This window comes from Benincasa hispida, chromosome 1 (assembly GCF_027475165.1).
Source record: "Benincasa hispida cultivar pf3 chromosome 1, pf3_genome.v1.1, whole genome shotgun sequence".
Lineage (NCBI taxonomy): Eukaryota > Viridiplantae > Streptophyta > Magnoliopsida > Cucurbitales > Cucurbitaceae > Benincasa > Benincasa hispida.
The window spans coordinates 78,668,877-78,813,055 of NC_143478.1; the positions used below are offsets into that span (position 1 = coordinate 78,668,877).

Consider the following 144,179-nt stretch of genomic DNA (forward strand, 5'->3'; position numbering starts at 1 on the left):
TAGTATATGGATAAGGCTGGGTACCTTATCCTAGTGACACTGCGAGTATGACCCGCTTTGTAGGTGTTACAAATGTTGTAAAGTCCTACAAATGATCTGATCGTGTTCATTCATGTATTAGACATACGAGCAGGGATATTCTATACAAAAGAGTTTGTATAAGAACAGACCACAAAATATTTAGTCTCGTTATATAAAGTCGTTCATAATTGAGACTTTCATTTCACTAGGATGACCATAGGTAACATGGCTTTAATTTTGAGTGAGTTGTGAACTCCTGCCTATGAGGGCGGTCCTTTGATTTACATAGGTGAGAGTGGCCAAATCGCCGACTCAATTAGCCTACCATTTTGGGGATTAGTCTGATTGAGAAGCCGGGAACTCAGCTACACAAGATGGAATTCACTCATTCCCCGAGGCAGGGGTAAATAGATAAATTGCTCCTATAAAGGCTGATTTTGAGTCTTGAACAATGTGGCACCACACTCTCTCTTGGCCAGAGAGGGGTTTAGTCATAGTGGAACTATGATTTAGTATTCATTAGAATGATCGGTGATACTTAAGGAGTTAGATGTAACTACAGGGGCAAAACGAAAATTTGGCCCAACTGTACTTACGAGCGATTTATGAAGGGTTATCCTACTGTTGATTGGTTATATCCAGTGGACATAGAAATATATCTGTAGTGCGAAGAGTGCAGTTGTCGATCTTTAGTGAAGTACTCGACAGTTAACGGATGGTGGATAATGTGATTAAAAAGTTTAATCAGTTATTCACGTACAGTTGGAGCTTCAAGCTACAGGTCCATAAGGTCCCCTTAGTAGCTCAATGGATTTAAGTTGAGAATCAGTTTTTTGGATAATTTGAAATGTTCAAATTAATAAGAGTGAATTTAATTGTATGTGATGTAATTAAATTAATTAAATTATATATGATATAATTGATATAATATATTTGATACATTATTATTTATTTGGAGGAACTAATATTTGAATATGATTCAAATATTTTTTTCTATGAATTAGATCCATAGTTATTAAATTTAATATAAATATGATTTATATATAATACCATAAAATAGAGAAGAAGAAAAAACTATGGTTTATATATTGTATATGACAAAATATTAAAATTATAGGTTATAAATATAATATGATAAGTTAGTTATCATATTTATTTATAATTTAATAATTATTTGATAATTATCCTTTTTCTCTCTAACCACCCTTAGTGGGTAGTTATTTGGTTTTATGAAAAAAGTGGGATAAATGAAAATGGTTTTCTAATCATTCCACAAGATATCAGATATATTATCGAGTACTCAAATGAATAACTACATGATTGCTTGAGAGACTAAACGATCGAGTTACATTGTCTATGTGATAGACTTCATCATCTACACGATAGTATTGTTCGTCTACTTGATCGTCTTCCTCCTTGAACTCTAAACTTCTCTCTAACCAAAATTAGCCAGAGCCCACCACTCCAAGATTCTCACACCGAGAATACCAAAGTCACCAAGTGGTAGTGTTTTGTTGGTTCGAGGATCGAGTTGCTGCTTGCTGCTTGTTCGAGGGAGTTCATTATTTGTTCACTGTGTACGTAAACGAGTTCGTTCGAGGGATTATCTTAAAGAACGAGTCTTCAAAGGCATAATCTCTAAACTTTGTTTTTATTTCAAAGCATGTTGTAATTTAAGATTTATGCATAATCTGTTGTTGTATGACTATAAACGTATGCGTACATCCACAATGGGATTTGGACGATCTGCTTCCACTCAAAGGTTTCCTGTAAACGAAGATCCTTCAAGAACAATGCATTGTCAATTGTAAATTTTGTTCCACTAGGCAATATAATATTTATTTTTCCAAACTTCTCAATTAGGTTTGCAGAACCCAATATTGCATTGCTTTTGTTTCCAACATTGTTAGTTTGGAAAAATATTTTCTGCTTGTAAGTATTATATGTGTAGTTGCACTATCTGTCAGACATAAATCCTCTTTGCTTATTTTTTAATCACCCAATATATGAAAATGATCCATGTTTCTTCACTAAAAGGAAATAATTACAATAAAAAAAACAACAACAACACTTGAAATATACAAAAGTTAACATTAACCAAGAAAAAAAATGAAAATAGAAAGGAAAAAAAAAGGACAACATTAATACTAAATATTCTCAAAATCAAAAGAAACGCTTATTAGGCCATCAATTGTGTCAATTTTTCCTTCGGGAGATTTGAAAAAAAAAATGTGTCACATCCAAATTTGTTATATTAGATGGGTTAAATATCTCATTATTCTGGTATGCAAAATTTTCTTATACATTTTTCTCTTTTTCCTTCAAGGAGTGTTGATAAAGATCAACTAAGTGTTTTGACGTACAACGGGAACGTGACAAATTCCTATTCATTCCACATCGGAAGCATTTATTTTTAGCACTTTTTGAACTTTTATCTTGTGAAGTTTTTTCTTTGCGATCATCATTTTGTATGGTTCTTTTGAAATTCCAATTATTAGAACGACCATCACGAAAATAATAATTATTTCTTCCTCTATTACAGTCATGACGTTGACCATAACCACGATTCTTAAAATTCATAGTATTCACTTCAGAAAATGGTGTTATTTCAGTTGGTCGAGATTCATGATTTTTAATTCACGATTATTAAAATTCACAACATGCACTTTAGGGAATGTTGTTGCTCTAGTTGACTATGATTCATAATTTTTTAATCAATAACTCGTTATTTCATTTAGCCACGAGAAGACATCAAATGAATGCATAATACTTTTAAAATATTTCTTTTGATATTGCTACTGCATGAGCATATCCGAAATGTAGAAAAATGTATTCTCTAATATATTGATTTAAAATTTCGAAGTCTTAGGTGCATCCATTTAGAATGAGCTTTTGGAAGAAAATTTATTTTCTGATGATCACATTTTTATGGCATCTAGGTGTACTTTAGCATCAAGCGCTAATGAAAAATAATTATTATCATTAATATCATATGCTATAAATTATAATTTTGTAATATTTTTCATAGTAACACTATCCCACACACGCACGCACGTGTGTAAAACAACATTTAATTTATTAGTTACAACGAAGAGGAAAAAACCGACATATCTTTATGACTTACCTTTAGCGAGAAAAATAATAGGAACTCGTGCTGATAACGTGTTGTAAAATTGATGAGCACAATGGAGAACAAATATTGAGAAATCATACTTAAACAAAATAAAGAAAATAAGAAAATTATGAAATCATGGAATTTTCTCTAATTTATCTCCAAAAAAAAAATTGAGATTTCTCGCAAATATTCACACATTCATATGAACCCACAAAATGTCTATATTTATAGACAATTTGACAAGTAGGATGTGAGCTTATTTGAACACCAATTATATATAGTTGCAAGACAAATAGCTAACATGTACAGAGACACGTGGAGAAATGGAGAATGCACATCTATGTTATTGTAATATTTATATAATGGGGCTTTTTTCCCTTTTTTTTTTCTTTTGAAAAAATTTATTTGATTTTTTATTTTTTTTTAAATCCCGCCTCTGTGACGTTTAGTCGTTTCCCAAGGTTGTGAAACGGTGGTTTCATCTTGGTCTGCATGGCGCCGTTTAATTGGTGGTGATGCATGGAGCACGTGCATAGAACGGCGTCGTTTCTTGTAGGCTTGAGAAGTCCAGGGAACATCACGTGGAGGGCCCCACTATTAAATGTCAAAGTGCACGTGCTTCCACATGATCATAATTTGCTGGTCCCTTTAAAATGGGCCACGTGTCCACACATTCCAATGATACGCGGCACCCTAATATTGGCTTTGTTTACTCGTGTAAATAACAGGATTGAAAGAGGTTTTTCTTAAGAATAAAATAAACAACTCGTTTCTTAATTTTACCTACCAATTCTACCCAAACCAAACTCGACTTTAAAAATATGATGATAAAATCAAAGATTTGTGATTATTTAAAGAGTTATGACATGATATAACATTATCCCAAAGTTCATTTTCTAATGGTTATGTTTCTTAAACTAAAATTATAGCATTTTTGTTTCACATGGAATAATTTAGATTCTTGTATAGTCTTCTCTCTTTTTTTTTTTCTTTTTTTTTTTTTCTTTTTTTTGAATTTTACCTATCGTTTTATGAGCAATATTTTTATTATATTTTGTGTTATAGGAGAAATTGAATTTGAAAAAATATGCAGATCTATAAATAAATAACTAGAAATGCAAAAATACTTTATTAAAACGAGCCTAGAGTCTACCAATGCTCGTGTTTAGTCTAATGTACCTAGAGTCCAATTTCATCACAGAAAATCAAAGTCGAGGGCAAAGAATCTACGTGGCACCTCAGTGAACACTTTCCTCTCTTAGAAGTGTTTCAAGTGCGCATTAGAATCTCTATAGGTTCGATTCAACCTCCTCTAGTGCAGTCAGAAGGGGAAAAAAACACGAGGATAAACTCAAATTAGTATGAGCTTATTGCACCTTTTACCCCATTTTATACTTAAGCATCGTATAAATGGACGTATCAATTTATTTTCCTAATTTGTAAGTTACTTCATCCAAAATTTAAGTTGAGAAATTGGGAATCAAAAGAATTCATAATAGATTTATCGATAATATCTCAATTAAAGTCAAAATTTTATTAGGTAGCACCTTTAAAAAGAAAGCTAGGTTAAATGTTTTTTTATATGTTCTTCAAACCCACCTTTCATGCCCATGAACATTTCTTTTCAAAAATAGAAATTTTATTAATAGTTGGTCTCAAGAGCTAAAGTATGAACAAATACCTTAAAATGCAAGATGAGTAAGTTGGGGGAAAGTTGTTAAACCACACCCCTCTACATAGATTATCTATAACATTCTTTGCAATCAAATCAGCAATTCTATAATAATTCTGATCGATATGAGAAAAGGAGATACTCTCAAAGGATGAAATTAAGGATTGGATTTCTTCAATCTAGCTTCGAATCTCATTCAAAGCAGTAGGCTTCCCATTTATCCATAAGATTAATTGAAGGCAAACTAAATAAATTTGAATGTGAAAATTTTGTAGTATAATCGCAAAATTGATTCCTTCCAATATAGCAAGAGTTTCAGCAACATGAGGTTTTAAATTAATACCAAGATGAATGGTTGAATTCGCAACTAAAGAACCATGGAAATTTATTATAACCAATGTCAAACCAATCGAAGATGGAAGTGAAATCCATGCAGCATCAACGTTTAATGTAAAAACCCCTAATAGAGAAGGGGGCCATGTCTTCCTTTTTGGGGTATTTTGTAGAGATTAAAGAGGGTAAGTCCGCTTCTGGATTCCACTTTTATTTGTTTTGTTGAAGTAATTAAGACCACATAATATTCATTACAACTAGGAAGATATTCTTTCCTTGGACGATACAATTCTGGCCATTTCATAGAGACCAACAAGTTACAGCTATAATTCTCAACTTTTCAAGGGAGCAACCGTCACTAAGTGAGCACCGATGATCAATAAAGCTTCATTTAAAGTCATCTAAAATAGGTAGGATGATTAGCTCTAGTGCATGTAAATAAAATTTGGTATGTATGCTCTATTGACCTAGAACATGTTGGACAAGTAGGTGTCAAATTAATGTTTTTATTTAGTATGTTGGATCTCGTTGAGAGTATGTTTTTAATAGCTTTTCAAATGAAGTATTTACTTTTAGATGGAATCTTTAAAATCCAAACCTTCTTCCATACTTTTTCCATGTTATTTTCCCTAAAGGCCTTGAACAGACATGAACGTTGGAACCATTTATATTCTAGTTTCACAGAATAAGAGCCAAATTTATCGTAGTGCTATGTAAATCTGTCATTCGAGCTCAAGTTTATTGGAATTCTTCTTATTATTTCAAAATATTCCATTGATGTGACTTGTTTAAGAAGATCAAGTCTCCAAGATCTAGTTTTTGTAATAAAGTTAACTACATGAAAATTTATCTTATATTAGTCGAATTATGAAGCAAAATGTTGAGCTCAAGTTAGCTACATGTATTTAAGTATGTAAAATGCATGTTTAATATATAATGAAGCAAAATGTTGATGTTAGATGTATTCACAATTCTCTATCTATTTTAATTCAAAAATTTAGTGGTGGAGAGATTCAAATTTTTGACCTTTTGATTAAGAGTATTTATCTTATATTAGTCGAATTATGCTCCCTCGAATCTCTTGAAATGATGAATTAACTCAACTAATATATGACATCATTTTCATCTTTTATATAAATTCAGCAGGTAATATAAAGCAAAGCTTAGAATCATTTGGAAGATAATTATAATATTAGAAGATCAATTGGTAATGACATTCACTTTTCTTGTTTGTTCCTTTCTCTCTCTCCCTCTCATGACAGAGAAATGTTATTACATCTAATAACCACTTGGTGTTTATTTTTATTATAAAAAAAAAAAAGTGAAATGTTTGTTATTTTACAAATTTAAATTACAGCAAACCAAAATAATTATGTTAAAGAAAGGAAATATAACCAAAAGAGAGAAATACCGATTTATAGATTATTATAATTATAATTTTTAAATTTTGAATTTTATTTCAACTCAAACACTTGATTTCAAAATATTATAACTTTGCTCTTTTAAGTTTTAGTCCAATTTAGTTACTAAATTTCGAGATTTACATTTTTAACCTCGATTTTTTTTATGAACACTCACTTTCAATCTTTAATATTAATATATATTAATTAATTTTAAAAAATTAAAATTATTATAAATAATTAAATTTTAGCATTTTCATTACTATTGAAATTGATATTAAAATTTCATATCATAAGTATTTTAAATTAATTAATAAATATGAACGATAAAGACTTAAATTAGTTTGTAATAAAGAAAATTATGTTAAAAGTAAATCTTAAAACTTAAAGATCGAGTTGAAACAAAAGTCAAATCTCAAAGTAAAATCGTAATACTTTGAAGCATAGAAATTAAATTGATATTAAACTCAAAATTTAAGAACTAAAAGTGTAGAATTGTGAAATCTAGAGATAGAATGGAAATTATATTTAAAAAATTATTTTTTTAAAATAATAATAATAATTAATAAATAAATAAAACTTTGGGGTGTTTTTTTTTTTTTTTTTCGTTTTAAGAATTTGACGTTTCTTGTTTTAAAAGCAATTATCAAGTCGAGCGCTTTTGTTTCTAAAAATTGAAGACAAAAAAGAAGGAAACTAGAAATATGATTGTAAATTTAAAATTAACAATAGTTTTGAATTTTAATATTCTAAAAAATATATAAATCCTTTTCTCTTAATTTTTATTTTAAATGTAAAAGGTATTCAATGTTCTCACATCCAAAAATAATGGTTACAAATCTTTTAAATTTAAAAATCTCTCTTTTATTTATTTATTCATTGATGAGATACTTACATTAATCGATGTTGATGTAGACGAAAATGTTAATGAAAATACTGATAAAATATTGATGTCGATAAATTTCTCTTATAACATTTAAAAAATAAAAAAAAAATATTTTAATTAATAAATAAATATCTTACATTATTTTCTACTAAAAAATATTTTACATATGGTTTGCGGTTCATAATAGGAAATGACCACTTTACCAAAATGTTCTTAAACCCTTGGATGCGAAGGCCTTACACCTTTAAGCCTATAAAGAAAATATTCTATTCAATGTTGTAGATTTCATCAATCAAGAGGGTTCATGGAACCTTGATCTTCTCCATCAGACTTTATCGAAAAAATATGTGGATTTAATCAAGACAATTCCTCTAATAAAGAAAATCCGTAACAAATTAATTTGACACCACACGAAAAATGATATCTATACTGTTAAAAGTAGATACAAAATTTTCCTACAACAAAGCTTACTCCATACCTTATTAAGTGAAAATGGATACGGGAAATATTGGAAAAAATCTAGCAACTTAAAATTTCATAAAAAATCAAAGATTTTGTTTGGAAATGTAGCAAGGAAATCATTCCAACCAGAATAAACCCTCAAAAGAAAGGTCTGAACATCACTACCTTATGTCCTATTTGTGGAAAAAAAGAGGAATCGACTGACCGTATCCTCTTTAAATGTAGACGAACAAAAATTATATGGCAATATCTTAGTCCAAACCATACTTTCCAGGCAGATTTCAACAATAGTTTTAGTGGTTGATGGTCATCATTATGTTCAAGTTTAACAACGGAAGAATTAGAATTAATTGCGGTTACCGTTTGGTCCTTATGGAATGATAGAAATAGCATAATGCATCACCAACCAGTTCCCCCGATTGCATCAAGATATATAGCTGGATTCTAAGATATCGGGACGAATTTCAAGCTTCAATTGATAGGATCTCGACATGTAGAGCTCACCAATTAAAAGAATTTTATCCTGGAGCTTCAACTCAAGCTTGGGTCCTCCACCTCAGGATTTCTTCAAGCTAAACATTGATGCAGCTTGAAAATCTTTCTCGAATTCTTCTGGCTTTGATACTATAATCAGAGATCACCATGGTTATTTAAAAGCTATTGGAAGCTCATCATCTGACTGTAGTTTCCCTCCTCTCTTGTGAAGTTTACGAGATTCTTCAAGGCATGCGTCTGGCTTCCAAATTGAATTAAAAATATCCGATTTATTGAAAGTGATTACAAAGAGGCGATCTCCTTGATGAAAAAATGCGTGTTATTTGAAGAAAATGTGAGGGTGTGTCGAAAAGACATATGGGATCTATCTCTACCTTGTGAGAATATCTCTTTTACACGTATGTCAAAAAAAAATAATAATAAGCTTGCTTATGAAGGTTGCAAAAAATGCTAGATTAAGGAGTTAGAATAATGCATGGGCGAATGATTATCCTATGTGAATTAAGAACCTAGCTGATGTAGACTTTGTATCAAATTGTGTCCTTTGAGGTTTGATGAACTTCTTTTTCTTAATATATATATATATATATATATATATATATATAATGTTTATTATTTGTATCATATTTACATTACTAACCTCTTATTAACATATTTATATTTTTATGTTTAATGGATTTTTTTACGTGTAATAATAGAAGTATAGATTTACCTCCCACAAGCAACCCATCGACAGCTGCCACGTGTATTATCACACCCCTAGGAAAATGTTAATGTACTATGTTGCCCAAAATTTATTAACTAATAAATCTTTCTGCCTTTACATTTAATTTAATAATAAAAAGATAATGTCATTAATTAAAATCGTTTGTTCTTCTCCGGAAGATTTTATGACTTTATTAAATTGTGCCTCTCAACTACCCTACCATTAAATTTAGTTGCTTTTTCCCCCTTTTTTTAATTTTTTATTTTTTGGATGAATGACCAAAGAGTAAAGACATGCCGTTTTTCAATTTTTATTTAATTTATAGGCGAACTTGCAATAAATATAATTAAGTGAGCCCAAATGCAATTAACTGCCCACAAATTAGCTTCCCCACTCACTCGGAGTTTTGTTTTAAATGCTCGACCGTGACGTGAATTATTTAGATGTTATTTTTTAATAAATTAAACTTTAAAATATCTTTTTTGATCATTACATTTTGAAGCTGATTAGATTTTACTTCATTTATTTTCAATGCTTCAATTTAATCTCACTACTTTGAATGAATCTTAAATTTAGTCTCATAAAATTGAAATTTATCAAAATTAACTAAATATTAATAATTTTAATTTTAAGAAATACAATATTGAATATATTTCTAAATTTATAGTAAAAAAACTAATAATTAACACTTTTTTTTTAAGAAATTAACAACAAATTAGTATTGGAGACTAAAGTTAAATTTATTATTCATCGAAAGTAAAGAGATTAAAATTAGACAAATAAAAATAGAATGACTAAAATTTTGCAAAGTTCAAAATATAGGTACCAAAATGATATTTTAATCTAAATTAAATTATGAGATCAATGATATAAACATTTTTTCTTTTGTAGAAATGATTAAAAAAATGTTCAATGTAATTAATCACAACATTTGCTCAACCATATGATGAGTATAACAATGGACCAAGACCACAAAGTGTTAGATTATATTTAATACTTATATGGATGATTTTGGATTGAATGGTATAAGACATCTAGTCCAAATATGCACAACAAAGTCAATAAAGAAGTATGATACGAGCTAAAAGTGGCAATTTATGACCAAAATGGATATAGGAAAAGAGGTTGGCTTAGGCCTTTGCCCTTACCACATGCCTAATGAGGCATGGGCATGTGTGTCCCAACCCCAAACCAATAGGTCATTTTAGGTCCAACATATGGCCTACGGAAGGTGCTCGGACTTGGTTAAGATCGAGGTTGACTCTAACCAAACATGAAATCGAGCATACCCCTCGACTTGGTAGACTGTGTAATTATCCTGAGGCAACTCTAAAATCCTAAGGAACAAATAGGTTAACTTCTTCTATAAATACATAATTATAATTTCATAAGAGATAACTTGAATCTCACTCGTAAACTCTTTAGCTTCCATATTTTTTCACTTTAGTGTACAGGTTTTCTCTTTTGTAGGACATGTTATTCTCATCTTCTGACACATTCACTATTGGGGTCACATGGAGCCAACAACTATATTTCGTAAGCACTATTCGTTTAAACGTGTGAGAATCTCTATTTAATATAGAGTCAACTTGATAAATAATAATAATAATAATGATAATAAGTCCAAAACCTACACGACAATCTAATGATGCACTTCAATTGAGCTAAAATTAGGTTCATAATTTATAAGTATTTTATCATTTCAACTTCTTCTTAGAAAGTTTGTTGTTTAAACAAACTTCATAGTTTTTAAAGATCCATTAAAAATTTAAATGATAAGCTGACGTATCGTATATTCTAAAATATATTATGTGTGATTTAGTTTCTAAAATATCTAAAATATAAACCGTTAAAATTACAATTAAAATATACAAAGAGGATGGGAGAGGGAAAAGGAATCAAATTGCAAAAAGAAACAAAATCCATCCTTCAAAATTGGATTTGGATATCAAGAACAAGAATTTTGGGCCCTCCAAAATCAATGGCAGTTAAAGTGGGGACAATTTTGGAAGCTTAATTGAAGGAATTTTTATTTTTTCCTTTTTCTTTTCCTTTTATTCATTTATTATAATGGGGAGCAACTTTTACAAAAATCTCAGTTAATAAGGTATTTCATTATTTATTATTTTTTTTTTTAAAAAAAAAAAAAACAACTCTGACAGTTAAAATATCATTTTAATCTACAAATGAGCATAATTCAACCGTCAATCAACTTTAAAGTTCTGAAGTTCAATTTTCCCTCCCATACACATATATATATTATTTTGGTCTAAAAAATATTTTTAATAAATCCTTAAATTAATTCTTATTGTTAATTTGAGGTTAGTTTTGGTAAAATTCATACTTCTAAATTTTGGAGTAGTAGACAAAATTTTGAAGTAATAATGGTATCAATTTAAGACATGAAGTGTGTTAATTTAGACCTACCTTTAAATTTCATTCGAAAAGTATTGTATGAAACTTGTTATTTGTATCAATTAAGCTCCTAATTCATAAAGAGTCAATTTAGACCAATGACTATATCTATCTTTAAAAATCATCCATGTAACATTTCTTACATGTGTGTGGACTTCTTCTTATGTCAGTTTTACAAAATAGACTATTAGTATTGATTTATACATAATTATCGCTTGAAATATTAAATGAAAGTTTAAATCGATCAACTTGTAAAAGTTTGAGATTTAATTAATATAATTGAACATAGTTTAACTAATTAAGTCGTATATCTAAGAAAAAAAATATATATTTTTCTATTAACATATTAAAGTTTGAATACTCGAGAACTTAACAAGGAAGATAGAGAAAAAGGTACATATGATTACGATAAATTTCATCATATATTTGAATCTTCTTTTGAAATCAAAATTTAAATTGAAATTGAATCTATTTCCATTTGAAAAAAGTTTTGGCCAATAGTTAGTGATATGGTGACATGGTTTTCTTTTTTTTTTTTTCCTTGGATGGAATAAGATTGTAATGTATATAGTTGTTAGTATATGTAATTTGAAAACTGAGTTATTTTCTAATATATATATAGATGATTTGAATCTTTTAATTTTTTAATCAAAATAATCAATTGGTTTATTTTTAGATATCTCTTAAAATTTTTTAGCTTTCAATTTTGTGTCTAATATGTTTTTAACTTGGATATTTTTTAAAATTTACAAACTTATTGTATGCATAACTAAAAATTATGGTTCTTTAAATACAAAATTAACATTAAATGCATTACTTTTAAAATTATTGAAATACACAAAATATCTAGTTAAAAAGTTGAAAAGTTGAAGATTTATCGTTTTAAGGTTTAGAAATCTATTAAATACGTAATTACAAATTTATCAATCTATTAGATAATTTTTAAAATTGAAAAATCTATTGCAATTTAACCTAAAAATTAAATAAATTTGTTCTCTACCTTAATTTTTTGGCCAAAAAAAAATATGTATAATGAATGAGAAAATTAATTGTGGTTGTGGGGCTGAAGGCGTGTTATTTTCACCAATTTTGAACCAATAACATTCAATTCCTTTTTCGCTTTTTGCTTTTTTGTTTTTGTGTCGTTATAATTATAATAAAGAGACACATCTTTCATATTTCCAACCAAACCCCCACACTCTTCACTATTTATATTATTTCTTCTACCTTTTAGGTCACTCATTATTATGATTCAACTTCTTTCATTATTGTGATCCTATCTATTTCTTTTTTTTAAATTTTTGTTACTTACTAATATTTATTTTTAAAATATCGTAATCTACTCTTTCAAGATGAATCCAAAATCTTAGTTAGATTTATAGAACACTAAAGAATGTTTTTTTTTTTTGAAAAAAAATATATCTTTCTCTAAGTTTAAAGTCTAATTTCTATTTGATTTTAGGTTTCAAAATGTCACTCATTTAGTTCTTAAATTTTGAATTTGATTCCAATTTAGTCCCTAGGTTTCAAAATGTTATAATTTTACCCTTGACACTTGAGTTTTGTTTGAATTTGGTCTCTATATTTTAAAACTTTACATTTTTAACCTCAATTTTCATGAAATACTCACTTTCAAACATTAATATCAATATTTATTAATAATTTTTAATAATTATGAAGTAAAATTTTAAATTTAATTTTAAAAGTGTTAAAAATTAGTGAAACTTAATTAATTATAATTCTTTTAATTATTTTAAATTTATTAACATACATTCACACTTGAAATGGGAAAAAAATGAGTATTTAGTAAAAATTTGAGGTTAGAAAAGTAAATCTAGAAATCTAGGGACTGAATTCAGACAAAACTCAAATGTTAAAGGTAAAATTGCAATATTTTGAAACCTAGGGACTAAATTGAAACCAAACTCAAAATTTTAAGACTAAATGTGTAATATTTTGAAACTTAAGGATTAAAATGAAAATTAGACCACAAACCTAAAGGCTAAAAAAGTATTTTATTTTAAAAAAACTTTTCGAATTTTGTTTAGTTTTTTAAATGTATATAAAAAATCCTACATCGTAGAAATAGGAGACTAAGGCGCAAAATTTTGAAAGACAATGTTCAATCTCGACATTAGTATTGGTTAGTTATTAAGAGAAAAAATAATTAGATTGTTTAAATAACATACCAAATAGTCTCTAATCTTTTAAATTATAAATTATCATTCATTTAAAAAAATCAACAAAAAGATGAAATTATAAATTTACGTGGTTTTCGTTTCACTATATTATTTTTAATTTTCAAAAATTAAGTTTATAAAACCATTTTTACCTACGATTTCCTTATTTATTTTTAATTTTATTAATACAAAAAAAAATATATATATATTTTTTTTAGAAGTTGACTAAAAATACAAAAGGTTTATTTTAGGAAATATGAAAAATAAAGAACTTGTGATGAGTTGACAAGTAAAAAATTACAACAGAAAATATATTTTCGAATTTATCTACTAAATAAACATGAGAACAATTATTAATTCGTTTACTATTTTCTACTAATTAGGGGCACATATTGGCCATTGAAATTGCAACATAGAAGGTGAAATTCCATATTCATACAAACAGAATATATTAATTAATGGAAATAGCCTCTGGAAAAGAGTTGCTTTATTTATTTATTTATTTATTATTATTATTATTTAGAGTTGCTTTAAATTTTGCTGCTCTGAATCAATATTAACTACAAACACCTAGTTCAATTAAATCCAAAACAGTCCATAACATTTATTATTAAACTTATAAATAGCAAAAATTGATCATTTGTTGTGAAATTAGATGCACAACATGGGTACCAACAAATATAATAATAAATTAAATATTAAAATAAATTGAATATAATATATAAATACAAAAAAATAAAATAGCAAAATATAAAATAAGAAATTTCTCTAAATTATCTACTTTATCTAATTTCCATGGAATTTGCCCAATGTGTGTGTTTCAAAACACATCAAATGTCACTATTTACAGACAATTTGGTAAGCATGGACACTAAGAATAAATATTTACAAGTCACGTGGCTATATATATATATGGAGTGTAGATGGAGTGACATTTGGCTTTTTACACTAAGAACGGATATCTATTTTATACATAATTTGTGATATATATAATATTCCCCCTTAGATACGTATTATATATATATATATATATATAAAATATCTCGTTAAAACCTTAGTAAGAAAAAATTCATTGAGAAAAAAAAACTCAGTGAACGAAAAATAGTACATATTTCATATAATACAATATTCTTAAAAAGAATACAACATATTTACTCTATTTCATAGAAACATCACCTAAGATCTCTAAGTCGCCGCATTCCAATATTGTGCACTAATTTCTCAAAGATTGTGTTAAGTAATGCCTTTGTAATTAAGTATGTCATGTTATCTTTCGAACAAATTTGTTGTACAGTGATGTCATCATTTTCTTTAAGATCATGAGTGTAGAAAAACCTTGGTGAAATATGTTTTATTCTATCTTCTTTGATATATATTCATTTGATTTGGGATATGCATGTTGTGTTGTCTTCATATAATATTGTTGAAATATTTTTATTCGAAGACAGACCACATGTTCCACGAATATGTTGAGTCATAATTTCAGTATCATTTAAGGAAGTAGCCATTATGGTCTGTTTCACTGATCGTTATGTTATAAAAATTATTCTCTATATACTAAGTAACCTGTTTAAGACCTAGCTTGTATCGGTTAGATAACTAACATACATTTTCACAACCAACTAGATCATAATTAGATTTATTAGAATAAAATAAATCAATGTAAACTAATTCCCAAATAAAATGTACCATATGTTTTAACTCCACTCCAATATCCTTTTTTTTTTTTAGGAATATCATATATATGTAACAAAATAATACTACAAAGTGCAATATATAAATTATTCAAGCTATATAAGCGCACTTCTCAAAATTTATGGTTCTTCGGGACCTGACATTTTTCATCATCTTTCTGAGATCAGATGATATATCCACATTGAGTGAATGAACCACCATAAGAGTATGCAATGTTGTATATAATCCACAAAAGATCTATAATGTATAAATTGATGCAATTCCATTTGCTTTATGTTTTATCTGCAAGCTAAAGCAAAATTTATCATCTCAATTTCTTTCTTCATAAATTTTATTGTCTTTGAAATCTCTTCATCTACTCAAATCATCAACATATAGTAAATCTCAAGTTATGGTTTCTTTATAAAAGGATATGGACAAATAGAGTTATTTTTGTACCCTTATACCAACAAATTTTGAATAAGATGATTGTATCGCATTCGTCAGGAATATTTTATAAGAATCTCTATTATATATATATGATTCTCTAATATTTGAATTATAAGATTGTGGTGCCTTTAATTCTCTAGAAATTTTCATAAATAAATCTCATTATTAAGAGATTCATATAATTGTGGTATGATTGCATTCATAAGATGTATATTAAATTTTTCATACACAATCAGATAAATTGAATATCTCATGGTATTATATATCGACCATTAGAGAATATGTTTTCTCATAATTAATACAAGTTTATTGCGAGAATTATTGTGGGATCTGTCTTGCTTTATATCTTGTGACTTCACTCTATTAGTTCTACAAATACTCCACTTGTATCTCACATATTTGACTTTCTCTGATTCCTGGACTGCTAGTCCTCACGATTTGAAAAATGAATTTATTTACATTGGATTATTTCTTTCTACATAAGACAATCATTTCTATGTCGATATTTTCCATACTCACTTTTATAAATAATATCATGAGTAACATTGTATGCAAAAATGTTGTCAACTTATATGGTTCAATAATTTATTGAGATCTCATTGTTATCCTTACTTACTTCAATATCCTTATGTGTACTCATATTTGGGATTTCTTCTAGAACATCCATATTCATAATGAGTCATTTATTTACTATTTATTTTTTGAGGATTTTTATCTTTGAAACTGAATGGTCTATCATGCTTCTAGCGTGGCCCACACTCATTAGTGACAACTTATTGCATTTAATGGAGTATTGCAGCTGGTATATGTGACTTAGTCACTTTCTTAGCATTTATAAATGTATCTAGTAACTGATTTACAATATTTGCAAATGAATTATTTTCTGAACTTCAAGCTCACATTAATCTGTACAGGGATCTAAATGAGACAATAATAATGCGTTCCATGTAATTTTTTTTCCAACTTTTTAATTCCTCCTCCTAATGTTGGAAAATTTGTTAACGACAATCAGCAAATCGCAATGAATATATCACCCGTCAGGGGGTCCAAGATATTTGATAATTAATGAAGAATCATATCCAATATATATTCCTAACTTCCTTTGAAGATCTATCTTAGTGCGTTGTGGTGGAGCAATCGAAACATATACTGCATATTCAAAGATTTTCATATGTGGAATATTTGGCTCGTGGTTATAAGCTAATTGTAATTGCGAGTACTTATGATAAGATATTGGCCTAATGCGTACAAGTGACGCTACATGCAAAATAACATGTCCCCATACATATGTAGAAAGCTTAGCTCTCATAAGTAATGGTCTAGCAATTAATTGCAAACGTTTGATGAATGATTCTGCTAAACCATTTTGTGTATAAACATGCTTAATCTTGGAAATGCAAGATTTCAACTTAATAATAAACACACATATGACCATCTGCTGGATGCATCTATTAATACCATAAAATATCTAAATTGTCCACTTCGTGGGTCAATAGGTCCACATAACCATGAATTCGTTCTAAAAATATTATCAATTTTCTCTGAGAGCAAGCATCACATGATAATTCATTAGATTGAAGAATCTTATAGCTCTTCAATGGATGTCCATTTAATTCTCAATAATTATTCTCATCATTGTAGACACTGGATGACCTAATATATCATGCCAAATTGTAAATATGAATGGATTCATGAACTTCAGGTTCATTGTTGCATATGTTTCAATTACTCGTATATGTATAATATAATCCAGAAGATAAACCAGACAACTCTTTCGGTATATGTTTTTCATATGAGACAGTAGATATGATATAAAGATACTCCATATTATTCCTTATATCAGTCTCAATATGATAACCATTGCAATATATATCTTTAAAACTAAGTAGATTTCTATTTGATTGACTAGAGAACAATGCATTGTCAATTGTAAATTTTATTTCTCTAGGCAAAATAATATATTTTTTTCCAAAGCATTTAATCAAGTTTGCAGAACCTAATATCATATTGACTTTTGCTTCCAGCATTGTCAATTTGAAAAAATATCATCAACTTGTAAGTATTGTATCTGTAGTTGTACTCTTGCCAGACGTAGATATTCTTTACTCACTTTGAAATCACCCAACATATGAAAATGATCCAGTTTTATTCATTAAAAGAAAATAATCCCAATAAGAAAAATAACACTTGGACTATACAAAATTTAATATTAACCAAGGAAAAAACATGAAAAAAGAAAACAAACAAACAACATTAATACTAAATATTCTAAAAAAAAACGTTTGTTGTCATCAATGGTGTGAATTTTCTCTTTAGGAAATTTGAAAAAATATGCACATCCAAATAAGTTATATTGGATGGGTAAAATATCTCATTATCCTGTTATACAAAATTTGCTTCCACATTTTCCCCTTTTTTTCTTCAGAGAAGCTTGATAGAGATCAACTAAGTGTTTTGACGTACAACAGGTACGTGACCACTGCTCAGTCATTCTTCATTGGAAGCATTTATTTTCAACACTTTTTGAATTCTTATATTGTGGAGTTTTTCATTTGTGATAATCATTTTGTGTGATTATTTTGAAATTTGAATGATTAGAACTATCATCACGAAAATAATAATTATTTCTTTCTTTGCCATGGTTACAACCTCGATCACGACCACGACCTCGACCATGATTACTAACATTCACTTAATAGAATGGTATTGTTCTAGTTGTTCGAGATTCATGATTTTTCATCAATAACTCGTATTTTGTTTGACCATGAGAAAATATGAAATTAGTTCAGAATACTATTTAAAACCTTTCTTTCAGTATTGCTAATGCAGGAGCACATTCGAAATGTAGAAAAAATGTCATCTCTAACATATTGATTTAAAATTTTGGAGCCTCAAATGCATCCATTTACGACTAGCTTTAGGAAGAAAAATTATTTTTCGATGATCACATTTTTATGGCATCTAGGTGTATTTTGGCATTAAACACTAATGACAGATAATTATTACCACTAACATCAAATGTTACAAAATCTAATTTTATAATATTTCCATAGTAACACTATTACAAAATATTATATTTAAATTATAAATTTAATATATATCAAATATGTAAAACAACAATTAATTTATTAATTATAACGAATAGAGAAAAACAATAGGAGCTTGTGTTGATAACATGTTGTGAACTTGATGAACACAACAGGAACACAAATATCAATAAAATATAATAAATTAGCAAAATATAAAATAAGAAATTTCTCTAAATTCTTCATTTTCTCCAATTTTCATAGAATTTGCCCAATGCATGTGTTTTCCAAAACCCGCAAAATGCCACTATCTATAGGCAATTTGGTAGGCAGGAGGTGAAGTACATGGACACTAATAATGAGTATTTATAAGACACGTGACTATATATGTGGAGTGTAGAGGGACTAAGGGAGTAACATTTAGCTTTTTGACACTAAGAATGAGTGTCTATACACATAATTCGTGATATTTATAATAATCCTTACTCACTTTTGGCTTCTTAATTTATATTTTTCTTTTAGATTTATTAATACTCAATTGATTTTTTTCTTTAAAAAAAATTATAATGATTTATATCTCTTATCATCAATTGACTTTTTGAATGTCAACATGAATATAGCTTAACGACAATTAATATTCATACCCTATTTGGTATGTACTCTTTTTTTAGTGGAAAGCTTTATTCTCATACCTTCGTATTTGTTGTACTAAAAATGACCTTTTGAGTAGATGTTCGGCTTACCATTTTAATCAATGGGAGTTTATCTAAGTCAAAACTTAAGTTGGTGTTATTAACTTGAATCAAACAAGAGTGAGTCCAAAAGAATAACCTAAGCTTACATAATATTTATATATGAACCAGATTTGAGAATCTAAAAACCCTATTTGATAATCATTTTGTTTTTGGTTTTTGGTTTTTGAAAATTTAGCTAATTTCCTCCCCATTTTTTTACAAAAAAATTGCATTTTTGTTAATTACAATGGTTGAATTCTAGCTAATTTCCAAAAATAAAAACAAGTTTTTAAAAGGTACTTTTTTTTAGTTTTCAAATTTTGGCTTAATTTTTTAAACCATTGGTAAGAAATATATAACTAATGAAAAAATTGGAGGTGAAAATAGTGTCTATAGACTTAATTTTCAAAAAAAAAAAAAAAAAACACCAAGGGTTACAAAGTAACCTAAATTTATGTAAATAGTCTAGCATATGTCTTACTCTCCACGACGAGTTAATTAGTCATAAAACTAATTTTTTTTTTTACTAAATTACCAATATCTCGATAAAATTCTAGAAAAATTGTATTATAGACAATTTTTTTATTAAAATTTATGGATTTTGACAAAGCTATTTCATGATCCATTTATGCCTTGATCAAATTATTTGTGTACAAAATTTTATATTTATTGAAGTTAATGAATTTATGAAGTTTTTTTATTGACAAGTTTATGAAGATTATTTCACTGTTTTCTATTCAAACTAGTAGGCAAGTGAACAAAATTGAATCAATGGTAAAAAATTACAATGCTTATTTGAATTTATAGTCAAATTTGAAGTTTATGGTCAAAATTGATTTTTTTTTTTTTTTTTCCCTTCAAAATATTATATGCCACTTTGTAAAGAAAAGTGTTTTTGATGAAGAGTCTATTTAATGTGAAATGTAATGAGAGCTATTGACCACTGTTTTCTTTTGGGGGGATAAAGTCATTGACCATTGTTACTTCCAAGGTAAAGGGCATTAGCTAAATTGGCTTTCAATTATTAGTTAAATTATTGTTTGGTGAAGCATGCATTTAATTATTTAAGCAGAAATATGATTTGCTTTTTGAATGATATTGTGGTTGACTCAGTCAACACTTTCTTTAAAATTACTCTCATTCTATTGAATGAAACTGGAGAAAATAATTCTCAAATCCACAAATTAAACTGAATCATTCTCTAAATGTTTTATAGAGAAAATAAGTGTTACTTTTTTTTTTAATTAAAAATATCTATTTTTTGAACTCTTTAAATTTAGGAAAAATAAATATAATTTTAAATATAATAATTTTTTGGTTAGTTATTCGTTACCAATCTACCTAGAAAAAAGAAGTGACAGGTTAGGTTTTAAATATATATCATTTTCATTTTAATAACAAATTCCGAATTCAAAACACTCTTTTGTTTTTAAATTATTTTATAATTCGTAACAATTTAATTTTTATTGTGGACAATTAAGTAACAAGTAAGTCGATAAGTTGATTAAAAATGAATTTTTTTTATATATTATAAAAAAAATTATCACGTGATAAAAATTGACATTTAATTTTAATAAGATATTTCACGATAAAGACTAAATCATTACAAATTTTAAAGAGATTAAATTGTTATTTATTAAAATTTGTAAACTAAATTGTTACAAACTAAAAGTACAAGAACTAAATGTATGTTTGGGAGTGATTTTGAAATTGTTAATTAAAATAATTTTTGTTATATATTCTAAAACAAGTCTATAATCACTTAAAATTAATTTAATATTTATTTATTTTTTACTTTTAAATGAAATTTTCCATATCATCCAAATTTGTTTTGAATGATTAAAAACATGTTTAAAGTTATTTTAGAAATGATAAATATGATTTTAACCATTTTAGAATCACTCTCAAACATGCCATAAACCGTTATATAAAAGTTTTGAGACCAAAGTGTTTATTAAACCTTTTATTTTATTATTATTTTGTATCTAATCAAAGATTAGAGTGAGAAGATATTATTAACAGAATCATTTGAAATGATATTATTATTTGGTTTTCTACCCATATAGCATAAACAAATAGAGAATCTAATTACACTATTATCCAAATGTTTCTGTCATAGATTTTTCAATATATTTGTAAATACACCGTAAAATAAAACTTATGGCACATTGAATGTGTATTTACATATGCTTGGACATTATAATTAAAGTGTGGAATGGGAAATCAAACTTCAAACTTCAAACTTCAAGGTCAATAGTATAAACACTATGTCAATTGAACTACGTTCTTGTTGGGATAATTGATTTTCAACTAGGAAAATGAAATCTCCTAAAATGAAAGAACATTAATTTGAAATATTCAATATTAAATGAATATAAACCTAAATTAAATTAAAAATGATGTCGATATAGAAAGAATTAAATATTTTGAAAAATTATTGATTAGAGAGAAAATATAACTAATGATATTTCAAAAAATAAAATATTTGTAAAATTAATAGTAAATTCGAAAATGATATATATATATATATATATATATATATATATAAAGAAATTAAAAGGTTGTGAGAGAATATCAAAAGGTTAAAAATATTTTAAAAAATTTATAAAATCTAGCTACGTAATATTACTACATTTTAAGACGTTTGTAAAATATTAGTTATATAGTCGGTTAATTCCTTAAATCTTTATTATTTAAATAGAAAATGATGGATTGTTTAACACCTCAAAATTTGTCCTTTGTATGGTTTTTTGAGTTTCCATCTTAATTGATTTTTAGTGGTGCATGAGATATACGTTATTTTGCGATCTTACATATAATTCTTTTGAATAAAGGGTTGCCTATTTTTCTAAAAAATTAATAAAATAGTCGATTTAAAATTCATGACTTTATACCAAAACAAACATATTTCAATTCACATCAAGTGTATATTATGAAATTTTAAAATTTAATTGAACCCCACTGTAATATTTTGATCACCAAGTCTCTACTTTAGCTATATTTATTTAAAAAATAATAATAAATAAATAAATAATATTGTATTGAATTATTTTTTAAATGCGTTAGCTATAAACCAAGTTTGGCATTGTGTTTATGTATTTACTATTTCGTAGTCAATAATTAAAAAATATCAGGTTCTTGAATTGAAAATAACCAAATTCGTTATTAAAATATTGTAATTTCATTTAATATACCATCACTTTTCAAAATAATAATAATAATAAATCACACCATTAATTTTTAATTTTGATACAAAACTTGATACACTTTCACTCACAAAAATCTAAGAGTCTAAATATTTTAGGTTTTAGCTAACTTTAACTAACTCATATAAAGGAGTTCGTTTCGAGCTTCTATTGAGAGAACTCGATACATTTATTTCGAGGTTTTTTAGTTGTGTTTTTTTTTTGTTCTTCCCTCAAATCAAACTCTGTTTGTATTTTTGTGACATCCCTATCATTTTATTGTAATTCAATACATTAAAAAAACATAACTTGTATGATTAAAGTTGTGTTCGAAATATATTTTCAAGTGACCATATAATTTAAAACATAAGTCATTTTAAAGAAAAATGCAAGTCTTTGACAACCACCACAAATGAATTTTGGAAAAAACGAGTATAAAATAAGTTGGTCTAAAATAAATACTTGAAAACAATTTTTAGAAATATGAATTTTGAGTGTTTAATATTTCTTTAATTTGTATAAGAAGCTCATACCACTACCATAGCTAAATTCCAATGATTGTCGTTGGCCAACCTTCAATCATCGCCACCTAATCTCCAACCTCCGTGCGACTACCACCAACCACCTCCCACCTCCGCCCACCACCTCTGATGACTGCCGCCCAATTCCGATCACCACTTTCTCGTAGACCACCATCATTCAACTCCAACCACCATTGCCACCGAAAAATAAAGTAATTTAACATTAATTAAAATATTTTTAATATATAACAAACCAAATAAACTTGTTAAATACACCTTTGAAAAAGAGTTGTCAAACATATGTGTATTTATTTTAAAGATATTTTATCATAAGTGTTTAAATGAAAATAAATTTTTGAAAAATATATTTTTTCTAAACCATTTCAACTAAGGATGAAAAAATTCAGAAGGGGAATCTCTTGTTTGACCGCGGACAGGGGTCAAATCAGGGATTTAATTCGGGTCTCCAGTCGGGGACGGACAGGAACGAGGACTCAAATTTTTTTAATTGTTAATATATATATATATATATATATATATATATATATAATAATAATAAATAAATATTACTGAAATAGTAGCAGTTATGTTTCAGTTTTTTTTTTCAATCTAATATAATAAATTTAATTTTTATTATTTTATGATTAAAAAAAAACGTGTAATGTTTAACTTAAACAATTATATGTAAATAATACTAATTTTCTATATAAAATTTACAATTTCAATATAAATATTAAATTTAGTTGATTTTAAATAATATAAATAATAAAATAAAAAGTGGGAATTTTTTCCACGGAGATTCCTTGATCCCGACCTCAATTCCCCAAAACGGGGAATGGGGCAAGGGCAGGGATGAGGAGTGCATTCCCACCCCATCCCGGCCATGTTGTCATCCCTAATTTCAACCAGCCTTCAAGTATCTATCATGAATATAGTTTAAAATTTCCATCGATGTCTCGAAATTTTGATTTAGAAAAATTCCGTTTTCCTCCTAATTTTAACGAAATGTTGAGAATATTATGATTCCTTTCCTTTCGATGAAATTTCGAGAAATTTTGACATTTTGAGAAAATTTCGATTTTTTTTTTTAATTAATCACATTAGCTGAATTCAAAATTTTCAATTTTATGGTGTTGATTACACACATTACTACAATCTCACATGTCAATGTCATTGTTTACAAAGGAATAAGTCTTTTTTTATGTGTTAGTTGCTCTAATTTACAACTTTCCTCAATTTTTAGCTTTATTTTCAACCAAGAACTTTCATTTCTAAAGAAATTTAATTTGAAAAAAGCTCAAACTTTTTTCATTAGATTGTCACATTATTTCACCTCAAAATTACATTGATGAGAGATTTTTTCTTTAACCATCCAAAACTTTTATAATTCTTATATCATTTCACCTCAAAATATTCTTAAACTTTATATTATTTTGTAATTATTTTTCATTTCTTTTTTAAATTTATGCTTTCACATCAACATTTACAATAGATATCTAAATGTTGTCATACTTTATAGAAATTGTGATTAAAAAAGATCAGTTATAATCTAATTAAGTCATAATCAAAATTTCATTACTAAATACAACAATTTCTATCAATTTCAATTTTTTTTTCCAAATTTTCATTGATATCAATATTTCTATTAATATTTTCATATAATTGACCTCGATATCAAGATTTTGTTAATTGTTTAACAAAATGACGTATTTTTTGATGACTAGGCTACCAAATAAGTTAACTAAATTAAAAAAAAAAATCTAAAGTTTCAATTTTGAAAGTAGTAAAGCGGGAGAATTTAAAGTACATTTTTAGTTCAAAATTTTAGTCGTTTAGTATTATGATGGGTTTGTAATTGAGATTTTACCTCACATTTATCTTGCTTAATATTGTCTAGTTAACAAAAAATATAAGTTCCTACATATTTCCATTGAAGAGTTAACATAATTATAATAGCATGAACTAAAATAATTACTTTTTAAAAATTTAAAGATTAAAATAAATATTTTTTGAAGTTTATAAACCGAAATAGAAACAATATTCAAATTGTAAGCACTAAAATAGTATTTAAATCTAAAAAGATATTTAAGATTTTCAAATAATAAGAATAATAATAGAGTTTTTTTTAAAAAATAATATATATTTGTGGGGAATATGGAGGGAGTTTGAAAAGGTGGGGCCCGCAGCATTAAAAAGCACTCGTGGTCTATCATTCCCCAAAAAGTAACATGGCACGTATCTTTTTCCAAATCCCACTGGGCCCCATCGCTTTTCTATTTTCTTCACGCGCCTATGGATACCCACGCGCCTCTCTCCCCAAAATTTTGGGATTTAGGGTTTCAACTTTTACTTTCAAACAAGGAAAATAATAATAATAATAATAATTTTGGTTTCTGTATTTTGAATTTTGTTTGATTTTGGTGTCCAATTTTAGTTTTTAGTTTCTATACCTCCTCTCATAAATATACATTTAGTCTGTCGAAGTTATTTTTTTTAAAATTAGTTAAATAATTATTTTTAATTGAATAATAATTATATTTTTTGTACAATAAAATTCACTGTGTTAATATATTATTCTCAATTTATAAAGAGATACTTAGAACTTAACTTTTTTAAAAAAAAATTGGAAATCAAGGAGGAACTAGTTGTATGGACCAATGTTTAAATTTATTGAAAATACAAAAACTAAAATTAGAATTGGAGAATCAAGATGAAATAAAATCCAAATTTCACTGACATACATGGTATTTTAACACAACAATTGTAAATGAGAAGTTATTGTTATTTTTTTCCACATTTATTTTACGATATGCAAGGTAAATAGATCAAAATCTTAACCTTAAAGATCCATATTATAATTTATACCTCAATTAAACTATACACATTTTGATATTTCTTTCTACTTATAAGCCATGAAATTGGATGTCTATTTATGTCCCTCTTCCCTTTCTCTCTCTAGTCTCTAGTCTAGACTAGCCTTCTAATAAGTAATATCAAGTTATTAAGTACTAACTCCTATAGCCTTTTTCTTTTCTCCATATTATTTAAATTAATTTACAACTTTTCCTTTTTAATTCTAAAGACTGTGTCTATTTGATTTTAAACTCTTAAAAATATTTAATTTGACTTTTAAATTATCAATTTATTGTCCATTAATATAAATAAATTAAATCATAAACTCCTCACATCAAATAGATACAAATGAAAGTTGAGAGATTAAAATTTATTATTTAATTTTTTAGCGAAATTTTAATCTATAATTTAATTCTATAGTCGACATATGTTTAATTCCTCTAAGATCATATATCTTAATCTTGCCTATGCATTGGTAATTTCAATTTAGTTCTTTAGTCTAAAATAATTTTTTTAAGCATGAATATTTTAGCTGACGTCTAAAGAAAAATGTCAACATTTGGTAAATTCAAAAACTTTATTTTTTTTCTTTTTAAATTGAAAGCTTTTAAGGATGCAAGATGGACACCCATGCCTGAAGCATTCTTGGGATTTATGTATCTCTCTACATTTTGCTTCACACTTTAAATATCGATGTATATTTGAATTCTTAAATTTCGAACTAATTATATCAATTTAGATCATGAATATATTAGTTTAAATTCTAAACTTTGATAAGTGTATCAATTTACACATTCCTTCAATATTTAATTTGAAAAATATCATGTAAAACATTTGATTATTTCCATTAAACTTATAAATTGTTATAAGTGAATCAATTTATAACCTTTATTAGGATCATATTTGAAAATCGTTATCACATAAATTCGATTACGTGTGTAGATTTCTACGAATGTTGATTTAATAAAATTGACTATTATAATTTAATGAACAATTTTCAAATAAGTTTTAATTGAGAGTCTAAATTGATTCGCTTATATAAGTTTAGAGATTTAATTAATAAAATTAAGTCTCACATCATATTTATCTAATAAAATATAATGAGAGCTATTGATATACTCTTGTAAGTTCAAGATTTAAATTACTATACTTATTAATTTGAGGTTTAAATGATACAATTATTAGTTTAAAATTTAAATTGGTACAATCTCAAGGTTAAAGGATGTAAATTGATATTTATATCTTGTTGTTGTTGTTATTATTATTATTATTATTATTGGGTTCTTTCCTGCTTTTGGTTTGTGAAAGGTGATTCGGAGAAAAGTAACTTTATGTTTTTTCTCTAAAACTAGTGATTAGTAAAAATATTTTTGGGGATAACTATTAGTATGTTGTTAGGTTATTACAGTTATCTGTCTCTTTCAGAATAACTTTGTCATTGCCTTTAACTAGGAGACTTTGCCCATATTCCACCCAAAAATATATGTTATCCGTTTAAATCTACCACTTTGTCTCTAAATTTTTTACTTTAATTGATTTTGGTATATGTAATTTCTAAATCTTATATTTTTAATCCAATAATTTTTAAACTAGGGTTTCTTAAGAACAATTAAAAAAAACCAGAAAAAACATTAAGCTTTATTTATAAATTAAACAAAATAATTTTTTAAAAAATGGTTCAATTTGAGAAAATTATATTTTATCCTTGAATTTTGAATTCATTTTCATGTGATATTCAAAGTAGTGTTTTATACTTTTAATCTGGAGTTTTTCTTAGTGTTCGTTTTGGTAATTGATGTTAACTTCTAGTTAATTCATTTAAAATAAATTCGAGACAAAACTCAAATATAAGAGTAAAAATATAACATTTTTTTTAATTTAAAAATCCAATAAAAATTAAATTCAAAGTTCACATAAAAGTATAACATTTTAAATTAAACATATCTTCCCATCATTTTATTTTAGGGTACTAAAAATAGTTTAAGATAGTTTGTTTGTTTGTTTTTTTCGAGTACAACCGCTACAAATGAAAGATTGAACCTTCAACCTCTAATGAGAGAGCGGGTAGTTGAATCAAACTTATTTTGTAAATTCTTAATCGTAAAAACTGTTGAAAACCGTTGTTAAAAGGAACCCTAATCTCTCAACCGAACTTTATTCCTAGGCATCTAAATATTTGAAGTATCAGAATTCAGAACTTTATTGGCAACATCCTTAGTTCGTTGACATTTAACTTAGATTCTCATATAACTTCCAACTTTTTTTTCTTTTTTTTTTTTTACTTTTACTTTTTAAATTCAGATTCCAAAACAAAAACTACCCTATTAAAAAAAGGGGTTTAAAAACCTTTCAATTTGCCACGTAGCAACTAAAAAATAATAAAAATAATAAATAGTTTTATTATTTTTTTTTTTTGAAAAGCCTAATCTCTTGGCATTGGGGTTAGAGCTTTAGGTCCCTGAAATCTCAACAAACCACGAAGCTTCCTTTTGAAAGCAAACCATCACTTTTCTTCCTCGAGACCAAAAGAATTTTGTACCTAAATTACCATTCTAGTCTATCACCTTTTAAATTTGTTTATGTAAAATTTTATGAATTTAAAAGTCATACCCCTATGTTTTGAAAAATTTCAATTTAAATCTTGAAGTTTGAAGTTTTTATATCATATAGTCCATAGAATATTATTGATTGGTGATATTACCAAATTTCTTTATTCTTTATCGGTCATATTCCCGTGCACAGGAGATTTTCTCAATATTACTGATTATTTTTTTTAATGAAAGTACAATAAGATGTAGGAAGATTTGAACCACATACATTTTTGTCGCTAACATGTCTATAAGAAAAGAAAGTTAACTCTGAAAGATAATGAATGAATTTAGATAATTGTTTTAAATGATAAAATTGCTTAAACATATTTTCATGTATAGCAAAATATCTCTGTCTATTAGTGATAAAACACAATAGATATCTATCGATGATATTGATAGATGTGTATCGCGGTATATCGCAGTCTATCCCTAATAGATAGTGACATTGTTATATTTATAAATAAATTAACTAAATTTTCTTTATAGAGAACAATCAAGAAATGTAAATGTATATTTTAAAAAAAAAAGTAATAAAGAAAGAATTTTATTTAAAAAAAAAAAAGGTGAAGCGCCAAAGGAAAATTAAATAGGAGTGAAGTAAATTAAAGAATCTTAAAGATTTAAGAGGATTTATTAAATACTAAAGACAACCTCCGACAACGGGTTAGAGTAGCGGCAGAAATGGCAGCCGAGACCGTCACACAACCGGCGCCAGCCGGTCATCACGGGAGTTTGCCGCTTTGACCCCATTTGACGTGTCAGGTGATTTTGTTTTTGTTTAATTAAAGTGATATTAAATTTAATTATGTTCACTTACTTCCGCATAATTAGAAAAATAACAATAACCATCCAAAAAGAGAAAATAAACAATTCATAAAAATAATTATTTTCATAACCTCTTTTTTCGTGTAGACCGTTGATTGCGGTTAGGAATAAAGCAATCTGACAAGCACCGATCTTTTTGACCGTATCTTCTTTTGTCATTTTCCTTCTTTGCCCCTCTCTTTTTCTTTTTCCCTTTTTCTTCACAAATATTTTTAAACTTACTGAAATAAATTTGTTTTTTTTTTTGTTTAAAGTAGATCTAGTCATAAATTTCAAGAGCTTATTTTATCTATGATGTTAAAGAAAAAATCATTTTTGTTAGATTAAAATATCTCATATTATTTAATTTCATTCTTTTTACTTTTTATTGTCTAATTTCATTTGTTGTATTTTAAATAAATTATAAAGTTAAATCTGTATTATTAGTTTAAGTTAATTTTATTTATTACAACATGTTAGATAGTAATAATAATTTTTGCGTAAGAAAACATGAAGATATTTAGTTCTATTCAAAATTTACAAAGAAACGATTAGTAGATTTTTTTTCTATAAAAATTGAAAAAAATGTATAATAAAAAATTTTAAAATTTCTTTTTTTTTTAAACACAATGATGACGTTATTTAGTTAGGTACAATTTATTTATTTTTTTCAATTAATTTTAACTAAAAATGACAAAGAAATTTTAATTTTAGACTTATTATAGAGAAATTGTAGTTAATTATCCAATGTAAAAAAAATATATTAATATTAAAGTAATAATATAATCCCTCTAAACTTTAATCTGAAATGATTTCATCTTTATATCTTAAAACATATAACCATTTATTTCTTAAACATTTTCGAATATCGAAACAAGATTATTTGAATTTTAATACAAGATTTTGAAATTACATTGATTGATTATTACATACTACATGAAAGTTCATGAAGACTTGATTATTTCATACTAAATAATCAAACTAAAGTTTAATCGTTAGTTAAATGTGACTATAAGTGTTCTGGAAAAAAAAAACAAAAAGAGTGCAAAGCATGATGAGAGTTGGACTATATAATGGTATATTTTAAGGAAAACGTGTGTGAAAATTACTTTCATAAAGTCAAGCACACAGATAATTAATTCGTCTAACTTTCCATTATATTCCAACATGAATTTCTAAGATGTACCTTTATTTGTAGAAAATATGTTTAAGTGGGTTAAAATATATTTTGAATCCACTTGAAAATTAGAGGTAAATATGATAGATCGAAAAATTGAACTTACTAAACAATAAAATTGACCAAAACCAATCGATCGGTTTTGATGGTTGATGTCAATTTGAACATTTACTAAACATACCATAGTCGGGTCGGTGGCAATTTGGTCGAAAAACCAACTCCGATCGATTGTTGCACACTCCTATTGAAAACAATGTTTTTAGTTTTCGGGAACTTCTAAAATTATGTCTAATAGGTCTATATGAACTTAAATTTGAAAAATGTATCGAAATACTATATTCAATTTTCTATTTAATAAATTACGTTATTAACTTTGTAAAGCAATTAGTTTAATGATTATGACACATTATTGACTATATTGTTTAAGCTTTATGTAAGCGTTACGTGATAACTTTAACTTAGTTACATAGATTAATAATTTGGAGACTGATTTTAAGGTAGAGTTTGATAAACACAGAAAAAAACTGTTTAAAACCTTTCATAAATTACCTCACATGAAAAATTAAATTTGCCAAAGTCACAACATCACAATCCTTAATTAGTATAATCAGTGTGCCACATAAGTGTAAAATTAACAAACTACAAAAGAGGGTCTAATAGAAAAAATTGAAAGTTATGAATGACTTATTATAGAGTTTAAAAGGTTCATAAATATTTTACGCTAAATTATACCAAAAGTCTTTAAATTCTATATTTTGTATCCAAAATATCAATAAACTTTTGAAAAGAGCTTAAAAATACTCTTACTGTTTGTTTTGGACGGAAACTGTTAATGTTTTGTAGAATTTTCAAAAGTTTAAAAAATACTCTTAAACTTAAAACAAAGTTAAAAAAAATAAAAAAGTTAAAAAAGCACTTACTATTTATGTACGCTTCATCCTCTCTTCCAATTTCTTTCTCTCCTCTACTTCAATCTATGGCCTATCACTTCTTTATTTTCCTTTTTTTTCCCCTCCCTTCTTATTGTTAACTGTTTAATCTTTTGTTTATCTCATTAAAAAAATTGTCCTCTTCGATTACGGTATATAGATTATAACAAAAAGAAAGACAATGAAAGCATCAGGGGGAACTCAAAACTTAATGATATTATATATCAATAATTGAGTGTACATTAATAGCCAAATACCTTTCTTTTTTGGAGTTTTGTAGGATTTTATGCTTTAACTTGAAATTCTTATATCGTGTGACAAAATTGGAGTAAGAATTGGACAAATAAGAGAAAAATGAAATATTTATATGAAAAAGAGGATATTTATATAACACTGTTTTAGATTTTTTTCAAACTTAAGAAAAATTTAAACAAATTTATCACTATACTAACGGCAAAAACATTTTTTAACTTTATTATTTTTTGCAAGACCTTTCATGCAATTTTTAAAAGTTCAAAGATATTTGAAATAAATATTAATGGTTTGTGTTTATATACTAAGACCAAGAGTATTTTAAAAACTTTTTGAAATTTTAAAGGGTATTTTTAAAACAAAACACTAACAATTTCTATCCAAAACTAACCGTAAGAGTATTTTTTTAACCATATTTTAAAATTAAAGGGTATTTTTGAAACGTTTGAAAATTCAAGATTATTTTTTACACAACACAAAATATAAAGATTATGAGTATTTTGTATAATTTAACTAATATTTTATACAATTTTAATAGGTTTTATTAAGGTAAAATATATTTTCTAAAAACAAACAAACAAATAAAAAAATGGGTATTTTCTTCTTGCAAGAAAGCTTCGTGAGTGTTTGTCTTCTATCCTGTTTTGTTCTGTTTTGGTAAACAAACTTTTCTTTAAAGATGCTTTTTCTTTTTCCAAAATTTGAATGAAATTATAAAATTAAAATATTTATTTATCTAAATGTACCGTTAGTTGTAGAACATATTCACTGAGGATAATTTTCATTTAATATTTCTACACCACATTTTGGTTGAAAGAAAAAAAAAAGGGAGAAATTTTTGGAGTCAATATGTGTTGATTATATTTTCAAAATAAACTATTTAAAAATGCATATAATATAACGTAAGAGGAAAGAAGATGGAGAAATGAACAAATTAGTATGGTCATTATTAATTTATTTTTGTGCTGTCGGTGGAGTTGTATAATATTTAATCAAAATGAATATTACCAAAAATACAATAAATGTGAATAAAAAAACAAAAATCAAAATAAACTGAGCGATTGAGAAGTGATGATTTGTCGGGTTGTCGGGCTATTGAATCCCGAATACAGGTCACCCTTCGTGTCCGGAAGGCAATGCTCAAAGTTACGATAATAGCCTTATTGCTGAGCAAAACTACAATATTGCCACTCGTGAAAATATATATATATACACCCACATGGTTAAAATACAATTTTTAGGTTTAGTCTGTTAAATTTAGTCTCTATCTACTACTAGTGTTGTTGATTTATTTATTTTTTTATTATAATTTTTTATTAACATATTAACATGTTATCTTTTTTTTTTTTTTCGAAAATTATTATTGTTATTTAATCAATTTTGATCAAAATTAACTAAAATTGAAATTTATTGAAATTTTACGGGAACAAAATTAGGCAATTAAAAGTACATGGACTAAAATTGAACAAATTTCAAAATGTAGAGAACAAAACGGTATTTTAACCTATATTTTTCTCATTCTTTTGTAAAATATTTTTTTTTTCCAGGTTGAAGTATCATTTCAATTCCTATACTTTGGAGTTTGTTCAATTTTATTTCATAGACTTTCAAATATCCAATTTTAGTAATTGTAATTTTATTTTTGTTCGTGTACATTAGAGATTTTTTTATTACTATTTTAAGAGTGGAAAATTCAGACTATGAATTTATTGGCTACTAATAAATTATACGTCAGTTAAGTTCTAATCACTCTAACCACATAAATATGTTATATGACCATTTAAAATAAAAAAAGTTGTTTTGTTTTTTTGGGTTTACTTTAAATTTTTGTAAAATTATTTTTCCATAAAAACTGGATTTTAAAGAGAAAACAAAAAAGTTTTTCATTTTAATTCTGAATTTTAAAATTTAAAAATATTTTCAAAACAATGTTATAATTGGTAATAGGATAAAATCCCAAGTGGGAGATAAAGTAAATTGATGAAGTGGATAACTATTAGATACAAATTAAAAATCTAGAAATCAACTACTAAAAAAATGTTTAAAATATGAACTTTATATAAAAATCAATTTGACTTGGTAAAAATTAATTGAACTGCAAAAACAACCGGCATGTTTTGGTTCAATTTAGGGCAAGTGTTCGAGGTAATATACGTTTTAGAAGGTAATTTTTACATGATTAAAATTAATCTTATCATATTTAAAATTATTTAGAAACACATCTTGAATATTTCAATTTTGATGGTACGAAAATATAGTATTTAAATGTATAAAACTAGATATGAAACTAATAAAAGATATTGATCATTTGATTTGATGATTAATTGCAATATTTGATAGTATGAGATTTCATTTAAAAAATAATCGATAATGGGAAAAGTAGTTATTCTATCTTATGAAAATAATGACGTCTCTTAGTTTTTTCAATGTGAAATTCTCAACAAATGATGAATTTTTTGATCAAATGTACATAGCCTATGACAGATGAATTATGGCCATACATGTATTTACAACTTGAGTATTATTATTTGTTGAAACTTGTACCTTTTGTTAACTTTGAATTTTAATTAATTGAGCATCTATAATTGTTGCAAACCTGAAAACAACTGCCATATAAACTTTATCTCTTCTGTGTAGTTATAAGTTGTAAAAAAAAAAAAAAAAAAAAAAAAAAATCAGGAATTTTATTATATTTTTATTTTTCCCAAACAATTAAATTAGACATTAATTCCACACCGACCTACCCAGTAAGAACTAAGAACGCTCACATGCGCCTTTCTTTTTCTTTCAACTGTTTCCAACCTCTAAAAAAAATAAGAAAAACAAAAAAAGAAAAAAATATTTTCTTTTTTCAGGATAAAAGGAAAAATAAAAATCCTTACAAGTTGCATTTTATTCCAACTTTTAAAATGTCTATTTTAGTTTTTTTATATTTTAAAGACTAATCTTCTAAGCCCCTATCGACAAAATCTTCAAACAAAATCTGTACATGATATTATTTTTTGAAAATACGTGACAAACAAAAAAATTAAAAGGATCAAACTAATTCATCCATAATATATCAAAAGTATTTCGAAGTACAAATATTTAAAAAAATAAATGAACTTAAACTAACATATTTATGATCCTTTTGAAACTAAAAGTTTAAAGACACGTTTGAAATGACTTTCTAATTATTTAAAATATGTTATAAATCACGTAAGAAAAAGTCATCCAAACACGTTCTAAATCCTCATACCTATATTTATTTAGCTATACTATCAATTATGATATTAAAATTTCATCAACATCTAGATATTATTCTTGGATTCGATATTGATATGAAGGATAAATCAATATTTTTATTATATTATAAAAATTCATGAAAAATAAAAAATGAGTAATAAGATGTTACTAATATGAATATAATATAAATAAAGAAACGTTAAAACTTGTGTAAGAAACATAAATTGATTATTTATTATTTAAATAAAATTTTTAAATCTTTTTATTTTTACAATTGAGACGCCAACATTTCCATAAAATTTAAACCTCAAGATTTTAACAATGGACAACTTATATATAATATATATATTATAAAATTATTTGCCTTTTTTTTTTAACCTAGGGGGTCCTTCCCAGTTCCCTCCGAGCTTATATAGTGCCCCCATCTTCTCTTCCACTCCCCACCCCACACTCCCCTTCTCTTCATCTCTCTCTGTTTCTTCCCCTGTTAGGGGTCCTATTTTCAGGTCGATTTATCAGACATTTTAGGCTGATAAATCCCACCCACATTGCCATTTCCCTCTCCCATTCCTTCAAATGGAAAATCCCATCTCCGCTATTGCTCTGTTTCTCCTACTCTTGGCTCCCTCTGTCCTAGCCGGCCATGATTACGGCCAAGCTCTCACCAAGAGCATTCTCTTCTTCGAAGCTCAGAGATCCGGCTACCTCCCCCACAACCAGCGCGTCAATTGGCGCGCCAATTCCGGCCTCCAAGACGGCAAGGCCAGCGGGGTAACGCCTTTAAAGTTCAATCTCTGTGTGGTTACTCAGAAAATTTGATCGGAAAAGTGAATTTGGGGATTTTGTCTGTTTGTAGGTGGATCTGGTGGGAGGATACTACGACGCCGGCGATAATGTGAAGTTCGGACTTCCAATGGCGTTCACCGTGACGATGATGAGTTGGAGCATTATTGAATATGGAAAGCAAATGGCCTCCAATGGCGAACTTGGCCATGCCCTAGATGCCGTCAAATGGGGCACCGATTACCTCATCAAAGCCCACCCTGAACCCTATGTTCTTTATGGAGAGGTATCTTACTTTTTTCTTTTTTATCTTCTTCTTTTTAATTCAACAATCACAAATTAATCCAACCATCAAACTTTGATATGGTATTTAGTTTTGACGTAATTTTACTAAGATGGGTATGTTTTAATCTAAAATAATAGTTCTATTAATGTTGGTGATATTTATATGTCTTAGTCACTATTTGGACTCACTTTTATGTCATAGTGACCACTAGGCTTAACTAGTTAGAAAAAATTGGTAATTATAATTAGGAAAGGGAAAATAATATCTATGTTTTTTTTTTACTAATATTTGACTATTTTAGTAAATTACACCCTATTTTACTGTGTTATTCAAATTTCTTTATGTTAGCTGTTAAATTGACTAAAATATAAGTGTATGTCTTTTGGGGGAGATTTGTAAATTGCAAAATTAGAGGGACTTAATTTGCAATTAGACAATTTTCCTTGTGAAACTTTGATGATAAATAAGATTGATTTAAAAAAAAAATTAAAATTACGAAAAGGAGACTAAAAACATTAATAATTAATGAAATGGGATTTTAGAAATTTTCGTTTGGAATTTTCTGTTATTAAAAGTAAATATATAGTTGGAATTAAACAAGCATTATCTTTTAAAATAAAATATGAGAATTGAAAAAGGCATGTTAGATTCTAAAAATTTGTGATTGGTTAGTTTGTTTTGAAAAATTATTTTGAATGGGAAAATTAAAAGCAAATTAATGTACTAAATTGTTAGGTGGGAGATGGGAACACAGACCACTACTGCTGGCAGCGGCCGGAGGACATGACGACGGACCGGCGGGCTTACAAGATCGACCCGAGCAATCCCGGGTCGGATCTCGCCGGAGAAACCGCCGCCGCCATGGCCGCCGCCTCCGTAGTTTTCCGCCACTACAACCCTGCCTATGCCAATGAGCTTCTCTCCCATGCCCGCCAGGTGAGCCAATTTAATAATCTTTTTCCTTTATATTCTTTTTTATTTTTCTGAATAACAGGTTTAATTATCGACAATAAAAGAAAATGAAGATTTTACAATTTAAAGCGTAAGCTAGCGATACCCCACAGCCACATGATACTATAACTACTGCAGTTAATAGGTTTATTTATTGCGATACTTTTTTTTTGGAAAAAAATTTATTGCGATACTAAATGCTGTTTTTCTTTTGATTTTTTTTTTAATATTGCATACAAACTATTGTGTTTCATAAATATATATCTTCTTTTGAGAAAGAAAAAACATTTATTTTAAAAAGAATGTTCAAGAAATGATTTTTGTTAACTCATAAATATGATAAACTTTAAATTTATTTAATCAAATTATAAATTTGGTCAATCTTTTTTTTTTTTTTTTTTTGAAAAATGTTTGGTGCTTATGAATTGAAGAAAGCTAAAATTTAGTCATTATAAATTATAATTAGAATTTAGCTTTTATGGGTTGATAAAATTTTTCTAAAGAGTTTGCTTTTTTTTTTTTGAACAAAATTTGTAATTTAACTAATTAGTCTATAACCAATAAAAAAATTAATAAAATTACTATTTCAAAATCTATGATTTTTCTAAAGGCTATTTTCAAATATAATAAAATAAATAAAAATATTTATAAATATAGGAAAGCTTTAACGTCTCTTTACAATACATGATGATAAACTATTATCTATGTTTGTCTCTATTATGGTAGATACAAATAATAGTCTATGTCTATCATGGTCTATTACAGATAGTGATATTTTACTATTATTCGTAAATATTTCTAACTGTTTTATTATTTAAAAAATATATATTTTTAATGGTTCGGCTAAATTGCCTTTATGATTATTGTTTTCCTCAGGAAAATTTTGAGGACGAAAATGATTGTATAATAGAAGAAAAATACGATAAAAATAGGCATGTGATAAAACTGTCGGTGGGAACTGTTTGGGCATGTGCATGTAGATGTGAAATTACGCGAATGCCATTGGAGAGATTTACTAATTTTGAATTTATATTAAAAATATTTTTATTTTGTTTTGCAGCTGTTTGAGTTTGCAGATAAATACAGAGGAAAGTACGACAGCAGCATTACTGTGGCTCAGAAGTATTATCGATCTGTTAGTGGCTACAATGTGCGTATGCGTATCATTTCCCTTTTTTTGGGCCTAATTATACCGGCCCATTACTAATGGGCTTCCAGAGCCCATTGCTTACTTATGGGTTAATTGCAAAATTACAACTGTAAATTGTAATTATGAGAATTGCTATTATGTGCAGGATGAGTTACTGTGGGCAGCTGCATGGTTATATGAGGCAACAAACAACCAATATTACTTGAATTACCTTGGAGAAAATGGTGACTCCATGGGAGGAACTGGTTGGAGCATGACTGAATTTGGTTGGGATGTCAAGTATGCTGGTGTCCAAACCCTTGTTGCCAAGGTTTGTTTCCTTCTTTTACAAAATTTTTACTCACAAATATAAAATTATTTAAACCGTTAGGAGTTGTTTGGGCCAACTTCTAGTAGTTGAGGTGGGCTAATGGGTTATTATAGTCCACCTAATTATAATAATTAGTATTTTCAACTGTTATAAAGTACAGTTAATTATTACTATTTCAAATCTTTATTTGTTATTAGGTTTACTATTTTCTATTCATTATCTTTCTCTCTTTATTACACGATTTACTGTTATTTTCTATTTAGATTACAATAAAATAGTATGTAAAGAGTACCATATAAATTCATAAATTTTCGATTGTGTTTAATTCACAGTTGGCCCATAAATTTTTGGATGCAAAATCGAAGCTTATAGCTTTAATAACTGTTAGACTCCAATATATTGGAAATAAAAAATTATAGAGAGCCTACAAATTTTAAAGTTGAATTAAGAGTTATGCAGGAGCATTTTTGATGTTTGTGATTACAGTTCTTATTGCAAGGAAGAGCGGCTCACCATGCGCCGGTGTTCGAGAGGTACAAGGAAAAGGCTGAAAATTTCTTGTGCTCTTGCATGAAGAAAGGCACTCGCAATGTCCAGACCACGCCGGCCGGTCTCATCTTCCGTCAGAGATGGAACAATATGCAGTTTGTTACCAGCGCTTCCTTCCTCGCCACCGTCTACTCCGACTACCTTTCTTCCTCCGGCGGTAACTTGAGATGCGCTGCCGGCTATGTCCAACCTTCGGAGCTTCTTCGCTTCGCAAAATCTCAGGTTCCTACATTTTTCTCTTCAAATGGGAATATCTAGTTTTTGATTCTGAAGTTCAAGATCTGTTAAGTTTTCGACGAATTGCCTAAATGGGGTTTTGATTTCAATTCAAATTCAATTTCAACCAGGTGGATTACATTCTTGGGGATAATCCAAGAGCTACGAGTTACATGGTGGGATATGGAAACAATTACCCACGACAAGTCCACCACAGGGGATCTTCCATTGTTTCGATCAAGGTTAATTCTGCCTTTGTCAGCTGCAGGGGTGGCTATGCGACGTGGTACACAAGAAAGGAAAGTGATCCGAATCTTCTCACCGGTGCTCTTGTGGGTGGACCTGATGCCTATGACAACTTTGCTGATGAAAGGGACAATTATGAACAGACTGAGCCTGCTACCTATAACAATGCTCCAATTCTTGGCATTTTAGCCAGGCTCAGTGGCGGACATAGTGGCTACAATCAGCTCCTTCCAGGTACTTACCTTATTTTCATCAACACTTTTCTCTTAAAGCATTTTCATGTATTATCATGGCACCGATCATCATTTTGTTTTTTTTTTTTCTTCAGTGCTTCTTCCTCCAGTTAATCATCCAGTCCCATCGGCACAACCCAAGACACTTCCATCTCCAGGTATTATGGCTTTGCAATTATTTGGTCAGCTTAGAAAACTTTGCAGATTTTTTCTCAAGATAAAAGATAATATTTGTATATTTTAAGTTGGCTTCTATCAGCAAGTCTTGGTGTATATCGTACGAACTGTGTGATAATTAGGATGTCCATAACAAAAAATTCTCCTTGCCAACCAACAGAATTGGATTTAAGAAATAGTTGATGAATGACTAAATTTTCGCACAAAGCTAATTTGATGTAGAAATAGAAACTGATCAGGATGGGAATAGTAAGATCAGCCAATTTTTTATTGGTCATAGAAGGCAAAAATTTGACTGAAGAACTTGTTTTTGCAGTGTCGTCTTCCACCCCGATTACCATTGAGCAAAAGATGACGACTTCCTGGACTGCTAAAGGAAATACTTACTATAGATACTCTACAAAAGTGACCAACAAGTCACCAAAAACTCTCAAAGACCTGAAACTTTCGATATCCCAACTTTATGGCCCTCTCTGGGGGATGGAGAAATCTGGTGAATCGTATGTCTTCCCATCTTGGCTTAGCTCATTAGCTGCAGGAGAAAGCCTTGAATTTGTCTACATTCACACGGCTTCTCCAGCCAACATCTCGGTTTCCAGCTACACCCTCTCCTAAATAGGAGGAAGAATCTTGTAAGCCAAACCAAGGTGATACAGCATACAAGCTTTTGCAGTTCATGGAGTGGTGTAAGAATTGTGCAGTTATAGATAGCGAAGTCCTGAACGGTCTCTTTCTCACTTTTTTTTTTTTTTTTTAAAAAGAAAGTCAATATTTACGCGTGATATGGCTTTGCTTAGGTTTTTTTCAGATGCAATTAGACCAAATAATGGTGCTGAAGTTGGGGGAAGAAAGGAGAGAAGAGAGTTTGAAATGGTGCTCATCCTCTTTCTCCACCCTCTTCAACACTTTATAGACAGAATGAACAGCTGAGAGTGTCAGAGAAGCAAACAAAGATGGCTTCTCAAAGGATTTGCAAGAGAGTTATCATTTCTTTTCTTGTATTTTGAAGTAGCTTTGTGTATCTTTTTAGATGTGTGTTTTGCAACATTTTCTTGATTCACACTCAAATATAGTTTATGAAACATGGTGTGCTTTTGCTTATCTTGTTTTCAAGATATTGTAAATCCATCACTATACTCAAAACTTTTGTGTTACTTTTATGCTAAAGTGAGTTTAATAGTTTGATATATTATTAAACCGTTGGGACTTGGCATTTGTACCTTGAAGACAATGGATGTCAAGACAACTACTTTTGAAGGTTTTTTCATTCAAAGTTAATAGGTTAAACTTTCAAAGAAGATTGCATCAATTTGGGAAGATTGAATCTCCGATGTCACAATTTTACTTCTAAAGAAACGAATGGCAAATACAAAGGATGAATTGATGATATGGGGAAAGACTATGATAAAACAAGGGACATTCAAGATCCATTAATTTTTGTTTGGTATATATGTATAGTTGGAAAGAATGCAAAAAAAAAAAAAAAAAAGTATGGAAATGAGTAGTCATTTAGTTAAATCGAAATTATATTGAGAGATGATCAAAATAAGATTATACACAAGCATTGTTGTCTCGCACTTTGTGATGATATACCTCTCGATGCATGTGTAAGGCCACAAATAATATATACTTATAAAAGGAGGGGTAAAAAGGGAAATGACATAACAACCAATGATGACAAAGGAAGGAATGTGGGAAGAGAAAGAGGAGGGGACCACGAGGCTGTTAAAAGGAGCAGGGATCGTATTGAAGGGGTAGGAAAAGAATTAGCTAAAAGTTAGGAGGTTTTTAGTGAGGAGAGAAGTGCCCAACTCTCTCTAAGGTGCTGGGGAGTCTTTGCTTGTATTTTCTTCTTTCGGAGGGATAAAAGAGGTTTATTTTGGGGAGAGGGTTGCTCTATTTTGGGGAAGGAACGACAGGGAAAAGTTGAGTGTTGTATCGAGAGGTTTTAGAAGTAATAGTTGATAAATAAAAGTAAGGAGTCTTGAAGTATTCATTACTGTCTTCTTCTTCTTCTTCTTCTCTCTCTCTGTTTTTCCTGGTGTGATGCTGTTTTACTTTTACTTGCAGGGGTTGAAAGGCTTACAAGTGGTATCAGAGCCGCTTCATCCTGGGGCGTACGCATGTGATGGCTCAGAAACAAATAGAGAATAGGCTGGAAAAGAATGAGAGGGAGGTCTCTGAAATGAAAGAAATGATGCTGGGACTGTGTAAGAATATCGAGAAGCTGACAGAGGAGATGAGGGAAAGTAATACGGCTCAGAAAGTAGAGGAGTCGGGCGCTTCTGATGGGAGGAGGATGAAAATGAAAAGAACAGCTGATGAAACCGAGTCGACCCCCAGCAATGGAGGAGGGGGATCCGATAAAAGCAAGTACAAAAGGTTAGAAATACCCATTTTCGCTGGAGAGAACCCGGAGTCTTGGGTGTACAGGGCAGAGCACTATTTCGAAATCTACGAGCTATCTGATCAGGAGAAGGTTAAGGTCGTGGTTATCAATTTTGGGCCGGAGGAAGTAGACTGGTTTCGATGGAGCCACAACCGGAGACCTATCAATATGTGGGAGGAGTTGAAAATAAGGATGTTCGAATACTATAGACCTACCGGAGAAGGGAGCTTGAGCGCGAGGTTGCTGAGGATAAAGCAAGAAGGATCCTATGCGGACTACGTGAAGAAGTTTGTCACCTACTCGGCACCCCTACCCGACCTGGCCGAAGAAGTTCTCAAAGATGCTTTCGTAAATGGGCTGGAACCAACATTGAGGGTCGAAGTGATCAGTAGAAAAATGATCACCCTGGAGGAATGTATATATGAAGCCCAGCTAGCTTTAGCGGATCTGGGGGTTGTTGGGCCTAGCAAAAAGGAAGCCCAGGGAAAGAAGAACTTGATGTTGAAGAGCGAGAAAACCTTGGATACACAGGGGACCAAACGGATCACCTTACTTGTGAAAAGTAACTTCGTGAAGAAGGAGCCACCCATGAAACGTCTCTCAGATAGTGAGTTCCGTGAACGGCTAGACAAGGGACTATGCTTTCGTTGTAATGAGAAATATAGCCCAGAACACCGATGCAAGTCGAATGAGAACCGGGAACTGATGTTATTAATCACCAATGAGAATGAAGAAACAACCATAGAAAAGGAAGAAAGGGAGGAGCTACGGGAAGAAGAAGAGCTTGAAACAAAGAAAACTACCGAAATTGCCTTGAGGTCAATATACGGCCTATCAGCCCGGGGCACGATGAAGCTGAGAGGGAAAATGAAGGGGAAGGAAGTAGTGGTGCTGATCGACTGTGGAGCCACACATAATTTTGTGCACAAAAGGTTAGTAGACGAGCTGGAATTACCAATGAATAGGAAGAGTTTCTCTGTAGTAATGGGGAATGGAGAGGCTATAAGATAGGGAGGGGTTTGCAAGGCGATTGAACTAAAGTTACCTAACCTCAGTGTTAAGGCCGATTTCCTAGCGATTGATTTAGGACAAATGTACGTGGTGCTAGGGATGGCTTGGTTATGCACGACTGGGTTTATGGGAGTACATTGGCTGTCTTTAACCATGTTGTTTCTGTCAGGGGACTCACAGGTCATTCTGAAGGGCGATCCTTCTCTAACTAGGGTAGAGGTCTCTTTCAAGATGCTCACAACATCCTGGGAAGAGGAAGACCAAGGATTTCTGATAGAATTTCAAAATTATGAGTACGATAGTGAAGAAAAGAATGAAGGAAAAGAAGAGCTCGAAGAGTTAGGGGAGCTTTCACTCATGATTCGAGCCCTGTTCGAAGAGAATAAGGACATATTTGAGAAAATAAAGACGCTACCACCCAAGAGAGCTGTAGACCATCGCATCTTGATGAGCGCGGATCAGAAACCAATCAATGTGAGGCCATATAAGTATGGCCACAGCCAGCTCAATCGGTGGAGGAAATGCTTAAGGCAGGAATCATCCGACCAAGCCACAATCCATATTCCAGCCCGGTTCTATTAGTGAAGAAGAAAGATGGGGGATGGAGGTTCTGTGTCGATTATAGAAAACTAAACCAAGCAACGGTGGCCGACAAGTTCCCTATACCGGTCATTGAGGAGTTGTTAGATGAATTACATGGGTCAGCGGTCTATTCCAAGCTGAATTTGAGGTCAGGATATCATCAAATCAAAATGAATGAGAAGGACATCGAGAAGACAACCTTCAAAATTCATGAAGGTCACTATGAATTCCTTGTCATGCCGTTCGAACTCACGAATGCACCAACTACCTTTTAATTCTTAATGAACCAGGTTTTTCGACCCTTTCTTCGTAAGTTTGTACTTGTTTTCTTTGACGATATATTGGTGTACAGTCCTGACATATCAACACACGAGACACGCTTGGGAGTGGTGTTCAATGTTCTCCGAGACCTTAAGCTGTTTGCAAACCAAAAGAAATGTACCTTTTGTCAGGCGCGAGTCCAATACTTAGGCCACTGGATATCAGCTAATGGAGTAGAAGTCGATGATGGGAAGGTCAAAGTCATGAGCGAGTGGCCGCAACCTCAGAATGTTTTTGAATTAAAGGGGATTTTTGGGGCTCACGGGGTACTATAGGCGTTTTGTGCAAGGGTATGGGAACATCGTAGCCCCACTTACCAAGCTTCTCCAGAAAAACTCATTCAAATGGGGTGAAGAAGCCAATCAAACCTTCATAAATCTGAAGCAAGCCATGGTCACGGCCCCGGTCCTAGCCCTCATAGACTTCTTTAAAGGGTTTGTATAGAAACAGATGCATCAAGAACGGGTTTAGGGGCTGTTTTGTCCCAAGTGTTGAAGCCTATAGCGTATTTCAGTAAAAAACTATCAGCAAGAACCAAGGCAAGTCTATCTATGAAAACGAATTGATGGCAGTAGTCCCAGCAGTACAAAAATGGAGGCATTACTTGTTGGGAAGCAAGTTCACAGTGATCTCGAACCAGAAGGAGTTGAAATTCCTGATAGAATAGCGAGAGGTGCAGCCCCAGTTCCAACGATGGCTAACTAAGCTACTTAGATATGACTTTGAAATCCTATACCAGGCGGGGTTACAAAACAAAGCCACAGATGCCTTGTCAAGAGTGTGGGCACAAGGGGAATTGAGTGTACTATCAACACCAACTATTATAGATATTGAAGTTGTTTTGAAGGAAGTGAAGGAAGATGAGGAGCTACAAAAAATCATCACCCTTTTGAAGGAAAATCCAGAGAGGAAACCAAGGTATAAATGGAAACACGACAGATTGACCTACAAGGACAAGTTAGTGCTATCCCGAAAGTCTAGTTTGATTCCTTCACTATTGCATACATTCCATGATTCGGTGTTAGGAGGATACTCTGGATTCCTGAGAACCTACAAGAGAATGAGTGGAGAACTATATTGGCAAGGGATGAAATCTGATGTGAAGAAATATGTTGAAGGGTGTGAAATATGCCAAAGAAATAAGTTCGAGACTCTCACACCAGCAGGCTTACTTCAGCCACTTCCTATTCCATAGATGATATTGGAGGATTGAAGCATGGACTCTGTGGAAGGGTTACCAAAGGCCGAAGTGTATGATGTCATAATGGTTGTTGTAGACCGTTTGAGCAAGTATACACATTTCACCCCTCTCAAACACCCCTTTTCGACAAAGCAAGTAGCGGATATCTTTATTCAAGAAGTAATGAGGCACCATGGAGTCCCCTTGTCTATTTTGATTGATCGAGATAAAACCTTCGTGAGCAATTTTTGGAAGGAGATGTTTACAACTATGGGGACGAAACTAAAAAGAAGTACATCATTCCATCCTCAAACAGATGAACAAACGGAGAGGGTGAACCGTTGTTTAGAAATTTATTTACGCTGTTTTTGTAATGAACAGCCGAGAAAATGGAACAAATGGATAGCATAGGCCGAATTGTGGTACAACACAACCTTCAATATCTCCATCAAGTCCACTCCCTATCAGGCAGTATACGGGAGACCACCCCCACCTCTTATCACTCATGGGGATAGAAAGACATTCAACAATGCCATGGAGCAGCAGTTACAAAAGCGAGACTTAGCACTCAATGCCTTGAAGGAAAATCTGGCCATAGCTCAAAATCGAATGAAGAAGCAGGCCGACAAATATAGGAGAGAATTGAGTGTTGAGATTGGAGAAGAAGTGTACTTGAAATTGAGGCCTTATCGACAGAAAACATTAGCAAGAAGAAGAAGTGAGAAGTTGGCACCGAGGTTCTATGGACCTTATCGAATAACTGAACGAGTGGGAGAAGTAGCTTACAAATTAGACTTACTACCAGAAGCTGAAATACACAACGTATTCCATTTCTCTCAGCTCAAGAAGAAATTAGGACAGAGCTAGCAGATCCAACGACATCCTCCTATATTGACTGAGGAGTTTGAGTTGTAGACAACATCTGAAACCATTTTAGGAGTACGATGGAATGAGGATCTGGCAACACACGAGTGGTTGGTCAAATGGAAGGTGATGTTAGAAAATGAAGCAACTTGAGAAGATGTTTGAGCCTTGAATCATCAGTTCCCACGATTCAACCTTCAAGACAAGGTTCTTTTCAAGAAGGGAGGTATTATAAGGCCACAAATAATATATACTTATAAAAGGAGGGGTAAAAAGGGAAATGACATAACAACCAATGATGCCAAAGGAAGGAATGTGGGAAGAGAATGAGAAGAGGACCACGAGGCTATTAAAAGGAGCAGGGATCGTACTAAAGGGGCAGGAAAAGAATTAGCTGAAAGTTAGGAGGCTTTTGGTGAGGAGAGAAGTGCCTAGTTCTCTCTAAGGTGCTGAGGAGTCTTTGCTTGTATTTTCTTCTTTCGGAGGAACAGGGGAGGTTTATTTTGGGGAGAGGGTTGCTTTATTTTGGGGAAGGAATGACAGGGAAAGGTTGAGCGTTGTATCGAGAGGTTTTAAAAGAAATAGTTGATAAATAAAAGCAAGGAGTCTTGAAGTATTCACTACTGTCTTCTTCTTCTTCTCTTTGTTTTTCCTGGTGTGGTGCTGTTTTATTTTTACTTGCAGGGGTTGATGAGCTTACAACATGATCATGTAGCTTGTGCTTTGAGATCATGTTGTGCGATTTTGTTTTGATCACATCTTTCTCAATACAACTTTGTTTCATCCAAATGATTGCTCGTTTTCATATTTTTTTTTTCGTGCTCTTTCCAATCATGCTTATAAACTGAACATAATTTTAAAGTATGTTGGCTTTTAAATGACCTTACAAAGTTCAAGCTTAGATCATTTTGGCTTTTGGGCATTAAAGCTAAGTATTCCTTAAATTTTTGTTCAACTTATAAGCATGATTGTAAAGAACACAACAAAATGTATGAAGACAAGTAGTTATTTAACTAAAATGAAGTTGTATCAAGAGATGCATGACTAAATCGATGATATTTGACCTTTTTTTTGTAATCTAAGGATAAAAGAATAATTTCACTCATAAAAAAGGTAGGTGATTTTTTAAATATATATTTTTTAATTTTTAAATTAGTTTTAGCAATTTTCCTAAATGGAAACGAAACTCAAAATCTAGAGACCATAATGGCATCTTTGTTAAAAATAATGTTATTGGACTAAGAAAATATAAAATTAGAAAAATAGTAACATAGTATACAAGAGAAAATCTAAGCCAAAGGAATTCACATTGTCATTCTAGAGTCTAAGTGGGTGTTGGAGCATTGTTGGTTATTATAGTCTATGGGTTATAATAGTATGTAGGCTATAATAGTATGTGTTTAGGAGCAGACTATTTTAGTCTAGATTAGAATAGTCTTTGTTTAGGATGCAAATTATTTTAGTTTAAATAAAAAATAGTAAATACGGTAACAAAAAAGAGAAAAAGGATGAACAAAAAATAGTAAATAGGGAATTGAAGTCCCAAACATGAAGTGAGCTATCACCCAATTGAAGTTGGGGGCCTAAACACTCCGGTAATATAACATATTACCTTGTTATGAAAGCAATACCCCGTTTCATAAGATTCAACGAATCTTACTCTTATGAACAAACTCAATTTCAAAAAATTTTTAGATGGGAGAAAAATCCTCATGAAAAAGTGAAAGCTCCAATTTGGAGAATTGACTTATTTGTAGACTAATTTGTGATTATTCGAATAATCATTCATGAAAAGAATGCAACACATATAATTGTTAGGAAAAGAAGTAAAAATGAAAATAGTTCAAATGACGTTGTATTATCAACTTTAAAGTCAGAAGTTTAATTCTCTCATCTCACATATTATAAAAAAAATAAGAAAAAGAAGAGTCATATATTTATGACATTTATTTTTCTAAAAAATAAATTGATCAAAATAGTATTTTAAACTTGAAAGGTTATGACATAAAATGGAAATGGAAGCATGTGATGTGATGACTAAAAATACAATGGTTAAATTACAAAATTAGTCGTTAGAATTTAGTCTCTACGTAGGGATTATTTATGAGATTTCATCAAATAATAAGAACTAAGTTTTAATTTTAAAAATATAGGAACTAAATTTTAACTTTTTCTACACTAAAGACTAAATTTGTTTTTATTATGATAACTATGGAGTGAGAAATTGAACCTTTGATTTTTAGCAATAGAGGTGATGTCATTACCACTCAGCTAAGCTCAATTTGACCCAGACAACTAAATTTGTAATTAGGTGATGTAATTTAGTAACATATAACAAGTGGTTGTAATAATAATTATAAAAAAAACATCTAACAAATCATGGTTCCTTCGGGAAATTTGTACGGTTGGGTCAAATTTTGAGGCTCACTCGAAATTGGCCTGTCTTTCAAAAACACTTGAATTTTGGCCTTCTGATGATGTCAACTGCGTGTGAAATATCCGTTTAGTCCCTAAAATGCTCGATGTCGTGCACACATCGCAGATTCTTACTCATCCATATCGTTTTGGACTCATTCCTCTTGTTCTTTATCGGACTGAAATTAAATGTTTTAAATTTTAAATTTAGTCCAAATTCCTCATTCTCTCGCTTCATCTTATTTCCTCCTTCTCAGTATAACATTTCTCTCTCTCTCAGTATCGTCGAAATCGAACACCACAACTTGTATGCGATTCAATTTCTATACCGTCGAACGCCAAGAAATTGTCAACTATCTTCTTCCACTAGTGACTTGCTATGTGAACTGTCTCGTTTGCTCCTTTCTACACCTCTAAAAGTTAAGGTAACACTGGTATAAATTATGGTTTACGTTTTCCATTTCTTGCATGTGATTCGATTTCTATACCGTTGAATGACAAGAAATTTTGGTCAAATTTATAAATATAAAAATTCAATTTCTGTACAAATTTTTGTAACGAGAGAAAGAATGAGAGAAAAAACGAGATAAAGAACGAGATGAGTACACCAGAAAAAGGACGAGAGGAAGAAATGAGAGGAACAAGAGGAAGGAGCGAGATCTTGAAACGAGATTTTTCCAGAATGTTCGATAATGTGATTTTTGTTCACTTTTTTTTTTCTCTAATTCTGTTTTTTTTTTCCTTTTATTTGCAGTTGTAATGGCTAATCTAAAGATTGCTATAAAGGACCGTTTTCTGGGACAAGCTATGAGCCTTTCATCTCACATTGGGATTGCAAATAAGATAATCAAAGGAAAACTTACAGAGAGGCAACTTCAAATGTTTAAGAGGATGGTGTTTGAAAAATTCGTGGATATGGGCATAGTCTTCAACAACTCACTAGTCCACCACATTTTATTGAGGGAGGTGAAAAATGAAGGAACCATTGAAGGTCCTTGAGCGGAAGTATGAAATCAGATCAAATACCCAAAATTTACAAAACATAAATTTTACAACAAAAAATATACAGATTATGCATTTAAAAGATAAATGTAGCATGCTTTAAAACAGAGAATACAAAAAAGAAAAAGGGTTTAAGAAACCTTACCCTTGAAGAACTCTTCTTCACGAGATTCCTTCTCTAAATCTTGTTACGAACAATCTCGAATCCTCTAACCATCAATGAGGGCACCACCACGAATGTTACCTCTGTATTCTATGGGAGAGAATCTAGGAGTTTTGTGGGCTCTGGCTATTTTGGAAAATATGGATTTTGAGAGATATTAGAGGAAGTGATGAGATTCCAAAGATATTAAAACGTTTCCGTGGATCTACTTTTTGTGAAAACCACACCAGGAAGAAGAATAACTACTTCTCTTCTGCTCACTAGCACGTTTTTTAGAGAAAAGAGGAGGGAGTTGACTCCCTCCTAAATGATTTTTAAAATAAATCAAATCAAATCAATTTATTTTCATAAATCAATTTAATATATATTTAAATGATAACTACCTTATCATAATATATATATATATATATATAACACATAATCTATAGTTTCTATATTGTATCAAATACAATATAACTTATAGTTTCTATTTTCTCACTAATGACATTTAATATAAATCCCATTTATATAAATTTAATTATGTGAATCAAATTCATATAATTAATATTTGAATCATATTCAAATATTTATTTTCTCTCAAATAAACTTTATATTATAATGTATCAAAATACATTATAGTAATTAATATCATATATAATTAGATTAAATTAATTATATCACATATAATTAATCTGAACAATTCAAATTAATCCAAAAATTGATACTCATTAATTCCCATTAAGCTACAGAGGGGACCTCATGGACTTGTAGCTTGAAACTTCAACAGTACGTGAATAATTAACTAAACTCCTTTAATTAAATCGTTCACCATCCGTTAACTGTTGGGCACTCCACTAAAGGCCGACAGCTGCACACTTCGCACTACATATATATTTCTGTGTCCATTGGATATAACTAGTCAATAGTAGAATGACCCTTCACAAATTACTCGTAAGTACACTTGGGCCAAAATTACCGTTTTGCCCCTATAGTTATATCTAACTCCTTAGGTACCACTGATATCTCTAAAAAACAATAAATCATAGTCCAATTATAACCAAACTCCTCTCGGGCCAGGAGAGGGTGTGATGCCACATTATTCAAACCCCAAAATCAGCCCTTAAGGGAGTAATTTATCTGCATGTTCCGACATTGGGGAAGGAGTAAATTCCTTCTTGTGTAGCTGTGTTCCCAGCTCCCCAATCAGACGAATCCCTAAATTAGTAGGCTTGTTAAGTCGGCGATCTGACCACTCTCACCCATATAAATCAAAAGATCTTCTTCATAGGCAGAAGTTCACAACTCACTCAGGATTCAGGTCATGTTACCAATGGTCATCCTGGTGAAATATAAGTCTCTATTATGAACGACGTTATATAATGAGATTAGTCATTTTGTGGTCCGGTCTTATACAAATTCATTTGTATAGAATATCCTCGCTCACATATCTCCACATGAATGAGATTAGATTATTTGTAGCACTTTACAACAATTGTAACATCTACAAAGCGGGTCATACTCATAGTGTCACCAGGATAAGATATCCAACCTTGTTCATCTACTACATACCATTTAGGGGGACCATATGCCTTTCCAATTCGAGAATGAGTCTTGCTAAGAAGAGGAATTTGAGATACGTGAGTCAGATCGTCGTGTACCAAAGCCTAATGTCAACTCAAATAGGACGAGCATTTGGAGTAGAGACTACTTGCAAATCTTAGATGAGTGGGTCTTGAGAGTAGAGACTACATTAGGAGAGGTGAAGGTACAACTATGGGCAATCACTGAGATATTGCAATTATTATGTCGGGTATGTATATTTCACGATTTGTGGATGACTCAGTGTGTTTCGTGTGTTACATACTAATGATATGGTGTAATTGTGTAGAACAACGGGGAGAACGAGCCATGTGACCATGATGGTAAGCACGAGCCACGTGACCATGATGATGAGGACGATCCACGTGACCATGATGGTTTGGACGAACAATATGTCGAAAGGAATCCTATCGACTCTATCATTGATCTCACTTTCTCGAGTACTACTCTTATCGACCCTAGTTCTGATCCCACCCTCTCGAGCACCACTCCTATTGACCCTATCACCGATCCCACTCTCTCTAGCACCACTCCCATCGACCCTATCTTTGATGCCCCCCTCAATGAGACCACTCCCATCGAGCATATGAGTCGATTAGCACTATTGCCATCGTGCCTACAATCACCACCACTCTCACCTTGACCATCACTACTCCCATTGGTCGTATTGTTGATGCCACCCTCCCATCCACCACTGCCATTGTGCTTGTAACCACCATGACCCCCACCCTTACTGAGTCGATTACCATTGACGCCACACTCACCACCACCACTACCATTGTGCCTGTAACCACTACGACGCTCACCCTCGGTGAGTCGATTACCATTGATGCCACACTTACTACCACAAATGCCATCAAGCCACCAATGCCAAATCCATCCTCTACCAATGATGATATCCAGCTACGCCTGATCCCGCCTCAAAAAAAGAAGTTGAAGATTAAGTTGGAGAAAAAAATCGATAAGTCACTAAGGTTCTAAGCGGATAGGAAGAGGAAAGAGGCTAAGCCTTATACCCCCTTGATTGAAGTGAAACGATCGAAGTTGAAGAGGAAGTACTATGATCCAGGTGCTTGTCCTCCTGGTATAGTTGATAGGGTTAGCTACGATCCAACCCATCCAATCTTAGAGAAAATGTTCAACATCTTCCTACAATGGCTGATGAGTGATGATGTGGAGCCTCATGTACCTGGCACGAGGGCTTTGTTTAGGACGGGCGAAGTACAAAAGAATTGTTTCATGAGTTAACGAAGAATAATGAATGGATCGAGTGTGATATACTGACTAATTTTGTTATACAAGTTTTATATCATTGCCTGTGAAGGAACCGGTGGAGGTCCTTGAGCGACAACGGGATTGATCCCAAATCCCATTTTTTATAGAATGCACAATTTTACAGAAATAAATCAGAAACATTATGCATTTAAATAAAATTTTTACACCATGCTAACAATGAAAAGAAATGAGAATTAGGATTTCAAGAAACTCTTACCTTCGAAGAACCTTTTCTTCACGTTTTCCCTCTCCAAGAATGGTCACGAATAAAACGATCTTCAAATGACCACCACCACTCAAAACCTCCTGCATTCTCTGTAAGGGAAGAGAATATTAAGGAGTTTTGTGGGCTCTTAGGTATTTGAAAGTGAGGGAAAAATTGAGAGGAGAAAAGAGATTAGAAAAAAATATTTTCACAAAACTTTTCTGTGTTAATCTTTTCTATAAGAGCCCTAAAGGAGGAAGAAGATGATGGAAATTAATTAACCATCTTTCACCTCACTATCGTGTAGTAGAGAGAAAAAGGGGAGAGAGTTACAGCTCCCTCCCAAAATTATTTTTCAAAAAAATCAAATTAATAAATAAAATTAATTTTAATAAAATATTAATATATATATTTATATGATAACCACTTTATCCTATAATATATATTAAATTATATGTTATATCAAATATAACATATAATCTATTGTTTAATATTGCATTCAATATAATATACCTATAGTTTAATTCTCTCATTAATGCACGATATTTAATATAAATCACAGTTATACTAAATTCAATTATATGAATCCAATTCACATAATTAATATTTGAATCATATTCAATTATTTATTTTCTCTCAAATAAACTTTATATTATAATATATCAAATACATTATAGTAATTATATCATATATAATTAAATTAAATCAATTATATCACATATAATTAATTCCCTTAATTAATTTGAACAATTCAAATTAGTCCAAAATTGATTCTCATTTAATGCCTATTGAGCTACAGAGGGGACCCATGGACCTGTAGCTTGAAGCCCCAGTGGTACTTGAATAATTAATTAAACTCCTTTAATTATATTATTCTTAATTATATTATTTAACATCCATTAACTGTCGAGCATTCCACTAAAGATTAACAGTTGCACTCTTCGCACTACAAATATATTTCTATGTCCATTGGATATAACCAGTCAATAGTTCGATGACCCTTCACTAATTGCTCCTAAGTACAACTACGCCAAAATTACTTATGGTCATCCTAGTGAAATGTAAGTCTTAATTATGAACGGTGTTATATAATGAGACTAGTCATTTCGTAGTTTAGTCTTATACAAACTCTTTTGTATAGAATACCCCCACTCATATGTCTCTACATGAATGATCAGGATCAGATCAATTGTAACATTTTACAATAATTGTAACATCTACAAAGTTGTCGTACTCGTAGTGTCACTAGGATAAGGTATCCAACCTTATCTATTTACTACAGACCATTTAGGTTATTACTTAAACATGATCTACCTGTATGTCTCTACATACATGTTTAAGCTACAGAAGATAACCTTGGATGTTAGTTTATTGGTTTGTGGGCTTAATGCTACTAAATGTCAAATAATACATCTCATATTTTATTGAATAAATAAAATGTTTGTACAATACAATTACAAACTACAGGACCTTACGAGATTTAGAGCACCTCCAACAATATGTACTATGTTTTGGTTAGTAATATGTTTGACTTTCATTTGTAGGTGTTTGAGAGTATATTCATGTTCTTAAGGAGAAAGTTGCTTGCTCAGCCTGCAATATGTGTCCATAAGTTCACGACGTTCCCAACGGGAATATTGATATGTATATGCTTTCTCAATTAATTAATTCATTAATTCATTCTGTATACTTAGTTCATTAACAATTAATTCATTCATTGCCAACAACGTCACCTAAAATTTATTCCACCCGAAAGCTTGTTTAGAGCCATATACGAGAGGACCGAGGAAGAAGCCTCGACTGTATGGGTGAAAGATGATAGTGTAACTGACATTGCGCTTGGTTTGGAGCCGAATCAACAACTAGGATGGGCTGACGTAGACTACGTGTATAGTGCAATCAACGTACATAAACATTGGATTATGGTCGTGATTGACGTGAATAGAGGATGGATATTGTTATACGACTACATGCCATCGTACATCTTGATGACCGATATTGCACTAAGTTGACACCTTGAACACATATATTGTCATCATTGGCTTACTTCTGCAAGCTCTATCAGAAGAAACCGGGCTTACATCATGACCCATGGCAAGTTTATCATGCAAAAACAGAAGATATATAAGGTCGCAATACATTAAATTGTGGTATCTTCTGTCTAAAATTTTTTGAGCATATGGTTACTTGATCTCCAATGAAAAGGGTGTTGGTTCAAGAGAAGATGTCAAACTTTAGATTACAGTATGCTTGTGAGAGGAAGGATCGAGAGGAAGAAACAAGAAAATTATACGAGAAATAACAAGAAGATAAAGAAATGAGAGTAAGCATTGAGAGGAAGTAACAAGAGGAAGAATGGAGAGAAAAATAGAGAGCGAACTAGTTGTTTACGAAAAATGTATGTCTTACAACAAGTCCGAATACAATGAAATATTTTACTATATCAAACACGCTATTAACTATCACTCTTGCTCTTATTAAGAACTCTTGTTTCTTACTTTCGTTAACCATTGCTCTTGTTCATTTTTCTTGTTTATATATCTGACACGATATTTCCTTCCTCCGTTGGACTAACCTCACCCTCATTTCATCCTCTTGTCTATCTATAGCAGCATAGTACCAACTCACAAATAAATCGTTCCTGTCAGGACTCGTACGATTTAAGTAAATAAGAAACAATACAATGCATGTTTATACTTACTTAGAGTGTGAAATTGCTTGTATGTGTTGATTCAACAATGATTAGAACGTTACAAATTCGTATTTTTGAAAAACTTTGCAGCTGAATGTTATGAACTTTTATAGAGAGAATGTGTTATGAGTTCTTTTAAAGAGAACGAATGATACTCGATTTACCAATTTTACGTTTTGCTATCTTAGTGGGACTTAGCCTGCACAACACTTTTCATTAAATTGATTTGAAAGAATTTTTTATTTTTCGAAGTATTGGAAAATTCGTACAACAACTATTAGTTACATGAAAATTGGTGGGAAATTGATATCTGGTAAAGAACGAGATGCAAAAACGAGGAAAGAAGATGAAGCAAGAGAAATGAGGGAGTCAATTGAAAATTGAGATTTAAAATGTTCGATTTCTGTCTGAAGAAGAACGAGAAGAAGGCGCGAGAGGAAGAAGTCTAATGAGCGGAATACGTGAGAATTTGAGTCGAGTGTGTGCTATGGGTATTCCAATGAGAGGAATGAGTCCAAAACGAGATGATCGAGCGAGAATCTGTGATGCATGTATGACAACAAGCGTGTTGAGGATTAAATGGACATTTTCACGTGGCTGACATCATCAGAATACCAAAATTTGACAGATGGACCAAATCTCGATTGGGAAACCGAACAAATTTCCCGGTTCCTTCCATGGATGAAGCAAGGAAAATTTTACAAAATGACCCAAAACTCAAAAACTTTTCTACCAATGACTGCTTCCTATAAACTTTTCTACCACTGACCTTTTTCCTATGCGAAATATCAAAATTACCCCTAGTTTTTAAAAAGCCTTTAGACTGCATCACATTTCTTCTTCCTTCTACGATTTCTTTAGCTCTTCATTCAATGTACATTCAATACACCACCAACATTCTACCAAAACATTTATTCCCAACTAATATTCTAAAGAGAATGGAACGTTTCTCTCATTATTCACTTTCTGTCGTCGATTCCCCACGAGATTCTCTCATTGTTCTCTCGTAGCTTTCTCTCAGAGTTTCAGCCTAACATCTTCGAATTCTTTCGTCGCTTTCTCTTGTAGCTTTCAACATCGGATTTAGTTCGCATTTCTTCTTCCTTCAACAATTTCTTCAGCCCTTCATTCAATGTACGATTTCTTCTCTTAGATCGCTTTCATAATAAGTGTTGTTTAGCATTAAATTACTACACGATCGTTTATAATTTACTATACTATTATGTATAAATGATCGTGTAGTAAATTATACACGATCGTTTAGTAAATTATAAACGATTGTGTAGTAATTTATACACGATCGTTTAGTAAGTTATAAACGATTGTGTAGTAATTTATACACAATAGTTTAGTAAATTATAAATGATCGTTTAGTAATATATGCAATGAGTAATATAAGGAATCGTTTACTATGCGATCGTTTATAAATTACTACACGATCGTTCATAAATTACAACACAATCGTTTAGTAAATTATAAACGATCATGTAGTAAATTATAAACGATCGTGTAGTAATTTAATGCTAAACGATCGTGTATAATTTACTAAACGATCGTGTAGTAAATGATACATGTAGTAAATTATACTCATTGCATATATTACTAAACGATCATGTATAATTATACTCATTGCATATATTACTAAACGATCATTTATAATTTACTATATGATCGTTTAGTAAATTATACACGATCGTATAGTAAATTATAAACAATCGTGTAGTAATTTATACATGTTCTCTTGAAGTGATTCCTTCAAAGTAACCAAATATCCCAGCGAACATACACGTTCTCTTGAAATGAGAACTGATAATCATCGACAAGCAAAAAGTTGGGTTATTGGACACTTAATAAAGTCCAATACGAACAAGTTGGTCAAACCTACCGCCCAAGAGATATCATTGAGGACGTTCGACGAGAATATGGAGTGAACATTACCTACGACGGACTTATCGCGCTAGAGAGTATGGATTGGTGTATGCAAAGGAGGTTACAAGGATATTCCCTAATGCATTTTATGCCATGTGTATATACCATATTTGGAACAATTTAGTGGATAGGTTTAAGAATAAGGACATAATCCCACATTTCTACCTAGCGGCGAAAACATATAGAATGTCTGACTTTTAAATGTATTGGGCTAAGCTCCATTAAATATCCTAGTGTGATGGCCTATCTTGAGGAGGTTGGATTACAATGGTGGGAAAGGGTTTATCAAGTCCATTGTAGGTATGACGGGATGGCGACAAATATAGTAGAATGCCTCAATGGAGTGTTGAAAGATGCCCGAGAACTACCAATAATAAAGCTATTAGAGCATATCCGCGAGTGGCTACAAGGTTGGTTCTATATCCGACGTACACACGCAATGACATGCACAAATATTGTAACTGATTACGCAATGAGTATTCTTAAGGAATCAGAATTGATGTCTAGAACATATCGTGTTTCTCCGGTGGATATGCATATAATTAATGTGGACAATGGATATTTAGGGAGGTTGGTTGATCTTCGTTCACGGACATGTACGTGTATGGAGTTGATTACCTTGAGATCCTATACTCCCATGCAATATCTGCAGTGACCCTGAGAAACATTAATGTTCAAACATTATGTGCAAAATAGTTTACAGTTGAACGTGTGCTTGCTGCTTACGTTGAACCAATCTTCCCAGTCGAACACAGTCAAGAATGGGTTGAAGATTTTGAATCAATTCTACCACCACAAAAGGTGGTAAGTGTAGGTTGACGTCAAACCGTCAGGATACCTTCAATTGGAGAGGAGCCACGACAAATACACAGGTGTACATGATATGGTCAGACAGAACATAACAAGAAAATGTGCAGACAAACGTTGATAACACCTGGCACTGACCCATATAGACTAAACAATATGTGATTTTTGCTTTCGCTTCAATTTTTCTATATAATACCAATTATACTATACAATATGTAATTTTAGCACCAACTATACTGTATAAATTTACACTATACAATATGTAATTTTAGCACAAATTATATTTTGTACAACACCAATTATATTGTACAATATGTAATTTTAGCACAAATTTATCTAAACGATCGCTTAGTTATTTATTTGCTTAGTTAGATGTACAACACCAAATTTATTCTATAAATGTAGCACAAATTTATCTAAACGAAAACTAAATGATCGTGTAACAGTTAACTAAACGATCGCTTAGTATTATCTAAACGATCGTATAACAAAACCTGTTTGTTTAGTATTAGCCAAACGATCGCATAATGGATATCTAAACGATCATTTTAAACGATCGCGTAACAGTTAGCTAAACGATTGCTTAGTATTCTCTAAACGATTTTTTTAACAAAAACTATACGATCGCATAATAGATATCTCAACGATCGTATAGTGGATAGCTAAACGATCACTTAGTATTCTCTACACGATCGCATAACAAAACCAAAACAATCGTATAACAAAAACAAAATGATCGTGTAACAGTTAGCCAAACGATCGTATAATTGATATCTAAACGATCGCGTAACATTTAGCTAAACGATCGCTTAATAATATCTATCCGATCGCTTAGTAATATTTATCCGATTGCTTAATAATAACAATCCGATCAAATTTCACGAAATGACTCGAAACCCAAAAACTTTTCTACTAATGACCTCTTCCTAAAAACTTTTCCACCACTGACTTTTTCCTCATGCGAAATTTCAAAATTACCCCCAGTTTTTAAAAAGCCTTTAGACTGCACGGTGAACGCGTCTTTACGAATACTTTAAGCGAGCATTTAAATATTACTAAGCGATGGAATAGATATTACTAAGCGATCAGATAGATATTACTAAGCAATCAGAGAGAATACTAAGCGATCGTTTAGTTATCCATTATAGTTTTTATTAAACGATCGTTTAGCTATGCATTATAGTTTTTATGAAACGATCGTTTAGAGAATACTAAGCGATCATTTAGCTAACTGTTCCCAATTGTTTAGATATCCATTATGCAATCGTTTGGCTTTTGTTACGCGATCCTTTAGTTTTTGTTGTACGATCATTTAGGTTTTGTTATGTGATCGTGTAGAGAATACGAAGCAATCGTTTAGCTATCCACTATAGTTTTTATTAAATGATCGCTTAGAGAATACTAAGCGATCATTTAGCTAACAGTTTTGCGATCGTTTGGATATCCATTATGCGATTGTTTGGCTAATACTAAGCGATCATTTAGGTTTTGTTATGCAATCGTTTAGATAATACTAAGCGATCATTTAGCTAACTGTTACGCAATCGTTTAAATATCCATTATGCGATCGTGTAGCAATTTATAAGGAGATCGTTTGGCTAATACTAAGTTATCACTTAGGTTTTGTTATGTGATCATTTAGATAATACTAAGCGATCGTTTAGCTAACTGTTACGCGATCATTTAGTTTTCGTTTAGATAAATTTGTGCTAAATTTGTAGAATACAATTGGTGTTGTACATTTAACTAAGCAAATAAATAACTAAGCGATTGTTTAAATAAATTTTTGCTAAAATTACATATTGTACAGTACAATTGGTGTTGTACATAATATAATTAGTGCTAAAATTACATATTGTATAAGGTAAATTTGTACATAATAATTGGTGTTGTACAAAAAAATCGAAGCAAAAGCGAAAATAACATATTGTTTAGTCTAGATGGGCCAGTGCCAGGTGTTATCAACGTTTTTCTGAACATTTTCTTATTATGTTCTGTTTGACCACATCGTGTACACCTGTATATTTATCGTGGCTCCTCTCCAATTGAAGGTATCCTGATGGTTTGACGTCGACCTACACTTACTACCTTTTGCAGTGATAGAATTGGTTCAAAATCTCTAACCCATTCTTGACTGTGTCCAACTGGGAAAATTGGTTCGGTGTAAGCAGCAAGCACACACTCAACTGTAAACCATTTTGCACATAATGTTTGAACATTAATATTTTTTAAGGTCATTGCAAATATTGCATGGGAGCATGGGATCTCGAGGCAATTAAACTCTATACATGTACATGTCCGTGAACGAAGATCAACCAACCCCCCCAAATATCCATGAACCAAGTCCATGATGCATCGTTCTCACCATCTACAATACTGAAGGCGATAGGATATATGTTGTTATTTCCATCGATATATGTTGCTATTAACAACATACCTTTGTATTTCTCATGCAAATGGCTCCCATCAACAACGATTACTGGGCAGATGCAATTTAGAAAACCATTGATACACGGACAAAGTGCCATGAAGACGTACTTAAAGTATTGTCTGTCTTTTACTTCAACCTCAAACATGGTACCTGGATTTGCAAGCTTAAGTGCCTCGCTGTATGTCCTAACAACAACATATGATCCTTCTGGCAACCCTCATGCATACACCAATCCGTACTTGCTAGCGCGATAAGCCCGTTTGTAGGTAATGTTGACTCCATATTCTCGTCAAATGTCCTCAATTTGAGCGGTAGGTTCGGCCAACTCGTTCATATTTGGACTTTATTAAGTGTTCAATAACCCAACTTTTTGTTTGTCGATGATTACCAGTTCTCATTTCAAGAGAACATGTATGTTCGTTGGGATATTTGGTCACTTTGAAGGAATCACTTTCTTTCATTTTTTTCGCGCGGACCCTCCATTTGCATTCCTCCACTGAACACCGGACAGTTAGCAAGCTCTTCGTTGACTTTTTTACGCGGTAATCAAAGTTTTTTCTTATTGCAAGCATCGATAATTTAACTGACAAGTCATATTTCGAAAAGAAAATTTGACCGATCTTTATATCCTCGTCATTCAGACTGTCATGAGATATTGTGACGAGGTTGTCACACGATAGGCCCTCTGATGGTTCAGGTATATCAATAAATGGTTCGGTTGGAATGGTGGAATGCATTAGAACCGAAGGCATCACAACCGATGGAATATGAGCAGGTGGGGTTGGAACATGGATGTTAGGTGTTGAAGAAGTTTGTCCATATCCATGTCCAGTATTGAATTGTGAAGTACATCTGGGTTCACTGTTCCGACCAAACCAAGCTTCACTTCGGTCATCCCCCAAGTTACATGGCTCAATATGATCATCAATCGAAGACATGGCATGAATTGGATTGGGTTGACCCGTTGGATTGCAATGCTGGTGTACTCCATGACTGTTAGCAAGTGTAACTGATACAAATAATGGCATCCGGGATGCCTCACTGCCTTTTACAAAGAAGCTAAGATCTTCATCTTCGACTATGTCAATTGGGGAAGTCAGGACCAATAGATTGTAACAACATTGATGTGTATACCAAACATATCCAGATCGATATTCAGTTGTTGGTGTATCATACTCATTAATTCACTGACTGTTATATCATTTCTGACTTTCAGACCTTTCATATGATCATCAACATAATTTCTTCCGGACTAATCTCAATCCCCACTAAATCATACAAAGATGCGAAGTAGCGCCATTGATCTACAATTGGATATACAAATCATTGATAAGTGAACGATCGTGTATAAGTTACTAAGTGATCGTGTATAAATTACTAAACGACCGTGTATAAATTACTACACGATCGTTTATAATTTACTAAACGACACTTATTATGAAAGCGATCTGAGAGAAGAAATTGTACATTGAATGAAGGGCTAAAGAAACCGTTGAAGGAAGAAGAAATGTGAATAGAATCCGACAATGAAAGCTACAAGAGAAAGCTACTAGAGAATCTGAAGATGTTGAGCTGAAACTTTGAGAGAAAGCTACGAGAGAACAATGAGAGAAATTTGTGGGGAATTTGACGACAGAAAGTGAATAGTGAGAGAGACGTTCCATTCTCTTTAGAATATTAGTTGGGAATAAATGTTTTGGTGGAATGTTGGTGGTGTATTGAATGCACATTGAATGAAGGGCTAAAGAAATCGTAGAAGGAAGAAATGTGACGTTATGGTGACTTTTTAAAAATTAGGAATAATTTTGATATTTCGCATGAGAAAAATGTCAGTGCTAGAAAAGTTTTTAGAAATAGACCATGGGTAGAAAAATTGTTGGGTTTTGGATCTTTTGTGAAATTTTCGTGAAATTTTCCACGCCTGCCAAATTCAACGATTGGGAACGAAGAAGACACAACAACAGCCAATCTCCGATCAAACGCAATACTGAGATCAATCTAAAAAATGGAGAATCATCTGGTGGAACTCTGCATCGATTCGGCCTGTCGGAGCAAGGACAGCGTCGAGAAATGGCGGAGGCAGAAGCGGAGCCTTGAGCGCTTGCCCTCTCATCTCGCCGATGCTCTCCTTCGCCGTCTACATGCTCGTCGTTTCCTCTATCCATCTCTTCTCGAGTATGTTTCCTCTTGTTTTTTTGGTCCAAAATCCAAATCGAGAAATATCTCTGTTGAACAGCGGATTGCAAACTTTTTGGCTCTCGTTTCGTCCAGTCGTACAATCATTAAAACGTAAAACTTCTATATTGGATAGAAATGCTTGAATTTTTTATGAATTCTGGTTTGATTTGGTAAGTGGAGTGATTAATCTGCCTTTCTTATCATCAAATTGAATCCTGTCGCTTTTATCCTCGAGTTTGTGATGTTTATGTCGAAACGATCCTGTTGCTTGATACTTTATAATAGAATTATAGCTTACTTAGTTGTGATCAAGTTCAGTTTAATTCTTGATTGAGATGCTGACAGTCGACCTCAATTTGGTATTGACTGGCTTTTAAAACGTAGATAATGAGGTGACTACAGCTTATGCTTTTGGTATTCCTTTCCTTTTTCCCTCCATTGTTGCGTATCAAAACGTTATTCTTCAATTTTGCTAGGTGAAATACTTTTGGGAGTGCCGATTAAGTTTACGTTCTTTCTTTCTCACTGTTTTTCACCAGTATGTTGAGTGGCCTTATCAAATTACCTTAGTTTTTCACTAACATTCTGCTGAACTTAGATGTTTTAATGCAGAGTTTTCAAATATACCATAGAGGTGGTCGATCTAAGTGGTGAAAATGCTGTTGATTCAGAATGGATGGCCTACTTAGGGTCATTTTGTTACTTGCAATCATTGAACGTTTCCAATTGCCACAGGCTTTCTAGTTCTGGTATCTGGACTATTTCAGGTATGTAATAAAGAATGATACAAATGTGAGTTTGAAGGCTGAATTGTCTGTCACAGAAGGTTATGTCGAAATGATTATAGCCTATTGTAGTTTATGATCCACTGGACTGGACTTATTGAACCCTGAAAATGTTGTGTTTATTTTCCATTAAAAGAATACATTTTATAATATCTTTATTCCCTTTATCAACTTTGGACATTAACCAGTCCATCTAAATTTAACTGGCTGCAATTCAGTTAAGTTTGATAGTTATGTCCTATGCTTGTATATAGGGATGACAACTTTAAGGGAGTTGAACATTTCTAGATGTTTGAAAGTTACCGATGCTGGAATTAGGCATCTTTTGTCCATACCAACCTTGGAAAAGCTATGCATTGCCGAGACTGGTATCACTGCACATGGAGTTACACTCCTTTCTTCGTTAAAAACATTGGTGTTCTTGGACTTGGGTGGTCTACCTGTCACCGATCAGGCCCTGAGCTCTCTTCAGGTATTTCTTCTCTCCTTTTTAATTGAGACAATTTGTCAACAAGTCTTACTTTGAATCGAATATCTTTTGTTCGTGGACCTGCGGCTGCATGGTTCACACCTTATGTTTCTTGCTATGCTAACACATAGACATTCTCTTCCTTCACTTGCACGCTTACACCATCAAATAATTCTGGATATTTTGATTGTCCATTGGTCCTATTTGACTTAGTGTAAACCTTTACAGATAATGTGTTGCACCACTATTGGATTTGTGAATGATATAGGACACTCGAGATATGTTTTTTTAATGACCTTTTGTTCCACTTGCTGTTGATGATTTGATAGCATAATAGCTTCAATAACAATCTAGTAATCTAGTATACAGATAATTGGATTGTTATTTCTTCACTTAAACTCAAACTGACTATTTATTTTCCGAGTAAATTCTGTTTATTTATTGTTGAATCTATAAAATTTTATTGCCTTTCTTTGCAGTTCATATTTTTTACTTAAATAATTTTAATTTTATTCCTCGGTTTCTGTCCCACTCTCTTTAGGTGCTTACAAAATTACAATACCTTGACCTTTGGGGTAGTAAAATATCTAACAGTGGATCTGATGTTCTTCAAATGTTTCCAAAGTTGAGCTTCCTGAATATAGCTTGGACTAGTGTCACCAAGTTCCCGAACCTGCCTCACCTAGAGTGTCTGAACATGAGTAACTGCATTATTGACTCTACACTTAAAGGGCCTGGTGCTAAAGTTCCTCTAAGAAAGCTTATTGCCTCTGGAGCTACACTTTCAAATGAGACTGAAGATCTGGCATTTGTTGGAATAAATGTCCTATATTATCTGGACTTTTCAAACGCTTCTCTTCACAGATTCTGCTTCTTATCTCATATGAAAGCAATAGAACATTTAGACCTTAGCTCTACTACCATTGGAGACAATTCAGTTGGATTAATTGCGTCTGTTGGAGAAAATTTGAAATATCTAAACCTCAGCTGCACAGCAGTCAGCTCTTCTGGAATTGGGACTTTAGCTGGAAAAGTATCCAATCTGGAAACTTTATCACTATCTCATACAATGGTTGATGATCTTGTCCTATCATATCTGACTACGATGCCTTCCTTGAAGTGTATTGACCTCAGTGAAACAGACATCAAAGGTATTGCTTTTGTTCTACAAAAAATGTTTTGAGTGTATTTAGTCAGTTCATATATGCTGCATTTTCCCCTTGCTCCATTTCGTGTATGTTAAACACACATCAACTCCATTGGCATTCTTATTTTGCACCCCCTTTCAGTATGATGCTGAATCCTTTTATGCTTCTGGGGGGAAGGTAATGTTACATCTTAATGGCAGCCCACAGTAACCATGTGCAGGTTTTATATGGGTGGTTTCGTCATCCGATGCATTTAATTCTATTAGCATCACAAAAACTGAATACTATTGGAAAATATTTAGCCCGTGCTATTAGATAGGAACAGAACAAAATTTGTTCGGAAACTACTCTCCCAGGATAGGGGAAATGGGAAAAACAACTGGGAAACTATGACACCTATTGTCGCTGATACTTTTCACCATGGTTCTATAAACCATCTGAGAAGTTCGCCGTCTTCTAATTTTTTTATTTTTTTGTTCTGTAAATTCCAGGTTATATACACCGATCAGCTACAGAGGAAACCAAATTTCTCTCATTGACAGAGTTGCAAAACCTTGATTGTTTAGAAGTGTTGAATCTGGAGCATACTCATGTTGATGATGAATCTCTATGCCCATTATCAAGATTTCGAAAACTGAGTCACTTGATGCTTAGAAGTCCCTCATTTACAGACATGGCATTGAATTACTTGTCAATTTTGCCCAAGCTGAAAACTCTCAGCATTCGTGATGCAGTTTTGACCAATCAGGCATTTGATACACTGAAGCCTGTGGCAACTTTACAAACAATCGACTTGAGAGGTTGTTGGCTCTTAACTGAGGGTGGTCTTTCAGGATTTCACAGAAGGTTTCCACAAATTGAAGTTAGACACGAACTTTTTCACTTCTCATCTGATCCAACTTCCTCTGATCGGCCTTCAACTCATTCTACTGCAAAGAAATTACAACTGAACCACAGGAGCAGATCTACGGGCATGTCACCATATTTTGTAGGTATGTAACTCAGAGAAATAATACATGGTATGATTTTATTTCAAACTAGAACGCAATAGAAACTTGGATTATTTCTCAGTCATATATATCATGCATTCATACATACTGATATATTTGCTCTATGTTATTGGCAAAAGAACAGATTTAAACATATTTTCTTTTATGGTGAAAATTTGATGTCTGGTTAATGTTGATTTAGAACATTCAATTTAAGTATAAAATTATGGAAAATAGTGCAAGAGATGTCAATATCTAATCCTTGATTCTAAGTAGGTTACTGTTCACGAGGTTATTTGACTTCTTTCTTTCTTTCTTTCTTTCTTTCTTCCCCTTTATCCAATAGATCAGAGGTTGAAGTATAGCAAAGAAGAGCTACTTGTCCTTCAGTTTTCTTCTCTGTCCAACGGTTCCACATCTGCCCTTGAAATTGGTCAGAAATCTGATACCTGAAGACGCTTGAAGTATTCTAAGAATAATTATTTGGTAATCCTATTCACTATTGATGGCTTAGGTTCATTATATTTAGATCTTTATGTTTGACTTGCTAATTATGTACTCTCTATTGGAATTGTATTGAAGTATTCATTGAAACTTCTCAGGTTGAATCTTAATTATGTGGATGGGAACAGATAACTTGTTTCTGGTTGAGCTCAGACTTGAAAGATTCAACAAAGCATGGAGTAGAAACATTTGAGGTAGCATTGCAGAAGGATGGACATTGAGAAAAGGGAGAAACCTTTCAGTAGAGGAAATGGATAAGAGGTTTAAACTAGAACCGGGGTTCTTTAATATTTATTGGGAGAAAAGTAGACTTTTGCATAGATTGTTAGATTCTAGGAAGGTTGGAGTCAGTGTTGTAGAAGACAAAGGCATCAAATAGGAAATATTAAATTTCTTCTATGATTATTATTATTCTTTTTACAAGAGGGGAAAGGAGGATTTGAATCTCCAATCTCAGAAAAGGAATACATGTTATTTATCGTTGAGTTAAGATCACTTTAACTGGTGCTAATTGGTAGGTTCATTGCAGTTGAGGAAAACAATTGGCCTGAAAGGCCTTCAAGGTTTCGGGAGAGTTTGAATTATTTGTAATCCTGTTTTACTATTATTGATGTATGAGGTTCATTACATTTAGATAAAGTTAAGTTGCCCTGCCAGTCTCATGTATTGGAGGCAGGAAGTTTAAAAAAAAAAAAAAAAAAAAAAAAAAGAAAAAGAAGAAACTTGATGTTGCTTATGATATGTACTGTGAAGTTGTTATTCATATCACATCTTCTCCCACATTTTAATTATATCAATTTTACTTTTCTTATAATGGACGTTTTCACAAGTTTGTTAGGATATGTTTGGAGAGTTGGAATGTAATTAGGATTATTGAGAATCAAAAGAGTGTTGGAAAGCGTGAATAATCGAAAACAAAACGAAAATGAGATTATGAAGCATGAGAACGATGAGAAAGAGGGTTAGATTGAAAACTGTCAGAACGGAATGAGTTTGTATTATAAATGGGACTCATAACATCCAATTCAAACATGGGTTTTTATTAGACTGCATTATAATTCCATTCCATTATAGGCCATCAAATACACCCTTATTGTCTTGTATTTTTCACATCCCGAGAATGGAATGCATTGGTATATACTATATTGACATCTTTTTCCACTTTTTTCTTCTCATTAATACAAGATTTGTAAAGTAGCATTTAGATGATACACATTCATTAACAACGAAACAAATCTCTTTGGCAACATGAGCATAAAGTTTTTACTATAAAACCCGAGGTCAAAAGTTGAAGGCTCCTACCTCACATATTATCAAATCTATACAAATCTCGCCATCCTTTCACATTTGATCCTTTTAAAGTTGTATAATGTCCCATTTCATTTTACTTTAACATATAAAATCATAAATGAAAATATCTTACTCTGTTTTATCTTTTTTATTATGTTTTTTTCAAATGTGTTCAGCACATTTCATAGTGGGGCTACAAGAATGACAAAAATAAACAAAATATCATAAAATTTGTAAATTTAGCATCAACTTTTCCAAAATTGCAAATATTACAAAAAAAAAAAAAAAAAAAAAAATCTGACTTTCGTTTTGTAAAAGGTGTTCGTAGATGTTCTAAAAAATTTCCTAAAAAGATTATGCATACCCGACAAAAAATATCTTGCATATTACATTAGAAACACTAATAAAAAAAAGACATCTGAAGAGTAATTTGGACCAATGCGAGCTTGACTTAGTAGTATTGATGTGTTTCGACCTTAGAGGTCGGAGGTTCAATCCTCCATCCCGTAAATATTGTACTAAAAAAAGGTAACTTGGAAAAGAAAATGGGGAAAATTTTCAGATTTTTTTCTCCCATATCCTTATCCTTAAGCTTCAGCACTCTTCTTCTGATCTCCCTTATCAAAAAAAAAAAAAAAAAAAAAAAAAGGCTTAATCACTATTTTGAATTTCAGAATGTAAATTTCTTGATGACTGTAGTCAGCGTTGGCCAAAGCAGGAGGAGAAGAAAATCTCAGAGTAACCTTTTAAACTTGGGAAAAAATCAAAACTAATAACCTTAAATTGAAATGTAAAACTTTAAATGACAGCTAATTAAAAAAATGTAATATATCAAAACTAACAACCTTAAATTGCAAAGAGTTTTTAAAAGAAAATATACATATAATTGAAAAAATGCAGTTGCATATAAGTAGGGATCAGTGTGAAGTGCAACAAAGGTTAAAATTGAAAAAATAGTAAAAAGCCAGGTGAATCTGAAACTTAAAAAAAGAAAAAAGAAAAAAATGACATCTCAATTTTTTAGTCATGTTTGGTAAATATTTCGTTTTTTACTTTTAGTTTTTTAAAATTAATCCTATTTCTTCTCAATAAATGAGTTGAATATTTTTAAGTTCATAGTAGAATTATTAGCCAAATGCTAAAAACAAGAACAAGTTTTTAAAAGCTACCATTTTTAGTTTTCAAAATTTAGTTTGATTTTTCAAATTATTGACAAAAAGTAGATAACAAAGGAAGAAATTTGAAGGTGAAAATAGTATCTATAAACTTAATTTTCAAATAAAAAAATAAAAAATTAAATTGTTACCAAACGAACCTTAATTTTTGTTTACTTTTAAAAACATGGTTTAGAATTGGTCATTCCTTCTAATTTCACCCTTGCTATTTAAATGTTAAATCACAAAATGCTACGTGATAAAATTTTCTTTTTTATAATTTTTGACATATGTTGATTAAATTATAAAAATGTCTATAAACTTTGTACTTTGGGTAAAAAATATTTCTCAACTTTCAAAAGTTTTAAAAAATATCCTAAACTTTAAAAAATAGTTAAAAAATTGTGTATATCGTTAGTGTTGGATGACAACATTAAAATTTTGTATAAAAAATACCCTTAAACTTTTAAAAGTTTAAAAAATACCCTTAACATAAAATAAAAGTATAAAAATTCATTCACCATTAGTAGGTAAAATTAGAATAATATTGTGGTTTTTAAAACTATTTATAAAAATATTGTTGTTTCAAAACAATTTAGAAAAATATTGTACTTTTTTTTATTTAGTGTGTCGAGTTTTGTAAACTCGACAAAGGATGTCGAGTCTTCAAAATTCGACAAGCCTAAGTCGAATTTTGAAGACTCGACTTCCATCCATTTTTTTTTTATTTTTCATTTTATTATTTTAATATTACACCTCCCTTTTTTATTTTATTATTTATTATATTCCACTTCACTCACTTTGTTATTATTTTTTATCACCATCTTCTTAACTTTAACTTTCATAAATATCATATAAAATAATATCTCATTCACGTTTTCTTCCATAATTTAAAAATAATAAAGTGTAAATTAAAATATTCATCAACTATTATATCATTTATATAAAAATAATTAAAAAAATCAATATGTCCCACAAGTGTGGACGTCGTCGATTTCGAGCTGGTTGTCGTCGTCGAATTCGAACTTGAGGTTGCTCTAGTTCCTCTTGATGTTATTCTGGTACCTCTCCAGACTCATAATATAAATATTCATTATGTTGTCCACGACTGCGACCATGTCCATGTACGTATGAAGACGATGGATCAGCCTCTGAATCAACCAAATGTTAACATCATCATCGGATTAACATAATCAGTTTGACTTTACGTTTGCATCATAGGGACAATTCTTCCACATTGTGGGCAACCTCATTGAACTCATCTTCTTCTTCTCGAAGAGGTCCTCTACATGTAGGAGGACCTATTCCTGGTTCGAATAGGTATATCGTACATATAACTTATCTCCTCTGATTGTCACTGCATATAGCAAGAACCTGGTTCAGATCATTCGCAATATCACGGAGTCTATTATTGTTCGATCTCTGTGAATTATAAAATAATTAGATAATATTTAAAATAAATTTAAATTAAAAATAATTAGATAATATTCATTTATTTATCAGATGACCCACAACTGTTCCCGGATGAGTAATGTAGCACCTTGTGATATTATTATACCAGTTGATGTAGTTTTGAGTGACATCCCTGTCAACGAATGCAAAGATCAATGGAAGGCAGAGGGAAGTTTTGAGTGACATCCCTGTCAACGAATGCAAAGATCAATGGAAGGCAGAGGGAAATTGTGATTTGTGATTTGAGAAGCTGAACGTGGGGTATAAAAGGTTATAGGTCAAGTTTTGAAAACTCGAACCACAGATTAATAAGCATGTCAGGCTGATCATTGGGAATTAAAGGATGAAATAGAGGCAAGCATTAGGAAGATTAAAAGCGCCTAGCGCCTAACGACTCACCTGACGATGGGACGATTCTGTGTGTCGTATTGAAAATTTTACATGCAGAAAGCTGAAGGTTGTAGAGGGTTGAACCCTCGACATGTGTTTTAATTAGGTTGAGGGTTTAACCCTCGACTTGTGCTTTAATTATTTTTAGGTAAGGATTTAACTCTCAACATAATTTTTAACCTTTTTTCCCACCTCAAAATCTTAAAAACAACCACAAATCTCTAAATACTTTAAAAACAACTCTATTTTACTAAATAGTTTTTCAAACCACAATATTTAAATAAAACATCCCTATTAGTATATGAACAAAAACTATTAGTACCTTGTTGCAAAAACAACTTTAAATTTTTTTTAAAAAAAAATTGTTTAAAAATGCTTCTACATTTGATATGATGATGAATTTGTTAGAAGTTTTTTTATGTTCGAAAAAAACCAATTTTAAAACAAATTATACAGATATCCTCATTTTTTTTCATATAGATACTTTTATTTTTCTCTAAAATTTTCAATTCTTAACTTACGTCAATTTTCTTAGCAACCAAAATTTTAAGTTAAACATAAAATCCCACAAAATCTCACAAAATTTCAAAATCAAAATATTCCCTTAAAACGATAAATAGTCAAATAAAAAAATGTACTTGACTATGGGCTAACAAGAAAAACAACAAATTTTAAAGTTTTATTTGAAAAAATGCTAAAAAAGTTTCAAAATTATAAAAATAACAAAATGAATTTATATACCTAAAACAACAAAATACACATTAGACATTCTAGAACCACAAATACATAGTATCTAAACATTCCGAAAGCAAAATTAAAAATCACTCAATATGGTCCTTTATGCAAGGGAGATGACTAGCCGTCGATGGGAGTCATTAGGATGTATACAACAATGGACTTCCTCCAAGGTGAGAAAGAGCAAAGTTGATTTTACTAGTAAAGTTATTATTGGCAAGTGAATATGTTAAGGAATTGCAACTTCATGACGATATGACCATTGAAAGTATGATTGCATTTGACATCAAACCCGGGAGTTTCATCATCTTCATTCCATGTGATCATTTTGCTCATTGGATCTTGAAAGCCAACTTTAAACCCTACCAATTCCAAAACGTCATTGTTGAAAATGTTATTCAAAGTAGAAACAAAAGCAAAAAAAACATGTGTGCAAGCGAAAAAAGATCGACAACCTGGTGAGGATGGTCATTAAAAGCTAGCCAAGATGATGGAATTCAAGAAAGAGTTGCTGAATCAATTATCGAAGATATGAGATTGCAAAGGAGAAAATGAGATTTTGGGAGCGGCTAAGTGAAGAAGATGAAGAAGATGAGATTTAGGGTTTTTTATTATCTTTTTTTAATAAAAAAAAATAATAATTATGATAATAATAATTAGAAGAAGAGAATACTAATAACAATAATACTATTAATATTAATATTAGTAATAGTAATAAACTGGAAAAAATATATATACACACCCGTTTCAAATATTTAAAATTTAATTCTCATTTATATGTTTCTTTTTAGGTTCCACAAGTCATTTTTACATGTTTGTATATGAAAACTTGATAACATAAAAAATATAAAGAAAAAAAAAGATCAAATTAATTTGATAACAATACGTACAAAATAATAATAATAAAAATATTTAGATACAATTAAATTTGTAACAAATATATAAACAAATCAAAACTTAGTTGGATATAATCAAATTTGATAATAAAAAAAATATATATATATAAATTGGAGAGGAAAAACAATAAGTTTTTGTTTATTCTGATTAAAAAAATCGATAAGTAGTTAGATAAAATCTAATTTGATAATAAAATATAAATTCAAATATAATTCGGGGAGAAAAATCAGAAAGGGAGTTCGTTTATTTACAATTACACTATATTCATAATTCTGTTTTCATAAGCTTCAATAATTACACTGTAGCAAAAACAGTAAGATTGCAAACGTTAATACTTATATGTTTGTCAAAAAGACAAATTAATGATATAATAATATAATAAGATGATAATATGTATAAAATATTCTATAAAATCCTAATTAAAATAAAAAATTTAATCTAAATTTAGAATAATAAAAAAAATGAATAAAATAATATAAAATCTAAAGATATATCATAAATTAAATCCAAATGGTGATAAATAAATTAAATATTGATTAATTCTAAATACTTTTGAAAAGTGGTTAAATCAAATAAAAACAAATAGCTGAGAAGAATCATTAGGAGAGAAAAATGAGGAAGAGATTGGTTTATTTTAAATCAATTTGTGGAGTAGTTATCAAAATCTAATTTTTTATATTAAAAATAAATTTAAATTTCAAAATAGGAAAAAATAGAAAGAGATTGGTTTATTTTAAATCAAATCCTAATCGTAAAGTTATAGCAAAAGCAGTAGCTTGTTAAAGAAACCACAAGAAAACCTAAATCGATGAAACCTTTAAGTAAAAAAGTTATGGAGTAACAATTCAACTGATTCTTGTGCAATCAACGCATGACCATTTTCTTAGGAAGTGGTATTTCTTTTCCCAAAACATTAAAATAATATAAAAAATAACATATATAACTAATTTATTAAAAATGTGAGAAATATACCGTTATTCATTAAAAATGTAGGTATACAATTATGAAAAACAATATAGAGATTTGAATAAATATATGGATAAAAGAAGTTTGAATAATATATGGATATTTCAAATATAAATTTGGTAGAAAAATTTGGATATTTTATTAAAGTGAGATAAATTCGAAAAGTGGTTAAATAGAATCTCAAATAATAATAAAATATAGAGATTAGGTTAATTACATGAACAAAATTGCAAAATTAGAAGGACAATTGTCTTTCCCAAATCAACAACTGTTTTCTATTTTGGAATTACTGATATTTGTAGTTTCAATTCACCACACAGAGTCAGCTACTAACATACAACTTTGTTAAAACATTTAAGTTCTAAAATCCTTGGGTGCTTGATTTATTCTCTTCCTTCTTATCATAGTCCATATATCTTAACTTAAGTATACCATTTTTATTTATTTACTTACTTTAGATAAATAAATGTCAAATAATTAACAAAAAGGGGAGTAAGAGGGTATTGAAGAAGGGATGAGAGAAAAAAAATGGAACATAAAGACTAAGACGGTATAAACGGTTTTTGTTCCTATAACAACAAAGGTATTTTTTGAATTTTTTTTTTTCCTAAGTTTAAGTTTTTGAAACTTATGTAAATTGAGGAATATTTTTACACAAAACACTAACGGAGTAAAAATATTTTTAACACATTTTAAAAGTTTAAGATATCTTTGACAGAAAGTACAACATTTAAGAGTATTTGGTATAAGTTAACCTACATATTTTAATGGTTAGGTGTTAGTGAGAGCCTTCAATTCCGTTGTCGTTTCTGGATATCATTTTCAAAATGAAAGTACTTCCTAGTTCCCACCAATAAATTCTAGAGAGTGACGTGCAATTGCAGCCAATTGATTTAACTCTCCTTATCACGGTTTCTATTTTTGAAAGTATAAACATCACATCAATTTCTATTTATTCCTAAACCCACTTATTAATGACAAACAATGTTTAATAAATTCAATTAATAACAAATTTTAGAAGTACAAAAAAATGTTCAAAAATAGAATTGAATGTAACCTTCTCTATGTATTTATTTTTAATTGAAATTGATCCCCATGATTTCAAACTTCAAAGTGGTACTAATTCTAAAAACAGGCATCCCAATTTCAACTGCTAATCTGTCTATAATAATACAACTCATTAGATTTAATATAGCAGAATGTTTGGGTCAATAATTTCCAAGTCCCCCTAAAACCAAAGCTTTATCCTTCATATAAATTGATTGATTAGGTGGATTAGTAACCCATATGTACAGTAAAGGAAAAAAGAAGATAATTTCATGAGAAACAGTGCAGTCTGGCAATGGATTCCATAAATGTTATCTTCCGTCATTAAGGCTTCTTTGCATTATTGTACATGCGGTCAATTACATTCTGCCAAAAAATGAAGGGAAAAAAAGTTCCAATATCAGGCGAAAAACTGAATGCCAATGAGCTAAAGAGAAATGTATGAGAATCCATACCAAGGAGAGAAAAATAAGAACAAACAATCATGTATTTGCATGTTTGGGAAATTTGATTAAATTGATAGATGAGATAGGGCGTTATTCGAGTACGAACCTGATAATATTTAAGCAACTGAGGCCTCTTTTTCTTGTATGTTGGAGTTATAAGGTCACGTTCCATATCGAATGGTAGAGGATCAAGGTGAATGGCTTTAATAAACTCAAAGCCTTTCAACTGCCAAGAGCAAGAGTTGTGAGCTTCGTGTTAGTTTTTGACAATTGAGTAATATTTGTTTAGCTAAATCAAAAGAAGTCTGCAGCAAATTGGCAGAAATAGAACCTTCTTCTCTTTTGCAATTTTGTTGAGCTCCCCAAGCAGGTAGTCCTTTGCCCTCTTATCTTCACAAAGTGAATCAAAGTCCTCTTCGATTCCGTTTTCGTTTGCCCAACGTTCGAGTGCTAGCTTGTTGGGGTTAGCTACTGCAACTAGAAACGACTCAAAACTGTTCCCGTAGACCCAGATCTAAATTGAGCATCAGAATATCATGTATGAGGCATATAATAACTGAAGCTTTATTTCTAATGTGCGTAAAAAACATTGCTATTAAAGCTAACAAAAGTTCAGAAAATACCATGTCTATAGAAGATACAAGACCATAAATATTCTCCAAATTTTCCACGGCAACATATTCTCCTTGAGAAAGCTTGAAAATATTCTTCTTGCGGTCAATAATTTTCAAGCTCCCATCCGATTGCCACTCACCAATATCACCTGCAGATAAGAAAAAGGAGGTAAATTTATGATAACAAACCATAGAATAACGGAGCAAATAAGTTTTATCACACGGATTAAGATTACCTGTATGGAACCATCCGTCAATCATGACCTCATTGGTTAGGTCATCACGCTTGTAGTATCCAGAAAACAACGGGTCTCCTCTAACACATATTTCACCTCGTGGTATGGTCGAAAGGGCATCGTATCCCATTTCGGGGACAGATTCTAGGCAGACATCCACATTTGGCACTGGAGGGCCAACTGTTCCCAACATTGAGAGTTCATTTGGCAATGAAACAAAAGTCCCAGCACAGGTCTCTGTCAAACCTGCATTAGCATGAAACATAATCATTATTGAAGTATGAGTGAAACAGAAATGGAAGGAATGCCAAAGAAAAATTATAAGAAAACTATACGAGTCCATGAAGGGCAGAAACTTCTGTACTGTAGAGATTACATACCATATCCTTGTAGAACATGAGCACATGCCACAACTCTCAAGAAAGCTTCTACGTGAGTAGCTAGAGGTGCGGCTCCAGATAGAATAAGTCTCACATTACCTCCCAACCCTTCCTTTACCTGGTAAAGAACCCCGAAAGGACAAAAATATGAATTTAAGGTTTAGTAAATCTGAGGCTCATGTCAAATAGGAGGTGTGCCAAGAAAGAAGAAAATGCTTTTCACCTTATTAAAGACAAATCTGTCACAAATGGGAGATGCCTCGCCGTGTTTATGCCCCTTTTGCATGTTACCAAATTTACTGCAACAAAGAATAAGACTAATCAGATTAACAATAAGAGAAATAATGAACAAGAACTGGTGAAATTTGAAATTCATAAAAATATCCGAGAAACACCATCTATAATCACAAAGTTGATCGAATTATCAAGTTCTAAGGCAGTTAGCGAATCATGCCTAACATAGATTAGTTTATGTATAAAAATACCACCCGTCATAAAGTACACTATATAAATACTCATTTTAAGTAGTTTTGACTCGGAAAAATCTTCCTAAAAGGAATAGGGTGAGATTTTATAAAACTTCCTTTGTTTTATCAAAATTCATCAGGCACTAATACCATGCATATTTTAAGAAAACTAGATCAGTGGAACTGACTCACCGTGAGTATGCAATATTGAATAATGTCTTCTTAAAGATGCCCCCTGCATCTAACCTCTGAGTCAAGCCTGGGAAAATATAATAACTATTATTGTGATAATGGTATTAGCATCCACAGACCAAAGAGATAAAACCAGAGCAACACCCTGGATAATCCCAACTTCAATTCATATGACTGGTTTTAGCTGTAGAGACGCCTGTTCTCAATAATTATTATTAGGTAAAAAGGATTATAACAACATCAAAATCATATAGTTTACACACGGTCAGCTTACCAGCATAAATTCTATCTAAAACTCGAGGAACGGCACAGAAGATACTGGGTTTGAGCTCCCCAATATCTTCAACCAATAATTTGACATCCTGCAGAATGCAAATGATAAGCACATTTTACAAACCTTAGATTTGGCGCACAAAGAAAATCAAATGATAACTCACCCCACGCCAAAACCCAATGGAAGCACCATGTAAGATAAACAGCTCCTCAATCACCCGGTCAAAGATGTGTGCTAGTGGAAGGTATGACAAATATACATCTTCTGGACTCAACTGTATGAGAGAGAGAGAGAGAGAGAGAGAGAGAGGTAAGAAATTGAGCTATTAGACACAATAAGTACAACGTATATCAATCTAGATTGACCATTCCATAGGGTATATTAGTCAAATTTTCATTTCAAGGCTTTCATAAATAAAACATTGGAAGTACAAAAAAACGAAGGAAAATTACCTCTTCATTTACACTCTCTAAGAGACGCTGGACACCAGCTATAAGTGAAATTATGCTTTTGTTTGATATCATCACTCCTTTGGGATCTCCAGTAGTTCCACTTGTATACATAATAGTAGAAATATCACTTTTCTTTTTCACAGGAAGATCAAAATGTTGATTTTCACCCTGTTTAAAACAGATACCAAAAATATCAGATTCAAGAAATGACAGCTTATAAATTGATGAGAGTAATTTGTAATTTTTTCCTTGTGATGAAAGATGACGGGTAAAAAATGGCCATTACCAGGTCTACAACGTATTTTTTACACGTATACCAATATTGTCTTAATAAAAAAGTTTTCAGTTCATCATCCAGACTCAGAAGAGGAAACAACATTCCCAAACAAAACGTTACCATGAAAAACTTTATGCAGTTGAGATCAAGAAAGTTTTCAGGCTAAATACTAAATTATTGAATAAGGGAGATCCTATGCAGGATCAAAACTTACCAGAAGCGAAAATTCATCCCAAGAAAATATTTCAACCCCATACTTCTCAAACTCCTCTCTTAGATTAGGTGCAACCTTGCCAAAACTCACAATTGCTACAAACAAACAAGCGAAACATTTGAATAAAAATAGAAATAAATAAATAAAAATGTGCTTCTATAGACAAATTATTGGAAAAATAATATAAACAATAATAAAAAAACTCACTTTTCAAGTATTTGGTTGTGCTCGGAAATGTTTTCAAGACCTGGAAACAAAAATATAAAATTCAAATGATCAGAACTACCCAGGACAAGTACCTTATATATTGTCCCACCAAATCACCATTCTCAGAGGGTAAAGATGCATAGTTAATAACCATATATGTAATTTAAGAATAAATATTCTAAATTTCTGGCTTCCACCATTGGTCTGTACCTCAGGAAGCTTCTTCTCTTCTACAAAAGCAACAGAAATTTCTGCATGGCAAATAATAAATTCCACAGCACCAGCACCTAAACATTGAATCAGTATGATAGAAAGTTCATCAGCTTACTCTTATTTTTCTAATGAAAGAGATACTGGAAGAGCTCGAGATAATACTTAAACCACATAATGTAATTATAAATTTAGAGGCACAGTGCCACTGTTTCTTCCAATCTCATTGTGACAATTAAGAACTTGGAGGAAAAGGCATATGGACATACCTAATGTGTCGTACAAAGGAACACAATATAGTCCATGAGCATTACATGCCTGCAAGTATTCTGAAATGTCATGCAATAGTCATCTAGGATAAAGTAACAACAATAACTTAGAGAAGATAGGAGGCAACAAATGTGCCATGTGAAAATCATCACGTTTCTGAAATTCCAAAAAAGAAAAAACTGACTTTTCCTTGCATATCATGAATACACAGACGGTTCTAGTCATCCAAAAAGTGCATTAATAGTTATTTAAAAACTCTTGAGGAAGATAAAAGATGAATGATACCAAGAAAGAAGTCAGGAGCAAGAGTGAAAGTCTACCTCCATGCTTATTATCCACTCTGAGCAATTGGCACCATAAATACCACATTTTGCTCCCTATAAATGGAGATTAGTTAAAGCTTTAATCCACAAGATTTGCAGAGATGTACTTGCATAAATGAATCGAATATCTTAGTGAGGATGGCAACTTACTTCCTCAAAACCACGAGTGTGCAAAGAATTTCCAATTTTTACGACTATATCGTACACTTCCTTATATGTTAGCCACACATATTTACCAGGCTGCAAAAAAACAGATCCAAGGTAAAACTTATTGCAAGATCTTAGTGGATGATAGAAAAACAAAAACATACACTTTGGGGCGCAGGCACTTGGATTATCTCCAAGATGCATATACCTTTCCATCCACAATCTCACGGTGCCCGAGCATTCGATTACCAGGGTTTCTTTCCACTGATAACCTGCAATACAACAGTAATCAATGGAAAAATTGGCGCATTACATAACATCCCCAAACATTTCCCCGAGAGGATTGCACAGAAATAGAAAAGCATCACCATGATCATATTACATTAACTATGGAAAGAAAAACAACCCATAAACCTGCAAGCAAAGGTCTACTATAACCCCATGCACAGCTGAGACAGCCAAAGAATGGTATTGATCAGAGCTCAAGAAAATGAAAAAATGGAGCTCAAATATGAAAATAAGAACAGAGCAAGCAGAACACAGACACCTAGCATGATACAATAATCTATACATCTAAAGAAAGAAAAAAACAAATTGATCTCATGCACTTTTGAACTCCGACTGTTCCAATTAAAAGCAGACGAGCTAAGTACTTAGAAAAACAAGAACGATGAACTATGAAACTTTCTATCAAAACTAATCGAGCGCATACTTCAATATATATAGCACAGTATCAAAAGCACAGGCAAATCTTGAAGAATACAGAAAGCAGAACTCAACTCAACTAATGATATCAATGAAACCGGAAAGCACTTCTACTTGGCTTTCCTTCCACAGCTGAAAACCAAAACAAAAACAGGCACAGCAAAAGCACAAAATGCAGAATCTAGTAGCGGTTTTTCTCAGCAAACAAGCAGAAAGTGAAGAAATCGCACCGAAATATATCCCAACAACTATCTAATCCTTGAATGGGAGGCGGAAAGCCATCCTTGGCGAAAATGCTTCTGTAAACAGGTCCGATCGAAGGTCTTCCATCAATGGCGGCCTTGGGCTTCTCCACCTCAATCAAATACTTCATCTGCGACATCCTCCGGCTTCCGTTACAGAGTAATAATCTCGAAACAGAGTCTGTGGATCCTTCAACTTCAAATTTTCGATGAAATTGAGAGGAAGAAATTGCTTTTATATATACAAATCAAAATACAAAAGTCATGAAGATTGGTGGCTATGGGTGACCTGACCAAGTGGCGTATATTGTAAATACATCCATTTTTTTCTTCCTTTTCTTCCATTTTTTTATTTTTTTTTTTCCCATTCACCAAAACAATTACGATTAAAATAACATATTATTTACAAATTCAGTCCCTCACTTTTTTGTAATATTATGTGTTCAGTCCTTGTCTTTTTTTAAATTTTAGTACTTTTAGCGATAACGGAGAGAATCTAACTTCTAACTTAAAAAAAATGCACAAATTAAATTTTTTTTTTTTTTTTAATATAATAATTATAAAGTGGATATCGAACTTTTGATTTCTAGAAAAATACCCCATTAATTTTTGTTGACTAAACTCTGCTTTGTTTTAATATTATTGTAATTATATGGGTTCCTATTTTTCTTAAAGTATTGTGTAATATACGATCAAATAATAAATGACATATTGTACTTGGCTTTGATGATTTTATATAAAAATGGCATATATTGAACAATGAATAGAAACATAATTTGCTAATTTGAGATAGTTCAATGGGTTGAAATATTATAATTTCAACCAAAATATGATTGTTTTTATTTGGAAATTTTTTGTTGGTGAGTATAATAAATACTCAGGGAATCGAGTCTTCGACCTTCGAAGAAGGTTGAGTTAAGTTCAATTGGTAGTTTTTGATATTTATAATTTAAAAAATAATGTGTTTTTTTAATAAATGTTCGTCTTACTTGAAGGATCATTTTAAAATCAATTTCAAATTTCAGAAGACTATTTGAAATTACATTTAAATTTCATAAACTAAATATATCATTTTTGGATTTTCAAAAATCAAATAGAAAATAAATTTAAGTTTCAACTTTCAAGTGTTGGTTCTAACTTTGATGACCAAATAAAAATTAAATTAATCAGATACTAAAAATGTATTCTACCCTACAAATGAAAATGCATTTGGGTATTTGTGTTTTGAAACCCCTTTTAACAAAAATTCATTATTATTTCCCCCATGGTGTTCTTTAGGACAACTAAGTTTTTTAAACAATTAATTATTTTTTTTCAAGATAAAAGTATAAAGAATAGAGCTTGAATTAGAAAAATAAAAGGTCACCCTCTTTGGATAGTTTATCACTTACTCCTCGAGGTCAAAAGTTCAAAAACCAATAACTAATGAGTTTTTGTTCATTTTCGTTGAAAGACAATATTTGTATTTATGTTTTAAAATTTGGGAATTCTAAAGGTTATTTGGTTCGAAATTCAGTTTTATGTTTTCAGATTTACTAAATTAAGTGAATATGTATTTAGTAAATAATTTGAATTCTGTTTCTGAAAACTATTTTCAAATTATATAATCAAAATAGTATAGATTTTGAAAACAACATTTTTATGTTTTCATTGTATCTAGAATTTATTTTTTTTTTAAATTTAAAATGTAGAATTATATTAAATAATGTTAAAAACATTTAGAAATATACTATATGTCATATAAGCTTAATTCAATTTTTGAAAATTTAAAATATTTATTATGTAATATATTATAAATTAGGTTAAATTCTAAATTTGGTCCCTATAATTTGGATAAACTTAAAAGTTAGACCATATGGTTTTAAAATTTAGATTTTAGTTCATATGGTTTGATAGAACTTCATGTATAGTCTATATGGTTTGTTAAATATTTTAAAATAATCTCTACCATAATGACTATTTATAAAGCTTTTATCAAATCAAACCATAGGGGATAAATTCAAATCAATCATAAGACCTAAATTTTAACTTCTTCCCAATTATAAGGACAAAAAGTTCAACTTATCCTATAAATTATATATTATTACAACATAATAATTTTATGATTTTTTTAACATAAAATATGTTCATAAATAAATTAATAGTAGATTATTAACAACTAATATTTAGTGGGTAACTACAACTAATTTGCAAATGTTAAATTAAAATTCAATCTTTTAATTCAAAATATGAAATACAACTCTATTTTCATTTAATCTCTGGTTTTCAAATTTATATTTTCAGATTCTCTGCTAAACATACATTAAATTATTCATCATTCTTTTATAGTAAAAATCGATTGTAGGAGATGATTTGATTTGAGCATAGTTTAAAATTTGTGAGCTTTGAATTAAAATTTTTTGATTATTATTTTACAATTGATATTGATAGTAAGGGACAATCAAAATACAAAACTTATTATAAATTATTCAACTCCCTAATTGTTTGACATTTAAATCTTTCCGATCTTTCTAATGAAGTCCCAAAAAAAAGATGTTTTTAAATGTGTAATCTTTGCCAAAACAAGCTTAATTAAGTGATAATCAGTGTGGTCTCCTATTTTAAAGGTGGAATGTTTGATATTCCTATCCCACATAATTATTATACTTAAAAAAAAGCATAATCTTTAATATTTACAAATCAAAATAGTTTTTAGAAAACTTATTACTATAATAATATGTTAGAAATTGAAAATTTTCACATTTTCACATTATATAGAACTGTAGCCTACTTCAAATATTTTGGACTTTGGGTGTTACATTTTTGCATACAAAATAGAACTTGAATATAAAAGGTAAAGAATAATGACAAGGAAAATTATTTCAAATGGTAAAATTGTTGAAAATATTTACAAGATATGGCAAAATTTTAGAACTATCAATGATAGACATTAATAAACGCGGATAGACTTCTATAAGTGTCTATCAATATCACCGATAAATACGGATAGAAGTCTATCAGTGTCTATCACATTTATCTTTGATAGTTCTAAAATTTTGCTATATTTTATAAATATCTTAGTTTATTTTTCAATATTTAAAAACAACCCTAATGACAATCATATAAAATGATATTAAATAGTACACTCTCTCCCTTAAAATCAAAGATTCTGTTGGAAAATATGAGTAAAATTAATTCATTTTTTACTCTTCATTAGATGATGTGTTTTTTTTTTTTTAATGTGACCCTAATGAAATGATACGGTTTTTTTCTTTCAAAAGAACACAACTCTATATAAAAAAGTGTAACGATTTTAATGATCACAAATAGTTTATAAATATATGGTTTCCTTATGAGTTTTAAATAAGCATAGAAACGCAAAGAATTATTCCTCCCGTACTTTTTCTTTTTTATACAACTATATAAATATTATAGAGTCCGTTGATTTATGTGTTTCAAGTGTTGGATTCACATGTTAGTAAATCGTCCTGTCTTGGAAGACAATTGTTCATCATACGTTTAAGTGTCATAAAAGAAACACAATTGTCTTTAAAAAAATGTGAATTTGTTTATATTTTGATTAATTGTATTCCTTGCTTTGTTATTTTCCTTTAATTTACTTTCAACCTATTCAATCTTACACATCTGCAATCATCGTACTAAAAAAAACTAAATTTATTTAGATTAATTGTTGGTTTGGAAATAATTGATTGTATGTAATTAACTAACTCACATGAGCCATTCAAATTATAATTTCTTTTAAAGAAATTGGATATATAAAAAAATTAATTTAATCTTCTTGAAAGGAAAAAAGACAACAATAATCTTCCTTAAAAAACAATAATAAATACCCTACATTTACTAAAAAAAAAAATATTTAATACAGAAGATTTATTGAAGCACAATCGGGAAGAAACAAATGTTAAGTTTTTTTTTTTTTTTCTTTTCGTTTTCCCCCCCTTTTTCTGGTCGTATGTTTTGTGGGCCTTACATTTATTTATTTATTTCGAAAAAAGGAAATTAATAATGCCAAGAGAAAACAAAACAGAGGGTTGATGTATATTGTATTGTACTGTTTCTGCAATTATTAAAAGAAAAAAGAAAAAAAGAAAAAGTGAGATAATTTAAAAATATATATATATATATATTTTTTATTTTCAATACCATAATATTAACAATACTTTAGAGTAACGTGGGCAGAGCTCTCGTGGTATTACTCTTTGTTAATATATTCATTTTATACACCTACACCATACTCTTCCTCTCCAACTAAATTTATTCACAATTGATTGTTCAATTTTTTTTTAATACAACCGAAAGTTGGGGGATTTGGACCACAAACCTGCACATTCGAAGGTTAATTGAGTTATGTTCGTTTTGGCTACTGATTTTTTAATTGTTTAGTTTTGTGCCCATATTTTCATAAAATGTTATAATTAGTTACATTTTAAATTTAGTCTTTCAAACTTATCTTTTATTGAAATTTGTGAAATAATATTAATAGTTTTCATGCAAGAAAATACATTATGCAAATATATTTTCATAATTTATAAACGGGAGACTTATAGAAGGTGTGTTTGGACCCTTAACTTCAAGTGAGTGGAGTGGGCACCATTATAGCTCATTTTATGTTTGAGGCATAATATTTTCAACTATTATAATTTATAATTAACTACAATTTCATTATTTAAAATCTCTTTTTGTAATAGTGGTTACTATTTCCTATTCAGATTAAAGTGGTATTTTGATCAATAAATTACTATTACAAATTAAATCATATGTAGTGGAATAATTCGTTTATTTTATAGGTAGATATATCCTATTTATCTATGTATTTTTCGTGCCAAAATGAGTTTAATTCAACGATAATTAATATGTATTTCGAATTTAAATCCTCATATCTCCTACTTGTTATATGTGTATGTGGTTTATGTTGAATACTTTAGTTGTGAATTGAGACCATCTTTCTTCGTTATCTATTCTTCATCATTATTTTGAATTTTTGTGGACTCCACCGCAACAAGTGGTCACTAGTCTTTTCTAAAAAAATTCCTACATTAGATTAAAAGGTTAATTAAATTTTAAATATGGTATCCATATAGTTTATAATTGTAAAATGTTTCAAAATTAGGTAATCTAAACTTTAGATTATGCTTCTATTTATGTCAATCAATATCATCGATGAAATATGTGGATGTGGTGCACACCCGTTATCATGTTTATCATGTCACGTTATTGACTCTATTAAAATTACTCTATAGACTATCAAAATTTAGTGAATGATATAATAGTTGGAACTTATAAGTTATAATTGAGTATAAGCATAATTCAAAGGGTTAGAAATGTAATTGAAACTTTCTAAAGAAAGTGTTAGAAATGTCATTGAAACATTTTTAAGTTGAAGAACTAACGGTGTGTTTGGGATAGATTTTTAAGTATTTAATTTAAAAATTAAATCATTTGGAAAGAAATTGAAGTGTTTGGTAGATATTCAAAATAGATTTTCAAATGTATTTTAAAAAGTTTTTATAAAAAAATATTTAAATAAAAATAAATTTTTTTAAAAAACATTTTTTCTCAAGTCAATCCAAAAAGACTCTAAGTAAAATAATTTTAAAAGTTAAAAGAACCAAATTTATATTTTACCCTAAATGTAGATGTGTTATTTTCAATTCAATTAATAAAATGTATACTAATGTTATGATATCATTACGTTAACGAATTTTAGATAAAATACATTTTTGTCTTTCGGATTTGATCTTAGCTCTCTTTAGTTTGTATATTTTTAAAATTTACAATTTTACCTTTAGTCCGTAATATTTGAATTTAATTTCTATTTAGTACTGAAATTTTTTAAAGGTGGCATATTTTTTTGTCCTTAAAGGGTGGACTATTATCCGGGTGTGGATCTTCCATCGTTCTTTATTGTCACGAGCCCCTCGAGGACTTGATCTCCAACCCACTTCTCCCACTTTGGTGTGCTTTTTAAGCAAACTTGCATGAAAGATCCCCGTACCAGTGTTGTATCGAGCCTATCACACTCTGATGTCTAAGTTAGTACAAGAAGTGTATATGATTTAAATAAGCACACAAAAGTAAAGTCAGAGCTCTCCTTTGGAGATTACTCACCATCTTCATCGTTTGGAGTTGGTGCATTGGGCTAATTATATTACCCTACGCTTTATGATTATGTGTATCTCTGGTGGTGTCAAGGCAGTTTATGACGTTAAGGCTGTAAGGCTCTAGACCGAGCATAGCTCGAGTTATTTTCTAATTGACATATATTTATCGACCCAGTTGGTTGCCCAAAATCTAAGGCTCTATTTTTTTTTTTTTTTTCTTTTTGGGTATGCATTTTTCTATGCTGCATCACAATTTTTCTTGGGTCTAGGTTTGCCCGTGGACTTTGAATTTTGCCTAGACAACTCTCAACAAATATAATTAGGTCTTCAAAGTTGTAAATTGATTTCTTATGATGATGTGATAGTTAAATGAGGTGGTGGTTAAATTTTTACTTTTCATGTAGATATGATAATGCAAGGATGATGATATAAATATGCAACCAATTTTTAGAAGGAAAAAAATAACCAAAAAAAAAACTAAAAAAGATTATAAAAGTAGTTACATTTATTTATCAACTAGTTAAAAACAGTAGAAATCACATGAAAAAGTATAATAGATTTGATAGTTTTCTATAGTACGTAGTTATTCTCCTACTATTTTGAATAGGTCTCAATTATACAAAATATCAATAAAAATATAGATAAATGACGATGTCAGATATATATTTTTGAAAGATTCATAAAAAAAATTATTTATATTAATGAATAAGTATTTTATGACTTTTAAAAAAATAACATGTTTATTATTTATATTATATTATATTAGTGACATTTCGTTACTTATTTTTAATATGTTTCATAAATTTGTGTATAATATTATGAAAATATTAATTTAATTTTCATGTTGATGTCAAACCTATGAAAATATAAAAATATTAATGAAAATGTCTATCTGTTGATAAAAATATAGTCCATGAGTGTCATATATCTATATATTTATATTTTTAAAAGAAATGGGCAAAATGTTGCTCAACAATTCTTCAAACCTAATCTGAAGGGAATAATCATTGATTAAAAATAAATGTGCAGAAAAAAATAATAAAAAAATAATACTATATTCGTAAATTTTATTAAAATACAACAAATTTATAAATATTTATTAGAAATGGGTCTAAATAAAATATCTTATATATTCTAATATATAACCATATTTGAATTTCTTTAAAACTTTTCTTTGAAAGATAATGATTTTAAATAGTAAAACTCATTTAAACATTTTGAAAATATAATAAAATGTCAATGTATATCGATGATGGCTAATGATAGATACTGATAAATATCTGTCAATTTTTTACTTCTTGTTTTATAAGAATTTCCAAATTTTGATTAATTCTCACTAATTTTGATGCAAGAGAACTGGGTGTAAATGGATAAGAAGGAAATTAAAATTTGGATACATAATTGAATTAATTGAATTAATTGAATTAATTGAATTATTGAATTATTGAACTAAGAAGGGTCCTATAGGTTAGCTAAAATAGTTGGGAAAGTGTATGGTCCTAAGGGGTAGTTGGGAATTAGATATCTTTATGATTTAAGAAGAAAAGGGACATCAAAGAGTTTTCAAATGAATAAAACTAAACATTTCATTTCATAATCATTTCAAAATTAAGTCGATAGACATTCGAATTTTTTAATCAAAATATTTTTAAAAGCAAACCCACATTTTTTAAACTAACCTAAAGTAACTTTTAACATTTTTTTATAGTTTTAAAAATATTTTTTTTTCAGAAAGAAAAAGGTAACATACCATGAAAACTATAAAGAAGAGTTTTTTTTTTTTCTTCATATATAGTAAAATGACCAACTTATTTATAAATATAGTAAAATAATAAACCTTTTTTTTTTGCCATTTTGCTATATCCATATATAAGAAAAAAAATTAAATGTGTCTAATAAATTTTAAACTTTTAAATTTGTGTTTATTTGATTTGAACTTTTAAAAAAATGTCATATATTCGTAAACTTTTAATTTTGTGCTTAATAACTAATTGAAATTTTATTTTTGTGTCTTATAAGCTTTTGACCTTTAATTTTTTTTTTTTTTTTAAAAAAAAGAGAAAATCATGGATTTATTAGACTCTAGGTTGAAGCTTTAAATTTTAATTAGACATGAAATTTAATTTTATATTTTATATGTTATTTATTCATTTTGAAATTATTCGGATGTAGTAGATAAAAAATTAAAAGTTTAGGAACTAGACATTCTTTAAATTTTATGGACCTTTTAGACATAAATTGAAAATTTAGAAACCAATTAAACATTATAAAATAAATTTAGAAACCAATTAAACATTATAAAAATCTCTTAGATACAATTTTGAAAGTTTAAATAAATTTAAGTAATAAAACTATTGGAAATGACTTTTGGGCTTAGGCTCATAGGAAAAGTTAAAGAATGGAAAGTTTTGTCTCACATGTATAGATTTAGAATTGCCTAAAGGGTATAAATACCAAGGCATTCTAGATGAGAATCTAAAGTGAGTTAGTGGTGGAAATATAACATTTTCACCACAAGCGCGCTGCTGCCGCTGCCATTCGTCCAGTTAGATGGGTCCGGGTTCGGTAACTGCGCTTACGTGAAAAACAATCAAATTTTTATTACTTGGACCGTTTGGTATTCTGACCGTTGAGTTGTTTGGTGTCCTCTCAAACACTATATAATATTGTTCAGATAGAGAGGACACATAACAAAAATTTCTTTCCTTCTTCTCCACTTGATTTCTATTGTTCTGAGCAACCAACATGAGCAATTAGCACCAAGATCGCACCGTATTTGCTTTCAAAACAATGGTTCTTCCAAGCACAACAACTTTCGTGACATCTGTTTCAACAATCTGAAAGCAAATAACACAGATGTCAATCAAGAATGATAAGATTCTCTCTGATCTGTCCAAGCTCGAACCACTGGACGGAGAAAATTATTGATTTTCTTCGAGCACCTGGAGATTGATTACATCCTCACCACAGAAGTGCCTACAGAAAAGGTGAGTACTATCTCTGATCTAGAATCCTCCGTCCAACCCATTGATGTTTTTTTATCAATCAAAGCAGTCCACAATTGATCCTGATAAGTACGAAAAAGATAATAAAACAATCCGTAGCCATCTAATCATATGAAAAATTCAATGTTTGATTTGTTCGTGGTCCAAAAATAAGCAAAGGTAATTTGGAGTATATTGGAGTCCCAGTACGGAGGAGATGATGTCGTCTGCAAAAAGTACATTGTTGGTAAATGACTATAATTCCAAATGACAGATGAGAAACCAATAGTGAAGCAAATACATGAGTATGAATATTTGATGGCGAACGTTCTGGTTGAAGGCATGAAAATGTGTGAGATTCTACAAGCTAATGTGCTGCTTGAGAAATTTTCCCCATCTTAGAGCAACTACAAAAATCATCTGAAACACAAAAAGAAGGATTTGACACTCTATGAGCTGATCAGCCACATCCGCACCGAAGAAGCCAATAGACTAAAAGATAAGCTAATTTATGGGAATCTAAATTCAATTAATGCTAACTTGGTTGAATCTTTTGGTGTGAACAAAGACAGGTCCAAAAATCATAAGAAGCAATCTGGAAAGAATCATTCTTCTTAGAAGAATGGAAATCACAAAACTATTGGTGGAAAGATTGAGAAGAAAAAACTGATTTGCTATGTCTGCGGGAAACCAGGACACAAATCCTATCAATGCAGTCAAAGGAAAGGAAAGCCAAATCAACAATCCACACCACAAGCTAATCTTGTTGAATAAGATGACCTAATTGTTGCTGTTGTGGAAGTAAACCTGGTGGAAAACAAAATTGACTGAATACTTGACACTGGAGCTTCAAGGCATTTCTGTTCAAATCGAGAGCTCTTCCATGACTACGAAGACACTGCTGATGGAGAATGTGTGTTCATGGGTAACTCGGTCACAGTAGGAGTGCTTGGAAAAGGGAAGGTTTTTTTTTTTTTTTTTTTAAATTAACCTATGGAAAAACTTTGTCCCTGAAATAATGTATTATATATACTTCCCCATGTAGGAACTTGGTATCTGAGAGTTTGTTGAATCGGGTTGGGCTTAAGATTGTCCTAGAAGATGACAAAGTTATCCTCACAAAAAATGGAGACTTTGTTGGTAAGGGATATGTTGCTGATGATCTTTTTATACTGAATACTATTTCTGTTACAAATATAATGAATGCAAGTATGTCTAATTCAGCTTACATAGTTGAGTCTCTTGATACGTGGCATGGTAGACTAGATCATGTGAATATTGCATCAGTTAATAAACTTAAGGATTGAAAATTGATTAATGTATCTAAAATACATGAAACTAGTAAATGTCATGTTTGTGTAGAAACAAAGTTTGTCAAGAAACCTTTTAAACCTGTCACATCTAGAAGTATAGAATTACTAGAATTGATTCACTATGATTTAACTGATTTAAAAAACACCACAAGTAGAGGTGGGAAAAATTACTACATTTCTTTTGTTGATGATTTTTCTAGATATACTATAATTTATCTTTTAAAGACAAAAGATGAAGTTGGTAGTATGTTTCTGAAATATAAAGCAGAAGTAGAGAATCAATTAGATAAGAAGATTAAGAGGTTAAGATCAGATAGAGGTGGTGAATATAGTGATAATACACTGAAAGAATTTTGTGAATCAAATGGCATTATTCATAAATTTACTGCTCCTTATTAACCACAACAAAATGATATAGCATAACGTAAAAACAAAACTCTTAAGGAAATGATGAATGTTATGTTGTCAAGTTCTAGATTGTCTGATAACATATGGGGGAAGCTGTGCTTTCTGCTTGTTTTATTCTTAACAAAGTACCTCACAAGAAACTAGATAAGACACCTTATGAACTCTGGAAAGGATATGCACCTAATCTCTCTTATCTAAGAGTGTAGGGATGTTTAGCTAAGGTTTCATATCCTGCATTTAAGATACCTACGGTAGGATCTAAAACTTTTGATTGTATGTTTATTGGTTATGCACAAAGTAGCGTTGCATATAGATTTATGTACTTGAATGATAAATATGTTTGTGAATATAGGGATGCAAAATTTTTTGAGCATGTTTTTCCTTTGAAAAAGAGAAACGCTAAAACTGTTAAAACAACTAACTGTGAGAATGATTCTGTTTCCATGCTTTCCTTGTCTAATAGTATGCATGATATAGCTTCTAGTAATATGTGTAGGATTGTATCAGCAACAAAGGAAGCACAAGGATCATCTAAACACTCAAAGTCACTAATTTTGGCAAAATATAAAGCATGCTTTTACAGAAACAAGTGAGTTTCAAGACATACCTCTTGTAGAACTTCTTCAAAGCTCCTTCACCAGCTGCTATCTTCTCCAAATCTTGTTGTAGACCACCTCAAGATCTTCCTCACTATTCTCTTGGTACTCTAGATTGAGTTGTGGGGCTCAAAACAAGCTTGAATCAAGGGTAGAAGGGGAAATGTTCACTGTAGAAAATCAGCTGAAGAACTTTTTCTTCAAACCAAATTTTCTCTCAAAATCTCTATAGATTGCATGCCCGATTTTTTCTCTAATCTTTTCATTATATTGCAGATCAACATGCAAAGAAAAGAGTTGCATGAGTTATAGCTCATGCTTGGAGAAGACAAAGCCAAAGCAAATGCTTCATGTGTGAGCAACTACAAAGATGGATAATGGAAAAACTTTTTTTTTCCATTTAGTGTTTTGTTGTTTTTTTTTTTTTTCCTTTTTTTCAATTTTTTTAAATATATATATATATATATATATATATATATATATATATATATATATATTTGATTTTAAAAAATAAAAAATAATTAATTTCATAAATTAATTATTAAATAAAACTTAATCAATTTAATATCAAATATTAAATTAATTTTAACACATATCCATCTTTATATATTTAAATCATATTAAATATATAAATTCTCCTATTCTGTTTAATTCTAAAATTAAACATGTAATTATATCTCATATAATTACTAATTCCCATAATTCTAATTTGAACGATTCAAATTAACTTATCACGCTATTCTAGAGCTAGTCCATTATGAGCTAGTAGGGGGACCTCACGGATCTACAGATTATGGGCTCCAACAATCCGAGATTAATGGTCTAAACTTATTAGACCAAATTAATCTTCATTTGTTAACTAATGGGTTACTCCACTAAAGCCCATAGTTGCATTTCCCTCACTGTAGATATATTATGTCCACATGATTTAACCATAATCAGCAAGTCGACCCTTCATAATAACGGCTGGGTCAAATATCTGTTTTACCCCCAAGATTACGTCTTATTCCTCAAGTCCCTACTGATCCTCTAATGAATAACTGGTTTGTGATCCAATCACTAAACCAAACTATCTCAGCCCAGTGAGAGGGTGGGGCCCCTTGTTCAAGACCTGGATTCAGTACTTGAAAGAAAAACCTTTCTTCTATCTCTAAATCGGGTAGGCGTGAACTCCGTCTTGCACCCTATGTCCCCAACTATCTATCCGGTCTTACCCCTGAAATGGGAGTCTTATTGAGCCGGCACTGTTGAGTCAACCCTCAACTATGCAAATCTAAGGGCAATCCCGAATAAACAGAAGTTCATAGTTAGCTAAGATCGAGTTACCTAGGTCATCTAAGTGAAATAGTCCGTCGTAAACAGGAAACAATGTTATAAAGTAAGAGTGACTTATTTCTTGGTCTTGATCTTATGCAAACTCATTGCATAGGATGCCCTCACTCCTCATGTCATAACATGTATGAATTAGGATCATATTGTAGGTAGCACTTTACAACTCTTTGTAACAACTACAGAGTAGGCCGCATCCAACGGTGTTACCAGAATAAGGTACCCAACCTCATTCATATACCATAGATCATTTTGACTATTTACTCGAACCTGATCCACTCTTATGTCTCCACATAAAATTCAAGTACTCATACAATAGTCATGGGTCTTAGTTTATTGGATTTAGACTTTCATACAATTTATGAGATCAATAATAAGTATATTGATAATAGAAGATGTTTATTATTTTACAAACTGCGAGATTTTAAGACATAAAACCCAACAGTATGTTTGACATTGTAGATGTTAACAACACGGATAGAATGCCTGTTATTGAACCAAGAATAAGTTAGAGGCAAAGAACTGAGAAAAATTTTGGTCCTGATTTTTTAATTATATTTTTAGTTGAGAGGCCAAATGATATTGACTATTAGTTTGCATGTATGTACCTTATAGATGAGAATCCTAAATCTTATCAAGAAGCCTTAAGTTTTGTAGACTCTAGCTTATGGAAGGAAGCTATTAAGAGTGAATTAGATTCTCTAATCATGAACCAAATTTGGAACTTAAGTAGATCTTTTAAAAGGAAGTAAACCTATTAAGTGTAAGTAGATTTTCAAAAGGAAAATGAGGCCAGATGGTTCACTTGAAAGATACAAGGCTAGATTGGTAGTAGTAGGGTATAAACAAAAACAAAGTGTTGATTATTTTGACACATATACCCCTGTAACAAAAATAGCTACAATTAAGGCCTTGATTGTGTTAGCTGCTACCCATGAACTTCTAATTCACCAAATGGATGTAAAAACAACATTCCTCAATGGTGATCTAGAAGAAAAAATCTATATGGTACAATCTGAAGGCTATACAGTAGCCAATCAAGAAAACAAGTATGTCAACTAAAAAAAAATATGTATGAAAAATTTAATGATACTTTGATAAACAATGGTTTTAAGGTAAACTCTGTAGATACGTGTATATATTCAAAGTTGTTTAGAGCTGAGTGTGTGATTTTATGTTTGTATGTTGATGATATGTTCATCTTTGGAACAAACATAAAGATGATACGGAATACAAAAATGTTATTATCTTCTCATTTCGAAATGAAAGATTTAGGGGAAGTTGACGTAATACTTGGTATTAAGATAAGAAAAACTAAAAATGATTTTTCTCTGTGCCAGTCACACTACATTAAAAAATTACTAAAGAAATTTGATTGTTTTGATGATCCTCCTGCAAGAACTCCTTATGATGCTAGTATGAGTCTTAAGAAAAATAAAGGTGATTGTGTATCTCAATCTGAATATGCAAATATTATAGGTAGTGTTATGTTTTTAAAGAACTATACTAGACCTGATATTGCATATGTTGTTAGTAGATTGAGTAGATATATACATAATCCTGATAAGGATCATTGGAGTGCTCTTCATCATCTGTTAAGATATCTAAAGGGAACCATGAACTATTGTTTATATTTTAACAAATTCCCTACTGTATTAGAAGGTTATTGTGATGCTAACTGGGTATCTAATAACGACGAAGTCAGTTCTACAAGTGGTTATATTTTTTTTCTCAGAGGAGGAACAATATCATGGAAGTCTGCAAAACAGACTTGCATAGCTAGATCCATTATGGAATCAGAATTTAATGCTTTAAAACTAGCAGGACGGGAGGTTAAATGGCTTAGAAGCCTATTAGGGAATGTACCATTATGGAGGGCATCAGTACCAATATCTGTATACTGTGATTCACAGGCTACCATAGGTATTACCAAGAATAGTGTATATAATAGCAAAAGGAGACATTTATGTCTTAGACATGAAGTTATGAAACAATTGTTAAATAGAGGAATTATTTCCTTGGATTTTGTGAGGTCCGAGCAAAATTTGGATGACCCTTTGACCAAAGGCCTAATAAGGAAAATAATTTTAGAATTATCAGTAAATATGGGACTTAAATCCTTATAGGATTCTATAGCCCTTTATCTGGGTAGTCTATTGCAATAGACTTGATAGTTCATAACCCTTCATTTGGTATGGACTTGATGGAAATAGCTAAAACCTTTTAAAATTCCATAACCCTTCTTTTGGGTGGTCCTAGTATGGACTTGATGGATGAGTGTAAAATCTTCATAGATCAGTTTTGAGTAGTTTGTCTTTGACATACTTGATTAAATAGGTCCTAGTATGGACTAGACACGAAGTCTTCATAGCTCAGTTTTGAGTGGTCTGTTGCGATAGACTTGATGAAGCAATAAACGTGATTGTGAAGGTGTGGCCACCTTCTACGAAAGAGTTTAAAGATTTTTTTCTAGAACTTTCATGATGACCTGAGGTTTATGTGTATGGCCATAATAAGCATACTTTATATCGCATAATCGAGAGAAAGACTAGGAGTAAGATGTGTTGTGGGGGTCTCAACCAGTGTTATTAAAAGTTCAAGAGGTTTTAAGAGGGAACTCACTCTTTCTAATAAGGTTGTTGCCCTACTTCACTATGCATCAATTCAAATCGTTAGACATTGATGTTTAAGTCTGATCTCCTTTATTTGCTCAGAACACTTATTTATTTTCATTTTAAACTTTTATTTTTCTTTACTTGTTAACTTTTCCGTAACAGTCATTTGTGGGGATTGTTGGAAATGATTTTTGGGCTTAGGCCCATAGGAAAAGTTAAGAGGGTGGAAGTTTTGTCCACGTTGATAGATTTAGAATTGTCTAGAGGGTATAAATATCAAAGCATTCTAGATGAGAATCCAAAGTGAGTTGGTGGTGGAAGTATAACCCTTTCACCACACATGTGCTACCGTCGTTATCAGGTCGAACAAGTGGGTTTGGGTAACCGTGCTTGCGCAAAAAAGAATTAAATTTTTATTACTTATCCTTTTATTTATAAATTAAATTTTAAGGATCGTTTGGGATTTTCCTCTCACACATCTGAGAGGACACACAACAAAATTTTTTTTTCTTCTTCTCCACTTGATTTCTATTGTTCTGAGCAACCGACATTAGCGATTAGCACCAAGATCGCGCCGTATTTACTTGTAAGACAATGGTTCTTCCATGACATAACATCTTTCGTAACATCTGTTTCAACAAAAACTAAAGTTATGAAAAGTGCCCACGACTAATTATCATAAAATTAAAATGTCCATAATTGTGGCAAAACTTCTGGTAGTTTACTTCCAAATTGCACCTTCAACTTGGCATTTATGGTACGGAAAGAAAGAAAGGGATAATCTTGGAGGCTCAATTTACGTGTTCATATAACAATTATTATTCTCTTTTTTTTCTTTTTTTAAACTAATAATTTCGAAGTTTTTTTTTATTGAGAAAAATAATATAGAAGATTTAATACCGACGTGAGGATGAACCAATATTTTTTTATACATCATTTAAATGTCAATGAAATATTGGAAAAAAAAAACTTCAAGATAAGAATTTATAAAGGTGAATTATTTATTTATTAATCACAATAATTTAAGAAGTTCATATTTGATATTCCTTTACTTGTATTTCTATTAATATCGTCATTTTAATATTAGGTTTGATTTATTTTTTACATTGACAAAAACAATTTCGAAATGAAAGTGACCGAACAATAAATGGATTCAAACAACAAAAATTTACAAACCAGACAGTAAATCAACCAAAGCAATAAAATTATAGACTAACTGGGAAACAATTATTAACAGGTTGACTTTGGCTTGCACCCCTTAATAGGTTATACCAAGAATAAAATTTTATAGAAACATGTTCATAAATGCAATTAAAATGGGATATTTGGCAAATTAAAAGGAAAAGAAGATTTCTACCCTAATTTGGATTATAGTTAGAATATTCAATTGGCATTTAATCATCCCACAGACAATTATTACTATTCTCATTCAATTTGGTCATTTGTTGTTAGTTGGCTGGTTGGTAAGCTTCTTAAAAAATGGTTGTGGTTAAGCTTTAAGGTTTGTGGTCTCATTCAACTTGTGTGAGACTTTAAATTTGGAGTTTGTGATTAAAGCACAACCAACTTCTTGACTTCACAATTTCCTAGGAAGTTACTTGGAAAAAAATCTTTTAAAAATTGATACTTATTATATGGAGTTTCTTCTCAAAATCCAATGAATGAATAACTCATATATCTCATAAACATTCTAAAGCTCCCTTGATTTTTTCAATGTGAGATCCTCAACACCTCTAGTTTATAAAAAAAATTCTGTAATCTTGATTGGAAGAAAATTTGACTATCTCTATATCACACTGTGATTGAAATACTTGCTTCCTTATTAAAACAAAACAAAAAGACTCTGTTATGAAAATGTCACTTCAAGCAACACATTACGTTTTTGGTTAGTTAGTTTAGAAAGTTAGACATGAAATTCAAATGGTTAACATACGTTCCAAGGAATTCTTGGGTCTACAATTTGTATACATTATTTTATTATTATTTACTTGTATAATGTATATTAAATAATATAAAAGTATTAAATATTTAAATTTTAAAAATATACATTTTGATGTAAACCTACTATGCAGTTACATTTTGAGTTGTTTCAAATATAAGAAAATAAATTAAAATATTTATAAATATAGCAAAATTTTACTGATTCGAATTCAAAATTGAAGAGAGAACTGAGAAGCAATTAATTCCCTTTGCATAATAATAATAAAAGCAATTAATTCATGACAGGTAAAATTAAGTCCCACAATTTAACATCTGACAAAAAAATAAATATTGATACTATTACCAACATAGCTCAACAGATTTTACAAGGGTTTTTTTTAGAAATCCAAAAAATTCAGATCCAGATTGAACATGTAGAAACTCTACAAGTAAAAATTTTATTTTCTTTTGGCTGGGCATTCTCCCTATCTTTCTCTTTATCTTTCTCTCTGGAGTATCAAAACTACCAATTGGAGGAAAATTGTGACTAACTTAACTGGTTTATAAATAAATACTACAGTCTTCCAAGCAGAAAAGCTAAATTAAATGTAATTGATGTCCCAACACGTCTCACTTTTTCCTGTTCTTCATCTTTTTCCTTCCTTTCACTTCTTTCTCCAAAGTTCTAAGCCTCTGGCTAATGACTGACGATGACAAAATTTTTCGGTCTTGGGACTGTGATGGTTGAGTGGTTGATGTGGTTGTAGTAGCGGCTTCATTTGGTGCTGCTGTTGCTTGTTTCATAGCTGTAAGAAACGAGAAGGCAGGTTGTGGAGTGGTGTTCGAATTGGCCACTGGTACTTCAGGAACACCCAAGGCCTTCTTAAACCCGGGAACTTTAAGAGCTGAAAATTATCAAATGTCCATTAATCAAAGGAAACAGTAATTGAAAAGATTAATGGTGACGATGAGGTGCTCGAATGACTCACCAGCCCCATATGCGAGTGTGAACACATTAGATGTAACCCAGTAACAGAATATTGCCTGCATATAATACCAGAGTAAGAGACCCGAGTAAAGTTGAGTTGAGGTACATTAGGGAAGTTATGCCTTATGAAACGCCACAATTCAATTTCCAGATGTTATGAAGCTTGTAAGGAAAAGGAGGATCTTGTAAGAATTATACATGATGCAGAATTAGATGATTTTGTATCAATGTTATGATAAAATTTATCATTTACAAATTACTTACTGATTTTACTTCCACCTCTATAATACAGGACCCCTACCCCTAGTCCTACCAAATACATGTAACAAACTGTTAGGCACCCAATTGTTAAGACTTATGCAAGGAGGGTAGGAAGGGAAATTAAGGCAGTTTCGGTTATGGGGAGAACCATTTGAGCTGTACGTTTACTCTGTGTTTATATAGTTGCTGAGGGAGTATGTGGGGCCCTTCTTACTTAGTGGAGGTATGTTTTTGGTAGTAAAGTGTGTCTATGGGAAAGGGAACCAGTCCTCTCACTAGAGTGTAAAGGATGTAGCCTGTCCTCTAAAGAAAGGGAGTTAGTTGCTCTCTCAGATGCATAATTCCTCTCTGTATATTGAAGAACTCTCAATAGAACAGTGAGGCTGATATATTTTCATCCATCTTGTACTGTTTGGCTTGTTTGTGTGTTGTTTATGATATTAAACACAAACATTTTATCAAAATAAACAATGAGTACATGTTATTTACACCATCAACCTCGCGCTTCAGATCTTGTCATAAAGTTACTAGTAAATAACTTCCGAAATTAAAACTTGAAAAAGACTTTAAAATGGGAAGCAAGGTAACAAAGTGACAAAGTAACAAAAATGCAGGATTGTGTACGACATATAGTTATGGGAATAGTAGAATTATTAGTAAATATTAGGATGGTTATTAGAAGGGGGCATTTTGGTAATTAGATTGTAAGTTGTTAGGGCTTCTAGTATAAATAAAGAAAGTGGGTTGAGAGGAAGGGTGTGAAGAATTTGGCAGTTGTTTCCTAATTGGAAAATTTGGGAGAAAGTAGCCCTCTCGAAAGACTATGGTATATTGTAATTTCTTCATGGATATTGCGATATTATTCTATCTTTTAGTCTCTTTGTTGGTTCTTTGTGTTCTTGAGTTCTCTTATTAGAAATAGAACCCAAATATATTGAAATATAAAAGATAACGGAAATACAAAACAAGTAATTCGAGGTACTTGGACCCTCCCAATCTTGAGATATTCTCAAGCCCTAAATCATTCACCAAAATATTGCTTATGTTGCTTATGTTGCTTCATTCCCCTCCCCCTCTATTTATAATTAACTTCCCTAACAAACTACTTAACTAATTACAATTATACCCTTAATCCTCTAATAACCCCTAATACCCGATCCTATCAGGTTGGTGATGAAATTTCTGGAAGGACACGGATGCAAGTTTTATAAAGAGAAGGCAGAGAAGACGTTGGCGATTCGTTGGATGGGATGCCGAAAAGGACGGAGGCCGGAGATGATGAAGAAACCACAGGGAGAGGCAGAGTTGTGTACGAAGACCAGGAGAAGACGACGTGGGCGAGTTCGAAGGCTGACTATTAGCCAAGACGACGTAGATCCAAAAGCAATGAGAACGGCGGCCATATCTAGTGGCGAAGAAGAAGGTGGCCGACAATGAGTGCAATCGGGTCGTTAATGGCAGAAGAAGTCGTGACGAAGGCCAAGGGGGAGGAAAGGGAGCAATGGCGTGATAAAGGGGGACCACTGACGTGTCAAGAGCTGATGGAAAGAGGGAGAGGAAACGAGCAGTGCGAAAATGGGAGCAAAACGAAAAGATTAACCCATTTCCTGGTTATCAAGGGGTTGAAGAACTATGGCTTACTGGGCTGATTTCAAATTTCGTGGATGAGACCACTTATCTCTCAAAGTTAAAAGATGTGATGGCTTTAAAAGGTGATTTCCGACCGGATTGCTATTTGACCCAGCACCCGACCTGACATGGTATTGCAACACCCATGGGAAGAAACTAACCCTAACAGCACTATATGACAGGTATGGGTCTTCACCCACACTGCCGACCATCTCCACTAGGCACGCTGATGCCACCAATAAACAGTATCATCCGCCACCGATTGGGCCTCCGCTACTCGCCACGGGCCATTGTTTATAGTCCACAGACCAACCATTTTGAAGTTACAAGTAAATAACTTCAGAAATCAAAATTTGAAAGACTCTAAAATGGGAAGCAAATAACAAAACTGCAGGATAGCTGCAACTAACCATAAACAAAGTACAAACATGAAAAGCAGTAACACAGTTGAAAGGCAACATGAGGTAAGGACTGCTTGATGTTCGGTGCTTGCATTCAACCCAGAAGCTAACAAACAAAAACGATTTTACCGCCACAAAAAAAATAAATAAATAACAAAATACCTTTGGAAAATTCATGGTCAAGGGAACCGTAGCGATAGCAAGACCCCTCATCACATTTTTCATTGTGCCAGCTATAGGATTACCTTCCATACCTTCTTGCATGTTGTACTGAGAAAATGGAAGCAGTCATAATATTTAAGATTAGATGTGTAATAATAATAATAATAATAAAGACAAAAGCTTAAAAAAAATAAAAATTAGAAAACCAGTCAAGCAAATTGATCTGCATTGGCAGGCGGGGATGTAGATGAAGAAAAAAGAAAAATAATTCTTAAGTGGCTCTAATTAAGTAATTAGGGAAGCACTTTTGTTTCCACTAAAGCAAATTAAGTTTTGTTTCATGCATGGATTAAAAAATCAACTATAGCAAATAGTGGCATAGAGTCTTGCATCTTTCTACATCTTTAGAGGATCTCTAGTTTTACTAAGAATCCCTGTTGTTGGATCGGATTATAACTAACTTTTGGGGAATTTGTACGAAAATCTTTATGAAATTTTATTCAAAAAAATGATAAGACAAGATAATAACTAAAATAATGCAAAAGTCTATTCTGAAACATATCTTTCATGTCGAAAGATGAGTAAGTCCATTTATTTAATTCGACATTCCTCATTCCTTTTCTATATATACTCACATAGATATTACTTAGTATAATTATATATGAATTAGTATAATTATAAGATACCTTTTACAACAATCAACAAATAACAGGTAAAAATATTAATATAGCAATTAATATAACAATAAATAACAGGTACAAATATTAAGTCGAGGTATCCATTCTATGACAACTCTCACCACCTTACCCTCTATTTTTGTGCCTGACCTCAACATTAAATTTTCAATTTTACAAATATATCGACAAATATTTCTCTATATATATGTATGTATGTGTATGTATTCTAATTAATAATTAAATTATTTTACTTCCAACTAAGTTATAGATCTTATTATTAGTGTGTATCTTCATATTAGGACTAATGGACATAATGAGATCAGTAGATGATTTTTTTAAAAAAATATATTTTATAAGAATTTATAAAAGATATCGGAGATATCTATTAATCCTTAATATTGATGTCGAACCCCTCTAATTTACTGATATATCAATGTATCGATGGATATTTTAATCATGGGTTTCATGGGAATCAGTGATCACTGCACTACATATGCCTATCAGAAAAAAAAGAAAAGAAACAAGGATTACTCCATGAAGAATTTGCTCATGGATTAATCCATGAAAGACTTTGCTTGATTCTTTACTGATTTATGTTTTTTTAAATATAAAAAATATTTAAAAATATTTACACTTTATAGCAAAAAGTTTCAAAAGTAAAAAACACTTTTGGAACTTTTTGCTACAAAGTGTAAATATTTTTGGGAATTCTCTATTTATAAGAATTTCCCATAAATTATTAAACATATAGAAGGGACCATGTAATCTAATCCATAATTAGCAATAAATACTGGTTTGGGCAAGTAGACCAAAACAAATTTACGAATGTCTACCTCCACTGTGATCCAGAATGTCAGTGCGGTTAAAACTGGGAAAACGTACATTGTATCTGGAGTCGTGAGATCAACAAACCAGTATGCTCCACCATTTTTAAACGAAGGCATCTTCTCTGCCATGTTTGAAACCTGCCAAAGAAAATAATAATTAAGAACGTGAAAGTAATAACAGTATACGACACAATACCTAAATGTTTGATCATTAGTCATTTATAAGGTAAAAATATTATTTAAAAAAAAAAAGAAAAGAAAAAAGAAAAAAAACAATTACCGCAAGGAAAAAACTGATGAAGACAGGACCCTGAATAAAAAGTCCTTTCAATGGGGTAAATGGGCTCACACCAAACCTGCGAGGTCAAAACTCATGAAACTGAAGACAACCAAGAAAATACGTCAAAACATCCAGAGAGGTCAAAGAAAATATCAAAAGCACACTGATTTACCAAAGAAAGGTTGCTAGATAAAAAAGATCTCCTACAATCACGTTTTATTAATATTATTTCGTTTATAAACCCCCTGGCCACCACAAATAAAAATAGTTCTGTTCATTTTCGATTTTTTATTAATATTAAATAATGATTTCACAGGCTATAAAACTTTCGGCTTGATTCTAAAAAACAAGAATGCTAGTGTTTTGTATATATTAAAAGGACAAAATGACATTCTGACAAGTTTGAGATGTTATGCACTTGGCAAACAAAATAACATCTGTTTCCCTGTTAGAGTGACCACAGCCAGATCAAGAAAAGTCACTGCAATATTGACATATTTAAAAACCCTATGAAAATACTTTGTTGGAGGCTAAGGTTGGACAAAGCAATCCAAACTAATCAAAATTCCAATTTCATAAAAATAAAAATTTAAGGGGAAAATTTAAAATATATGGTCAAATTGACATTGTTATGACACTATATTTTGTGTAACGATACTTGCATTTCAAATACCAAAATACAAAGTTCACAACGATTACAAATTTACAATATCAAGATCACAATAATCAGCAATTTTGAGGGTGCTGACAATCTCTCCTAACCCTACAACTACTGTTCTGTCCAAAATAAACCATAAAAGCCACAATGAGGGGGGGGGGATAAAATAATAATAATATACTACTGCTCATCTTAACCAACCGCACTGACTCCCCGTGTCCCACTAACAAGTTGTCCCCAGGCTATTTCCCCCTATTCTAGAGTAAGTATTCTCTATTGGGGGCTTAACAGCTAGCTCTTTCCAAAAACCTCCTGATATGTATTTTTTGTTTGCATTTTTGTTTGCAGGAGGATCTATATATTCTGACTTTCAATTTTGAAGGCTATCTTCATCCTAAGAATGAGAAGTTAGCATCATTGGTCTTTACTTCAGCTAGTTTCCTTTCCTTTCTCTTGTCTTTGGTTATAGAAACTCAGCTTCATCAATGGGCCCAAAATTCAAAGTCAGCCCAAACCTAGCTCAGGCTCGATCCAAACTCAGCTCAAAGTCAACATTTGATCGGCCCAGCCCATTTATGCATTGGATTGGATATAGATCACCATTTTAGTGATCAGGTAGGCCCAACCCATTTATCATATTTGGATCAGGCTGGCTCAATGGACTTAACATTGGACCAACCCAAATATGAATGCATATGTATAGTTCTTCCTATATTATATTTTATATATTAAAAAAGTAATTTTTTTTAATTCTTTTTTAAAATATATTTAGATATATCATAGTTTTTAATTATTATAAAAAAAATTAAAGTGTTAAAAACTAATAAAACTTTTTAAGAGAACGAAAAACTGAAAAAAAACTTTATAATATCAATAATTTTATCCAGAAAAAGTAATAAAAATATACAATAAATTTTAAAAACATTTATTCAGAAAATCTAATATGTGTGTGTGTGTATATGATTAAATAATTAATATTCAATGGGATGATCCAATGAGCTGACTCAAGCCCAACTCAAGCTTATCCCAAACTTCAATCCAAAGAGCCAAGCCCAAGGATTGGGCCATGGATTTGGCTATTGAAGGTTGGGTCGGCCCCATCTAAACCCAAACAATGTCTTAGGCCCTTGGGCTTGGGCCTTTACATTTTAGGGTCAGGCCAACACCATGATCTGAGTGTAAAGACCATGGTTTATGGGCCCTCAAAACAAAGTTTCGCTTTCCTTACTGCTTCTCACTTGAGCCACATAAGTCCATTGCAATTTAGTCTGTCAAGTTTTAAAAAGAGAAACTTACTCATTAAAAAGTTTCTTCATTTTTTGTTGACCCTCAGCAACAGCCCTTGGATCCATACCCTGAGGAGAAAAAAGGAACAAAATGGGGAAAACTAAGTAACTTTATCACAGTTCTTCAAAGAGCGACTAAAGTGGTGCTTGAAATACAATTGCCTTTACATTAAAGAAAATTTGTGATATGATAAATGAACCAATAGATGATACTGATCGCATTTAAATACAAGAACTGGACAAAATACCTTTTCTTGCATCTCGTTCTTAACTTCCTCCAAGTGAGGTCTTAACAACTACACAAAAAATGAGACTTGATTCAATCTTTAATAAAAGGCCACAATACCCAATTAGGTTGCAAATATTTCACAGTAGAAAAATATCAACAGATAAGTTTGCATCACATTAAAACTGATTAACATGATAAAGATGCAGAACAATCTTCAGTGGTGCCCTGCACTCCTTTTGATTTCTTATTCGCATAGAGATAGGTGCAACAAAAGCCAAAGCAAAGATTCAATGAGCTTCAAGGTTAAAAAAAGTTAACGGCAGTGTCACAAAATTAATTATATCAACCAAAAATTAGGTTGTGCAAGAATAAGGCATATTGAATTTAATAACTAGCTAGAAAATGAATGTGGGACTACATTATCATAACATATCCACATGCATGTTTCGCCCTTCCATCAGATCATGATAGCATTAAATGCAAATGAGGCAGTAGAAGATATAGAAATATTATGTTCATCATGCCAATTCAATGAGACAAATGAACAGATAGTACAATTCTCTCTCTCTCTCTCTCTCTTCTTTTGGATAACTAGGATATCAAAGGCTTCACTCCTAAAAATTTTGCTCATGGCATGCCCCCTTAACCTTGGAAAGGCCTTGCTCACCCCAAGGCCACCACCAAAAAACAAGGACAACAAGGATTTTGAATTATTAAGTTTTCAAACGGAGGCTACAACCCAAGACCTTGGAAGCTATCTCAAAGCATCATCAGAGCCCTAACCAAGCTACCACCAAGATTCCATTTGGTGTTAAAGGATGCATATGTCTTAGAGTGAGAAATAGAATCTCATTGAAAATATTACCTAGAACAACCAGAAATTGAGTCAAGATAGTATCAAATCAACTATTTATTAAAAGACAGCTCCTTGATTGAGAATGAGGACTACGAGTTCAATTAAATATTGTTCTTCTAAGGTTCCAGGACCAAGACACTGGGTGGAAAGCTCAAATTAAATCCCTTGGTGATACTACAGTAACCCAAAAGAACAACATATTATGAACAGGTGCACAAATGGAAGAATTTGCATTTAGAAGTACGAGCTGGAGTGACTGAAAATAAAGTGCATCAAAAACTGACATACAGTAAGCTTGGCAGTAGATTTGAGTTGATTTATCATAAGAGGGAATGTTGCACCACGAATCAGTAGGGTTGTTAATACAATGCAAACCCACCTGATGGATTCAAAATGTTAGATCATCAGTGAACAGTTGGCTACAAGAAATTCATGGCACAATATACAAAGTTATCCAATTGTGAAAAAGTAGGGATCCTCACCAATTTAATCCAGTAAAAGAATGAATAGCATCTATAAAGTACTGCACACCCTTGACAGGAAGAAAAGAATCAGCAGCAGCAAGGGCTACTTCATTAGCAGCAGCAGCCTGAGATGCTGCTGATTGAACTGTTGCATCTGTGAGAACTTCTGAAACATTACTCATGAATTCAATGTTTTCAGACCCTTCGCCAATAGTACTTGACATGTAGCGACAGAAAAAGGAACCAGCGCTTGGCGAGAGGAAAGTGTTTGGATATTTTCTATCATGAGCAAAATAATTAGACCTGGACGACTTGTAAAAGCTGGTTCCAAATGATCTCCTCTGCAGGAAACTATTGATTTTGTCATGGGAAAGTGAATCTTCATCCAAATGTTGCTTTTTTCGGTCATTGGTTTGACCAAAAACACTAATCGAAGGATGACATTGTCGAGCTATAAGATTTGCTCTTGTGCAAAGGCTGCGCCTGTAAGCCATTGATACTGTGTACCGACAGGCAACAAGTAATCATATCAAAAAAAAATTATTGCAGAATTAACCATGCAACAATGAAGTTGGAAAGCAAGAAAATTTATTATAAAGCCATATTAAAAGACAGCCAAGAGATTCTAACATGATAAGAACAAACTAAACACCATATTTAACCCTGTATTCCTAATTAATTGTTCTCTACATTAGACTCTTCTTAAAATGGATTCGAATGAAAAGGTAAACTCCGTGTTTTGTCCCAAATTCATGGAGGCACAGACTGGAGTGCTCGATGAATTAGTTTTTTTTTCCATCAAAATCATGCATTGACCCGAACTCTTTTTCCACTTAAATAACACCCGTCTACCTCAACTGTTCACTCATAGAGCAACTTTCCTCCTTTTTTTCCCTTACTTCCAGCTTATTGAATAAACTCTCCTTCCCAAAACTACATGTTTATTGCAGTCCCCATCCCCTACCTCCAAAATAATAATAATAATTTGATTATCTTCTTTATTATTGCGGGAACATTTCTCAAGCGAATTCAAACGTTCATCAAATCTATAAATAAGAGTCAGAAATCAATATCTCGAACTCCCAATACTGAATTAAAGAATATTCGAGTGTGCCAATGTGTGCGGACCTAACATCTTATTACCACCAAATTGAATCTTAAGACTATCTTTTCTAAGAGGCAAATTGAAATTACCTGTCTAGGGTGCAGTCATGTAATTGATTAATTTTCTCAGATTGTTCGCTTGCTTTTCAGCTGCAAGTGATATATTAGTTTGGTTTGGATGTTGCTTTAGCCATAGAAAGGTAAAACAATTAAAGGAAAAACAAAGTGTAGCGATTCGAATTAGGTAAATCTGCTTGAAACACACATCGAGAACGAATACTAGTCAGATTACAGGGTGATTAGCAAGATATGGAACCGAAAATGAACAGAAAGAAAAGGACAACAAAAATAAGTACCCGACTATGAGCTCGCCGGCGATCGCAAGGACTGAAGCGGCAAAGGACGAGGCCGGAATCGAAGCGTGGCGCATACAAGAGATGCAAATGAGGGGTTTTGGGTTTAGAGGGGAAAAAATATTTTATTGAAAAATCCTTTTTGCCCTTACAAAATAACTAAATTCCATTTTTTTTTAGGAAAACTAAATTCTAATTTATACAATATTGAAAAGTATTAAACTATGAAAATATTTAGAGTTACCATTAAATTTCAAATATTAAAATGTTGTTTTTCATAATTTCCTATAGTCAACCTAGTATACTCCATGAATTTGGATAATGTGCAGAGACTTTGCTTTTGGTTTCATTTAAATTTCTCATAATATTAGAGATAGTTGTCCCAGTTTATATATCATAGATTTTTTTCTTCTAATGTAAGATTTTAGTTATACTCCAATAACGAATATATAAATGTTAAATATGATTCATTTTCCATATCAGATCCTTATTGCAAGATTTTTCTTTAAGTAATCTTTAATTATCGAAATTTCAATATATATGAATTTTATAGTATAATTGGGATATGAAAATTTGTATCTCTAGCTTTGAGAGTCGAAGTACATGTCAAATATTGAGTTATACTTTGTATTTTTTATATATAATACCATATTTAACTAACTTTTAATACATTATGACAATGCATAATGAGGAAAAGAACAAACATACAAAATAAAACTATATATATTATGTGTAAGTGCACTTTTCTTCTTCTTCTAGTTCAAGTATTGTGTTAACTGCATGGTGAGATTCCTCTACCACTCTATAAATGGACCAATCAATCTAGAAGTTTAAACTAATGAATTATAGTAAATTTAATCATATCAACATTTTAATACGTTTGTAAGATGTAGAGATAGACCCATCAAATTTTTGGATGTTAATTGATATTTTATTTTTTGAGTTGGGCTCAGATTGATGTTTAAATTGCTTTAGAATGTTTGGAGAGTTACTATTAATTATCTTTTAGAAAAATAATATACTTGGGATAGAAGAATTCGAACCTATAACATTTTGGTTGTATCATGTATGTCTTATGCCAATTGAGCTATTTTGGTTGTATCATGTATGTCTTATGCCAATTGAGCTATGCTTACTTTGACGATTTTTATTGAAATTACGAGTATACAACACTAACCATTCACATAGATTAGATAGTAGTTATTACTATTATTATTCTGCAAAACAAATAAAATAGCCTACAGAAATTTTCAAAATAATAATAATAAAATCTTCATTTTTTAGCTCAAATTGTTGTTTCACGGGATTCGCACAATTGCATCTACAAAAACCCAGTGAAAATCGTAGAACTTTCCAAAACTAACATTACTAAAGGGCGTTTTTAACATGAATATTAGAGAAAATATATGTAAATTATTATAAATATTATAGAAAATAGATACTCCTCATGTTTAGTGTTCATTGAGCATGTGTCATGCTCTATTTTTCCAAATATTATCTATGTGTCTTGTTAATACTCATTCTTAGTGTCCATATAATCCACAACTTACTTGCCAAAATGGTTTAGTAAAATCATTCATAAAACGTTTGCAGTTAATTGCTAGACCGTTGCTTATGAGAGCTAAGTTTTCTACATCTATGTAAGGGCATGTTATTTTGAATGCAGCGTCACTTATACGCATTAGGACATATTTTATCATAAGTACTCGTAATTACAATTAGCTTATTACTACGAGCCAAATATTTTCCATCTGAGAATTTGTTTATATGCAATATATGTTCCAATTGCTCTACCACAACGCACTAAGATGGGTCCTTAAAGGAGGTTAGAAATATATATTGGATATGATTCCCCATCAATTATCAAATATCTTGAACCTCTGAAGGGTGATGTATTTACTGCACGATATGCTGATTATCATTTTCGCATACAATTTTTCCAATATTAAGGGGAGGAAGGAAGTTGGAAAAAGAAATTACATGGAATGCATCGTTATTGTCTCATTTAGATCCCGCATAGATCAATGTGAACTTGAAGTTAAGAAGATAACTCATTTGCAAAATATAGCAAATCAGTTACCATATGCATTTATAGATACAAAGAAAGTAACTAAATCATATATACTAGCTGCAAATGTTCCATTGAAAATTGATTTCCCAACACAGCAAGTTGTCACAGTCTGGAACACGACAGAAGTATGATAGACCAGTGGGTTACAAAGATAAAAATCTTTGAAAAAGAAAAATAATTAATAGCCAAGAAGACTTGGTTAAGGATGTAAATGTCCTTAAAGAAATCCTTGTCAAGACTTGTGGGGAAGATGAAATATCTAAAGATAATAATGAAATTTCAATAAACTATGTAGTGGCATGAAAAAGATGGAACCGAACTCATATAGTTATTGACAACATATTTGCGCATAATGTTACTCTTGATATTATATCTAAAAAATGAGGACTATGAACCAAAATATGTTGAAGAATGTCGACATAGAAAATATTGGATTCAGTAAAAATAAGCAATCAATGTAGAATTAAACTAACTTTCAAAACATCGGATTTTTGGACCAGTAGTTTGAACACCAGAAGGTGTTAAACCTGTGAGATACAAATGGGTATCTGTAAGAAAAAAAAATGAAAATAATGTGGTCACAAGATATAAAGCAAGACTAGTTGCACAAGGTTTTTCACAAAGACCTGGTATTAATTACGGTGAGTCATATTCTCCGGTGGTGGATGCAATTACATCAAGATATTTAATTGATTTGATTGTGTATGAAAGTCTGGACATGCATCTAATGGATGTATTCATGGCATATTTATATGGATCTCTTGATAATGGTATTTATATGAGAATCCCATAAGGATTTAAGGTACCTGAAATATATAAATCAAATTACCGAGAATTGTATTCAATAAAACTACAGAGATCGCTATATTGATTGAAATAATCAGGACGAATGTGGCAATCGCCTGAGTGGATATTTGTTGAAAGAAGGATATCAAAATAATCCAATATGTCTTGTGTTTTTATATAGAAATCACAATCAGGGTTTACTATTATAACTCTTGATATTATATCTAAAAAATGAGGACTATAATTGAAACTCCTAAAGAGCTTTCAAATGCAATAGAATATCTTAAGAAATCATTTGGGGTGAAAGTTCTTGGAAAAACAAAATTTTGCTTTGGCTTGCAAATAGAGCATTTAGCAGATAGGATATTTGTTCATCAGTCAACTTATACTGGAAAAGTTTTGAAAATATTTTATATGGACAAAGCACATCCATTGTGTTAGGGTTGATGCCCTAAATCTCGTTGGGTTTATATAGTTTGTATGTAATTTTTCAAACATTTTATTTATGTAAAAAAATATATAATTTTTTATTTAAAAAAAATAGTTGCATTAACCACAATCCAATAAACTAACATTCAAGGTTATCTTTGTAACTTAAACATGTATGTAGAGACATGTAGATGGATCACGTTTAAGTGATAACCTAAATGGTATGTAGCAGATGAATAACGTTAGATACCTTATTTTTGTGACACTACGAGTATGGTCCGTTTTGTAGATGTTAAAATTGTTGTAAAGTGCTACAAATAATCTGATCCTAATCATTCATGTGAAAACATGTGAGCGGGGATATTCTATACAAAGGAGTTTGTATAAGGCTGGACCACAAAATGTTTAGTCTCATTATATAATGGCATTCATAATAGAGACTTTCTTTTCACCAGGATAACCATTGGTAACATGACCTGAATCCTGAGTGACTTATGAACTCCTGCTTATGAAGGTGACTTTTTGATTTGTATGGGTAAGAGTGTCCAGATCACCGACTCAACAAGTCTACCATTTTGGGGATTCGTTTAATTAGAGAGTTAGGAACACAGCTACACAAGAAGGAATTCACTCCTTCTTCAATGTTGGGGCAAGTAGATAAATTACTCCTTTAAGGGCTGATTACGTGGCTTGAACAATGTGGTACCATACCCTCTCTTGGCCCGAGAGGGGTTTGGACATAACTGGACTATGATTTATTGTTCATTAGAGGGATCAATGATACTTGAGGAATTAGATGTAACTATAGGGGCAAAACAATATTTTTGGCCCAACTATATTTACGAGCAATTTATGAAGGATCACCGTACTATTGACTAGTTATATCCAATAGATATAGAAATATATATGTAGTGCGAAGAGTGTAATTGTCGGTCTTTAATGGGATGCCCAATAGTTAACAGATGGTGAATAATTTAATTAAAGGAGTTTAATTGATTAATCATGTACTATTGGAACTTCAAACTACAAATCAATGATGTCCCTTCTATAGCTCAACGAGAATTAGTGAGAAACAATTTTTGGATTAATTTGAATTGTTCAAATTAATATAAGGAATTAATTATATGTGATATAATTAATTTAATCTAATTATATATGATATAATTACTGTAATGTATATGAACATTGTAATAGAAAGTTTATTTGAGAGAAAATAATTTTGAATATGATTCAAATATTAATTATATGAATTTGATTCATATAATTGAATTTAATATAAATGAGATTTATATTCAATGCCATTGGTGAGAAAATAGAAACTATATGTTATATTATATTTGATACAATATAGAATCTATAGGTTATGTATTATATTTGATATAACATATGAAGGAAATCTAAATAGAGATTTCTATGAGTGGAAGCAACAACTTTCCAAGCCCATTGTGTAAGAATAAATGCATTTACAAACATATAAGAATAGTAATGCATTATAAAACAAATTATAGCATGTTTTCTTACTAATAAGAAAGGGAAATGGGAGACATACCCTTGAAGAACTCTTCTTCTGGAAATCTCTCGCTCTCGTGAATAATTGGACATCAATATCTCGTTCTCGTGAGCAATCGCCTAGCCAACCTCTCGCTGTCGCTTGGAATCACGAACAGTCTACTCCTCAAATAGCAACCCTTTGACACTACCACTCGAAAATCTTGGTATTCTCGGAGTGAGAATCCAGAAGGTATGGGTTCTGTGTGAATTTGGTAGAGAGAATGAGGAAGAAAATGATCGAACTACACAATCAAGTAAGTGGGAAAAAAGTTTTGTCTATCGCATAGACTTAAAGTACTTGATTGTTTGGTAAATCTCGCATTCGTGAGAAATTGTCTAGTCGATCATTTAGCAAATCTTACTTGACCGCTTAGTATTTCGCTTACACGGTCGTTTAGCAAATCTCACTTAAATCGCTTAGTATCTCGCTTACACGATCGTTTAGCAAATCTCGCTTAATCGCTTATTATCTCACTTACACGATCGTTTAGCAAATCTCGCTTGATCGCTTAGTATATAGCCTACACGATCATTTAGCAAATCTCGCTTAATTGCTTACACGATCGTTTAATCTCTCGCTGAGAGCTATCATGTAGTCTCTCGTGAGTGAACTATTAGTTAAGCCGATAATGAAGCGGTCATTTTGTAAAATGAAAATACTTTTCATTTTATTCTTCAGTTATCAAAAGCTGAACATAACCTCCCACTTCATGCACGGTTAAAAGAGAAAACAAATAACCAACCAAACAATTATCTAATAATTGTTTTTATTATAAATAAATATAATAACTAACTTATCATATTATATTTATAATCTATAGTTTTAATATCACATCATATCTAATATTTAAACCATAGTTTTTTTTCTCCTTATTTAATATAAATCATATTTATATCAATTCCTCTAATTAATGTATCTAATACATCAAATCAATTATATCACATATAATTGAACCGATTTAATTATATCATATATAATCAAATTCCCTCTTGTTAATTTGAACATTTCAAACTAACCCAAAAATCGATTCTCAACTTGAATCCATTGAACTACCAAGGGGACCTTATGGACTTGTAGCTTGAAGCTCCAACGGTACGTGAATAACAGACTAAACTCTTTAGTCATGAGATCCACTATCCATTAACTGTTGGTCACTCCACTAAAGACCGACAGCTACACTTTTTGCACTACAAATATATTTATGTGTCCATATAACTAATCAACAGCGTGATGACCTTTCACAAATCACTCGTAAGTACAATTGGGTCAGTTTACCGTTTTTCCCCTATAGTTACATCTAACTCCTTAAGTACCATTGATTCTTCTAATGAACAATAAGTCATAGTCCTACTATGCCTGAGTCCTCTCTTCCAAAGAGAGGGTGTGGCCATTATGTTCAAGACCAGAAATAAGCTCTTAAGGGAGCAATTTATCTACTTACCCCTGCTTCGGGAATGAGTGAATTTTGTCTTGTGTAGCTGAGTTCCCAGCTCCTCAATTAGATGAATCCCCAAAAAGTGTTGGACTCGTTTTGGGGTTTCGCAGTGGAGACTGCAGTATACATTCTCAACTATGTTCCTTCTAAGAGTGTTGCAAGAACTCTGAAGTTGTGGAACGAGCCTAAAGCTAGTTTACGTCACTTCCGCATATGGGGTTGTCCAACACATGTGCTTGAGGCAAATCCCAAGAAGTTAGAATCACGATCGAGGTTGTGCCTCTTTGTAGGCTACCTCAAAGGTACACGAAGAGGTTACTTTTATGATCCATCCGAAAACAAGGTGTTTGTTTCCACGAATGCTACTTTCCTGGAGGAGAATCATATCAGGGAGCACAGTCCACGTAGTAAAGTCGTGTCGAGTGAGCTTTCCAAAGAAACTACTGAAACTTCAACATAGTTGTTGAAGGACCTGCTTCATCAACCAGAATTGTTGATGATAGTTCATCTGGTAGGTCGGTTCCACCTCAAGAGTTGAGGGAACCTCGACGCAGTGGGAAGGTTACGAACCCGCCTAACTGTTATCTAGGTTTCACGAAAATCCTAGCTATGGTGACAGATGGCGACGTTGAGGATCTGTTGTCCAATAAAAAGGCAATGGAGGATGTTGACCGAGATGAATGGGTCAAAGCCACGAATATCGAGATGGAGTTGATGTGCTTTAACTCGGTATGGGATCTTGTAGATCAGCCTGATGGGGTAATACCTATAGGTTGTAAATGGATCTATAAGCGCAAACGAGATGTTGATGGGAAGATGCAAACCTTCAAGGCTCGACTTGTGGCAAAGGATTATAACTAGGTGAAGGGAGTCGACTACGAGGAGACTTTCTCACCTGTTACCATGTTAAAGTCGATCTGCATCCTCTTGACCATTACAACTTATTATAATTATAAGATTTGGCAAATGGACGTCAAGACGTCTTTTCTGAATGGCAATCTTGAGGAGACCATTTACATGGTGCAACTCGAAGGATTCATTGCCCAAGGTCAATAGCAAAAAGTTTGCAAACTGAATCGGTTCCTTTATAGGCTGAAGCAGGCGTCTCGATCTTGGAATATTCAATTTTATTTTGCGATCAAATTGTATAGCTTTGACCAAAACATTGATGAACTTTGTGTTTACAAAAAAAAAAAAAAAAATAGTCAACAGTTCAGTAGCTTTCTTAATATTGTATGTAGACGATATACTACTCATTGGGAATGATGTAGATCTACTGACTGCAATTAAGAACTGGCTGGTGACCCAACTCCAAATGAAATATTTGGAAGATGCTCAGTTTGTTCTGGGTATACATCGGGATCGTAAGAACGAAGTGCTAGCACTGTCTTAGGCATCGTATATTGGCAAAATCTTGCTCAAGTACTCGATGCATAACTCCAAAAAGGGCTTACTACCATTCAGGCATGGAGTCACTTTGTCTAAGGACATGTGTCCTAAGACGCCTCAAGAGGTTGAGGACATGAGACAGGTCCCATATGCATCTGTTGTTGGCATTTTAATGTATCCAATGCTCTACACTAGGTCAGGAATTTGCTATGCTATGGAAATAGTCAGTAGATATCAATCTAAATCAGGCTAAGGTCACTGGACCGCAGTTAAGAACATCCTCAAGTATCTTCAGAGAAAGAGGAACTACATGCTCATGTATGGGTTTCGGGATTTGATCCTTACTGGATATACGGATTCTGACTTTCAAACTAATAAGAACTCTCGAAAGTCCACTTCAGGGTCAGTATTTATTCTTAATGGAGGAGCTATAGTGTGGCGGAGTACTAAGTAGGGGTACATCGCTGATGCGTTATTTTATGTGGTGAAATTATGAAATGAATTGCGGTGATGGAAATGCGTTGAGCAACAAGTTTTCTCAGCAGAATCCAAGTATAAATCCCGCTGAGTTTCTTGGTAAGTCCAGGGTCGAACTCAGGGACTAGGGAAAACGGTATGCGGTGATAATTTTTAAGAAGACTTTGCAGTAACCAATAAATCAGGAGTTATTTTTGGGTTGTTGTTTGTGGTAATAAAAAGTATGCGGCGGAGTTAAGACAAGAGTTGATAATGTGAAAGATGCGATGAATATGCGAGGAACGGGTTGAGAAGGGGTCCAGCTAACACTTCCTAGGATGCGTTCATGTTATGCGATTATGCAACACACATACAATAGCAAATCATCTCTCAACGCAAATGTTACAGTCTCTAGTTCTAGAACGCATGCGATATATGCGATAAGTCTATAGGACCTACACATAAGCCTCTATTCTTATTTATGTGATGACAAATGACACACACACACAAATAAGGCAACCGCATAATATCATAACTTATTCTAGGGTGCATGCGATGCATGTTGGCAAACAGAGCTTATCTTGAAGTCCCTATCTCTTGCTTATACAGATCTAATCTTGCTCTCTCGAGTCTAGATTCTAACCTAGCTCTCTCAAGTCTTAGTTTTTTTCTTTAGACTCTCTTTCCAGTAGCTCTAAAGAGGTGTTGGGTGCAACATAAGACAAGACAATCGCATGCGATGAAGATCCTAAGTCATGTTAGCTTAGTTCTTCTAAACCCATTCAATAGATTTAGCTACTCATGCGTGCTTTTAAGAGAGTGAAAAAATGTAGATAAGCAAGTTCCATTTTATAGATATAGAGTTGAAATACAAAATAACAATGCAAAATGAGAATAAAGAGCCTGGTAGCAATCTCTTGCTTCTCGAGGCTTTTTACACTGTTCAAAAATTAGTCTCGCTCTCGTGAGAGTCGATCCTCTCTTCGTTTTTCCATGCCTCTGGGTTCTCTCTCGAGCTTATCAAAGCGATCTTTCGGCGTCTCTTCCCTTCTTTCGCTTCGCCTTCAAAGTAAAAGAAAAACTAAGAGCAAGGCTAATTCTATCTAAGGGAAAATTATCTAACTGTCCGAACTCCTTCATTGAAGGTTGCCTTCGGTATTTATAGAGCTTCAGGGTGAAAGGCTACTTCTCTCTTATAATTGCACTAATGGGATGACATTAATTCTCTGTTTGATGCATCGAATATTTGTCACCGAAAAGTTGAGTGTACTTGCTACAGTAGTTCGTTAGCGGCTTGTCAACTTAATTCGGAATCGACCGTCGTCAGCTTTCTGTCCCATCGTGATTTATTATGCTTTTCACCCAGATGCGCCCACCAAGTTGCATTGGCTCTATGCGGCAATCCTTCTTGAGCAAATAATTGCGAGCGCAAATCACCACAACGCCTTGCAGTAATGCTACATTCGACCGTTGATTTCTTGTGATTGCATTTTCCGCCTTGTGTCAACGCATATTCTGCATAAAAATACATAAATTAACTGTTTTCATGCGATGGATGCTTACGTTGTAATATTATGAACTTAATGCTTTTTGGATGCAATTATATATTTTTTATCAACGCAAACCTTCATTGTTTAATAACTTAGAACTATAATAATGTGCATTTTTTCCCGTTATCAATCGCCGACTCCACGATGGAGGTCGAGTACGTAGCAGCTTGTGAAGCTGTTAAAGAGGTCGTCTGGCTTAGAAAGTTCTTGACAGAGCTGGAAGTTATTCCAAATATGTCTAGGCCTACACCCTCTATTGTGACAATAGTGGTGCTGTGGCGAACTTCAAAAAGCCCATGATTCATAGGCGCGACAAACACATAGAGCGGAAGTATCATCTGATCTGCGAGATAGTGCATCGAGGAGACGTGATCGTCACGAAGATCGCCTCAGAGCAAAACGTTGCTGATCCGTTTACGAAGGCTCTCACGGCTACAGTGTTTGAGGGTTACCTTCAAAGCATGGGTCTATGAGACCGTTCGCGGCTAGACTAGGGCAAGTGGGAGATTTTGTTGCACTGGGTTTTTATACCCTAGTTTATTGTTTTGTACCTGTTTACTTGTATTCCCCACTTCGCTTTAGGACAAGTTGGAGATTGTTGGGGTTTGTGCCCTAAAGTCTTGTGTCCTATAGTTTGTAAACAACTTTGAATGAATACTTGTGATGTATAATATAAATAATATTTACTTCACTACTTGACTTTGCACATTTAAATGTTTTTTATTTTACCACAAATCAATAAACTTAAAATCCCTGGTTGTCTTTATGTAATTTAAGCATGTATGTAGTGACATACAAGTAGATCATGTCTTAAGTGACAACAAAAATAGTCTGTAGTATATGGATATAGGAGGGAAACCTTATCCTGGTAACACTACGGACGCGACCTGCTTTGTGGAATTGTTACAAATGTTGTGACTTATCACAGATGGTCTGATCCTGATCATTCGTGTAGTGGACATGCAAGCGGGGGCGTATTATACAAAGAGTTTGTATAAGACTTGACCTCAAAATGTTAATGTCTTGTCATATAACACCATTCATGACTGAGACTTCACTTCACTAGGATGACCATAGGTAACATGACCTCAATCCTGAGTGAGTTAGGAACTCCTGCCATTGAGGGTGGTTCTTTGACTTGCATGGGTGCAAGTGGCCAGAACGCTGATTCAAACCTATCATTTTGGGGATTTGTCTGATTTAGGAGTTGGGAACTCAACTTCATAAGATGGAGTTTACTCCTTCCCCAAAGTAGGGGTAAGTAGATATATTGCTCTCTTAAAGGCTGATCTTGGGGCTTGAATGATGTGGCACCACGCACTTTCTCGTGGCCCGAGAGGTGTTCACACATAGTAGGACTATGTTGTATTGTTCATTAGAGGGATCAGTGGTACTTAAGGAGGAAGATGTAATTACAGGGGAAAAACAGTAAATTTGCCTGCTGTAATTACGAGCATTTGTGAAGGGTCATCGTATTGATGATTGGTTATATCTAATGGATATAGAAATATATCTATGGCAAGAAGAGTTCAACTGTCGGTCTTTAGTGGAATGTCTGGCAGTTAACGGATGGTGGATATCGTGACTAAAGAGTTTAGTTAGCTATTCACGTCTGTTGGAGCTTCGAGCCATAGGTCCATAAGGTCCCCTTGGTAGCTTGGATACAAGTTGAGAATCAGTTTTTGGGTCAGTTTGAAATGTTCAAATTGACATGAGGGAGTTCGATTATATATGATATAATTGAATGAGTTAATTAAATATGATATAATTAACTTTATGTATGAGATACATTAATTTGGAGGAAATTGAACATAAATATGAATTATATCTAGTAGAGGAAAAATATTATAATTAATATATGATATTAATTTATATGTTATGAATATGATAAGATCACATTCATTGGACGGTTATAAAGGAAATGAGATGGCGTCTCTCATGTTTTAAATAACGGATGAGTGCATTATAAATAGCTGACGGCTGAGCATGGAGGCGCGGACATAGTGTTAAAGAAAGTGTCATCGTTTAGAAAATCAGTGCCTATACGATAGTGACTGCACGATCGCTTGCATATACGATATTGCTAAATGATCGCTTACCGATTACACATTCGCGCTCTATAAACTAAACGATCGTTTATCTTTTCCTAAGCGATCGTTTAGCTCCCGATATTTACTAAACAATCGTATAGACGATCGCTTAGTTTTTCCTACGCGATCATTTAGACGATCGCTCACCCTTTTCCTACAACGATCGTTTATACGATTGCTTACCTTTTCCTACACAATCGTTTAGACGATCGCTTACTTTTTCCTACACGATCGTATACTTCACCTAAACGACCAAGCATCTTGTCTATGCGATAGAGAATCTCATCTCCCACTTGCTTGATCGTTGTGTACGATCTCTCTTCCTCCTTCCCTCTATCAAATCTGAACAAAGCCTACACTTTGGATTCTCACTCCAAGAATACTGAGGGCTTTGAGTGGTGTTGTCTTCTCTGTTTCCTTCTTTCCGAGTGGTGATTGTTCGAGGTAGACGGTTGGGTTTTAGACTCGTTGTGAAGAAGAAATCTTCATCTGGTATGATCTCTTGATCTCTTTAGCATTATGAATGCATATTAGTATGTTTTGAATGTATATGTGGTAATTCTGTCACAATGAATTGGAAAGATCCGCTTCCGCTCGTAGGTACTCTTGAATAAGAGTTCCTTCACATGGATATAGGAGAGAAATCTTATCTTGGTAACACTATGGATGCGGCCCGCTTTGTGGAATTGTTATAAATGTTGTGACTTGTCACAGATGGTCTACTCCTGATCATTCGTGTAGTAGACATGTGAGCGGGGGTGTCCTATACAAAGAGTTTGTATAAGACTTGACCTCGAAGTGTTAATGTCTTGTCATATAACTCCGTTCCTGACTGAGACTTCACTACACTAGATTGACCATAGGTAACATGATCTCAATTCTGAGCGAGTTGGAAACTCCTGCCATTGAGGGCGGTTCTTTAATTTGCATGGGTGCGATTGGCCAGAGCGCCGACTCAAACCTACCATTTTGGGGATTCGTCTAATTTGGGAGCTAGAAACTTAGCTTCACAAGATGAAGTTCGCTCCTTCCCCAAAGTAGGGGTAAGTAGATAGATTGCTCTCTTAAGGACTGATCCCGGGGCTTGAATGATGTGGCACCACGCACCTTCTCATGCCCTGAGAGGTGTTCACACATAGTAGAATTATGTTGTATTGTTCATTAGAGAGATCAGTGGTACTTAAGGAGGAATATGTAATTACAGGGGCAAAACAGTAAATTGGCCTGTTGTAATTACGAGCATTTGTGAAGGGTCATCATACTGATGATTGGTTATATCCAATGGACATAGAAATATATCTATGGCAAGAAGAGTTCAATTGTCGGAGTGGTGATTGTTCGAGGAGTGGGTTTTAGACTCACTGTGAAGAAGAAATCTTCATCTGGTATGATCTCTTGATCTCTTTGGCATTATGAATGCATATTAGTATGTTTTGAATGTATATGTGGTAATTCTATCACAATGATTGGAAAGATCTGCTTCCGCTCGTAGATACTTTTGAATAAGAGTTCTTTAAAAAAAATCGTGTCTCATTTGGTTGAAAATGGTGAAATTTTTATTTAAATGGCAGTCAATAAACAAATGAGTGAAGTAGAGGGGCTGTCGATTGGAGGTTGAAGAAGACTAGTGGACGCATCAGGTAGCACTCGACGCTCGCATGTCGTGCCTTGTGCATGCGTACCAGCCACGCACAACTCGCACCTCTCATGTGTCTAATAGCACCCACCAGAGTGTTCAGTATCGCACATGCCCGCGTGGCGTCTTCGCACGCATTGCATTTCTTACATCTGCGTGCGCATCACGCACCTCAACATGCATCCTTTCCCTGCTATCTATACACAAATTGCACGCAACACCATCACTTAACACGTATCTAGCGCCCACCTGCATGCGTTTGATGCCCAACCTGTCCATTGTCACGCGCCAACGCCTTGTTGTTGCCCAACAACATGTGTCAACCTTCTTTTAAGTGTCAACTAGCTTTTTCTTTGGGCCATTTAGGTATTGTTGAGATATTTTCAAGGCCAATTTGGTACTTTCATGATATTTATGCCTAAGTGGAGTCAATGGGTTAAATTTGGATTTTAAGATAATTTTGGAAATTGTCAAATTGTAAATTGGAGAAGTTAAGGATCCAAGTAGAGTCTGGGAAGGCTTGGAGGCAAAGAAATTTTTGCCGGTGACTGTGAGGGATTTATTTCCAAATATTTTGATTAATATTTTATTTGTATGGTATTATAGTAGGTATGATTTGTGAGAAATTTGACATGATCTATTTTATAAGTATTTCTGTCGGTTTAAACTGTTTGGGAATTCTTTTTGTTGTTTTATATATGATTTTCATGAAATTAATTTGTTGGAATTTGGAATCTTCGAGTTTGTTTTTTTTTATTATGGAAACCATATTTTTAGTGGATTTAATGGAAATAGATTTCATACCACTGAATTGTATACCCGGGTAATGTCACCATGTCCCATTTACATTTGTCGAGAATTGTAGACATGTGCACATTAGACTGGTTGAAAATAGGGTACAGGGTTTGGTGTGATTTTCTAGACTTGGATGAGATTTATTTTTATTTTATCTTTGATATGTTTAAGAGAACTTATGATTATGCTATTGAACTAGTTTTTATCTGTTTAAAGGTTTCTTTACGATGACTATGCTTAGAGTTCATTTCATTGTTGATACTTTGTAAATATTTGAGATCGATTTAAATGATTTAGTAAATATTTGAAAAAAAAAGACCTTATGTTTGTATTAGAACACCACTAACCGGGCTTCACGGATCATTCTTTTCTTTTTTGTTCCCCTCTCGCCCAGGTAGCGAAAGAGTTCCAACTGCCACTTGAAGTCAAGGTCTACCACGTCGCTGCATTGGTCTTCTCATATAGTTTTAGTATTTTAGGTTTTTGGTTGTAAAAACTTGTTTACGAAACTTGTAAGATAATTCATATAGTATGGGATATGAATAGTTGTTGAATTTCCAATTTGGTTATAATTTGATAATTTAAAATTGATTTGTTGTTAAAATAGTTATTATGAGTTATAAGATAGAACGGATTCAGGTGGACAGTAAGTACCGCAGGATCAATATGACAACCTAGAGAGGGTAAATAGGGTTGAATCAAACTGATTTAAAACTTTCTATTAATGTAGGCCCAATTAAACAAATTAACAAACTTTTCGCTAACAAATAATTTAAACATTAAATTCATACAAATAAATTTAACCCAAAATAACCAAGTAATTAAAACTAACACTTTTAAGCACCCAATTTTATTTTAATAAAAAGATTGGTATGAGATATGTAAAGATCACTTCAACCAATCTAAATAAACGTAAGCAATTAATTTAAGGAACAAATATTGCAATTAATTTCATGCAATAAAATATAATAAAAATTAATTACAAAAATAAAGTAGGAGAGGGATAGAGAAATAAACACCGAAAATTTTATAGTGGTTCGATACAATCAGCCTACTCCACTTCTCAAGCTCCTTTTGGATACTCCACTAGAAGTCTTTGACTCTTTCCATGGCTTAGGGTGAACCGTTACAATGTTGAAGAAGAAACCCAATCCTTTCCACAGTTGAGGATCAAACCATTACAACGACTCTTTTTTCGGGATCAAGAACAACCCTTACAAATTTTTTGTAAAAATCAATAACACACTTGACAAACTCTCTACCAGAGTAGATTTACAATTTTTAGCACGCAACAAATTAATCCTCACAATACATAAGATATCTCTTTCAAGAATTAGATGAAAAGAAGAAATTTGAAGCTTAGAGAGAATAAGAATAATAATGGTGACTTTGACTTATGGAGGAAGTGTAAAACTGTTGTTAAAATTTGGAGAAGATGAAATGTTTAAAAAGAGAGGAAAGTTGGTGAAAATCACATTCAATTTAGGCCATTGGATGTCGGTAAAAGAAATTTGAATGGTGGAGATTTAAACTCAACTAGTCGTTGGACACATACAGTATATATATATATTTTTTAAAATCATTTTTTTTAAAACCAATAAAAAAATAAATGACTACCATGTGTCCAAAACTAGCCATTAGACTCAAACATAACATAATATTAATTCAATTTCTTTTTAAATTAATTTCCTTTTAAAATTCATTTTCATTTTAAAATCAATCTAAAAGTCAAAAGTCACCATGTGTCATTCCGCCAATGCTCCAAGTGGCACCTTTCAATTGGTCTATTTTGATGAAAAAAAATATGTCACGTCATCAGCTCAAAATTTTTTCGTTAAACTTGTTTCACCTATATCTTCTTTGTTTGAGCTTCAATTTGGGCAATCAAATTACGATGAAATTGTTGTTTTGAATTCTAAGCAACAGACACTTCAAAACACTCAAATTATTAATGAACTAATTCAGGTTTGTTATCATCAAAATATTAATTAATTTGAGGTTAAGGGCCAAAAAGCCAACAAGTACCACAAAAGAGCTGGTATTTACCGCCTTCACATCTCCTTCTAGGTTAAAAAGGTAATTTGAAAGGGGGTGTGATACCTTTGCTGTCCATAAATTCAATTTGTTGTCAACCTCGTCAAGCTCACTTAACTGCTGCAAATACATGGTACGTTACTTGAAAGGAACAATTGGTCAAATTATTCGTTTAAAGCCTTAAAATCCATTTTCAACTTCAAACTTTTTCAAATATTGGCTAGGCATTCTACATTGATTCTCATAAATCTACGACTGGATGTTGTGTTTTCTTGGGAGATTCGCTTGTTACTTGGAAAACCAAGTAATATACCACCGTGTTTATATCCTCAGCTGAAGCTTAATACAGAGCACTCATTGCTACTGCTAATGAACTTGTTTGGATTAAACAACTGCTCAATGATTTGAGATTATTTCTCCATCTCCCTCATTAATATTTTTGTGACAATTACGTAACTATACATATAGCTTCAAATTCCATATTCCATGAGAGAACTAAATACGTAGAATTAGATTGTTATTGCATCCGAGATCAAATTGTCAAAGGAGTTATTAAACTTCTGCCCATATGGTCTCGCCTACAACTTGCTAACATATTCACAAAACCATTGCCAAGTTCTACACTTATGGAGCTACTATCCAAGATGGAAATTCTGAACATCCCCAGTCTATCTTGAGCTGAGCGGGACTATTAGAGAAAATATATGTAAATAATATTTTATTCTTTTATTAGTTGAGTTGTTGTAAGTTCGTTATGTGTAACTTCCTCAAATCAATCACTTGTACACCTATTTTGGCTATTTAAGTGCCAACTCTCATTCAATAAAATTTGTGCAGGTTTATAGTTACTCTTAGCTTTAATAAAAATAATAACTTTGTTCTCAACTCACCCAGTTCCTTCATACCAACAAAAGAAAAAATCCTTTTTTTTTTTTTTTAATTTTAAATAACAAAACTCAAAATAAAAACTAAACTTTATCAAAATTATGCTAAAATTGAAACTATAACCATTCGATCCATATATACACAAAACGCAAACCATCTAACAACCATATTCGAGAAACTTCACTAGTCATGACGTGACGATGATGTTATTGATCGTGGTGACGTTGGTGATGACATTGATACTGACACCGATTGAGAAGGCGTGGAGGTGGCGGAGGAATCCTCTGGCGAGGTCCGACACACTGGACACGTGGCATTCAATTTGAGCCACTCATCGACACAATTGGCATGGAAAAAGTGACCACAATCTGGTATGGTTCTGATTGTCTCCTTTGGTTGGTACTCTGACAAGCAAATGGCACATGTGGTGTCGTTGGACTTTGGAAGTCGTCGACTCTGGCCCAATATGGTCTTGGGGAACGATTCAATTGTCGGCCCATCGAGGCCTGCTATGGTAGAAGTGGGCTGATGGCCCAATGAAAGGGAAAGGTGCGATGTTGGACGATTGGGTCGATTGAAGACCTTGCACCTCCCGCAAATGTAACAAACCAACCCGATTACGAAGAGCACGCCAGGGATTCCCACGCCGATGATCAAGCCATATTTAGCACCTCGTGGAATACCTAAAAGAAAATCATTGATTACTATGTTATTATCCAATTATTGGTCAAACATGTTTATTTAATAATCACTATTATGCTTGCTTATTTATTATTTGATTTAGTCAAAGGAAAAAAAAATTAGAGCATGCCCTAACAAAAAACCCTTTTCATCTTTGACTTTTTGTATTTTTTTGTATCATCTTATCCCAAACTTTTACATTCTAACACTTTAAATTCTATTCAATAACAATTTTGTTTTTTTTTTTGAAACTTACCGTCCATGGTCTTCATTATTGTTAAGTCTTAACTAAAATTTAAATCCTAACATTTTTTTAGTGAATTTGGTTTGATATTTTAAAACACTCCTAAAAACTGGATAACCAAACAAGGAAATCAATATGTGAAAGTTGTAGTGCTTGTAAGTTTAATTTCCACAAACTAAAAGGGGGTTTTTGAGTAAGGACTAAGACTATAATAACCACCTCTTGCTATAGTAAATATTATTTTATAGTTCTCAATTAGCTACAGTCAATACTATTTCAAAACCTCATTTGTTACGATATTTACTATTTGATACAATTTTTACTATTTTACATTCATAATTTTTTAATTATTTTCTACCGTGTTTACTATTTTATTATCAAACTAAAATAGTTTATACCTCAAACACATACTATTATAATCTAAACTAAAATAATCTACACACTAAAATAAACTATTATAATCCAACTATAATAACCTATGACTATAATAACCAATCATGCTCCCTAGATACATCTTTAACTTTTTGAGGTTTGGTATTTCATCTATGTTGTTAATTTCATTATGGTAACCAATTGAAGTAGACTTGACATATTTAATTAAAAATTAAAAATCAAAGTGTATTTTAAAAAAGAATTGATTAAATTATTGTAAAATATCTATATTTTTCTCCATATCTCTCTTTATTCTTCCTCTTCTTCATGTTCGATCGCCTGCCGATGCTTCGCTGTTATTGCTTGCTGTTCCATTTTCTATTTGTTTAATTTAAACTTTATATTCGTTGTCCATTTAAAAATAACAATGATTACGAATGACAAAGAAAATTATAAAATATTTTTTTTCTTAAGACTAAAAAATATAGAAATAAAAATAAGTTTAAATAAATGTTTTAGTTTCAAAACAGTGGATTTTTTTTCCTTTCAATTTAATCCCTTAATTTAGCCCTTAGAGTTAATAAGAGGTTGACCTAACTCAACTTAACATAAAACATATACTATCCCAGTACAACCTAAAAACAATTCAATAAACAATAAATAGAAAAAAAAATTACCAAAAGTTAAAATTACTACTTTTCAAACTATTTTTTCTTTTAAAATGTTTTAATGAAAGAAAAAAAAAAAAAAAAAATAAGGTCATTGCAAAAATTACTCCTAAAATATAGTGATAATTATAATGATATTTTCAAATTTTCAATTGTAAAAATTAGGTAATTATAATGATATTTTCAAATTTTCAATTGTAAAAATTCAAATGTTAAAATTAGACCTTTAAAGTTACATAATTTTGTATTTTGTAACAATTGTATTTGAGGGGTCAATTTTCTAATTTCTACAACTATATTAAGTTTGAAAGTTCAATTTTAACGTGTGGAAGTTTGACTATCACTTTTAGAATTAAAAGTTTGAAGGCATAATTTCAACCACCACCATACCTCAGAGTTCATTTTACAATTTTCTCTAAAAATAAATTATAGGTTCAAATCCTATTTTGGTCTATCTTTGAATCTTATTTTATTTTGGTTTCTAAACTTTCAAAAACGTCCCTTCTAATCATTGAATATTTATTTTGGTCTCGGCTATTAAAATATGTTAACTATGACTTGTATTTTTGGATGACTAGACGCCAAAATAAATTAGTTATACTAAAAAAATCTAGAGTTTCAATTTTTAATTAGGTGATAAAGTCATTTTCTATAGGAGATCTCCAAAATCATTTTGTGTCCAAGATCTTGGTCGATCAGAATTTTGACACGTTGGTTGTTGGTATTTTACTTCACCTTCATCTTATTTAACCTATATTAGATGCAATTTCATTTTTAAAATGTTAACGTAATCTAAGACCAAAATAAAAATTTTCTACGAATTCAAAAATTAAAACATACGTTTTTTAAAGTTTAGATAAAAATAAAACAAAGGTTAAAGTTCCGACTAAAATATAATTTAAACCAATATTATATATATAAAAACGGCTGGAAGAATTATTACTGTTTTGTTTAAAATATGTTTAAATCTGTTAAAATTTGTGGAGGTAGAAAATGGAGCACAAGTTTCTTCGTCTTTAGAAATAAGAACCACCGGCCTTTCCCACTCTTTTTAGTTGACATCATCCACAGTTGACTCTGCAATTTCCGATTCACTAATCCACCGTCGCCGCCTCCTCCTCCGATCACCGGAAAATCGATCAAAAATCTCTCACTCACTCTCTCTCTCTCTCTCTCTCTCTCTCGATTTCACAAGTATCCTCGCCGGAATCAAAATTCAGAAGAGATACGGATAGAACAGAATAATCAAAATTCACATACCGCTCTTTGGAAGATTGAAACACACGACTTCACCACTGGAATTGCTTTTGAATCCACAATCTCCACCGCGCGTCTCGCAAGTTCTGCAGTCCGGTTCACTCCACTTCACCACCATTCCATTTTCAAGCTCCATTCCTGTCAACGGAAGCTTCTTCTGCGCAATCACCTAATTAATTGCAATCACCATCACAATCACAAATTACCGAAAAATTAAAAAAAAAAAAAATTCAAACACCACGACGTTTCGATTTCGTACTTTACACGGCGAATTTATGAAATCCGTAACCGCCTTTAGGTCTCTGTCCGGAACATTGATTACAGTGTGGTTTACGCCGCTCATACATTTGATCTTCCGGACGCGATTGAACGGTAGCGTTTCGATGTAATTGGAGCAATTGAGAACGGTGAATTGATCGAATTGATAATTATAAGTGAACGGCGAGTTCTCTAGACTGAAAGAGTCTATAAGTATTCGTCTCGGAAAGCATTGATCCGGATCGTTGATCCACAACCTCTGAAATCTGTAATCGATAATCTCCACCACGAGGTCTCCGGCGTTCGGGAGATTCAGAATCGTCTGGTTCCGATTGTTGCAGAACAGATCGAAATCTGGCTGGTATCCACACCGAGAATCCTGCGAATTCTTCAGTCGGAACGGGAATCGAACGTCCGGCGACGAAACTCCACCGCAGGAGGAGCTTTTGCAAAGAAACTGCGATTCAGCTGCGTCAAGGAAGAGGAAAGCTAAGAGGACGAGGAGGAAGGCGGCGGAAGAGAATTTGGAGACGGCCATTTCAGAGCTCCGATCGGAGAGGAGGAGGAGAATAAGAACCGATGGAGCATGAGACTCTGGTTTTTGTCTCTCTGTTTGTTGAATTTCAAAGTTTATGTAAATAAATGAATTTATTAATTATAAAGGGTATAGTTGTAATTTGATACGACTTGGTCTAACTGTTGATTTGGCCTCTTATCAGAAATGATTATTGTAAACATATTTTAGTGTCCCATATTGTAAGCTGCGTTCTAAAATAATACATGGTATTTTTATTTTACTAAAATTAAAAATTAATAGCAAGTAGTATAATTTGATCATATAAATATTTCGATTTATATTTTTTTTCCAATGGAATCTTTTTTCTAAGAGGTAATAAATAGTAAAATAAGCAGAAAAATCTAAAATTATATCACTCTCTTTAAAATATTTAGAAATATAGAAGTGAACATTTGAATTTTTTCTAATTTTTCTCTCTCTCTTTTTTTTATTTAATTTTATTTCTTTTCTTTGGCTTTTGATTCTTTGTTTTTTTTTTTTTTTTTTAATTTTTTTAATTTTTCCAGTTTTATTTTTAATTTTTTTAATTTTTATATTTTTCTCGGAATTTTGTTTCTTCCCTTCCTTTCTTTTTCTTTTTTCAGATTTTGCTTCTTTTTTTTTTTTAAAAAAAAAAATTTCTTTCCATTCTCCCGTAAATTTCTCTCTTTTTAATTTTCTTTCCTTTATCTGATTTTTGTTTTTTTCCTTTATAAGAATTATGAGGCTGAGTTTTGTTCTCAAAACTTGAAAGTATCATAAGTAACTTAACACCAATAAACCAATCATCAAATTTGATTATTATAACGAAGCATTAAATATAAATAGTAAGTAGGATTTGAAAGAAACTATTTTTTTTAGTCCACAAATTTACACCATTTTTAGAAATATTTTTTAAAATTTTGAAATAAGAAAGGAGAATAGTTATCAAACGAGTTTATTTCTAAAAGAAATGAGAAATGTGAACGATATCAAATAGGCCAATAGTTTTTTTTTTTCTTTTTATAGAACTTAAGAGTACGATGCTTATCATAAATAAACTTGAAAAAATGACATGGATGGCCCAAAACGAAGGGGACAAATTGCCTTTCTCCATTCCGCCTCCTTCTTTCTTAGCTTTGTTCCAATCGAGTCTAAGGCGATTTGTGTATTTGTGCATCATAATATTTGTATATTGATAATAACAATTATTAGTGATATTAATGATAAAACTTAGATAGATATAAATCATATTCATGTATTAGCGATATCGAATTTAGGTAGATATTAGTGGTAGAAGTCTATTAATAATAAAAGTCTATTATTGATAATCATGATAAAAAGTTTCTTAATAATAGCCACTGATTGCTTTGAGTGTTAATCTTCCAAAGTTGATAGTCACTAATGAAAGTCTATCAATGATAACCACTAATATTTTCTATCATTAATAGCTTAATTTTTGATGATTTGTTTCATAGTTAATATCCACTTATAGAAGTCTATCATTGATAGCTAACTTAGTGAATTTAATTAATAAAGTTGAATCTCGAACTAAAGTGTAAGTGGCATGCTCAGAAGTTATCACTAGTAGCATGTTACCAGTGATAGAAACTATCAACGATGACATGTTATTTGATGGTAAGAAAGAATAAAAGAAGTTATCTTTGATAGCATGTTATCAATGATAGAAGCTATCACCGATAACTATGATATAAATGATATAAGTGATATGGTGATAGAACTTAGGTGATATCCATATATCAATAGTATTAATGATATAAAAGTCAATTCCATTTGATGAAAGTCTATATTGATAGCCACTGCTAAAAGTTATCGGTGATAACTACTGATTGAAGCTATCAATGATAGCCACAACTATCAGTGATATTCATTTATAAGTGATAGGACTTAGGTATATATCAATAAAATGAATGATATTAATGATAGTTGTGATATGACTTAGGTAAATATCAGAGGTAGTCACTTAAAAACCTCTTATTGATAGACTTCTATCACGTATAGCTTTAAATGTTAATATTTGAAAGTTGATAGTTTCCTTTCAAAAGTTGATAACTACTTATAAAAGTCTATCATTGATATCCACTAATAGCTTTAGATGTCAATATTTAAAGTTTGATTACAATCGATCAAATTGTATCAATAATAGACATTGAAAACTGATAGCAAATTGAAATGTGATATTTCAAATGTTACTATTTTAAGATTGTATTAATATTTCTCAAATTGAATGCTATCACTGATAGCAGCTGACAGTGGCTATCACTTAAAACAATTGTCAGTGATAGTTTTTAATTTGAGAAAACTAAAAGAAGAAGCGCGAAATGTTGGCCTGCATGTGGACTTTTTAGTCAATTACCTATATAGCTATCTTTGATAGCTGCTATCAGTGATAGTTGACGCTAATTTTGTGCCATATCCCTAATATGTTTATCCTTGTTCTAAATTTTTTATTATTTTAAGTCTGATTGTTATTTGTACAATCAACATTTTTTTTTTTTTTTTACAACCAACCTTTTTTTTAAGGATAATGTTTTTGAGTCTTTGGTAGAGCAACATGTATAAGTCATCTAATAAATTTGATTCAATTCCTTCACCAATTTTTTTTCCTTAAGAAAATAAACTGATTTGTGTCATTTAGGTTTCTTATAAATATCAGAACTTCTAACGTCAGATCTTGACCCTATACTTTAAAATATATCTAGGAGAAGTTTATATATTTTTATTTTGTATCTAATAAGTTCTTAAATTTTTAATATATTTGTGAATTTAGAAAAATGTTGATTATGTAAGAGAGACCTATTAAATATAAAATTGAAAGTTTAGAGATTTGTTTAACTATTTTAAAGTTCAAGATGATATCATTCAAACATTTTAAAGTTCAATATTCTATTAAACACTAGTTTACTTGATCTTAATCAATACTTTTTAAAATTCAATAATTGATTAAAAAGAAAAAAAATTTACAAATAGAAAAAATATCGAACTATTTACAGAAATAGTAAAAAAAGAAAACAATAGACTTCTATCAGCGTCTATCGGTGATAGATTTGTATTAGTTTCTATCACCATAATATTAATGATAGACTTCTATCAGTTTCAATCACTAATAGGCACTGATAGACTACTTCTATTAGCGTCTATCAATCATAGACTTGTATCAATTTCCATCGTTGATAGTATCAATGATATAATTTTATAAGTCTCTATCAAAGAAGATTAAATTTCCTTATTTTTCTATATTTGAAAACCCCCATTAAAAAAAGACTAAACTTCTAATTCAATAAAATAATTTTAAAGAAAAATATCAATTTATACTCTAGACTTTGGGTCGTGTCAACTAAAATATTGAACTAATAATTATGTCAATTTAAACCCTGAACTTTTGCATGGATATCAACTCAATTATGTTTCATTTGAAAAAAATATATTGTTAGACTTCTTATTATATCAATTAAACATCCAAACTTTCATAAGCTTATCCATTTTATTTGGACTCTCGATTAGGATTTATTTCGAAAATTGTAAGTAGATCAATTGTAGTAGTCCATTTTATTAATCCAACATTTAAAGAGTCTATAAAGAATTGATAGATTGGTAATTTTCGAAGAATATAAATTTAGAAGTTTAATTGTAACAATTATAAGTCTTGCACGACAATTTAAAAAAAAAATCTAAGAAATTGTGTGAATTGACATACTTATGATAGTACACAATTTAAATTAATATAATCATTCGTTCAAAGTTCTAATTGATACAACCCTAAAATTTAGAGTATAAATGGATATTTTTTCGAAATTTTAAATGATCCCTTAGAAGAAGCACAACTAGTTTAGTTGAATGTACTAATCACCAAAATGCAGGTTTGGTTTGTGTCTTGACTTTCAAGTTTAGGGGTCAAATCAACGTAATCAAGTCTCATTCATGAAAGAATGCATCAAATTATTCAATTCTACATCAGTTTGGTGTATGATATTTTGCCAACTTTTTTTGAAATTACTTAATAAACTAGTTTTATGGTTGAACTAAATACTAATATCACATAATTTTAAATTTATATGACCTAGCATTACCTCAATTTGTTAATGTATATTATCGATCAAAGGTGATACGTTCAAATTTTCACCATACATATTTGTTGAACTTGTATATATATTATAATTTTATACACGTGAAATTTATGCATTAAATGTTTTAATAAAATGAGATCTTAACAAGATGTCTAAATCTGTTTACTTATGAAAGTTTAGATTTTTAATTGATATAATGATTACTTTAGGATTTTGAGTAATACAAATTTTAAATTTTAATGGTATAAATTATTTTTTTCATATTCATTACTTCATATCTTCATGTCTTTGCCCTCCATATATAGTGATTTTCCAAAGAAAATGGAGAATTGAGTTTTTTTTAAAATTATTTTAGCTTTAGTTTTAAAATGTTAAATTGAGTCCAACTCAATAAATAAAATACTAATTATCATCGATGATAATTGGATGACCCACACCTATAATTGTTGAACTAAAAAAATAATTTAAAAATATTTTTCTATTTTCTAGATAAAAAAATTATTTCCGGTAGTTATCTTATATTATATTTCTCATATGTAACACACTTTTCACTACAAAAATGAAATGGTTTCTCATTCTACAATTACAAATTTATAAATAGTAATTCTGATGTAGTCCGTAACATTAACTTTTATAAATACAGTTTAAAAGAAGTGGAATATATATTATTAAAACAAAATTTATGAGTTTGACATTCAAATAAATTTATTATAAACAATTATAAAGAAATAAAGAAAAATAAGAAGCAAAGAAAATCAAAATTTGTAGGAAGGTCGGAGTCAATGTCAAGGCCGTGTTGAAATATGTGTGTTGCAGTTGCAATCATAACATAAATTCTAAACACAAACAAAAGTAATTAAATTTGATTATTATGCTCTAAACCTTGAATTTCAAACACCTAACATGAATTATAGAGATTAAGAGAATGTCTTAATCAAAAAGATTAATTAATAACTTTATTAATATGTGTCAACCTAATAGTAACTTAACCGATTTAGATATATAAATATAACTCTACCAATAAGTCACCAACTTAACTGATTTGGATATCATGGCTCAAGTAAAGGAGGAGTCCATAGTGACGGACACGGCGCACAAGTTGTGTAGACGTATCCCTCAGAGCGCTGGATGCCCTTGTTGTGCGATGCTACGTGGAATGCTTCGCAATGCAAGGGTGGTATTGGTTGGTACTTCAAGATATATCATAGAGGTGTGCTCATTGCAACTAATGAGGTGTTGTAAAAGGGCCTTTGATGCAATATATGTCGAGGTTTATGTGCTTGCCGAAGAATTACAAGATGTGGCTTTGTAATTGTTAAATGCTTCGTTTTTCTGAGAACAAAAAACTTGATCTAGTCTTGGTTAGATTTCATGCATGATAGTTTGATATTTGTACTCATTCCAAATCAATCTTCAAGGTCCTTCTCATTCTTATTAAAATGATAGTGATAAAATAGAGGCTTCATGTAGTCATTCTAGGCTCCTCGCTTCTGATGTTTGATCTGCATCTTAGTATACATCTTGTAAGGGTGTTTGTGAGTTGGGTTAAGTTGGATAGGATTGACGTACATTTTATATCCAACCTAACCCAACCATGAAATATTTGGGATGAGCTAGTTCGGGTTAATCGGACAATTTATTTAAATTTTATTATAAAAATAAGTAAAAATATTATTTAATTATTTTCATATATTGAATTAAGATTAGTGATTCAAGTTCAATTTATGTTATAAACATTTTCTTTCCATAGTGCAAAAAATTATATTTAGGAGTTGTTGGAGTATAAAATAACAAAAAAGTCATGAAATAAAATAAAAAAATATATAAATATATGTAAAAATAATCATATTATTGTTGGGATTGGTGTCCTAAATCTCATGGTTCTCGTAGTTTGTAATCTATATACGATTATTTATTTAATAAAACATTGAGTTATTTTATTCGACATTTAGATTGCATGAACTCAATCCAATAAACTAATAACTGAGGTTATTTTACGTAGCTTAAACATGTATGTGATTGACATATAAGTGGATCATGTCCAAGTAATAACTTAAATGGTATGTAATATATGGATAAGATTGAGTGCCATATTTTAGTAACACTATGAATATGACCTACTTTGTAATTGTTACAAGAATTGTAAAATGTTACAAACGGTTTGATTTTAATCGTTTATATGTAGACATGTGAGTGGAGATATCCTATACAAAGAGTTTGTACAAGACCAGACTGTGAAATAATTGGTCTCTCTTTATAACATAATTAATTAAAGAGATTAACATTTCATAGGATGACTATAGGTGACTTAACTTTAATCCTAAGTGAGTTATAAACTCCTGTTACAAGGGTAGTCTTTTGATCTGTATGGGTGAGAGTTGCCAGATTTGCCGACTCAATATGCTTACCATTTTGAGGATTTATCTGAGTAAGAAACTAGGAACATAGCTATAGGAGATGAATTTCACTTATTCCAGTCTTTCGGGTAAGTAGATGAATTGCTCCTTAAGAGCTGATTCCAGATCTTGAACAATGAGACATCACTCTCTTATTGTCCCAAGAGAGATTAGTTTATAGTTGGACTACAAACTGTTTTTTCATCAAAGGGATCAGTGGTACTTGAGAAGTTAAATCTAATTATAGGGTTAAAATGGTAATTTGATCTAATTATAATTACGAGCAATTTGTGAATGGTCGACTTACTATTGATTGGTTATATCAATGGACACATAAATATATCTAGAGTGCAACTATGGGTCTTTAGTATTGATTGGTTATATCAATGGACACAAATATATCTAGAATGCAACTATGAGTCTTTAGTAGAGTGACTTGCAGGTAATGAATGATGATTAATTTAATTAAAGAGTCTAATTAATTAATCTTGTGTCATTAGTGCTTCTAATCTGTAGGTCCATAAGATCTCATTGATAGCTCACTAAGGGTAAAACAAGAATAAATTAATTTTGGATTAATTTGAATTATTCAAAATAAATAAGAGAATTAATTGTATAAGATACAACTAACGTAATGTATATAGATACATTATAATATAAAGTTAATTTTGAAGAGATAAATATTTGAATAAGAGTAAAATATTATTTATATGAATGATATTCATATAAAACTATTGATTAAAATTAATATGAATATGCTATAAGTTATGTGAGAGAATATTATTTGAATATAAATCAAATAAAAATTAAATATATGATATTTAATTCGTAAATTAATTAATTGTTAATTGATTATTTCTTTAATAATATATTAAATTTAATATATTTATTTAAATAAAGATATAACTCCCATGGGAGTTATTTGTGAAGTAGTGGAGGGAAGTTATAACTCCCTCTCTAACCACTTCATTCGCTCTCACATAAAGAGGAGGATTTTTTCTTAATGATCATTCATACAAAACAAACAAAAAAAGAAAACAGAGAGAGAGGGTTTCTGCAAAAAATTCTTCTTCTCCATCACTCAAAAGCTCTCACACACAAAAGAACTCTCCTTTCCAAATAAAAATCTCTCAATCCTTGATCCTTGTCTAGAGAATAGCAAGGAAACCGAGTGGTGGTATCTTATTTTGTGTGACTATTTGTTGACGAGTTTTGGAAATAGTTCTGGCGTTCGTGAGTTCGGGAAGAAGTTTCAGTATTCGAAAAGTTCGTGACGTGGAGAAGAATACTTAGAAGACAATCTTCAAAGGTATGGTTTTTCTTCTCTCTAAAGCATACTAAGATTAAATGTTTATCCTATATCTTCTATAATTTGTCTATTTTTCACATGTTTCCAAAATGGTTTTCTTTGGCATACACGTTCACATGCGTTCATGCAGTTCCGCTATAGAATTCCATTCCTTTAATTGGTATTAAAGTCATATTGTGCCTTTGTTTTTCATCTTCGAAACAAAAAATTAGAGAATAGGTGGGTGCTTTTTACATTATGAAAGTGGGTTTATGAAATAGATGTTTTCGGGTTTGGCATTGCAGATTGTCATTTTGTACTTAAATTGTTAATTTAAGGGCCCATTGTTTTTTGGACATTTAATTTAGCAATCGAGTCTGTAAGTCTAGGTGTGCAATTTTTTGCAAGAGTTGCTGAAAGAGAAGACCAATTTCAGAGTAAGCAGACAAAGATCAGACATAGAGGAGGATTCTGTGCTGGAGCATAACACATAGTATTGTGACGCTGTGTGTCACGGTCATGCTTGTCCATGGCCTGTTGCCCATGGTCGCATGCCCGATCCAACCCCCTTCTAGCATACTTTTATATCATGTATTGTATTAGCTTAGTTAGCTTGCTTTCTTTACATTTTCATTGTAAGTGACCACTCGCCCTTTTGCATATGCAAGGGCGCCAGTTGGCTTTTTGTTTAGAATGCACTATATAGAGATAAGACTAACCATCACTTCCTCATACCCGGAGTAGTACTCTATAAAGTTATTGTTGTTGCTTATTGCTTTCTAGTCTACTACAATCTTTCTTTCTTTATTCACACTCACAAAAACTTCTTACGAAAACCTTTTCTCCAAACCCGTTTTCTAAAACCGTTTTCCCTAAAACGGGGGTGGAGGTTGCGAGAGGCACTCGGTGTGCCATCGGAAGTCCGTATTCGAATTGGCTGACTTGTTCGTGAGCGGGAACAAGTGTAGCACAATCGCTAAGAGAAGCTTCCGAAAGAGCGATTGTGACAGTTCGTATCAGAGCCAAGTCGGCTTACAGAGGGAAGGTCAGTGATCATGTCGGCGACGAAGAACCTGAACAAGTCCCAGATAATGTCTGTTTCCTAGAGACTCGACTACAAGAAGTTGCTAAGAAAGCCGATGGAATTGATGCGGTAGTAGGCCGCCTTACCAGTCAGAGAATTGATGATGAGGGTAGAAACCCTCGAGACCAAAACAGCACGGTCCGAAAGCTTTGAACGAGGCGATAGCTCATAGGGCTCTGTTGCCCACATAGAGGAGCGTGTCGAAGAGCTGGACAACTCCCAAAAAGCAATACTTCAGATGGTAACCGATTTGTCTGAAGACTTTCGGTTGGCCCTTGATGTCGTCAGAGCCGAGATAGCGGATGTGAGTGCTAGGGTGAATCTCACCATCCGGGCGGTAGGGAACCAAGCCCCATCTGGGGGAGCAATGGCAGTAAGCAGAATAAAAATCCCAGAACCGAAACCCTTCTGTGGGGTGCGAGAAGCGAAAGCCCTGGAAAATTTTATCTTCGACCTTGAGCAATACTTCAAGGCGACGAACACAGTGACTGAAGAGTCGAAAGTTACACTAGCAACGATGCATCTAGCTAAAGATGCAAAACTGTGGTGGAGATCACGGTTTACAGACATACAAGAAGGATGATGCACTATTGATACTTGGGATAGATTGAAACAAGAACTCCGCTCGCAGTTCTCCCCTGAAAATGTCGAGATCTTGGCTTGACGAAAACTTCGAGAGCTGAAGCAAACAGGTAACATCAGGGACTACGTAAAACAGTTTGCAGGACTCATGTTGGACATACGAGATATGTCTGAAAAAGACAAGGTCTTTTGCTTTGTTGAAGGGCTGAAACCGTGGGCGAAATCAAAACTATATGAACAGAGAGTACAAGATCTCCCTTCTACCTATGTGGCAGCTGAACAGCTATACGACCTTAGCACTGACTCACAAGATGTGAGGAAGCAGTCAACTTCCTCAAATGGGGGAAACAAAAACAGCCGTTGCAGTCCTCCCAGACCTGGGGGAGGAGACAAGAACATAAGAGGGGACCGTAAATCATTCCAACCGAGATCAGGAAACAACTGGCGGGGGCCGCCGCAACAGCATAACAATTACAATCGCCCCCTGTCTTGTTTCATATGTAGAGGGCCACACAGGGCGGGCGAATGTCCAAATCGAACCGCGTTCAATGCTTTTCAAGCCACTTAGCCTCTACCTCCGAAGACAAGGCTGAACTGAAGGAGACGGTAACCGAGCCAACTGCAGAAATTGAGAATCCCAGGATGGGGGCATTGAAATTCTTATCTGCGTTCCAGAAGAAAATGGGAAAGGCAACAGAGCCATTAGAGAAAGGGCTCATGTATGTAGACGCTTGGGTCAACCAAAGATCGGCCAAAAACACTATGGTTGACTCTGGGGCTACCCATAACTTCATGGCTAAAACGGAAGCTCATCGCCTGAACTTGACTTGGGAAAGAGATGCAGGGAAGATGAAAGCTGTGAATTCCGCAGCCCTACCGATTACGGGGATAGCAAAGAGAACTCCGGTGAAGCTAGGAGACTAGAAGGGCTTTGTTGACTTCGTGATTGTCAAGATGGATGATTTCGACGTGGTATTGGGGATGGAATTCCTACTTGAACATAAAGTCATACCAATGCCCCTCGCCAAATGTTTAGTCATTACCGGATCTACACCCACCGTAATCCAAGCCAGTATCAAGCAGCCAAATGGGGTGAGAATGATCTCAGCCCTCCAATTAAAGAGAGGCCTGGCCCACGACGAACCAACGTTCATGGCCATCCCGATAGAATCAGTTGAGTCCACTGAAGAGGAGATCCCCCAAGACGTTCTATTTGTCTTGGAAGAGTATCAGAATGTCATGCCAAAAAGCTTTCCCAAGTCCTTACCCCCACGAAGGGGGATTGACCATGAGATTGAGTTGTTACCAGGGGCAAAGCCGCCTACCAAGAATGCATATCGGATGGCTCCACCAGAATTGGCCGAACTCCGGAAACAGTTAGACGAGTTGTTAGATGCAGGATTTATCAGACCGGCGAAGGCCCCTTATGAAGCCCCAATACTGTTCCAGAAGAAGAAGGATGAGAGCCTCCGGTTGTGCATCGACTATCGGGCTTTGAATAAGCTCACAGTCCGCAAAAAATATCCCCTTCCTATCATTACTGACTTATTTTATCAGCTTCACGATGCTAAGTATTTCTCGAAGCTGGACCTACGGTCTGAATATTATCAGGTTTGAATTGCTGAAGGAGACGAACCTAAGACGACCTGTGTCACGAGATATGGGGCCTTCGAATTCCTCGTGATGCCCTTTGGCCTCACCAATGCTTCAGCAACTTTCTGTACCTTAGTAAACCAAGTGTTTCACGAATACCTCGACAAATTCGTCGTAGTGTATCTTGATGACATTGTGGTCTATAGTGCCTTGCTGGAGGACCATCGACATCACCTCCAACTAGTCTTCGAAAAGCTGAGGAAAAATCAGTTGTATGTAAAGAAAGAGAAGTGCTCCTTTGCCCAAGAGCTCATAAATTTCCTCGGCCACGTGATTGAATGTGGTCAGATTGGTATGGAAGAGGGCAAGGTGGCCGCGATTAGAGATTGGAGGGTACCATCATCCGTGACCGAACTACGATCCTTCCTCGGACTAGCCAACTACTATAGGCGGTTCGTAGAAGGATTCTCGAGAAGAACAGGGCCATTAACCGAACTGTTGAAGAAGGATAACCAATGGAGCTGGACTTCTGAATGTCAAGCCGCCTTTGAGGGCTTGAAGAAAGTGATGATTGAGGGGCCGATCCTCGGAATTGCCGACGTGACCAAGCCATTTGAAGTAGAGACTGATGCTTCTGACTTCGCGTTGGGCGGTGTCCTTCTCCAAGACGGACACCCCAACGCGTATGAGAGTAGGAAACTAAATGATGCCGAACGGAGGTATGCCGCCTCCGAGAAAGAGATGTTAGCAGTAGTTCACTGCTTGAGGGCCTGGAGATGGTATCTCTTGGGGCCAAGTTCGTGGTCAAGACCGACAACAACTCCATTTGTCACTTTTTCAACCAACCGAAGTTGTCGTCGAAACAGGCACGGTGGCAGGAGTGTCTAGCGGAGTTCGACTTCCAATTCGAACATAGACCGGGGAAAAGTAACCAAGCGGTCGATGCTCTTAGCCGAAAGAGCGAACATGCGGCCCTGTGCATGTTCGCTCGCCTATAAGCAAGTACGTTGAGTGCAACAGTACGAGAAACTGTCAAAACTCACTTGACAAACGACACAGCGGCGCAGGCCATCCTACAGTTGGCTAGAGAGGGGAAGACATACCAGTTCTGGGTGGAAGATGATCTACTATACACCAAGGGCAATCGCCTCTACATCCCCAGATCCGGGGAGTTATGAAGGTCGCTGATGAAGGAGTGTCACGACACACCGTGGGCAGGAAATAATGGTTGGCAGAGGACTTATGCCCTTCTGAAACAAGGCTACTATTGGCCAAGCCTTCTAGACGATGTCATGCAATTTACCAAGACTTGCCTTGTCAGCCAACAAGATAAGGTCGAAAAGGCGAAATTAGCGGGTCTGCTGGAACCCCTACCTGTGCCCTCTAGACCATTGGGGAGCGTGTCTCTCGACTTCATCACCCATTTGCCCAAGGTGAGAGAGTTCGAATCGATCCTTGTTATCATCGACCGGTTCTCAAAATATGCCACTTTCGTCTCAACGCCGAAAATGTGCACAGCCGTGATGACTGCCCAACTATTCTTCAACACATCGTGAGATTATGGGGCGTCCCCGCGAGCATTGTTAGCGATCGGGACGGAAGATTCACTGGGACATTCTGGACAGAACTGTTCAAACTGTTGGGGTTAACATTGAATATCTCCTCTAGTTATCATCCCCAAACTGACGGCCAGACGGAATGCTTCAACAGTATGCTCGAGGAATATCTGCGTCACTTTATCGACGCTAGGCAGAAGAACTGGGTCCAGTTGTTAGATGTGGCTCGGTTCAACTTCAATAGCCAGCAGAGTTCCGCGACCGGAAAAACGCCCTTCGAAGTGGTGTGCGGTAGACAGCCACTCATGCCACACTTGGTGGACCACCCTTATGCAGGCAAAAGTCCTCAGGCACATAACTTCACTAAAGAGTGGAGCAAAACCTCTGAGATAGCTCGCGCCTACCTAGAAAGAGCATCAAGAAGGATGAAGAAGTGGGCTGATAAGAAATGGAGGGCCCTCGAGTTTCAAGCCGGGGACAAGGTCCTGATCAAGCTACGATTGGAACAGTTTCGTTTCCGAGGCCAGAGAGACCAACGGCTAGTAAGGAAATATGAAGGTCCAATGGAGGTAATTGAGAAGGTCGGGAGAACCTCATATAAGGTTCAGTTACCCTCATGGATGAAGATTCATCCTGTCATCCATGTGAGTATCCTGAAGCCCTATCATCCCGATCCCGAGGATGAACAGCGAAACATGCTAAGGCGCCCACCGGTCACGATGAAGAATTCTGCTGAGAAAGAAGTTGCACAAATCCTGGATAAACGTACGCGCCGTATTGGAAGACCCAGACGAGAACTGACAGAGTTCTTAGTGAAATGGAAGGATCTTTCCGACGAAGAGATCAGTTGGGAGCGGGCCGAAGATTTGAAGAATTCAGCTCCAGCCATCGCAGATTTTGAACAAGGTCAGTTGACGGGGACGTCAACCAATTAAGTGGGGGAGAATGTCACGGTCATGCTTGTCCAGGGCCTGTTGCCCATGGCCGCATGCCCGATCCAACCCCCTTCTAGCATACTTTCATATCTTGTATTGTATTAGCTTAGTTAGCTTGCTTTCTTTACATTTTCATTGTAAGTGACCACTCGCCCTTTTGCATATGCAAGGGCGCCAGTTGGCTTTTTGTTCAGAATGCACTATATGGGGATAAGACTAACCATCACTTCCTCATACCTGGAGTAGTACTCTATAAAGCCGTTGTTGTTGCTTATTGCTTTCTAGTCTACTACAATCTTTCTTTCTTTATTCACACTCATAAAAACTTCTTACGGAAACCTTTTCTCCAAACCCGTTTTCTAAAATCGTTTTCCCTAAAACGGGGGTGGAGGTTGCGAGGGGCACTCGGTGTGCCATCGACAGTCCGTATTCAAATTGGCTAACTTGTTCGTGAGAGGGAACAAGTGCCGCACAATCGCTAAGAGAAGCTTCTGAAAGAGCGATTGTGACACTGTGCTCTATGCCTTCTTAGAGTATAGTGACACTCCAAGGCTTGAACACGTGTTTCCAGAGCGATTGTGATTGTGGGTTCAAGGCTTGGCGTGAGCAGTTTTCAAGTTTTAATTTATTTTTTTTTGGAAATTAATGTAGTTTTCATTTCTTTATTAATGAAATTAATATAATATGATCATTTTTTTTAGGAGTGCCAAATTCAGTTTATGTTCATTGTTTAATTTAGTTTAATGCATGTGATGCATCATGTATGATTAAATTATTATATGTTGCATAATTTATGCCATATAGTTTAAAATCTCGTAGTAGGATAAACATATTCAAGCATCATATTTAATATAAGTGTTATATTATATGATTGCATGATATAATAAGCATGCTCATGTATCATATTTAATATAATTATTATATTATATGGTTACATCTATCAATAAGCATATCCATGCATTATGCTTTAATATAAATATTAAATTATATGATGGGATATGTATGATTTGCATTAGATTTATTATAATTGTTATATTATATGCTGAAAATAGATATGCATTGAGCATGACATTACTTAGTAAATAAAAGAGTTATATTTTACAAATGTCATTAAAATACATGTTATAGGTTTTAATATCATAAATATAATTGTTATATATTTAAGAGATAGATTAAAATCTATAACAAATAGTTGCATGTAAATATAAGGTCTTAATTAATTTTATATTAATTCACTTAGACTTATGTTAAAATGTTTATAATATGATTATAAATAAGTTAATCTTTTTTTTTTCTTTTCTTTTTTTTTGTTTTAATGGGATTAAAATGAATACAATAAAAGATTAAATTTATAAAATATTTACCTATAAGAGGCCTTTGTCTAAGGAAGGTTCTGACTAGACTGGGGTATTTAAGTTGACGGAAACGAAACACCCCTACTTGGAAGTGGACCTGGAAGGTGAATAAGCCAAATATTTTATAAGCATGCAATAGATTATTAGAATTTATTAAAGTGTTTAATAAATGATAATTATACATTCTTAAATTATCCAATATAAGTATTATATTGGGTAGATTTAAC

At 32.0% G+C, this 144,179-nt stretch overlaps 5 protein-coding genes across 12 annotated transcripts; 2 read left to right on the plus strand and 3 right to left on the minus strand.

Annotated features, from left to right (window-relative positions):
- Nucleotides 1-35,468: 35,468 nt before the first annotated feature.
- Nucleotides 35,469-41,108, plus strand: GH9C2 (glycosyl hydrolase 9C2). Its single transcript, XM_039037624.2, has 9 exons — nucleotides 35,469-35,877; nucleotides 35,963-36,175; nucleotides 36,911-37,111; nucleotides 38,187-38,276; nucleotides 38,422-38,586; nucleotides 39,073-39,357; nucleotides 39,483-39,831; nucleotides 39,926-39,988; nucleotides 40,324-41,108. Exons 1-9 carry the CDS (start codon nucleotides 35,683-35,685, stop codon nucleotides 40,620-40,622), a joined length of 1,860 nt encoding a protein of 619 aa, XP_038893552.1. The 5' UTR covers nucleotides 35,469-35,682; the 3' UTR covers nucleotides 40,623-41,108.
- Nucleotides 41,109-62,717: 21,609 nt separating this feature from the next.
- On the plus strand, nucleotides 62,718-67,738 carry LOC120068781 (Leucine-rich repeat (LRR) family protein). 5 transcript variants are annotated; one of them, XM_039020432.2, is made up of 7 exons: nucleotides 62,718-63,026; nucleotides 63,642-63,796; nucleotides 64,069-64,286; nucleotides 64,825-65,434; nucleotides 65,923-66,423; nucleotides 66,767-66,906; nucleotides 67,023-67,738. In XM_039020432.2, the coding sequence occupies exons 1-6, from the start codon at nucleotides 62,857-62,859 to the stop codon at nucleotides 66,871-66,873; spliced, it is 1,761 nt and encodes a 586-aa protein (XP_038876360.1). In that variant the 5' UTR covers nucleotides 62,718-62,856; the 3' UTR covers nucleotides 66,874-66,906; nucleotides 67,023-67,738. The 5 variants fall into 5 exon arrangements, 3 of the variants coding, with proteins under 3 accessions (XP_038876360.1, XP_038876358.1, XP_038876365.1); XR_005479357.2 differs by having other exon boundaries at nucleotides 62,725-63,140; nucleotides 66,772-66,906; nucleotides 67,023-67,715; XR_016527103.1 differs by having other exon boundaries at nucleotides 62,727-63,026; nucleotides 66,772-66,906.
- Nucleotides 67,739-74,854: 7,116 nt separating this feature from the next.
- On the minus strand, nucleotides 74,855-80,822 carry LOC120069184 (long chain acyl-CoA synthetase 4-like). Of its 2 annotated transcripts, none has more exons than XM_039020865.2 (19): nucleotides 80,500-80,822; nucleotides 79,773-79,836; nucleotides 79,568-79,657; nucleotides 79,415-79,471; nucleotides 79,094-79,142; nucleotides 78,825-78,901; nucleotides 78,615-78,654; nucleotides 78,408-78,502; nucleotides 77,917-78,084; nucleotides 77,628-77,738; nucleotides 77,465-77,552; nucleotides 77,191-77,257; nucleotides 76,755-76,830; nucleotides 76,532-76,649; nucleotides 76,152-76,397; nucleotides 75,925-76,064; nucleotides 75,633-75,815; nucleotides 75,408-75,527; nucleotides 74,855-75,221 (listed from the first exon to the last, which is right to left on the minus strand). In XM_039020865.2, the coding sequence occupies exons 1-19, from the start codon at nucleotides 80,649-80,651 to the stop codon at nucleotides 75,180-75,182; spliced, it is 1,983 nt and encodes a 660-aa protein (XP_038876793.1). In that variant the 5' UTR covers nucleotides 80,652-80,822; the 3' UTR covers nucleotides 74,855-75,179. The 2 variants fall into 2 exon arrangements, with proteins under 2 accessions (XP_038876793.1, XP_038876801.1); XM_039020873.2 differs by having other exon boundaries at nucleotides 80,345-80,722.
- A 17,289-nt stretch (nucleotides 80,823-98,111) lies between these two features.
- OXA1 (inner membrane OXA1-like protein) lies at nucleotides 98,112-108,120 on the minus strand. 3 transcript variants are annotated; one of them, XM_039041539.2, is made up of 11 exons: nucleotides 107,956-108,096; nucleotides 107,690-107,749; nucleotides 106,514-106,994; nucleotides 106,320-106,410; nucleotides 105,195-105,242; nucleotides 104,957-105,015; nucleotides 103,003-103,078; nucleotides 102,729-102,860; nucleotides 101,219-101,326; nucleotides 98,767-98,821; nucleotides 98,112-98,682 (listed from the first exon to the last, which is right to left on the minus strand). In XM_039041539.2, exons 3-11 carry the CDS (start codon nucleotides 106,987-106,989, stop codon nucleotides 98,408-98,410), a joined length of 1,320 nt encoding a protein of 439 aa, XP_038897467.1. In that variant the 5' UTR covers nucleotides 106,990-106,994; nucleotides 107,690-107,749; nucleotides 107,956-108,096; the 3' UTR covers nucleotides 98,112-98,407. The 3 variants fall into 3 exon arrangements, with proteins under 3 accessions (XP_038897467.1, XP_038897478.1, XP_038897471.1); XM_039041550.2 differs by having other exon boundaries at nucleotides 107,690-107,849; nucleotides 107,956-108,069; XM_039041543.2 differs by lacking the exon at nucleotides 107,690-107,749 and having other exon boundaries at nucleotides 107,956-108,120.
- A 17,029-nt stretch (nucleotides 108,121-125,149) lies between these two features.
- On the minus strand, nucleotides 125,150-129,171 carry LOC120071243 (putative RING-H2 finger protein ATL21A). The gene is made up of 3 exons (XM_039023404.2): nucleotides 128,542-129,171; nucleotides 128,286-128,451; nucleotides 125,150-125,743 (listed from the first exon to the last, which is right to left on the minus strand). Exons 1-3 carry the CDS (start codon nucleotides 129,076-129,078, stop codon nucleotides 125,244-125,246), a joined length of 1,203 nt encoding a protein of 400 aa, XP_038879332.1. The 5' UTR covers nucleotides 129,079-129,171; the 3' UTR covers nucleotides 125,150-125,243.
- Nucleotides 129,172-144,179: the final 15,008 nt, after the last annotated feature.

What these genes read in the sequence shown, in the direction of transcription:
- GH9C2 (XM_039037624.2), top strand. Translation starts at nt 35,683, where the DNA reads ATGGAAAATCCCATCTCCGCTATTGCTCTGTTTCTCCTACTCTTGGCT. An exon ending in AAGACGGCAAGGCCAGCGGG is followed by an intron (nt 35,878 to 35,962) that starts GTAACGCCTTTA and finishes GTCTGTTTGTAG; the next exon opens with GTGGATCTGGTGGGAGGATA. An exon ending in CAAGACACTTCCATCTCCAG is followed by an intron (nt 39,989 to 40,323) that starts GTATTATGGCTT and finishes TTGTTTTTGCAG; the next exon opens with TGTCGTCTTCCACCCCGATT.
- LOC120068781 (XM_039020430.2), top strand. Translation starts at nt 62,857, where the DNA reads ATGGAGAATCATCTGGTGGAACTCTGCATCGATTCGGCCTGTCGGAGC. An exon ending in TGGTATCTGGACTATTTCAG is followed by an intron (nt 63,797 to 64,068) that starts GTATGTAATAAA and finishes GCTTGTATATAG; the next exon opens with GGATGACAACTTTAAGGGAG. An exon ending in AGGCCCTGAGCTCTCTTCAG is followed by an intron (nt 64,287 to 64,824) that starts GTATTTCTTCTC and finishes CACTCTCTTTAG; the next exon opens with GTGCTTACAAAATTACAATA.
- LOC120069184 (XM_039020865.2), bottom strand. Translation starts at nt 80,651, where the DNA reads ATGTCGCAGATGAAGTATTTGATTGAGGTGGAGAAGCCCAAGGCCGCC. An exon ending in CCATTGGGTTTTGGCGTGGG is followed by an intron (nt 77,553 to 77,627) that starts GTGAGTTATCAT and finishes TGCATTCTGCAG; the next exon opens with GATGTCAAATTATTGGTTGA. An exon ending in TTGTATCTTCTATAGACATG is followed by an intron (nt 75,816 to 75,924) that starts GTATTTTCTGAA and finishes TGCTCAATTTAG; the next exon opens with ATCTGGGTCTACGGGAACAG.
- OXA1 (XM_039041543.2), bottom strand. Translation starts at nt 106,989, where the DNA reads ATGGCTTACAGGCGCAGCCTTTGCACAAGAGCAAATCTTATAGCTCGA. An exon ending in TCTTTTACTGGATTAAATTG is followed by an intron (nt 106,411 to 106,513) that starts GTGAGGATCCCT and finishes TGAATCCATCAG; the next exon opens with GTGGGTTTGCATTGTATTAA. An exon ending in AATCTACTGCCAAGCTTACT is followed by an intron (nt 105,243 to 106,319) that starts GTATGTCAGTTT and finishes TTTTTTGTGTAG; the next exon opens with TTGTTAAGACCTCACTTGGA.
- LOC120071243 (XM_039023404.2), bottom strand. Translation starts at nt 129,078, where the DNA reads ATGGCCGTCTCCAAATTCTCTTCCGCCGCCTTCCTCCTCGTCCTCTTA. An exon ending in TCATAAATTCGCCGTGTAAA is followed by an intron (nt 128,452 to 128,541) that starts GTACGAAATCGA and finishes GCAATTAATTAG; the next exon opens with GTGATTGCGCAGAAGAAGCT. An exon ending in TTTCAATCTTCCAAAGAGCG is followed by an intron (nt 125,744 to 128,285) that starts GTATGTGAATTT and finishes ATTTTCTTTTAG; the next exon opens with GTATTCCACGAGGTGCTAAA.